Source organism: Platichthys flesus, chromosome 9, assembly GCF_949316205.1.
Source record: "Platichthys flesus chromosome 9, fPlaFle2.1, whole genome shotgun sequence".
In the NCBI taxonomy this organism is placed as follows: domain Eukaryota; kingdom Metazoa; phylum Chordata; class Actinopteri; order Pleuronectiformes; family Pleuronectidae; genus Platichthys; species Platichthys flesus.
This window is the reverse complement of record NC_084953.1, coordinates 1,748,705-1,870,836: the sequence shown is the minus strand read 5'-3', so window position 1 is coordinate 1,870,836 and position 122,132 is coordinate 1,748,705. Positions and strand designations below refer to the sequence as shown.

At 47.2% G+C, this 122,132-nt stretch overlaps 7 protein-coding genes across 12 annotated transcripts; 5 read left to right on the top strand and 2 right to left on the bottom strand.

The window, feature by feature from the left end:
• Positions 1 to 13,883: 13,883 nt before the first annotated feature.
• Positions 13,884 to 50,975, bottom strand: tns3.2 (tensin 3, tandem duplicate 2). Of its 3 annotated transcripts, none has more exons than XM_062395818.1 (27): positions 50,869 to 50,975; positions 47,283 to 47,449; positions 46,736 to 46,786; positions 46,516 to 46,638; positions 46,364 to 46,428; positions 44,799 to 44,882; positions 44,569 to 44,681; positions 44,033 to 44,093; positions 43,849 to 43,924; positions 43,522 to 43,651; positions 43,247 to 43,312; positions 41,720 to 41,824; positions 37,226 to 38,116; positions 32,342 to 32,472; positions 30,942 to 31,044; positions 30,786 to 30,854; positions 18,519 to 18,675; positions 17,855 to 18,330; positions 17,696 to 17,779; positions 17,444 to 17,566; positions 17,163 to 17,258; positions 16,793 to 16,870; positions 16,358 to 16,435; positions 15,991 to 16,159; positions 15,697 to 15,765; positions 15,020 to 15,049; positions 13,884 to 14,755 (listed from the first exon to the last, which is right to left on the bottom strand). In XM_062395818.1, the coding sequence occupies exons 2-27, from the start codon at positions 47,430 to 47,432 to the stop codon at positions 14,614 to 14,616; spliced, it is 3,720 nt and encodes a 1,239-aa protein (XP_062251802.1). In that variant the 5' UTR covers positions 47,433 to 47,449; positions 50,869 to 50,975; the 3' UTR covers positions 13,884 to 14,613. The 3 variants fall into 3 exon arrangements, with proteins under 3 accessions (XP_062251802.1, XP_062251801.1, XP_062251803.1); XM_062395817.1 differs by having other exon boundaries at positions 17,435 to 17,566; positions 50,869 to 50,974; XM_062395819.1 differs by lacking the exons at positions 46,516 to 46,638; positions 46,736 to 46,786; positions 47,283 to 47,449; positions 50,869 to 50,975 and having other exon boundaries at positions 17,435 to 17,566; positions 44,799 to 44,877.
• A 1,370-nt stretch (positions 50,976 to 52,345) lies between these two features.
• Positions 52,346 to 67,559, top strand: LOC133960513 (PH domain leucine-rich repeat-containing protein phosphatase 1-like). The gene is made up of 17 exons (XM_062395174.1): positions 52,346 to 54,222; positions 58,015 to 58,211; positions 58,534 to 58,659; positions 58,795 to 58,943; positions 60,503 to 60,649; positions 61,443 to 61,670; positions 61,988 to 62,190; positions 62,308 to 62,368; positions 62,450 to 62,545; positions 63,280 to 63,435; positions 63,534 to 63,734; positions 63,834 to 63,996; positions 64,387 to 64,517; positions 64,611 to 64,727; positions 64,999 to 65,193; positions 65,304 to 65,541; positions 65,724 to 67,559. Exons 1-17 carry the CDS (start codon positions 52,638 to 52,640, stop codon positions 66,888 to 66,890), a joined length of 5,160 nt encoding a protein of 1,719 aa, XP_062251158.1. The 5' UTR covers positions 52,346 to 52,637; the 3' UTR covers positions 66,891 to 67,559.
• A 433-nt stretch (positions 67,560 to 67,992) lies between these two features.
• On the bottom strand, positions 67,993 to 72,205 carry si:ch211-191a24.4 (uncharacterized protein LOC100150331 homolog). 4 transcript variants are annotated; one of them, XM_062395177.1, is made up of 5 exons: positions 72,093 to 72,162; positions 71,896 to 71,999; positions 70,901 to 71,089; positions 70,349 to 70,467; positions 67,993 to 69,494 (listed from the first exon to the last, which is right to left on the bottom strand). In XM_062395177.1, the coding sequence occupies exons 3-5, from the start codon at positions 71,035 to 71,037 to the stop codon at positions 68,857 to 68,859; spliced, it is 894 nt and encodes a 297-aa protein (XP_062251161.1). In that variant the 5' UTR covers positions 71,038 to 71,089; positions 71,896 to 71,999; positions 72,093 to 72,162; the 3' UTR covers positions 67,993 to 68,856. The 4 variants fall into 4 exon arrangements, with proteins under 4 accessions (XP_062251161.1, XP_062251162.1, XP_062251159.1 ...); XM_062395178.1 differs by having other exon boundaries at positions 70,901 to 71,042; positions 71,896 to 72,205; XM_062395175.1 differs by having other exon boundaries at positions 71,896 to 72,204.
• Positions 72,206 to 72,889: 684 nt separating this feature from the next.
• c9h8orf82 (chromosome 9 C8orf82 homolog) lies at positions 72,890 to 74,595 on the top strand. The gene is made up of 3 exons (XM_062396156.1): positions 72,890 to 73,185; positions 73,260 to 73,308; positions 73,694 to 74,595. The coding sequence occupies exons 1-3, from the start codon at positions 73,021 to 73,023 to the stop codon at positions 74,188 to 74,190; spliced, it is 711 nt and encodes a 236-aa protein (XP_062252140.1). The 5' UTR covers positions 72,890 to 73,020; the 3' UTR covers positions 74,191 to 74,595.
• Positions 74,596 to 75,181: 586 nt separating this feature from the next.
• naprt (nicotinate phosphoribosyltransferase) lies at positions 75,182 to 81,420 on the top strand. The gene is made up of 13 exons (XM_062396155.1): positions 75,182 to 75,601; positions 76,335 to 76,462; positions 76,572 to 76,654; positions 77,349 to 77,479; positions 77,745 to 77,860; positions 78,017 to 78,222; positions 78,326 to 78,466; positions 78,574 to 78,658; positions 78,745 to 78,825; positions 79,140 to 79,242; positions 79,611 to 79,768; positions 80,188 to 80,295; positions 80,376 to 81,420. Exons 1-13 carry the CDS (start codon positions 75,355 to 75,357, stop codon positions 80,460 to 80,462), a joined length of 1,674 nt encoding a protein of 557 aa, XP_062252139.1. The 5' UTR covers positions 75,182 to 75,354; the 3' UTR covers positions 80,463 to 81,420.
• An 884-nt stretch (positions 81,421 to 82,304) lies between these two features.
• LOC133961149 (1-phosphatidylinositol 4,5-bisphosphate phosphodiesterase gamma-1-like) lies at positions 82,305 to 102,618 on the top strand. The gene is made up of 32 exons (XM_062396154.1): positions 82,305 to 83,538; positions 88,489 to 88,638; positions 89,123 to 89,216; positions 89,869 to 89,916; positions 91,183 to 91,267; positions 91,358 to 91,438; positions 92,273 to 92,307; positions 92,773 to 92,845; positions 92,927 to 93,022; positions 93,096 to 93,214; positions 93,301 to 93,386; positions 93,468 to 93,588; positions 93,736 to 93,904; positions 94,401 to 94,520; positions 94,610 to 94,717; positions 94,909 to 95,129; positions 95,945 to 96,145; positions 96,233 to 96,352; positions 96,760 to 96,943; positions 97,033 to 97,110; positions 97,206 to 97,309; positions 97,408 to 97,504; positions 97,577 to 97,643; positions 98,105 to 98,271; positions 98,662 to 98,758; positions 98,832 to 99,056; positions 99,130 to 99,275; positions 99,363 to 99,477; positions 99,574 to 99,735; positions 99,879 to 99,967; positions 100,131 to 100,315; positions 100,896 to 102,618. Exons 1-32 carry the CDS (start codon positions 83,283 to 83,285, stop codon positions 100,954 to 100,956), a joined length of 3,960 nt encoding a protein of 1,319 aa, XP_062252138.1. The 5' UTR covers positions 82,305 to 83,282; the 3' UTR covers positions 100,957 to 102,618.
• Positions 102,619 to 103,599: 981 nt separating this feature from the next.
• Positions 103,600 to 113,710, top strand: LOC133961148 (alanine aminotransferase 1-like). The gene is made up of 12 exons (XM_062396153.1): positions 103,600 to 103,786; positions 104,003 to 104,265; positions 105,247 to 105,336; positions 105,776 to 105,884; positions 105,961 to 106,094; positions 110,648 to 110,891; positions 110,975 to 111,054; positions 111,843 to 111,973; positions 112,410 to 112,584; positions 112,665 to 112,820; positions 113,357 to 113,463; positions 113,545 to 113,710. Exons 2-12 carry the CDS (start codon positions 104,089 to 104,091, stop codon positions 113,693 to 113,695), a joined length of 1,554 nt encoding a protein of 517 aa, XP_062252137.1. The 5' UTR covers positions 103,600 to 103,786; positions 104,003 to 104,088; the 3' UTR covers positions 113,696 to 113,710.
• The last annotated feature ends 8,422 nt before the right edge of the window (positions 113,711 to 122,132 follow it).

The following is a 122,132-nucleotide window of genomic DNA, read 5'->3' as shown; positions in this document are numbered from 1 at the left end:
AAAACAAACGGAATGGTCAGAATTTAAGGTGTGTTGATGGAGTCACACCTCCGGCTGGTGCACCGAGCACCACACAAGAACACGTTCCACCTTAAGAGATGCCGGCAGCTGTCGGTAGCCTTTTGGGCGGCGCAGTGGATTGAATTTTCCTTCATCATGTTTGGGATTGGTGTTATGGTGAACAGAGCCTTTGAGATAACAGAGCGTATGAATCACAGACTTGTGACATACCGTCTCTGGCATTCATTAAGGACGGTTAGTTTTGTTTTCCACCCTCATCCTCCAAGATGTTAGTCACCCAACACAGAAGAAAAGCACCAGAGAGAGAGAGAGAGAGAGAGAAGGAGGGAAGGGGTGAGGGCTGAGTGATGGCTGGATAAGAAGTCCACTGCTCTGAGTAAGACGAGACTCGAGGTCGCCTGAAGATTTATCATCTCCTTCGCGGGAATAACCTTCACATTCTGCGAAGGGTTTTCGAGGCAGCGTTTCAGGAATAGGGGGGTGACAATTTGCCGGCAAGCCGAGGAGGGTGGGGGGGGGGGGGGACTGTGACGGTTCCACCGAGTGGAGAAATGTGAGAAAGGGGGGAGGTTAATATGGGAGGAATCTGGAACAGCCGAGAAATCTGAAAGGTCCACCGCAACCGATTCCCTGTGATACTTTGAAACAGCCTTTTCTAAATCCTGGAACAGTCCACACAGCCGGGCGTGCACGTACTGGTCACTGCCCATACACGTACTGGTCACTGCCCGTACACCAGTGCCATGAACCACGGCTGCAGACGGGAGCAGGGCGACACAGCGGGAGAGCGAGCGAGCGAGTGGCCGAGCTCAGGGGTTCAGACGGTGCCATTTATAAAGCATGGCCCTCTGCCTGCCTCATAAACTCTGCATTATTCTAGGAAAGACGGGAAACCGGCTGTGCTTAGAAAGAGAGAGAGAGAGAGAGAGAGAGAGAGAGAGAGAGAGAGAGAGAGAGAGAGAGAGAGAGAGAGAGAGAGAGAGAGAGAGACCTTCTCCTCTCAAGTGTTCTCCTCCTCGCCCATCTTCATGCCCCTAGAGGATTTTAGAGTCCTCCTTCCCCCGAGGCACCAGAGCAATCTGACCAGCTGCATCACTCTGTGGCCTTTGGAGCTCAGTGGACGGGAGGATCACTCCCCTCCCTCGGGGACACTTACAGAAACCACCAGGCCTGCAGAGCAACCGGCTGTAAGTGTCCCCTGCTCTTCAGATGCTGTCCTCTCTGCACTCCGCCTCCAACAAGTCTGGACTGTCCAGCCAACTGTCCAAAACACCGCTTTAAAACTACTGCTAGCTCCTCATCTGGTAGATGAAGTACAGTTCTGTTCACCCTGGCTTGTAGTGTAACAGAATGATAATGCTCTAGATGCACAGGGCTCAATATGTTGAGTCAATCAACGTTCTGCGCTCTGAACCAGTGGCTGAACAGATTCCCCATCAAGTGCTGGATTGTTATAGGGAAGAAAGTCTTTAAAGGGGTTTGAAAAGTCAGTAAATCTGGTGACACAGGCCCTAAGTTGTCAACACAACCTGTGAACACTAGTCTGGGTTAGATGTGATCATAGGGACAATGTGTGGAGCACTCAGGTGAGATGTGGAACCTGCAGAGTCTCAAGCCAGCCCTGCAGCTGGTTTCTGAATATCAGCCCTCATCGCCAAAAGTCCAAATCTCAAATCTCTTAAAGTTCACGTCCTCCACGTGTATGGCTCTTATATTCGTTTACTTCTAGTTTAATGTCCTTCACGTGGTGGACACAACATCAACAGTGTAAACATACGGCTGAATACCTCAGGATAGTGTCCAGAGTTCAGTCCATGTCTGAAAGCAGCTTGTGTCTGACCTCGCAAAAACATCTTAGATTCTAGATGACAGGCTTTGAAGATGTCACTTGAAGAAGTTGATTTGTATGAACTGAAATGGTGCAGCTGCACAGATAGACTAGATATAAGACAAGTGCTTGATAACAAAGTTCAGTGAATGTCTGAATGATGACATTAGGGCATAATTCTTCCTCTCCTCCTCCTCCTCCTCCTCCCGCTGCGGAGGAGGTTAATGTTTAGACAGGGCCGACATGAAGCTCCCTCTGGTCTCTGCTCGGTGGATGTGTCAGTGCAGAGAGTTATAAGCCCCCCCCCCACTCCTTGGCAAGTGGCAGTCAGTCAGCTGATTTGTGCTGCTGAGGGGATTTGGTGTTCCACGTAGGCTATTTAAACACCTCGCTCTCCCTCCCTCTCTTTTCCACTCACTCACTTTTTCGCTATCTCGTGCACTGGCGCTCTTACAACCACGCAAACCGACCCCTCACCCATTCCCCTTTATTGCTCTCTGCACTCACTTGCCCCATCCCCCCTTCTTTTCAATTTGCCCTTTTCTCGGCTCGCTCCTGCCTCGGCGTCCTTCGTTTGTTCACTCCACTGTATCCGTCAGACCCTCACTTCTGTGTCACAGCATCTTCACGACATGGTGGCGTTCAGCTGCTTGTGGGGTTTAGTTCCCTTCAGCAAGGCATTGACAGCTAGCATAACACATTAGAATAACACGCCGTCAGACGTTATGTGTTATAGTTTGACATGATATGCCCCATAATGACTAATTGGATTTGCTAGGGCCTTTTTAAACAACCTTAATAAAAACATTAATGATTATAACTTTATTTGTGTTGCACTTTTTAAAACATCAATGATGATTCATCGATTGGATGCTGCAGCTCCACTTCACGATCACTACAGAACAGACTCTGGCTCCATTTTCTACATCATTAACTTATTAAAACCAAACTTCATCAGACACATGAACACTGTCTTTGAAAAAAAGTTATGTTAAACATGCACTTTTATTTTTGTAGTTTGCTCCCTGTCCCATCTACTAACATGGAAGCAGCCCGGGTTTACGACCTATATCTTCCACCAGCCACTAGAGGGCACCCTACAAGATTTGGAGTCAGTTTCAAGGGGCTGTCTTGTCATCTGTCTTTATATTCAGTCTATGATCAGGATTTCCAGTAGTTAAACCAAACGCTGCTGCTTGAGGGCATGTGTGCCCGAGTCGTTCGTCTGTTAGGTCGCCTCCAAATTACATGTTTTCCTGCAGCGGTGAAAAGGCTGAAGTCAGAACAGCATCAGTTCTGCGTCAAAAGGCTCAACCTCTGACCTAAATCCACCAAGGTAACTGTGCGGGCACAGCAGGGGTCCTGAAGCAGACGGCTCAGAAACCAAACAGCACTTTTCGGGCAAAAACACAGACGTGAGCTCACATTCCAGGAAGTTGACCTTGACGTGTTGTTGGTGTGTTTTCTGCCGTCGCTTCAACCAGAGATAAAATAAGTGGCTGTAACTTTCCAGAGACGGAGATTCCTCTCTCGTGCTGTAAGAAAGTGTTCGGATGTTTGATCCGTCTCCAAACTCGAGGATCAGTAACTCACATCTTGATTTATATCTACGATCATCTATTGGTCACAGTGGCTCATCCTCGGGGCTATTTCCAGTCCGACCAGCCGCCCTCACTGCATTATTTCCATAGTTGATGGTGTCAGAGGAGAAATCAATCAAGAAGCTGGATGTCAGGAACATTTCAACAAACATGTGTCGTCCTCCTGATAAGGACGTTGTAATTGAAGCACCATTGCAACACGAGAGGAATATGTCTGGAGCGGGATCACAGCACTGCGACCCTGAGCTTATCTGTCGTTATACCTGGCAGTGTGAACACTGAGTTTTTAGTAATGTCTGATTGTGACCCTGTGTGTGAATAGAGCCGCTCATTGTCCCGGAGGATTCACAGCGAGCGAGTGGGCGTGTTTGTGACGTTTGAATCCGGCTTCCCTCGCACTCGGCCCAGGCGCCACTCCTCCACCTCAGCCAAATGGAATATTGACAGTAGGCGAGAACACGTCTCACGTGGACAAACTGCGGTTTGTTCTGCAGCATGTGTGAAGGAGCGACTCTGGATGGAATCCTCACCTGAGTCTCTGGACATTGTTCCTGGTTCATATGTGAAAACAAGGAAAACAAGTGTTAAAGATTGATGTTTACAGTGAAGACTGATCACAACATGTTATGTGCAGCTCGTTTTTACCATTTACAATCTGTTCAATCTTCAGGCTGGTGCAGTCACAGTGTAAATAGGATCTGTCTTCCTAACATGTAGTTATAATTTGGCTCATGTTGCCTCTAGATCCGGAGTTTCACTAGATCCCCAAGTGAAACCCGCTTGAATCTGCAGAGCTGCATTAAACTGAAATAAAAGGTATATTTCTCACATCGTTGCTACTTCATCAATGTGAATGTGTGTTAATCTCCTCAGCACAAACACTGCACTGTTTATGCTTGTGGACAAACACACACATGGGTGTATAGAGACGCACACAGTAACATGCACCCCCTCCAGCCAGTGAATGTAACCATGCAGAACTGCAGGCTTTACATTCTGGGAGTGTCTCCAGTGCCTGGACTCCTCTGTCAGCAGCCGCTGCATTTACCCTGTTACATTTACAACGGAAACAAAAACATGGCCTTGGGACTTCAAGGCAATATATATAACACACACAGGAGTGTGTCTCCCTGTGCGTGAGTGTGTGTGTGTGTGTGTTTATGGTTGTGTATGTCTGTGTGAAATTAAAGGGGAAAGACAGAGGGAGAGTTATCTGTTGTTTTTTAAAAGTTCGTGCAGAAACTAGGCCAGGGGATAAGAGGAGATACCAAAAATGGATTAAGAAAACAAGAGAGAAATGAGTGGCAGAGGAATCTTGCTTAAAAGAAAACAACCAGATATTAATAACAAGTCCCAGCAGGCAACAAGTACTTGATAGATATTGCTCTGTTGTTGGTCCCCTGAGGTTCACACATCAGGTGAAAAACACCAAATAAGCCCAGTCACCGTGAACTTGTTTTTTATTTCAACAAAGGAACCTTGTGAGATGCAGTGAAAACACAGGGTGAGCAGCTCCGTGTCCTTATAAGGGTCCAGGTAGTGGACTGTGTTGAACTCTGCAGGGGTGTGTCAGGGTTTCACAGCTCAGCCTCGAGCTGCTGGCTGGAACCAGAAGGTTTCTGCACAGGATTCAGGTCGCAGCTGGGACGTCTTCAGACCTGACAGGACTGACACGGTTTTCCGAGTCTCGTGACACGAAGGATGTGATTCTTCTTCATCTTTGTGGTTTTGGACCATTTGGCTTCCCTTTCAGACTAGTGGAATGTAAACAAAGATAAACACATACACAAGTTAAATATTCACTGTCTTTTTAGCTCGGTTTGAGCTAAAAAGACTGATCGAGAAATCTGACTCGTTAGCAGCTATATGATTATTGACTTTCCAGTTTTCAGTTATGCCGACTCACAGATTTCCTTTTTAAACAATCTCTTTCCAGATTAATGTTTAACTCCGTATCTGATATAGTCTCCTCACAGCTACACATCCATGCTAACACCTGAGGATAAATATCGGGTGACCATGTGAGAAACATCAGCGTTGAAAATCCAGTCCAGGAATCTCGCCAACGAGGTGGAGCTGTTGGAAAATATAGATTCTCAGTTGTTAAAGATGAGACATTCTGCAAAACACGATGGAAACAACCCTGTCTCTGGTTTGTCGGGTCAAAGAAGTGCAAACAGGCCTGATGCATTAGCTCCTGGAGGCAACAAGCTGGAAACCAAAATGTTCTTTTGCCTTTTTCAAGCAGTGTTGTGGTTTTTTCCCGACACCAAAGACGACCCAGAGCCTCAAGCACGACTATACAAGTGAGAGCTGTTGTGTTGACGGTACAGTTGGCTGCACCACAACCCGACGGTCAAGTGTTAAGTGTTAGCGACCGTTAGCCTTCACTGCTGGTTGTGGATCCATGACTGTATCAACCACTTGTTGGTGTCGAGGCCATTGGAGCAGATGTGTTTCCATCTTGTGTGTTTGTGTTGTTGAGGAAGTGGCTCTGAGAGGAATGCTGCTCTCGCTGGTCCAGGATTTCTCTCTGGAAACATAAATCTATTTATCTTAATCCGGCTGTGGTTTATATCTTCGTGATTAGAGCGACATAATGTGGCTAGACTGCTTCACACTGATAGATTAATGGTCCCGGCACTTAACTCACAAATATGTGGCTGAATGTGCACATGTACAGTGGGGTCAGTGCCGGCTAACGTTACAGCACGAAGAGCGAGGCTACGTCCAAACTGCACCGTCGTTCTTTTCAAAAGAAAACCATCTCATGACAGTTGTACTGTAAATATAGAAGAATGACGTGTGTCCACTTCCCCTCAGTTAAATAAGAAATACATAAAACAATCGTTTACTTCGACTTCTTCATTTTGCCTCATGGTTATGTGCAGGTGCTGGTTGTGCAGCCAGCCACTAGGTGGTGATAGAGACATTTTGGCTTCACTTTTGGAAACTGCGATTTCTTCAGATATTCCCTGGAGGTCATGTTTGAAGGAGCCTGGAGCTTTCAAAGTAAAGTTCTGTTTCCAAAAGTCCAGAAAACTCCAGAGTGGTGAGGACGCAGGACTGTGATGGATTTTAAAACTAAGTCATATTAATGGTGACGGAGCCACAGAGAGATTCTCCTTCAGCTCAGCTCTTCAAACTCCATTTGTCTTCATCTATTTTCTCCATCCTCTTCCCTCTTTACCTTCATCCTCCCTTCCCCTGTCTCCTCTCCTCCACTCTCCTCCTCACTTGTCTCCTCTCCTCCACTCTTCTACTATCTACATCTCTCTTTCCTCTGATTCTATTCTTCTGCTTCTTTGCTCTTCCCCTATTTTTGTCCCTTTAATTCCATCCATCTTCTCCTCCACACTCCTCTTCTTCCCATCTCACCTTTTCCTCTGTTCCCATTTCCAACTTCCCAATTTTTTAACAAATCTTTCTTTCTCCCATTTTCTCCCTCTCCTCTCTGGTGTCTATACAAAGCATCTAAACATTTAAGATAAAGATACACCCCCATCCCTCCCTCAGCGCATCTTTTATTTCTCCCTTTCAGTGTTTAAGCGTCTCTCTCCCTCCCTCTCTCTCTCCCTCTCCCTCTCCCTCTCCCTCTCTCCCTTTCTCTCTCTCTCTCTCTCTCTCTCTCTCTCTCTCTCTCCCTCTCTCTCTCCCCCCCCTCTCCCTCTCTCCGGGGCTGTGGGACGGCCACTGCCTCCGTCCTCTGTCATCCTGCTGGGCCGAGCAGCTGAATAAGCTCATTGTCGTCCCGTGGAGAGTGCAGGTGCACCTCTTCTTTTTCACCTCTGACCCTCGGCCCTCGACCCCACAAAGCCTTTTGTGAACTCTATTTACTGGCGACTCCAATGAAACTGCAGTCCATTACCAACATCTCCTCTCTCCCTTTCTCTCCCCATTTTCTCCTCCTCTCAAGAAACCAATTAGCGACAATACAAGTAGGTTAGACTCTCTATACAGAGTGGGCATTGTTGAACACAATACCAGGAAGCATTGTGAGCTAACAATTAGTGGCAGTGAGTGTCACTGACATTGTTGAGAGTTGCACAAGGCTGGGTTTGTTCCCAAAGAAGGAGTTGGACAGGGGTGGAGGAAGAGAGCGCGGGTTGGGGGGGGTGGGGGGGGGGGTTCCCAGGTGCTGAATTAGCCCGAACTCGGCCCATGCATCCCGGTCACACAGGACGCTTATCAGTGGCAGGGCTCAGGATACAGGAATGTGTCCCCGAGAGGGCGTGTTGCTTTCTTTGGGTGTAGATGTTTATGTTGGAAGTAACCCTACCTGGATGGGACTGTGTGCTCATGCATGGTTCCTGTATTTGTTGTTGAGTGAGTGTATGGGCTGAAGTGCGTGAACGGGCATCGGGTTACCTGTGTTTTTCTGTTTTCGCTCTCAGTTTTGTTTTTGCCACAGACGTGCAGTCCGATGGGTGAGGCGTGAACACACAGGAGCGTCTTCCTTCAAACCATCTGGTCTCGAGGTCCGGACCCCGAGTCATTAGCTCATGCTAATGCTAAGAGTGGGCTAGCTGCCACGTGAAGGGGCTGCTGCGAGGAGGCTTCCCCCCGGGCTGGTGACTCCGTGCTAGAAGGTCACGACCAGAAGGTCAAGGGTTCAGCCATCATTGTTATACTGCCCTCGCGCCTTCCACCCCCACAACACCCCACACACACCCCCAAACACACCCCTGCTGCAGCATGACATCATAGCAAACACACACACATAGACCCAAACACACAGTCAGGGAGTCTGGAGATCTGCAGATCTGTAATGAGGAAATTAAAGACTGCTGCACACTAAAGGAAAATCGGCTGATTCCAGACTTGATTTACCTCTTTACGACAATTCAGGGACCTTCTGCCCAATAATCCTGAATAGGGGGGGGGGGGGGGGTTAACAAAATAATCTTAATGCTACAGATTGGGTCTGAGCCTCTCGGATCGCGACCTGGCTCCGACATAAACCTGCAATAGAGAGAGAGCGAGCCAGAGAGTCACCAAGCGGAATTTGCGACAGCCCCCCCCCCCCCCCCCCCCCCCCCCCCCCCCCCCCCCCCCCCCAGCAGGATATGGCGTTAAAGCACCTAAAAGTTTACCAACTGCCATAAAACTAAAATGAAGAAGAAGGAGATATCGCAAGTTTCATAGATCTCAAGTCTCTGGAGTCGTCACCGTCAAATCGTTTTCCTCCAAACAGAAAGTGTGTGGCGTGACGTTCTGGCCAAATCATCCCCCACCCCCCCATCCCCCCCGAAGATGAGCGTGAGACTCCTTAGGTCCCGTCTGACACAATTAGCTGTTCCAGGTGAAAATGGACAGGTCAAGAGGAGACGAGCTGCCACCCGCTCGTCGTGTGTGAGACTCTGTGGGAGAAATTAGCCGTTTCAGGAACACATCTGGTGACCATCACGGAAGACCTCAGTACACTGCGGAGCAGCTGACGGCAGAATAAGGACACACTCACGCCTGTACTTTGTTTCCTCTCATGTGAATCATGCCCGGGGCTCGTCTCACAGGGCGAGGTTATTAAGTTAGCAGGAGAAATGAACTCGGAGAAACCCGGAGGAGCTATTTCTTTCTCCAGACATCCTAACTTAGAATCGGATGGAGGGGAGGGGGGAGGGGGGTAATTTACTCATCCTAAACTTAGTAAAGCTAAATTTGGGATAGAAGCCTGATTTAAATTGGCTCTTCCCCTCGTGGACCCGCCGGTAACCCAATCACGGGTCTATTTCGGGAGTGTTTTGGTGACCTCTGACCCTGGAGCACCAGATCACTTCCACGATTGAAAGGGGAAATCTAAATGAAATAACAAATCACGCTGCACTCAAGTGTTCTCGGACATTTGATGTTCTTTGATGGCGAGGTCCAGACCAACATAATGAAGGTACAGTGAGCATCAGCTGAGATGTGAAGGATCATGTGAGATTTAACCTTTTGGACATGTGCCCCCCCCTCCCATGGGGCGCTAGGTTTCAGACCAGATGCAGAACCATCGTGGTCACGTGGTAAAGACAGGAGAGGTCCTCGTCAATTATAACCTGCAGATTATTAACCTCATGTGTAAAGATTATATTGGTTAACAGACTGAACCAGAGTGTAACGTTGGGAGATGTGAACCCATGTTGTCTGTGTGAGTTCAGGTACCTTTGAATGTTGTAATGAAGGAAGGCAGAAAAACTTCCATGAGTGAACTGAACAGAGAATTTAATGTGTGGAGACAAACGTGTTAGTGTTACACCTGACCGCATTGGGCTTGTGATTCCTTTTCCACTTCCTTGTGATTTAGCTCGATGTTTTTAGTATTTAAATAATTATTACCAGAGCGTTATTCACCCAAATCGAGAAGCAAATGTTCATTTCCCTTCTTTACGAATCGAACCATCATCAGTTCAGGTCTGAGTCCAGAGGAGATGATTCCTCAACGTGCACCTACGTGATCCTGGTCCTCCTGCAGAGAACCCCTGGTTGGACTTGAGGGTGTCACCGGGTGGGGGGGAGGGGGACACTGGAGACTCTCCACACTGGTGCCCATTGTGCAGCCATCCCAAACGACCCTGGTCTATTTCTGTCTGACCTTCTCACTGTAGCTCCGGCTCTCGCCCGGCCCCTCTGCTCACTTTATTTGTTTCTTGCTCTCTTCTTTGTTTCTCCAATTAGCTCTTTGGTTTTATTTGGTGATTTTGGCCTGAGTGCTCTCGGTCCCCCTCCTGTTTGGAATCTCCACTTCTATTCCTTGAAGTTCGAACGGGAGGAATCTGGGTCACGGCAGCCGAAAAACTCACAGGGTAGAAACGCTGAATGGGAATACTGATGGAGAGAGAGAGAGAGAGAGAGAGAGAGAGAGAGAGAGAGAGAGAGAGAGAGAGAGACACAAACGCACACTCACTGCTTTGTTCCCCCATTCTGTTAAGTATTTAAAAGTGCACACAATAATCTAAATAAAAGACAGGAAATAAAAGAGAAGAGGAGGAAGAATGAGGCTGAAACGTGAACCAGGGAAATGACGGGTCCAACAAAACACTGCAGCACAAAGAGACACACAAACACCACTATACAGTCGTCTTTCATACAAAGCAACACAAAGACAGGCTGGTGTATATATACATTATATATATATTATATGTATATGCACCATTATGCTACTTTTTAACCTTTCAGACGTGCAATGAATCCCTGAGATTTTTTGGGAGTTGCTCTGGATATTCTCTGAAAGTTGACACACAACCTACACAACCTACACAATCTACTACAAAAGTGTAGAAGACAAAGATGAGTTCATATGTCCTCCCTCCTCCCTCCTCCCTACTCCCTCCGCCCGCTGCACCTTCACACCTGAAGCCTCCGTTCTGCAGATGACTCGGACATTTGTGTTCTCACACGCGGCCCCTCTGGAAACTCTCAGGAAACCCTCTGGACGGGAGCGCAGGTCTGAGATCAGCTGAACTGTGTGTGACAGTGGATCTAGAGAGTAAAGCTAACAGTTCTCTCCTCACGCCATCAGGTCACTTGGTCCGTTGTTGATATGTAATATTGATTAGCGCAGCTTTAATCACACAAACTGTGTGTTGCGATGTGCGTCGGCCCCGGAGCACGTCCGCGTTCACACGGCCAAACACACACACTGAATCAGCAGAAGTGAGTCATGGCATTTAATTAGTGATGCAATGGCATGAGAGCCAACACACGCACACACACACACACACACACGCACTCACACACACACATAATCCCTCTCTCATTAGGTGTATTGTGGGGATGCTGATGTAATGCAAGTTAATCTGTTGGCCTCTGGTTGGCTCGGTGGCCCAGCGGGAGCCCTTTGTGTGGGACATTACCCTGGCCCCGCCCCCTGGAGACAGGTTCATTAAGACTGATGCTGATACCCAAGTACCCTGGCCTTTTGTGTGTGTGTGTTTGTGTGTGTCTGTGTGTGTGTGTGAGAGAGAGAGAGAGAGCGTGTGTGAAACTGTGTGTTTCAGTCACTCATACCAGAAACAATGCAATGAAGAGGGCGGCCATAAAGGCACTGCTTTCTCAGCATGTGCCTGAGTGCACGTAGGCCACAATTGTGATTGCTGTGTAATGTGTGTGTGTGTGTGTAGTTCATAAAGTAGCAATGAGACATATCTGTGTGTGAACTTTGGGAAAATGTGCCGAGAGCAATATTTCTGTGGTGCGTTCATGTTTCACTGTTTTTGGACAAACAGTACAGAACATAAAGTTGTCTTTTTATGATGTTGTGTAACGCTGATATCCTGCCCATGTGTGTGTCTGTGTGTGTGTGTGTGTGTGTCTGTGTGTCACTGTATTGTCACCCAGCGCTCAGTTCGATAGAGCCAGAGGCAGTAAAGGAATGATTTACCCGGTTTGAGCAGTAAACACCATCGGACAGTTTTATAAACACGTTTTATACCGAACTCAAAACGCTGACTAACGCTCAGTCTCCGGTCGGTTTGGAAACTCTGAGAGGTTTTCACTCCGAGGTCAGATTGTGTTCACACACGGCCGCGGCACACAGGGAGTGTGAACGGCTCATTTGTAAGAGTTGTGACACTTTGAAGGAGAGTGTTCAACAGTTTGTTCCTCATGAAGAATAAAAGCTGAACACTGCTTCTCCAGGTTCGGACTCGAGGGACGAGAGGTTCCAGACAACCTGAAATAAAATTATATCATTTAAATGAATGAAAATGTAAATTATAATTATGTTTTTGATCATTTTTAATGTTGTTGAAATAACAGGTTAATAGAAAGTATGAATCAGCAGAAAAATGGGAAAACTGGATTTCACTATGAGTTACTGTTCAGCAAAATCTCCAACTGTTTGTATATTCATATGTGTGTGTGTGTGTGTCTGTGTGTGTGTTTGTGTATCAGCTAATTCCAAACTGGATTTGGTGCAATAACAAAGCGTCAAATGTCAAATTGAAGAGAGAATTAGTGAGTTTGTCGGCCGGTCGCCTTCAGCCCTGCAGGCTGCGACCCTGCTGCCCACCAAATTAAAAATAGTCCAGGGTTTATTTGTGGGTCGCTGTGGTTTTAGTGTGTGTGCGTGTGTGCGTGTGTGTCTGTGTGTGTGTTTGCAGCAGCAGCAGCAGCAGTGCACTTAGCAAAGGCTTTAAATAGCTAAGTCAAATAAAGTGAGCGGAGGCCGGGGATCCGAGGCTGAGAGGGAGTCTGTGAGCGAGGCATTCCCGAGCGGAAGCCGCCTTCGGGTTTCCAAACAGAGCGATGTCAGGAATGTGATGTCGTCCGGCGCCGGGCCACCAGGTGCCTGACAGGAAGTGCAGCGGGAAGCAGGGGTGCAGCTGGGGGACAAAATGGCGGCAGGTGACTCAGCAAAGAGGGTTTAGAGGCCCGCCCCCCCCCCCCCCCCAGCACTTTTTTACACACTTTGTTAAAGTTCTATTCTTTCTCATCCTTTCGACCTCCTGACGGCCTCTTTGTGTGCGAGCTGTGGGAAAGTTTGCCGTAATGGTGAGGTCATCCACCACCGACTAGCCCCCCCACCCCTCCACTCACACCATGACTACATCCCCCCCCCCCCCCCCCCCTGCTCCAGGCAGGACAGTGATGTGTCCCCTCGTCTCTGTCCCTCTTCCAGCTCCTCGGCGGCCTCCACAGAGACCAGGGACCTGAATAGAATCTCATTCACAGCTGATTCTGATGACCTGGAACCCGGATGCAGAGCCGGACTCTATGGAGGAGGCTCTCACTCTGTTTCTGTCACTCACACGAGCTCTGACACTCGGTGCGGTTCTTCTTGCACGTGAGGATCAGTTTCATCTAAATGTTGATTCTTGCAGTTATAAAAAGCAACGAGGGTGAAGAATTCCTTAAGTTGTGTAAGTTCTTGTTGGTGCAGAACTCATCCTTCCTCTGAGTCTGTGTGCAGTGGGACATCTGGTGGCTGATTACTGCCCCCTATTAGCAAAACTGGAAACTGCACTTTGGATTTTAAAGGATCAATTCAACAAGTTTCTTTACACCGTGAGAGAAGGAGTATTTCAAACACTTGTGCTTGTTTCTCCTGAAATGATGCAGCAGATCCTGTAATTATCTTCAAAATGTCCTCTCCCATGTTTTATGACATGAATCATTCATGTTATCAGACCACTTCCTTTTCATATTTCTTCTATAAGGACTAGACGATAGTGTGAAGGATAGTTGGGCCTCGGTGAAGCTTTGAGCTCTACTGCGTTAGATTCAGGTGCTGCTCTTTGTCTTCTGGATAAATATTGAACTGGTCATAACTAACAGAAGAGTATGTCATATTTCATTATTGTGACGTCAGCTGCTTCCACGGGAGTGAAAATCAATTAATGCTTAAAACCTGTACACATAAAATGTCATATTAACATAAAACAACAACACAAGATCATGTTATGTAGTTCACTTGCTGTGATATAAAACAATACACCAAATTGTACCCATAATAAAACATCCTCTATAAATTCTGAGGTACACTGCCTTTAATCCTATTGTACAGTTTATGTTAATATACAAAAATATATGACAAGTGTATATTCAGGGACAACATGTCAGTAAAATGAGATAAATTCTTTGAGCAAAATATAAACACACAATAAATCCATCTCAAGCACGAAGCAACCACAACATTTCATAACATGTCAAGTGGACGTGTGGGTTTTGACATTGAAATCTGATTTATACATTTTTTACAACGAAGATAAAAATCCAAAGTCAAAACCACACTTTTAAGAACATATATATATTAATGTGCAGAATATCTGATATTCTTCAGGTTTAATCAGAATGACATTAGTTTTTTCCGACAGTGAATTCCAGTAAAAAGCGAAATTGATGAATTTAAAGTACAAACAAATCAGACAAAGGTTTTAAAACGTGACTAAATCAGGTTTCATGTTAGAAAGTTTCTGATTTCAGGCACAGTTCACACTGGAGGCCTTTAACTTTATGAATAATGAATGTAGGTTTTGTCTCCCTCTAGTGGCAGAATGCTGCAGCTCAGTCAGCACCGAGCTGCTGGTTCCTCCTCAGGTTGGACATCAGCACCTGGAGCCGGAGTGTTTGGCTTCGTGGGGTTTTCGCAAGTCTTTTACTTTGAAAGTCACTTCCCTCGTATTGAAGTGGGCTTGAAGCTGAGCCTCAGTCTGTAGTTTGAGTCCCTCTCTCTCTCTCTTGTTACTTTTTGTGCGACCCGATCATGACCTTGGAGACGAAGTTCACGATGGCGCTGGCCGGCTGCTCCGGGTCGTGCTCGGCGAACAGGTGGCACATGTTCTCCGTCTCGCTCTGAGACTTCCGGGCGACGAATCCAAAGATCCTGGCAGAAAGAGGGAGAAGGAGAGAGAGAAGGACAGACGTGGACGTTTAGAGAGAAATGTCTCAGGACGTGAAATGCAGCTTGAGAAGTTGTTATAGTTTATGATGCTACTCATGTCTTTTATTGTTCTTATATTAATCCCTGAGACCTGGAAGCAGACTCCAGAACTCACAATCCATATTTAATGTGTGTGAATTAAAATGCAAATTCCAATTAAAACTGTTTTCTTGGAGAAACAAGAGGAGGGAAACAGACAGAACTCACTTGGCCGTGGAAGCGCTGCCTCTCGTCCATCTGTGGAATCAGAACGACAGGAGGAAGTTATTAAAAAACTTCTGCTCATTGAATATTCACATTTATATTTCAGATGTGAAACTACAGCAGCACCACGACAGATGGTTTCAAACAGAGGTTGAATTTTGGTCGACTGACTTTCTAGTTTTCATATATATTGTTATAAGATGCTCAACAGATTATTAAAACATAGAGAATAAGGCAGTTGTAATTATATTTAGAATCAAAGCCATTAGTTTGAACTGTTTTGTTCTTATCGTGTCAATCATTTGACTCTTAAGTTTAATCTTAAGTTATGACGAGTCTCCAGAGAACATGTGTGTTTTCTTACAGGTATATTTAAGGGGCTGATCTCTATGAGTGCAACTTGCTGCAGATAAACATTAAAATGCAGATCTAATAATATGAATATGGTTTCATAAGGCGATCGTTAGCTCTACAGAGTGACTTTGGATCTTCAACCGTTTGGTTTATTTCCTTTGTTTTAATAAACGTTTCCTTGTGCTTCAGCCAATCAGCAGGATCAGTGTTCTCTATGTTTCATCATGTTTCACATTAATAACAGAATCAAATGATTGTTCAGTCGTGGGTTTCATATTCTCTCTCCTCTGCTTCCTGTTACAGTTAATATCACACAGGTCACTCACTTCCTGTCCTGTGGGTCCAGAGAACAGAATATAACCGTGTTGACGGCGTAGTGTCTCCTGAAGAACAACCTGCAGGATCAAACACACACACACTTAGCTCATCTGTTTGTGTGTCTGTTTGTGTGTCTGTTTATGTGTGTGTGTGTTTCATAAAGTAGCCATGAGACATATGAGACGTGTGTGAACTTGGTTGAAGTGAATCTAGACAGATATTCCTGTGGCGTGTTCGTGTGTTTTCAGTGTCAGACGGTGTGTGTGTCTGTGTTGTGTGCCTGTAGGTGTGCGTTTGCTCACTTCCTCTGGTTGTCGGTGAGTGTGATGCCCTGTGCCGACACTTTGAAGTGCACCACGGTGGAGGCCGGCGGCGGGTCCATGGCGAGCGTCACTGTTGTCGCCTTCTGCACCGCCTGGTGTCCCGTCAGCGACTCCAGTGCCACAGAGCCCAGGTACCACACGTTGCACGCTACACAACAACACAATAACACACACAGATACGCTCATTCATTCAGATAACATACACAACTACGTATTTTGTACTGAATACAAACGTCACTGAGGTTTCAACTGATGTGTGTGTTGATAGCAAAGAACATCCTCCGCACACACACAAGTCAAACACACACACACTGGTTTGTGTACACAGGGGGCCTCTGTGTTGTACCTGCTCCCTGCTTCAGAAGTTCAGCTGCTGAGTTTGTCGCTGTTTGTGCAGGTGAGTCATTCTGCTCCTCCACTGGGTCTGCAACATACACACACACACACAGACACACACAGACACACACACGCACAGACACACACAGGTGAGGTCACTGGCCAAAACACAAACTGCTTCTGTACTCGCTCACTAAGTGCAAACACAAAGACACAAACACACACGTGCAGCAGAGAAATGCAAACAGTTACTTTTCAAAACAACAGAAAAAGTTTAAATTAGAATATGATTACAGGTCTGAATAATATTAGATTTTTACATAAACAACTTTAAGCAGAAGCGAGAGGTTGTCATTGGTTAGTGAAGGGCTGTTGAAACCTGAGTTGTGTAGAAACCTAACTGATACACGTGTTCATGATTAAACACTTGTTGTGCGACGTGTACCTTTGTCCGGCAGGATGAGTTTGCAGGGCAGAGCCAGAGGAGTGATGGAGTGTTGACAAACCAGAGCAGTGAGACTTCCTGTCAGAAATAACATCAGATCCAGAGTCAGTGTTAGTGACGGGGATGGCTGCACCGCACTGTACTGACCACTAGAGGGAGCCACTGTGTTAGTGTGGGGACCAGTTCACAGACTTCCAGGAAGAAGGAGATTTACCAGTACTGAGGGATCTCTGTTCTTTTGACACTTCATATGTGTTCATATAATAAAACATGCACCAGCCCCCCCCCCCATGTATTTATTTAACAAATTTGAACTTTTAAAAATAAAACGAACCAACAGGAAGTTAAACAGTGAACGATGCGTCCTCACCAAAGTAAGGCTCGTTGGGGCAGCCCTTCAGACGAACTCCTTTCTGTGTGCACTCGATCAGGAAGTGTCTCACCAGCTCGTTGGACAAGTCTCCTGCTGCAGGGACACAAGACATATCAGTGAATATAATATATATATATTTACTGTCTGGAGTAAACACACTGAACTTTGTATGTGAGCACAACTTAATAAGTCAGTGTGTTTATTAAAAGCTTTGATTTAGGAAGCAAACTGCTCAGCAAAGTTAAAAATATCCAATGTCAGGAAGGTACCTTTCTTACTCTGTTGTAACACAGACGGCGGGGGGGTCGCGACCTTCATGGCCAGGCCGTAGGCTCCACGGAACGAGTGACTGTCCCTGACCACAAAGGAGCCGGGCTCCCTGTCCTTCAGCAGCGTGATGGCTGCTCAGTGGGTCGACACAGAGCAGCTCAAGTTACAATCCTCACGCTCACACTCAATGTGGAGGTAACTCTGAAACACGGATCACAAGTGGTTGTTCGGCTCAACTGGTCCCGAAAGTCAATATTTACCTTGGTCTCTGGAGATGTCGGGCTTGTACCAGAACCTGGACGTGTCCTGAACAAACTTCACGGTGTCCTGCTTGCTGCCGAAGTCTGAAACACACAGATGTCAGCTCCACGTCAGGTTAAAGTCGGGATTCAGGAGGGAGGGAGGTGCCCTTTCTGTACCTGCTCCGGGGGACGAGGCCCCGCTGAGGCCCCTGAGGGGGTCCGGGGTCATGGAGGACGAGAACGGGATGCTGATGCTGCTCCCGCTGCGAGGGCTGGAATACCCGCTCAGAGAAGGGGAGCGCGAGCCAAGATCTCCCCTCTCACCCCACCTCCTCTTCTCAGGCAGCAGGGGAACGTGGCCCCCGTCTCCCCCGAGGCTCAGACCCCCAAGGCTCAGACCCCCGAGGCTCAGACCCCCGAGGCTCAGATCCCCGAGGCCCTCCACGGCCTCCAGGAGGCTGTGTTCCAGGTCCCCGTTCCCCAACAACATGGAGGACAGGTCGGGGCTGTCCGTCCCTCTGCGGACGCTCACCCCTCCAGCCGGGCTCCTCAGAGGCCCCCGGGGAGAACTGTGGGCGTTGGGAGTGCTGAGGGCGAGGGGGGTTGAGGGCTGGGGGGGGGTCCGGTCGTGCCACACTGGAGGGGGGGTGGCACTGAGGAGCAAAGAAGAAATTAGAACTTATACGATTGATTTTTTAAGATCCACCCAGAGAGTCGTTTCCTTTTTGAATTTGTCTGTCGGGTGAAAGTGTCTCAAACCTTCGATGCCAGTTTGTCAGATTTCTATGATGATCGGTGTGATGTGTGTCTGTGGCTGGTGTGTGTCTGTGTGTGTGTGTACCTGTCTGCGAGTGGGAGGGGGCTTCCTGACGACACCGAGCACATGGAGCCGAAGATCCTCTGACAGGAAGCAGGAGCGACCGACGCGTCTGATCGGAACACGTCTCCCTCCGCCGAGCCGCCGGTGATGTTCATGCTCTCCAGGAAACTCCTGGCGTCTGAACCAGAGAAGAAGAAACACAACAAAGTCGTTCACTTCACAAAGTCGTCATGTAGAAACAATCCAGGAATGAGACACGGCTCCAGAAAGCAGAACAAACACGAACTGACAGGGACACAGAATTATTCCCAGACTAAGAAAAACATATTTCTACCATCTCTTCTTTAACCTTCTGACTTTATTTAAAAACTTGGATTTGAACTTCTTTAAACCAAAGTTACGACTCTTCTCTCAGAACTTCACCACTTTCTCTACACGTGCTTAAACTTTATTCTCATCTCTAATTCGTCCCCGAGCCTCCACTGTGCGGTGGCTTGTAAAGAGATCCTCACTTTCCCATGTAGTCATCATTCAGTGTGAATCCTCTAACGTCTAATTAGCCTCTGTAGTAATGTGTCATGTCAAAGGCATCTGCAGTGAAAACAACAAGCCAGTCAGACTGAGTGTGAGCATCACATCCACGTTACTCTTCTTCCATTGGTTTTTCTATATCTGTGTTTTTAATTCTAGATTCTGAGTTGGAAATTGTGAGAAAACTTCATCTTTTTTGCCGAGAGTTAGATAAAAAGAAGATTGTTGTTTACCACAAACAAAGAGCTGCAGCTGGGAAACTTAATATCTTAAAGTGAAGGTTGTTTCCCTGCTGCTGAAGAACAGAGGATCGTTTCAATCTCTGTTTCTTTAAGCTTATCCAATTTCAGATCTTGTACAATCTGCTTTTTAGATTTAAATTCCTTTAAAGCAAACTGTAAATTTAGATTTCAGCAAAGCAGCGATTGACAGGGTACTTCAGTGTGTGTCTGTGTGTGTCTGTGTGTGTGTGTGTGTGTGTGTGTGTGTGTGTGTGTGTGTGAGAGATTTTTGAAGACATTTCCAACATGACACTCTGACATTCTGACAACACAGTGTGTCATTCAGTAAACACCAGGACCGGCCTCCTCAGGCCTGTGAAGCACGATGAGTCACCGTGAAACGAGTCAGTCGTTATAAAGAGCTCCTTGTTTTCGGATGCCCCCCCCCCCCCCCCCCCCCCCTCTTCCGCTCCTTCCCTCCATTCAAGCGCTCGGAGGTGGAGGAGTTTGTTCTCGACCGGCAGCTTTGTCTCGGGTCATATTGGACGAGCTAAAGCATCTGAAGTGGATCAGATAATCCCACGTGTGCTGCTTATGAATGAGAGAATGTATGATTGTGTGCTTGATGTAAACACAACACACACTTTGGAAGCTGCGTGACGTACTTGTACTTCACTTGTAGTATTGTATTTTGTTGTACGACACATTATACTTCTACTACAGGCTGTGGTATCAAGGTTTCACCGAGTCTCAGCTGTCAATCAAGACGTTTCACTAGAATATTTAATGTTGAAGAGCAAAAAGATTCATTTCAACACTTTGAGACTTTTTAAAATAACCTGTAACGTTCCCAGAAGCATAAAGTAACTTCCCCGTGAGAAGTTTTCTCACAGTGACGCCTGTGGGTTAGTTCTGGTGGATCAGAGGATCAGTGAAGTGAGAGACAGCTGCAGGACGGAGAGTTATGTTTCATATGATCTGTGTGTGTCTGACTTTTAATCTCCGCAGTGTGGAATGTGACAGTAGAGCAACTTTCAGGAGCTCCGACTTTTCAGTGTTTCATTTTTGTTTAAAAAGCTGAAGCTGCACTTATCAGTATTTTAATGTAAACAATCAAAAGTAAAATAATTAACACGACGTGAAAGTTAAATCTCTCTCTATATATATAAATTATTATTAATAACTGAACAAAATAGCACCTGTCAGTTGACACACACACTGACACAAACACACACACACACACACACACTTCCCAGAGTATTTCTTCTACTTTAGTAGAGGATCTGAAAACTTCTCTCCTGGAGGAGTATGCGGTAATAATATTACAATTGTGCGTCTGCTGTGTAAAATACTCGACAATATTTGAATACCACATTCTCACTTCACATCTGTTTGCTGCACAACATCACTCATCGTTCACAGAGGTCATTTCAGGTTCAGGGTCTTGCCCGAGGATTCTTCAGCATGTGGACTGGAGGAGCCGGGAATCGAACCACCAACCTTCTGGTTAGTGGACGATCTGCTATAGAGCATTAATATGACCTGATAACTCCAGACACACAAACAGACAAAATGCTGCCACATATTGTGTTGGTGTCACCTCCCACTGTGTCGACCCTCAGAGGTTAAAGGTCAAGGGCCCACAGCAGATTATGTTAGTTATACGTAAGCCTCCCTGACACGCACACACACACACACACACACAGACACACACACTAAGAGAGCAGAGATCATCCCAGGTTGTGTGTAGCTGTTGTTGTTGACAAACAGCAGCTGACTGATCTGAGGTCAGCAGGATTCCTCACATTCCCACAGTCGCTGTCACTTCCTGTCAGTTTCCCAGTAAGCGGTCGGTTCCCACGGCGTCTTGCTGGTTTGTCACATCTGCTGCTCATCTCAGCTCATCCACTTAATTACAGAACAGCCCGAACTGTGGCAACGCCGGCTGACCCCCCCCTGACCCCTGACCCCTGACCTCAGAGACCAGACTCCACTCTGTAAAGGCTGCTGTGCTCACACACCCCCCCCCCCCCCCCCCGCTGCCACACTACAGAGTCTCCATAGACACTGAACATCAGAACTAATTGGTTCCAACGAAAGTGTACATTTATCTAAACTGTCAAGTGCCTGAAACTTTTCTTACATGTTTTTAAAATACATAATTGCGAAATATGTCAAGGGATTCAAATCTGGTGACATTAGGATTTTGTATAGATAAGTTTAAAGACTCATTGTGTCTGTCTGTTCATGTTCTGAAGCTGGAGGATACGCACAGATCAGTCATAATGGAGCAGTACCTCCAGAAACCAGGAGGGGGCAGTGTCACCAATAGTTCAAGCAGGACGACTGTAGGGCACGAAGAAGAGACTCCAATAATTAACTTTTTCAGGAGACACTTTCCGAGTTTATTTGATGCTACTTCATCGAAGTCAACCTCAGCATGTTTGTGTTCTGTGCTGCCCTCTAGTGGATGTTTGTTTCGTAACATCGTGTAAATCGGACGTTTCTCTTTTTGTTCGTAAGAAGAAGTGACACAACCAAACCTGCAGCTGCTAAAAAGCTCTTAAATTAACTTATTGTTATTTAAGTTTGATGAAATGTATTCCTTAACCCCCCCCCCCCTCACTCACTCAGCTGTGAGTGAACACAAAGCCTCTTTAGTTTGGGTCGAACCGTTTATAACCAGCTCCCAATGGCACAGACCCATGTGGGCACGGCTGCCAGCCTCCACCAGCCAATAACCCCCCCACACACACACACACCTCCACACACACACACACACACACACACACACACACACACACACACACACACACACACACATGAAGACGCACTCTAACAGACACACACACTCTCCTGATCCCAGAGAGTGAGGGTTCTATGGCTCGGTGTGAAAACGGGTGCATACCTTCACGCGTGGGACGCAGATCAAAAACTCCCTCGGACGTGAGCAGGAGGAGGAGAGGAGCAGGAGGAGGTGCAGGGAGGAGGAGAGGAGCAGGAGGAGGAGAGGTACAGGGAGGAGGAGAGGAGCAGGGAGGAGAGGAATAGGGAGGAGAGGAGCAGGAGGAGGAGAGGAGCAGGAGGAGGAGAGGAACATGGAAGAGGTGCAGGGAGGAGGAGAGGAGCAGGAGGAGGAGAGGTACAGGGAGGAGGAGAGGAGCAGGGAGGAGAGGAGCAGGGAGGAGAGGAATAGGGAGGAGAGGAGCAGGAGGAGGAGAGGTACAGGGAGGAGGAGAGGAGCAGGAGGAGGAGAGGAGCAGGGAGGAGGTGCAGGGAGGAGAGGAGCAGGGAGGAGAGGAGCAGGAGGAGGAGAGGAGCAGGGAGGAGGTGCAGGGAGGAGGAGAGGAGCAGGAGGAGGAGAGGAGCAGGGAGGAGGTGCAGGAGCAGGGAGGAGGAGAGGAACAGGAGGAGGAGAGGAGCAGGGAGGAGGAGCAGGGAGGAGAGGAGCAGGAGGAGGAGAGGAGCAGGGAGGAGGAGAGGAGCAGGGAGGAGGAGAGGAGCAGGGAGGAGGTGCAGGGAGGAGAGGAGCAGGGAGGAGAGGAGCAAGAGGAGGAGAGGAGCAGGGAGGAGGAGTAGGGCGAATAGGAGAGGAGCAGGGAGGAGGTGCAGGAGCAGGGAGGAGGTGCAGGACGATGGAGAACATGCAGCCGTCACATGTTCAGAGCAGCGACAGAGCTCCAGTGTTTTGTTTGACAAAGAAACACTTCTCTGCTGTTCCTCCTCCACACACACGTCCAAACATCCACAACACAGTGGACACACATCAAACAACACACGCTCACACAATCATACATATGGACGACATGAGTGGGTTTACAGACTCCTGCTGATTACAGGAATGTGAGAACTTCACACCCACACAGACACACACACACTGACAGGTCTGTGGTGTGTTCCAGCTGTTCAGAGCGCTCACTCAGACAAAGAGAAGAGAAGACGAGGCCAAAGAGCAAGACCGTGATGAAGAGGGGAACACCTGCTGCTACACAACACCCACCAGGCTCCATGTCATCACACTCATTCGTTCAGGGTAAAACAAAATGCTTTCAAAATCCACAAAGCTCCATTAAGAGTTTGGTGAAACTGGAAGAACACAAGTATCTCAGGATGAAGAAGAGGAGGAGCCGTCCACGTAGAAGACGAAGACGAGGAGCTGCTTCACATGAGGAATGAAAACACTTCTCCTGACTCCGGGTCAGTTCCACCTCGTCCCTGCTCGTTTACTTCTCACCATCCTCCCTGCTCCTCGTTTGTCGTGTTTTGTTTTAGTACATTAAGAGAAGGAGGATCTACTTCCTGTTTACACCACATGACCAGTGTACGTGAAGGGTCCAGTCCTTTTCAGGTGTGTTAGTGTGGAGATGGTTTCGGTTTCAGCCACAGACTGATACGAGTGAATCCCTGAGCCCTGAGTCCTGATCCCAGGTCAGCGTGGTTTGGTCCCTTCTCATTCCAGCTGTTTATCAGAGCTTGAAGAATCACTGAGTGTTTCCCTCTCTCCTTGGTGTTGCTCGGCTCTGCAGCAGAATGTGATCACTGGTGGAGCTTCACCCGCCCAACTTCAATAACAATCAATCACCCCCCTCTGTTTACCCCCCCCCCCCCTTGAGCTTCTCTCTGTGCAGAGCATGAACTCTCCTCTAAATCAAACTCCTCTGTTCCCTGCTGGCGTTCGGACCGACAGCTTTATCGACTGAGTGAAGTGGCGGCGGCGAGACGGAGTCATGAGCCAGTTGAAGAGAGAGAGAGAGAGGGAGGGAGGGGGGGGGAAGAAAGAGAAGACTTGAGGAGATTATTGTCATCTGAAGTTTTGTGATAATGAGCTGATGGTTTTATGAACTGCAGTTAGAGCCACTGCTGCAGGTTTGACTCTCGATGCAGGAAAAGGGATGTTTGGGGGTTGATTATGCAGCTTCGCTTTATTTGGATCTGTAAATAAATAAATAAATATGGACCGCATTTTTTAAATCCCTCCAACTATCGAGTGAGTGAAGGAGCATTAATGAGGAGGATGTTAATAAAAAAACATTTGGTGAAAGTCCATTTACTCGTCATCTCAACAGATCTACATTTAAAGTTAATTCCTTCAGTTTTTTATCTATCGTCAGTTTTGTGCTTGTCTGGTAACTTTATGTTTGATTAAATAACACGTTAAACTTTGTAGAAAAGTAAAAAAAAACGTGTATCTGAACTAAGTCTTAATCTCCAATCACACAAACATCTTTAAAAGATCCACCCAGAGATTCAGGAGGATTAGTGTTTCTTGTATTTCTTAAAACACTGAAATCAAAGCTCCTCCTCCTCACGAACAGAAGCTGCTCTGTTCTGCTTCCTCGAGCTCAAGGTGAATATCTGGGATTTCATGCATCGAGGAAATGAACTGTAAAAACCTCTCGAAGTAAAATAAATCCTCAGAAGTCCCATCTGGAGAAGAGATCACTGGTTTCTCTCCTGCTGGTCAACCAGCACATGACAGCAGGTTTAGTTTCCCTCGCTGCTCTCTGACCCTGAGTCAGTGTCTGAGCAGGCGTCACTCAGAGGTTCGGCCTGTTTCCAGGTATCTGGGTCAGAACTGGAGAAATGTGGTTTATGAGAACATTTTTGGACGTCTAGGTTACAGGGAACTATTTTTGTCGACAGTAATTCAGTGATTATTTTTCAGGGTGTATTTTTGTTACGTAATTCAAAAAGAAACGTAGAACTTTAAATGTTGAAGCAGCTGTCTCCACCCTGCCTCCTCCATGTTAGCAGTTCAGGGTCAGGGATCAAACCAAAAAGTCAAAGTACACGTCACTTCCAGACTTTCTGTTCTTTCATGTGTTTTGTGATGTTGAGCCAGACTGTGTTACATCATCAACATGAGGACCAATCGCTGCTCTGGAACGCCTCACACGGACGCAGCTTGTGACATCACAGAACACTTATTGATTCATTGTCTGGGGAACAAAACGCTTGTTTTCTCTGTTCTGTCCGTGCGTCCTCGGCTGGAACCTCTGTCCACTGTTCTGTGGACACTCTCCAGCCTTGTGCTTTAAATGTTCTGCCTCTTTTATCTTCCTGCTAAAGTCAGATGTTCCTCACACGGCAAAATTAATCGATTACCGAGGTCCCGCATTTCACACTTTTCTCTTTTGATGTCATCTAAAAGATATAAAAACCATCTCAGGGTTAGGAGACCGCTATCCGTGCGTTTCTGTTCCTCTGTTTTTATTTACGTCTTTTAAAAACATACAGATGTGGACAAATCAGAGTAGTACCACCGGAAATTGTGGGGGGGGCATTGAGGCCAACTTTGTCAGAAGAGATTTGGTCCCTTGGTCTGGAACCTGGTCTGAACAAGGCAGGTGTGAAAGTGGCCTCAAAGACCCCCTAGTTTACATCAGCACTTAATAACTGATAATAAACTGACAACTGATTATTGTTGTATATAATTTGTGATCCTTCAAAATACTTCTTTTTAAAAAATTCATCCAACTCTTCCCGGTTTGCTCAGATCAAAAGCTAAATCATGTCAAAGAGGAAAAAAGCAGAAAAAATCCTCCTGAAAGAAAAGCTTGAAATTGAATCAGCTGCTGATCGTGTTTTTATTAACAGCTGACAAATCAGCTTAAAAATAGTTTCATATCACGTGTTCATCTTCTTCAGGTCATATTTAACTTCTCAGTGACTCTGAGCATAAACTCAGCTTCTCTACTTAATTATTCCAGTTACAGCAAACGTGGAAAACTACTGCCGGACGCCCCAAACATCGTTTTGTCCAAATCTGCTGCAGCAGTTTGAAACGAGTAAACCTTTGGCTCAGTCACACGTGGTTGTCTCGTTGTGTTTGACATCTCTGGCACATGTGTGTAACGCAGCAATAAGCACCCCAACGAAAACAAGAGCCTTCAAAGGGCTGCTCAGTTGAATCCAGGTCAGTAGTGCAGAGAGAAGCCGGGGAAACGGCCCCCCCGCGGTTAACCACCAATACATCAGCCTTCCCCGACTGCAGGGCCGAGGCCAGGGCCGTCTTCAACAGGATGAGATCATGAACAGAGCAGTGGAACAAACCACCTCACCAGACGCTGCTCTGCTCCTCATTAGATCCACCACACAGAAGTCCTTTCAGGCTCAGAACGTGGTGATGGAGCGTCTGGAGAACTGAGGGGTGTGAAGGGTTAGATTCCAGGAGCCGAATACCAGAGGCCTGGAGGAGAGAAGGGAAGTGTTCCTCCTTTAAATTCCCAGGAGGGACGAGGACAGAGAGAGATAACACCGGATAAACAAGAGAGAGAGAGAGAGAGAGAGAGAGAGATGCCAGTTCAGAGAAGGACAGAGGACAGAAGAAGAGAGGAGGCAAGGAAAGGTGGTAAAGTTCCTTCACTGCTTGGCAAGATGGAAATGGAACCTGGTGAAGTTCAGACACACATTGATTCATTCAGCAGGTACATACCCAGAGATGCAGTCATGACCCTGAGACCAGCTTCCTGAGATCAGCAGCTTCCTGTTTAGACCCAAATATTCTATTCTTCTTCTTCTTCTTCTTTTTGCTTCAAACTCTTTATCTCTTTCTGTGACGCTCTGACTCCAAATGTAACCGGAATCCTCTCTCTCTCTCTCTCCCTCTCTCTCTCTCTCTCTCTCTCTCTCTGAGGAATCTGAGCCCGACTCACTGAAGCTTTTCCTTTCTCTCTCTCAGGGGTCCGATATTTTCGCCACCACGTCCGATTCCTTCCGTCCCCCAGATGGAAAAATAAGTTCCCCCATTCGCTCCCGGCTTGTTGTGACACCGCTCGACTTCTGGCTTTGTATGGAGGGAGGGACAGAGAGAGAGAGAGAGGGAGGGAGGGAGGGAGGGAGGGAGCAGGGAGAGGTAGAGAATGTCTCCCCCCCTTCTACTCCCACCGTGGATGCCTCCATACCCTCCCCTCCTCTTCCTCTCCCTGACCACTGAGCATTGTTCCTGCTGGTTCACTGCGAGCACTTTCTCCCAATCAGAGTGGATTCCAGAGAGGTCAGAGGTCACATGTGGCCTTTTATGGACTGCAGAGAGGAGGAGGAGGAGGTGTTCGGTGGTGAGGTGGTGGCTGGTGCTTTGGGTTATCAGGGGAGGAGGGGGGGGGGGGGGGTTCTATGGCCTCTCTGTCAGGGCATGTGTCCACTCCCACCATCTGCTCGCCACAAGCCCGGCGACGCTGCCTGCGTCTAATCTCAGCTCCTCATGAAGTCACCGTAAAGCTCCTGATTGAATTGTGTCGTGTTTAGTTTCCTTGTCGGTGGAGGCGTGTGCCGCCTGTCACAGGAAGTGAGCCGGAAGGGACGCGGGCTCCATCCCTCTGGGCCGCTCGCTCATCGGTTCAGAGGCGTTTGGAAAATAACTTTGCAGAAGTAAATAAAAACTTTTAAGAGCCTTTGAAAAACTGTTAAAAACCTGACGGCTAACCTGACTTCATACTGTTAGTTTAAATTGGAGCTTTTTAAACGGTTGTTAAAACATCCTATCTACCTGGTTTATACGGATAAAACCTCAGTCCTAACACGGACCTGCTCCCGTCCCTCTGTTAACACGTGGAGCTCAGATTTAAGATCCAGTGGTGACCACAGTTTGGTGATTAAACTATAAAAGAAACCTTCTGCTCAACATCAACACTGACACTTGAAACCTTCTCTAACCATCATGTGTCCATGTGTTCACCACGGATGACCGATCTCTCCGGACCACTCCCCTGCTCGTCCCCCTTGACCCTTGACCCCTGACGGTGAGACACTCCAGCGTTTTGTCTGAGGAACCCTCTTCCTTCACTGAGCCTCATCTACATTCCTCTGGCTGGAAGCTGCTTCCGCCGACTGGGAGCTTCTGCACATAATCCCTGTTTATTATGATTCGGCCGCATGTAAACAGAAGAGATGTGGTTACACAACACGCCGCGGTCACGAGGAACTCTGGGAGTTCTCAAGACGCTGGGTTCATCCCCGGGTCGGACCAGGGGCCGAGTGCGAGGAAGACGTGAAGACTCACTGATCTGTTGATATCACGTGAAAACCTCTGATAAGACTTTGTTGTTTCTCTCTTAAGCTGAAGGATGTGATTTCATTTCACAGATTTCTTAACTTGTTAGGTTCATGGAACATTTGGTTCAGTTATGGGACTGGAGCAAATACAGTAGATCAGGTCTGGATCCAGTAAAAGAGGCAGACTCTTTTACTGAGACAGTGAAGGAGAGACAGGAAGCAGGGTCAGAGTGTCGGGGGGGGGGACCTGCCGCTCTCTGCAAACAAGAGGCTATCACTTCACCCCATGAAGGATCTTTAACGACTTCTTTTGAACATTGAAAGTGATAATTCATTGATCTTGATGGAATAAATCTGTTATATTTAAAGGACCAATATCAATGAGTGTGTTCAGACTTTGTGTGCCTTCATTGAATTTAAGGAAAGTGTTGTTTTTCAGCAGAATTACGCTTAAATCACTTAACTGTTTTGCATCCGTTAAACAAACTCATTACATTCAGGCCTGGACCTGGTTAAAGAGGCAGATCCGGAGAGTTATATCTTTCTCTTGATCTTTATTTGGTTTGACAGTGAAGGTGAGATATAAGAAGAAGAGTGAGAGAGTAGGAAAACAGACCTGCTGTTCAGTACAGGCTCTCTAACACTTCACTTTCCTGCTTTTGCACATTTTACAACATTTTCTAACTACTTTTAGTAACGCCACTATCCCAGCATTCCCAGTGTGATCCTCCCGGTGATAACACTGTGGGAAACCGAGTTCACCGCCCACAGTAGAGACTCCACACGTTGCCGTAGCCTCAGGACAGCTTGTGATTACATTAATGACTCCAAACGTAAAATGAAAAACAATCTAACTCTGACGGTTCTGTCTGGTCGTGGCGATTTGTTTCCCAGACGGTCGTGGATCTGAAACGTGGGAAACAGGAAACTCTCGTCTGCCCCCAGAAGGGCAGCGAGCAGGAGACATTCTGTGTCCTTTGTTAATTCTTCTGTCCATCCAGCAGAAAGAAAGGAGAACAACCAGTCCCTCTTTCATCAGCTCCTTCTCCATCCTGCCTCCAACGTGTTGACAATAACCACACGGACCTGCCCTTTAAAACACTGATCTGACTGCAGGTCAGCAGGAAACATGGAAATATCACTTTTGTTTTGTCTGCAGGGGAATTAGAGCTGGTTACGACTTTGTATTGATCATTGAATTAAATCAAATCATCGTTAAATTCAATCTTAATTTGATCAAAAACAACACTTTACGGAACAGCCATAAATAAAGAAGTTGGAGTTTAATATAGACGTGGACAATTAATTGGTGTAATTTCCAGGACCAAGATTTTGTTTTACCGTTTCCTCTTTTGAAAAACGTTTGAATTTATTAGTTTTAACACATTTTCATTATAATTTTTACATGATGAACTTTCTAAATTATGTATTTTATTCTCTTTAATGTTTTATCTGTTTTTGTGATGCTGCTTAAAATTTCTTTGTATAGGACATTGAACACTGAAATAAACAGACACTTGTTAATATTAATATTGAGCTTTTAAAAGCTCTTAATTAGGGTTAGAGGGTTAATTAACCTTAATTAAAATTGTCTGACACTGACAGTCAGTATGTCCCTTTCACAGTAAAGGCCTTCTGCTGCAGTGAAGTGCACTTATTGTGAAGGGCCCACAGGAAGTGGTGCAGTCTCCCACAGCAGCTTTAAGGATCAATGTTTCCTCATCGAACACACACAGCAGAACTGATGCTGCACAAACGTCAACAGCTACACAAACTGAAGAGACGTCAACAAACGTCTTCACATCAAACTGTCCCTCTGAGGTTTTATCAGTGCAGGGACACTTTCACCACCTCATTAATGGTTTAATTAAATTATGAAGATGTCCCCTCACACAGGGCAGGACCTTTGTGTCCTCTTTGTGAGCCCCCCCCCCCCCAACCCCCACCCATCCACACACACACACACACACACACACACACACACACACAAAGACATCAGATATGTAACTGGAGCGCTGAGAGACGCTTGTGTTTTTTTGACACTACAGTAAATTCCTTCTGCAGCTGTGTGGTGCATATCTCCTCCAGCAGGATGTCCCAGCAAAACAAAAGACCCCCCCCCCCTTCCCCCCACCCCTGCCCCCCTCTGTCCCCTCCCAGAACAGGACGTTAGTGGACATCCTGTCCACAGCACTCACTTCCTCTGTTACGGTCAGCTATTATTAGAGGACGTCCAGCATCAGCTGTCCTGCACCGGCCTGATATCCACAAGCATTTGTCCTATTTGAGTCATAGCAAAGAGTAAAGGACAGGTGTGTGTCAGTGTGTGTACTGTGTGTGTACTGTGTGTGTGTGTGTGTGTGTACAGTGTGTGCGTTTTGGTACAATTATGCAAGGAGGACATTCCAGACAGCTCTTGAAGACTGTCCAGCTACAATCAAGAGCTCAAGTGTTTGTGTTCAAACTTTATGAACACACATATTCATGGTCTCTCTCACACACACACACACACACACACACACACACTCCTGGGACTCTGTACCTTGTGTCCAGCTGTGGTGCTCCCACTGCTCACTGGTCCTGCGCCCGGAAACCTCCGAGAAATGTTTCACTGGGAAGAGAAGGAAGACGCTGATAAGATATAAATGCAGACACACCCACAGTCAGTGTGTGAGTCCGTTCTGAGGGGACCTGTTACCGTAGGGCGTCGGGGGGGACACGGGGAAGGCCGGAGTCTGGGGGACGGGGCCCGGGCTGCTGGCGTGGCCCGGGTAGTTTATACTGTCGGTTTTGTGGAGAATCTTGAAAGGTAAAGTAAGAGAGAGAAAAGTTAAGAGCATGTTTTTCTTTATACTTTAAGTCTTGTGGACACACACACACACACACACACACACCAGCAGACATCAGTCTTGAGATCTGTGTGTGGCTACAGTGTGTGTTTTGGTGTAAACACTTGAGCCATTCATGCCATCCAGCCGTAAGAATGTGTGCAAGAAGAGAAGGAGAGAGAAAAAAGAAAAGAGAGAGATAGGGGTGGGGGGGGGGGTGGAGAAACATGCACAGACGCATATAAAGTTACACACTCGAAAACTTCTCTGTGTCACATATTAAAGTTATAACTCACTATTTCTTGGACATTATTCAGTGACGCTTCCATATTTTGTTTGTGTTGTTCGTCCCTCAAGTTTTAGAAGAGTTAGTTTTATCATGTGTGTTTCTCGTGTCCTTGAGTTTGTCCTCTTGTCTTCACGTCTCGCCTCAAAGAGACTGAATACAATGTCCTATTTCCTCATGTGGATATTCTTGTGCTCGGCCACATCATCATTATCACACTCTGATAACCACTCATGGGAACCATCTGCAGTATCAGGTTCACAGCTCTCGTTCCCATCGAGGGAGTTACAGCTCCTTTGTTATGCCTGAGTAATATTTAGCTGGAAACTAAAATTGTCATTCTTTGTCTCCAAACTACATTTTTTTGATGAACTGGGAGGGAAGCGGCTGCGCTGGGTGGTCTGGGTCTGAGAGGTGAGCACTGCTCCCCACGCTCTGCAGAGAGGGGAGCACATGAAGGTTTGGGTTCCAGGCCGGGTTGGTCTTACACATCGTCTCTCCACCGAGCTGTGTGGTCTGAAGAGAAAAGGCTCTGGCTCGGGTTTAAACCATCACAATCGTGTTGGGCAGTGAGCCCAGGATGCGGCGGCGGTGGCCCTGCTAAACAGTGTCGGGGGGGAACTGGTTCTGGTGAAACCTTTGATTCACAAAACACTATGTGTTTAAAACATAGTAAAGTAAATATTAAAGTTTATATTCTCACAGTCGGATTTTTGATGATTTGTCAGAAAAGATTTGTGAATGTCAGAATCTGTGGCCTCTTAAATTGGTTTATTAAAATTATTTCTAATAACCAAACCAAGCTTTTCTAATAGATATTCTTCAGTCAATGTGTCTCTATTAATTCATCTTGTCTCTGAGCTCACTCATGTTAACGTCACGCTCTAGTCGCTCGTCCTGGATGGTTGGAAGAAGCTGGTTGATTTCACGGGACCTTCACCTGCTGGTGATAAAGCTTCACCAGCAGGTGTCTGTTAACTTTACCCGTGAAGGTGAGAACGGGGGGCTGCAGGCCGGGGAGCCCCTGAAGGTCTGAGGGCCGCCCTCTCTCCATCCTGGACTACGTGGAGCAGCGTAGTCCGTCACGTCGCTGAGCTGCTGCTGCTGCTTCCACCCTGATGAGGAGCAGAGAGACAGGCTGAGATTCAGACAGATTATAATCCAGCACGTCATCTGAGGCACAACATGAGAGAGTAACGACACTCTGCTGTCAGCTGAGAGGAGCTGCTGTCATCAGGCCAGCGTCTGTGTGACCAGATGTTGGAGCATCGGAAAAAAAAACATCTGTTGGAACAATCAGTCCGTCTGTTTTCAGATGTGAGTCCCCCCCGGGCTGGAACGCGCCCCCCCCCCCCCCCCCCTCACAAACCCACGCTCGCCTGACACACACTGTAAATCCTGCAGGTTGCCTCCAGTAGATGGATTTAACATCTGAATATAAAACCAACTGAGAAGCAAAGGTTGTGTTTGAATAGTTCAGTGTCTTTGTGTTGTTTGGGAAAAGTTTGAGTCGATTCAATCTTAAAATATTTGTTCCTCAAAGTTAAATATATATGAATTTTGTCTCTTAAAATAATCCCTTCTTCTTTAATACTGATAATTAACTGCACTGACTTCTTCTGAGGGATATGCTGATGAAACGAGAGGTATCACTGCTACTCTAACGTGATGGAAAGTGTTTTAACAAAGATTCAAACAGTTTTCCAGTGGAGTGGAACCTCATAGCTTTGAGGAGAGATCAAGGTTTAGGTTCAAATAAACCATTTTATGATAATAACCACCTGCTAAAGGAAACATCTTTAACGTCAGAGTTTAGTGAATCCTTGTTTGATAATGTTTGATTTTTAATATTGACGTTGAAAACCTTTATCTTTAGCAGCACAGGCAGCAGAGCAGTAAGAACCATTATCACCTGAGGACCAGGTTCAGGGTTAGAGGCGGTTTTCAGGTCCTCGTTCAGATCCTCACATCAATCACATGACAAGTCATAACCGTCCCTGAAGAATCTGCTGTGTTCAGTTGGTTTTGACCCACAACAATTGAAAAATGGACATAAATCTTCACCCTGACACTGACATTTGAAACGTAACTGAGATGGAGACAGTATTTTTCGGCATACGAACTTTTTACGAGTCTCAGTTCCATATATTTGAGTTATTTTCCTGAGCTACAATAAAACCAAACCTGGCTTTACTGCAGCCTGGAACCACAACAAGCAGAAAGCAGAAACCACCGGCTGACGGCTTTTTATCGTGATTCACCACATGTGGGCCGATACTCAATTGTGCATATCAACCGTAAACAGCGATGAGGAACATTGTGCGCTCATCTTTCTCGGCGAGCATCCATCACCTCGACAATCACATGAAAGGCCGAGCGAGTCCGACTGAAACTGATCCGTGTCCCCTGCCGCTCCGGAGGGCCTGAGGACGGAGCCGCCACCGAGGCGTTTTCCCCGGCTCCAGGATCACTCGATACCCGCTCCTCTCGTTTGAAGCGTGCAGCTCGGAGATGATGAGAGGGAGAGAGGGATGATGCAAACACACGGCCGAGCAAAGTGTTGTGTCAGACTTCAAAAGCATTCCTGATCGCTGACCAAACACCCCCCCCCGTGAAAAACACATGTTACAAACACAGTCAGAGGCTGAGACACACAGAGGAACACGCCCCTGAGGAGACATCGGCCCCTAAGCTACCTGAGGAGACATCGGGCCCTCGGCTACCTGAGGAGACATCGGGTCCTAGGCTCCTTGAAGAGACATCAGGCCCTAAGCTACCTGAGGACACATCGGGCCCTCGGCTACCTGAGGACACATCGGGCCCTCGGCTCCCTGAGGAGACATCAGCCCCTCGGCTCCCTGAGGAGACATCGGGCCCTCAGCTCCTTGAAGAGACATCAGGCCCTAAGCTACCTGAGGAGACATCGGGCCCTCGCCTCCCTGAGGAGACATCGGCCCCTCGGCTCCCTGAGGAGACATCGGGCCCTCGGCTCCTTGAGGAGACATTGGCCCCTCGGCTCCCTGAGGAGACATCGGGCCCTCGGCTCCTTGAAGAGACATCAGGCCCTAAGCTCCCTGAGGAGACATCGGGCCCTCGGCTCCCTGAGGAGACATCGGGCCCTCGGCTCCTTGAAGAGACATCAGGCCCTAAGCTCCCTGAGGAGACATCAGGCCCTCGGCTACCTGAGGAGACATCGGGCCCTCGGCTACCTGAGGAGACATCGGGCCCTCGGCTACCTGAGGAGACATCGGGGCCTCGGCTCCCTGAGGAGACATCGGCCCTCGGCTACCTGAGGAGACATCAGGCCCTCGGCTACCTGAGGAGACATCAGGCCCTCGGCTACCTGAGGAGACATCAGGCCCTAAGCTACCTGAGGGACATCGGGCCCTCGGCTCCCTGAGGAGACATCGGGGCCTCGGCTCCCTGAGGAGACATCGGCCCTCGGCTACCTGAGGAGACATCAGGCCCTCGGCTACCTGAGTAGACATCAGGCCCTAAGCTCCCTGAGGAGACATCGGCCCCTCGGCTCCCTGAGGAGACATCGGGCCCTCGGCTACCTGAGGAGACATCAGGCCCTAAGCTACCTGAGGAGACATCGGGCCCTCGGCTCCTTGAAGAGACATCAGGCCCTAAGCTACCTGAGGAGACATCGGGCCCTCGGCTACCTGAGGAGACATCGGGCCCTCGGCTCCCTGAGGAGACATCGGGCCCTCGGCTCCCTGACACACTCGCTGACCCGTGGACACACAGACTCTTGGTCCATTTCCTGTGCTTGGATTCAAGGGGAAGTCAGAAGACCTGTCGTTGTGCAGAACTCAAGGTCAGAGGTTAAACGTTAGCAGTAGCCCTGCGTGGCACGCGGCTGCGGGTCGCTGATAACCACGGGAGAGGGCAGCTGTCAGGGCCGCCCTCGCCTGGTGGGGGGGCTCCCACGTCCCACCACCGCTCCGAGGGCAGAGCTGTGAAGAACCAGCTGCTGCGTGAAGAGCTGGGAAGTGTTAACGTCCTGTGACCCGCCGTCCTCTAACAGAAAATCAATCATGGACAAAGGTCGGGGCAGAGATGGGCCTCTTCCCTCAGGCTCCGTCCCAGTGGATGTGAGAGGGAATAAATCAGCTGTGTGCCAGCGGAGTGAGAAGAACCAGTGAGCAACAAAACTAAATCACCTACTGTCTCATATTCAGAAAGAAGGAAATACTGCTGATGGACAGGACGTGGTCGGGGGGGGGGGGGGGGGGGCAATCAATCAATCAACACATAATTCAAAAATAACTCTCGGGATTGTGGCTAAAGGTCAAAGGTCAACACAGCCCATATTCTGCCTTGTGAATGTAGTATCTCCAAAAATGACTTGAGGGAATTCTTTGGCACAAACACTCACTTGATCTTGGATTTCAACTTGGTAGCCCAAGGTCAAAGGTCAAGGTCACAGTGGCCTCACAGAGTAATTTGATGTCTCTCATGATATCTTCAGATCACCTCGAGGGGATGTCTTACAATTTGGTCCAAACGTTCACTTGATCTCAAAGATGAACTGATTAGATGTTGGTGCCTGGAGGTCAAAGTTCAAGGTCACAGTGATCTAGTGTTGCTGTGTTTCCAAAGGTAAAGGTTACAGTGCAATAGTTCTAGTTGTTATGTTCGACCTCCCAGTTTGTTAAATTCACTGTATTCACCAGGAGGTCTGAGCCAACTAGCTTCACAACAAACCCACAGGACTCGGACTCTGGTCTCTGAGGATCTGATGATCTGAGGATCTGATGCAGACTCTGGTCTCTGAGGATCTGAGGATCTGAGGATCTGAGGATCTGATGCAGACTCTGGTCTCTGAGGATCTGAGGATCTGAGGATCTGATGCAGACTCTGGTCTCTGGTTTCTCTCTTTGTTTCCATTCTGTCATTTGCTCTCTCAGTATATTTCCATTCACAACACAACAGATTGGACAGTCAACACAACACTGAGATCCCGACACTGCTTACACAGCAGAAACATCCACTGGATCAAACGCTTCCACCCAATCAGCAAACACCAGTACACACAAGCACACACCAGCACACACAAGCACACACCAGCACACACAAGCCCACACCAGCTCACACCCGTTCACTGGTAAAACACCCAACCTCAGCCACATGTCCTGCTCTCTCTCAGGTGGAGAGTTCCACTTCCTTCATGGGTATGAAAGCTTCTCTGTGTGGAAACTAGCTTGTTGGAACAGGTGTATTTTCATTAGCCGGTCATAATGTGACAATGTTTAAACTGTTCAAGGACCAGTTCACCCACTATATCCACAGGTCTTCACTCAAACGCCTCATGGAATTCAGGAGCTGGAGGTTCTGGGGGAATTTAGTTTGTGCTGCTTGAGCCAGAATGTAATCAGGTACTCTACGAAAGTTACACCAGCAAAAGTAATCTGCTGCAGGATGTAACTTAAGTTCGTCAGCAGTGTAGTTTCGGATTGGACGAGATTACAGTTCCCACCGGTGGTTGGATGCAGTGAAGGTGATAAGCCCCTCCTCCTCCTCCATGTTAGCAGATGGGACATGGACCAAACAAATAAATCAACGTCCAGTTCTCAAAGATGTTTTCTGTCATTGTGGGTCATTCTCTGTTTGTTCAATTGGTTTGATTATGTATTTGATGATATACAAACAGGCGGAGGCGTGATGATTGACAGCTGAGACGGACTCTGAATGACACGAGATGGCATCGATCATATCCTTGATACATTTTGGCTGCATGTCTGGACAGTGGGAGGAGGTGGAGATGCGTCCTCCATCTTTATTTACAGTCTATCTTCAGCTGCTTTTAAATCTCTTTCAATGACCCTTTTACATTATAGAACGATTAGCTGAGCTTGGTCCTACCTGACAGATGTGTGTTCCCCTTGTGGCTCAGGCCGTTGGTGTACAGGGAGGCCGAGCGGGACAGCGGCGCACAGCTGTTTGGAACAGGAACAAAGGTCGGGTCCAAATCCAGAATCAGCAGGTTCAGCTGCTCTATGGACTCGTCCACGTCCGTGGTCAACGAAGCCAGATCGTCCTGGTGGTGAGCGGAGCTTTGTGTAGTGTGAGCAAACTGTGAGTTACGTGTGTCGCCTGTGTGTTGTGTGAGGTTGTGCGCCCCCCCCTCGTCCAGCGGGCCTCTGTGCACGGCCTGGCTGCTGCCGGTTCCTCGAGGTGGCGTGTCAGGAACGACCAGTGGCGGCGGCCTCTCCGCTCTCCCTCTGCTCAACCTCCTCTGCGCATCCATGTCAAGGTCATTATCTCCAACAACATCCGCCCTCTGCTGCTGCTGCACCCAGGAGCGGGTGGAGTACAAGGAGCAGAGACTCCTGGAGCCTGGCTCCTCCAGAGCAGGAGCAGCTGCTTCCTCTGCTTCGTCCTCATCGTCCAGTATGTCCGTCTCCCGCTCGCTGGACGAAGCCTCCCCGTTGAGAGTGTGTCCCAGTCCAGACTCATCTCGAGCCAGCTCCACCCCCCCACCGCACGCAGCCAGCTCAGCCATGACCTCCAGGAGAGGCTGAACGACCTCAAAGTCCAGCCCAGAGAGCAGCCGCCCTGCCTGGGCGCTCCTGTCCTTCACGGGTCCTCTCCGCTGCCGGGCCGTGGTCCTCCCCTGCGAGGCGACCGACAGGCCTGAGTCGCTGCTGGCGGACGGAGCTCGCTCGCTGCAGCCGGGACTGAACGAGAGTCCTTCCTCACCGCTCGTCTTCCTCACTGAGGCGTACACGCTGCCATCGAGGACATGAGGTGGAGCTGTAGGACACAAACAGGTTTACATGTTAACAGTGACAACACACGCAAACATGACCTGTGGACAATGTTCATGTTGAAGTTAGTTAAAGAAACAACGAGACACAAGATGATGGAGTTGTGTTTCAGTAAAATACTTTTCTGCCTCACGTCCAATTGATATTAAATTCCAGGAGAATCTTATGATTTCAAACATCCTTTAAATCAAAGTATAAGAGCTCCAACAAGTGGTATTTACACTTTATTGATACTTATTCTACAAAATAAAGTTACTTTTGGGAAAGAAGAGCACACGTCACATAACTCTGTGACAGGTTGTGTTGAATAAATATAAATATGTTCTATAAATGATTAATCGACAAAAACGTGAATTAAACAATTTATCTTGAAATGTAAATCCTCTTATTGAACATATTCACAGTATGTGTGACTCCCTGTACCGCTACTGTATATGTGATTCATCATGACACACACTCTCACACTCACACACACACACACACACACACACACACACACACACACACACACACACACACACACACACACACACACACACACTCTCTACCTGTTGGATCATAGCCAGCACTTCAGACTCATGTAGATAACACAGAGACCCCTTTGTGTGGGCTGGCGGATGCATACAGTATATGTGTGTGTGTCTGTGTGTGTGTGTGTCACGCAAAGAACGTGTCTGTCATGGACGTCTACCTGAGGTCAGATAGAGCGAAGTAGAAGCCCACACACACGCACACACAAAGTCTGTAATACTTTAACTGTAACGATACACAAACTGATTTCTTGCACCACATCAAACACACAATGAATCTGAAACATGAATCAATCATTAGTTAGACAACTGAAAATAAAATGTTGATCACATTGTGTTTCTTCTTTAAGGTTAAATCAAACATTATCTTGCTCTGGATTCACCACTTTGGGAATTTACTGCTTTTATTGTTGAATTATGTGAAAAACCTTTTGGTCTAGTTGGATAAAACAAAAAGATAAATTTGTGACGTACATATTTAAGAGTAATCTTACGCTGCAGCTCTAAAACATTCAGGAGAGTCACGTTAACTTGAAGAACGAGTTGTTTTCTGATCTAGAACTTGGATCAGATAAACCTGCCGTGTACAGTGACTGCAACAACACATCCAGAGCATTCCAGAGCCGTACCAGCTCAACCTCTTGAGTCCGGAGAGGCAATAAAAGTCAAATTCCAGACACGCGTGGTAAAAGCCCCCAGCTGCTCAGACGGTTCTCACACACAGGGAGATGCACGGATGAGAAAAACATCCACAAAGTGAGAAACCAGCAGGAGAAACACATTCAAACAGGAGCAGCTCACTTTACCTCAGCAGCCAACTTTCACTGATCCCTCTGCAGACTAGAAACAGGATGCAAACGCTCGGCAGTCAGGAGAGAGAGGAAAAGAGAAGCAGATGACAAGCAGAGGGAGGAAAGAGGGGGACGAGGACTGAATGGAGAGGATGAGGGGAGAGAGAGAGAGAGAGAGAGAGAGAGAGAGAGAGAGGAAGAGAGAGGGCTGGAAGGATTCAGGTCTGTGTTTCCCTCCCGAGCTGTGGACCTCTCTGTGTCTCAGGCTGCCACAGGAAGACAAGCAAAGAACATTCTTTCTCTTAAGGTGCTAACGCCCCCCCACCACCTCCTCCTCCTCCTCCTCCTCCTCCTCCCCCTGAGTCCCCCTCCCTCCCCTCTTCTAGCCACCCACTCTCTTTCCCCCTTTCTCATGTCACTCCTGCACTCTTTCCTCTCCTGCTCCGTCCCTGCACCATGAATCCCCGCCTTCACCACCACCAAGAAAAAAGCCATTGCTCTGCTTGGCCTCCCCCCCAACACATACACAAACACACACTCACACACACACACGCACACACTCCCCCCCCCCCCCCGGCCCTGCATCCTGTCCAGGGCTGACACAGGTAGAGGTGGACGCTGTGGAGAGAGAGAGTGCGCTCATGCATTTCCAAGTCAGAGGAGAAAGCAGCAGAAGGAAACTGAAGGGTGGATCATTCACCAGACCTGCAGGCACACACACACACACACACACACACACACACACACACAGGTGGAGGAGGTTGTGCAGCACACATAATGCACTTTAAAAAACACACAAAGCACAAGGACCTTGAGCCGGCCAAATATGGAGAGGGGAATGTAAACATGGGGGCGGGCTGCGGAGAGACGGGTGTGCAGGAGGGGGATGGGGGGGGGGGGGGTGGGGGGGGCATGTTGGACAAATTGCAAACTGCAACTTGAACCTGAAAGCAACACACACAGATAGAGCGAGAGAGAGAGAGAAGGAGGGAGACACTGTGAAGGAGATAAAGGAGGAGGAAGAGAAGATGTGGAGATGGAGTGATACACAGGAGGGATGGGGGGGGGGGGGGGGTTGAGTGGGTTAAAGTAGAACCACCTGTGGTTGAAAACAACATTCTTTTGACTGGCTGCGTCGCTAACTGCCTGGCACCCTCATTATGCTCATGTGCATGCGTGTGTGCTGGCGGTTAGATGTAATGGCCATGTGTGTGTGTCTTTGTGTGTCTGTGTGTGTGTACATTACATGCTACTTTTCTGCATTTCTGCCCCAACACTCACTTGATCTAAATTACACGGCTGGACGGAGCAGACTTAGCAATGGCATCAAACAGCTGGAACCTCAACCACTGGTTGGAAGTGATTGTTTCAGCCGTCTGGACGTGTCTTCTCATGTTGTTGTTCTCCTGTGTGTGTGTGTGTGTGTGTGTGTGCATGTGGGTGTTTGTAGTTTTTCTACACTAAATTGAAACTCCTTGGAAAAACAGCCGCCTCCACATCCACGGCTCTTGGCTCGAAGCTGCTGCTGTTGAGATGATTGTTGCTGCAGCCGATCCCAGGAACGTCAAAGAGGCCTTTGTGGCCTCAGCAGCTGTGAGCTGTCGCACTGATGGTCGCACAATTACCCACAAGACTGAACCACAACGACGGACACACAGTCCACATCTCATCTGCACCCGCACACAGCATCCAACCAGCAGCCAGAGATACGGTTATAGATCTAGACCTCCAACATTATCACCTTATAGAGTTGTTTTGGCTAAATGTTTGCTAGCAGCTGCTTTACAGCCGGAGATATGCAACATGTGGTCATTTGTTCTATTCTTGACTTTGCTTCAGACTCATCATCACTGATAGAATCTAAAAATCTCGGTGTTCCAGACACTTTCAGTTGCACATATGCACAGACGAGACAAATGAAACCTAAAATAAGCAGAAATGAGTTTAAAAATCATGAAAATAACTTTGAAACAAACATTTTCCACTAAGGGTCAAATGAATCATTGCTGGAATCTCACAGCTGATCACAGATCTGCAGCGATCCTCTGGAGTCAGGAAGGAAAAGTACATGAGCATAACTGAAACTGGGCAGCGACGTGAGGGACGTGAGGACTAAAGGTCAACGTGTGCTAGAGCAGAGCCGACCTGGTTTTTACTTTTTAATTCGGCCTCAAGTTTCATCACGTCCCGTAAATCAGGGAAACCAGAGGAGTAAGAACCAGCGGGAGGAGAAAGTGAAAGAAAGAAGTGATTCAGAAACCACCTGACCTGCTGGAGGAGGACACGTCTCTGTGAACGAGTCTCTTCTCACCAGAGGGTCCAAGGTGTCGTAGTCCACGGCCACAGAGTCGCCGTTCAGCCACAGCTCTCGACCTGGACCGGGAAACAGCACACAGAGGCTGGTCAGGAGTCAGTGGAGCAGCAGCAACACACCTACACACACTTACACACACTTACACACACACATCTACATCTACACACACCTGCACACACACACCCCTACAAACACACACCTGCACACACATACGCCTACATACACCTGCATACACATCTACACACACACCTGCACACACATCTACACTTCAAACACACACCTACACACACCTGCACACACCCACGCCTACACCTACAAACACACACCTGCACACGGATCTTCACACCTGCAGTGAATGCACAGGAACACTATCTGGTTTTATTCCAGACTTTATTCAAATCGTAAAATAGTTTAATGTCGTCTATCAGTGAGTGTGTGTGTGTCTTGGTTTTCCCCGCCTTTGTGTGTGTATGTGTGTGTGTGTGTCCTGTGTTCAGTATCTCCAATCTGAATTCCTGTCAGATGTGTGTGTGTGATAACTGCTCATATTACTTCCTGTTGAGAGGCAGGAGTGTGAGTGTACAGTATGTGCAGAGGTCGTGGTGTCCAACACTGCCCCCAGCTGGGTGAGGAGTCTGTGTGTGTGTGTGTGTGTGTGTGTGTGTGATGCTTCACTCTGAGTCACTTCTGTCTCTTCTGCTTCAGTGGAGACCCACAATGAGGTTTGGTGCAGCCTTTGTGCGTCAGCAGCTTTTTGTGGCACAAATATTGTGTCTGTGTGTTGGTCTGTGGTTCAAAGACGGGGAAGAGATGTCGGCAAACACAACAGGGGTCACACAGGGGTCACACAGGGGTCACACAGGGGTCACACAGGGGTCAACGAGGGGTCAGGACAATACTTACAGAACAGTTTCTGTCTTATGGCAGAAACTTTCATATCAGTTGATAATAATCATGATAATTGTCACATTATTATTATTTTAAGTTAAAAGACTGAATTATTATATCTACACAAACTAAGGTTTCTTTATATATTAATGCTGTAGTGTTGTGATGATCATTGTTTCATCATCCAGTTCTACTTATTTTGCTTTTTATGTGAATTACTTTGAAGTATTTTGACTTTATTTTGACTTCTTGATTGACAGCTGCAGAATGTCTCCTCGACTGTCGGATGGTTGTCAGTGAATGTTGTGTCTCTACCAACAGATTCAGATTTGGACACTAAACACACAATGATCATAGATCCTCTTATCTCCTTTCTGAATAATAAAAGAAATATGAAAACTTGAACCAGTCTTTCTGCAGATTCTGGATCAAAGCTTGAAGAACATCTGAAGCACAGATTTGATTCAGATTTTCTCAGTTGTGTTGTTCACCGTGTTGACGTCTGCTGGCTCCCGGCGGCTCTGCAGCTTCAATCAAACCACAGAAATAGACAAACTAGAGAAATAAATCATGTTTCGTGCGAGTGAGTTCACCTCTGATCTTCTCAGGACTCTCAGACAGAAACAGCTCCACTTTGCCATCGTCTGGGAACCGAGGATCTGGAACGTGAGGAGAGAGAGAGAGAGATTAGATAGGTGTGTTCTCCTCACACCTGCTCAGCAGACACACAGATCCCAGGTCAGCTCAGGTCAGTTTGCACAAGAAGTTTATCAGTTTCAGATTAAGAGCCGTGGTGGAGCAGCTGGAACAACAGGTGGCGCCGTGCAGACCACGTCAGCAGCAGCAGGTTGGGATGAACAGCTGATACCTTCACTGGCAGCGTCCAGGTCGGCCTTCAGGAACGTCAGGGAGTGCTGGTGCACCAGGCCGGTGTGGAACTGGAGCCGGAAGACGACCTGACGGCGGTCTGACCGGCTGTCTTTATCATAACACACCACCTACAGCCAGGACACACACACACACACACACACACTGTAAACACACTCCTCCACCACAGGCAGGCTGCTGAGAGCTTAACAATATGTCCAACGAAGCAACACTAACAATAATAGTAAAGTTATAATAATAATAAATGATCATTTTTTGAGTTAATCCACATCAGGTCCAGGTTTAACTGATACAGACACACACTCACCATGATGTCTCCTTTGAGCAGCTGAGCCGGCTGCAGTATGAAGTACAGTCTGTCCGTCTGTCCTGCAGAGACATGGCTGCAGAGGAGAGGAGCACACGTTACCACCTTCATCCTGTGTAACTGTGTGTGTCTGTGTAACTGTGTGTGTCTGTGTAACTGTGTGTGTGTGTGGTGTGTTTCTTACTAAACTGCTGATGTACACACAGGCTGGAGGCTCTGGTAAACCCTCAGAAAGAGACAACACCCTGAGAAGAGTTATTCAATATTAAAAACAGGATTTATAAAATGATTAAAGACACACACACAAAGTTGTTTTGGTCGTGAAGCAAAAGTCGTACTTTAGATGAGTTAAACAAAACTTAGAAGTTATTAAAAACCAGAGTTTATCTCCAATATTCAGCAGGAAACTTTTCAAGTATGAAGAATTCTACACTGAGTTTTGTTGATAAGTTACATCGGCAGCTCTTCTGGTTCCGGAAGCAGAGGATTATGGGTAATAACAGGCTTTCAGTTCAGTGAGTTGTTTGTTTTCTCCACATTCACAACTTTCTCTTGTTTCTTGTTTCTTTTGCCGTATAAATAAAATGAATCTTCACTTGACTTTGATGAGTTTCGATAAAACTTAACCAGCAGGTTTAAACTCAGTGGACCTCTGACCTACATGACAGATATAAAATATACTTTACTGTCCCCTCTGGAAACCAGACGTCTGCTGCTCACCTCCATCTGCTCGTGTCCTGGGAGGAGAGTGCAGAGCGACACAGAGGAGGAAAGACGGAGACGGACACATCGTGAGTCCTCCTTTCAAAACACTCGCCAGCATCCACACGTACCTGCACAGACAAACCCCCAGAAGAGGACGAGTCAGGTGACCAGTGACAGGTCACAGCCTGAGGTCGCTCTACATCACAGAGGGTGTTGACCTCTGACCTGCGGCGCTGCGTCCTCACCGTTTCTGTGACGGGCTCATCAGGCCGGACAGCTTGTCGTTGTAGAACCTCCTCATGGCGAAGTGGTCCAGAGAGAGGTCTGCACTGAGGGAGGGGCAGGTTATTCAGACGAGGAAGAGGAGGATGAAGATGATGCGTGAAGCACCAACCCCTCACTTCACCAGGTTCATATCAGGCCGAGCAGAAAGAGGTTTATAGGAAACATTTGATATTCTGCCGCAGTAAAGTGAAAATAACTGCAGTGAAATGTTTTAAGAGTTTTATCTCGTCTGACTCAAACTTCGCCTTGAACCAACAGATGAACAGATTCAGAACAAGGAGGAAAAAGGTCAAGGCCAAAAATAAGAATTCATACAGTAAATATGACTCATTTTTTAAGAGAAATGTCTCCACTTATAAAAAGCTGAAGTGATGAAGTTTCATTTCCAAAAGATCAGAACTTCCCTGAGATGACGAATTCTGCAAAAAACACTTTAGTTTGTAGAAGTGAAGAACACCAGGTTCTACTTTTACCCAAACAGTTAACATTATAGATTTTAAATAAAGATGATATATGATAAATAATAATAATTTTGACTGCCCCCTGGTGGCCCCGGCTCTTCAGTAGTGTCAGAGAAGCGACTGATTTATGATCGTTCACAAACGCCTGCATAGCTGCACGCACACAAATCAGATATTTCTCAACAGTCAGACCGACCATGACCAGGGAGTGCACACACACACACACACACACAGACACACACACACACACACACACACACACTGACAGTTTGGAACTCCACCTGATCTCAGTGTTTTCTGCATTTTGACTTTCTCCTGACCTGCAGCTGACCGACCTGATGCCGGACATGATTTAATGAGGAAGTGTAGAAAACAAAAAGTTGTGTAACGATGTTCAATAAACTGTTGTGTTTATAACTCGGCCTGAAAATCAAACTGCAGCTCAAAGTCTCTTCATCGTAACCTTTGTCAGCTGGAAACCGAGAATCATTCAGTCTCTGATCTGAAAACACGTCCGGTTTCATTCACTGCATTCATTTTTAAATGAAATGATTTTCTATATCATAGATATTTGGAATACAATATATTGAATTCATATTTATTTAGATGAATAATACATTTTTCAACACAGGACAGAGCTTAATAAACTGATATTGGCCTGATGATGGCGCTCTCCAGGATTTTCTGCATTCATCATTTTGGATCATTCTATTCGTCCTAAATGAAATGTAAACTTTTATTGGTACATTAGTTCCTTATTGATTTATTTTTGATTTAATAATTATGATATGTTTATTATGGTGTGCAGACAACCTAACCCTTTAAATATATGTTTTTGTGGATTTGTTATAAAGCATCTGTGCTTCAGTATTGGTCATAAACCCTCACCCCCATGTTAGTAGATGGGCCATTTTTCCATAGATGGAAACATTTTGATCTCCCTGATGTTTTTTCTCGTGTTTATGTTTGTGATAAGTTCTATAAAGTTCAAATGGACCTTTATAAGCATCTTCAGCATCAGTGACTCGATAACATCAGAACTGATTCCCCCCGACCTCAGTTACCTGGCTGACATGTTGCTGAAGTGTAAGTAGGAGGCGATCAGGACCCCGAGCCGTCCTCGTCCTCCCTGAGCAGAACAGACACGTCACATCAGATCAGAACAGACACACGTCACAAGCAGTTTGAATGTTGATGAAGAATGAGATGAGTTCACCCTGCAGTGAAGAACCAGCACATGCTTCACGTCGGCCTGCAGCCAGTTCTCCATCGCCGTGCACACACTGAGAATCTGATCCAAGCTGGGAGCCACGAGATCCGCCCAACCCGAGTCCAGGACCTGACACACACACACACACACACACACACACACACACACACTCTGTGGTTTATGATGCTCTCAAGTATTTACTGCCATCAGTAAAGTCTGTAATTACCTTATGGTTCATCTGTGAGAGGCTGCTGTTCCTCTGAGACACGTTGATGAGCTGAAAAGACAAAGCGTGGGAAACATTTGAGTTTAATTATAAAAGTGTCAACAATCAGAGAATATCATTTTTATTATCAGTTCTTAATTCACCGGCAACCTCGTCATTATCTAGAGGTCGTAAATGTAAATAGAACTGGAAGATAAATTTGATCCGAAGTAAAACATAGCATAGAATCTATAATATAATATAATGTAGAGAATTATTATAATCGCTCTGTTGATTTTTGGTAATGACCGATATTAATGCATTAAAGTAAAGCCAAAGTTATTTATATATCCTGTAACTATAAAATCAAAGAATATAAAAATATATATAAAGACAGAAATGTTTTTTTTTTTGTTTCTTATGACAGCTTCTTGGTTTTCTTTTACTTTTTTCTGAATATGTTTAGCGTCACATCACTGTGTGGCCCCTGGTCCAATTCTGTGGTACCACTCTGTGGCCCCACTCTGTGGCCCCTGGCCCCCTGTTTATCACCCAGTGGTGCTTCTACCATGTAGTTGCGCCCGTGCTTGGACTGCAGCATGCCGATCATCTCCTGCAGGCTCCTCAGGTACGTCTCCTCAGCGCAGTCAGGAGAGCAGCACAAGGTGATGATGCGCTCGGTGACGTACGTCAGGTCGATTGGCCGCGGCTCCTCCATCACTGATCTCCGTCCCACTGCAAAGACACAGGAAGTGAAAGGCTTGGTCAACGTCCTGGAACGTCTAGAGAAGTGAGAACTCTCACTCGGCCATCGGGTTCAAATGCAGTCAACTGCTTTATATCCAAAAATCCTTTTACTGGATGTGAGGCTGAAACAAAAAGTCAAAAAAAAGAAGAAGATAAGGAACTGAATGATAAGGAACTGAATCCAATGCTTAGTCACAGGAACCCCCCTACACACCCCCCTGCCATCAGCTCGTGACCAGAGGAGATGATGATGAGTCAGAGAAGAACGATTTACAGCAAAAACACACGATCACACCCAAGGACAAATCAACTTTGGCCTTAAGATAAAACAAACTGTCAAAACACGACTCAGGGACGTTTAGTTGAAAGAATGAACGACCTTGTCCTCCCTGTTATTTTGTGTTTTATTTGTTTGTATAAGTTATTGGTATTTAAATCCTTCATGTAACATTTTTCAAGGTTCATCCCGGTCGAAAAGGAGCCATTAAAATTGAAATGCTCCTCCAGCACTACTCCACTTCTCCTGTTCTCTCTCTAAACTTCTCCAGTGAAGCTTTGACCGATTGAAGCTGCAGATTTAAACCTGGAAGAATAAAAGAAGCTCTTTCTACGAGAGCACGAGAAGAGTCGTGTCTGATATTCTGACCTCGACATGGCGAGGCTTTGAAATGTAAAACGTTTTATTCTCTCGCTCTTTCTTTTCTCTTTTTCTCAGAATCTAATCTGAGCTCCTGACGAGTTTCCTCCCACATTCCTGTGAATCGTGGGGCGGCGGATCGGTGGTTCCTGGGCTCGGTGTCAGCGTGTGGACCGGAGCACACACATGTTGGTGCATGTCAGGGAGATCAACCTCGCCTGCACCCTGACCATGTGACCACGGGACAGGAAACAATGACACGTCTAGAGCGACGCAACCAGATCAACCTGCTGCTCAACCAATGAGAAACCACAGCACCTCAGGTCGTAGCCAATCACCACTTCCTGTTTCATTTCTTCACCTTTATTGGTCAGAATAATTTTACCTCTCTGATCATAAGTGACTCCAGAGAGTTATTGATCCAACGAAATCTAAAATAAAGCCGTAACATCTTGATCGCCCCCTGGTGGCTGGCTACAGTACAGGCCATAAACCCCTCCTCCTTCCTGTAAGCAGATGGGACATGGACCAAACTAACCAATCAGTGATAAGAATATTAAATAGACTGGTCTCAAGGATGATTTCCATCATTTTAGGAAGTTCTATCAAACAGATATATGTTCAAGTGTTTGTGTTTTTGAAAAGTTTGGTATTTGATGATGTAAATACTGCATGAAACACCGTGATTGACAGCTGAGACTGACTCGTGATTGGTCAATAGCTCTTGCAGAGACTCTGGCTCCAAATGACAAGCGTAAGATGGCAGCGTTCGTGGAGACCCGTCGGCCATCTTTATTTACAGTCTCTGGTTTCTACTGAATCCACAAGTTAATTATGACTTCAATTTAGTTGTATTTCTTTCATTTGTCCGTTCATGAAATCAACATATAAAAGGAAAAAAAGGCAGACTTGTTCTTACTGTTTACAGAAGCTTGTCGGTTCCACATTACAGTAAATGTTGTACCTTTAAAGTAAAAGCTTCAGTCTGTCCTGTTCCCTGTTCGTTACCGATGAACACGGGTGAACAACAGGGCCTGGCAGAGCAGCCTGTAGCCCGGGGCCCTGAGCCAAGGGGGGGCCCCGAGAACTGCTGATTATGGGAGTCCACAGTAATGAGAATTTTATGAGAACCATGAACGAATGCAACAACAACATGGTCAGAAACCCCCTGAGAAAAAAGTCCAATCAATAGAACTCGCTGGTTCTGTGAGAAAACGTCGGGCCCCTCACCAGCTTCCCACCAAAGTTCAGTTCTGCCAAAACCAGAGGTTCTGCCGCTGAGGAGGAACCGGGAACCTGCAGCTCGGCCTCCGCCACCCAGACATCTCCGTCAACATGGTTCAACAACACACACACGTGCTCCTGCTGGGACTCTGGTTGGAGTGTGTGTGTGTGTGTGTGTCTGTGTGTGTGTGTGTGTGTGTGTGTGTGTGTGGGTTCCCACTGAAACAGGCTTGAACAAACAAGTCTTAATGAGCGACTACTCTCCAATTATGTATCGCTGGTCTGGTTTTTAAAACTGCTGCGATCTAAATTGGCCAGTGCTCCGCCTGAGGAACCAAAACAAACCCAAGTGTGCGACCCAACCACCCATGTGCCCACAAGCACACACACACACACACACACACAGACACACACGCACACATCCATATACGCCCATGTTGCTGTAGGGAGAGTCCTTGAGTTAAAACTTTAGCCACATCTTATTTTAGTCTCTGTTTCTTATTGTAAAGGAAGGAGTTCCAAAATGGATGAATCCTCTTTGCTTCTTGTCTCAAACGCAGCAGGAACAAGTGAAGCCGTCGCTCTGTTCTTTATTCAACAGACAAATGAAATTGGAAGCGTTTTCCACAAAATACCAGAAGTGAAATCGAAGCTCATCCTGTTGTCTCCATTTAGATCCTCTGCTTTTTATTAGAGAAGCATGATAACGGCCCAGAGGGAACATCGGATACTCACTCAGGCTCCTCATTGAGTTACACTTCTATCAGACACCTTCCATTGAATCCACCAGCAGAGTGAGGTCATCTCATTTCATTCTTCTCTTTATTTCAGGGATGTCTCCATCACTTCATTCCAGGGAATCGTTGCAGGGAGTTCAATTTGCATTGTTATTAAGTGTAATTATCTCAATACCAGTTGTTCACTTATCCTTAGAAAAACGGTCTCTTGAGACTTGAATGATGCTTTATTAAATGGACTGAATCCCAGTGGAACCACGTCTCCTGAGGTTCAGTGATTCATGTGTCAGGAAGTTAAAACCTGTTTCCTCCCTGAACGAGTCTGAGAGAGAGAAACCTCATCCATCACATGCTCCTTTATTCACTCAAGGTGTAGTTTGACATTAGATCTATATAGAGGCCAGTGAAAGAATACAAGATTGATGAAAAATCAATGTCATGAGATAAAAAAAAAGCACAATTATGAGGTAGTTAATCATTAGTTTGCATTAGTAAGTTATTATTATGAGATTCTAAGTTATTTTTTAGATAACAAGTCATTTTTTGAGTCACTAACTGTCACAGTGAGCCAGTTGAGTTAGTAAGTCCTTAGTTTTAAATCCTAAGTCATTATCAGAGTTAGTGAGAAATTGTATTGAGTTCCAGGATTCATTTTAACAAAGTGAAAGCTTTTCAAAAGAAGCAGCAGCAGAAACAGCTTCACGTTCAGTTGTTTGATTCCACTGAGCTGAAAAGTCCTGGAGCCTCTGAGTGTAAATCCCACAGAGAGGAAACACTCACATCGGAACTTAGAAGAGAAAAGCTCTTACCTCGACTGGCTGATAAAGTCACAGCTCTGAGAAGGCCGATGAGGGAAAGTGTGTGAGAGCTATAACAACACGAGGTGGAGACTTGACAGAGGGGGAGGAGGAGGAAGAGAAAGAGAGAGAAAGAGAGAGAGAGCAGGACAAACTGCTACAGGCTGCACTTTGCCCTCTGTTGGACTGTAGAGTGACAGCAGTCCACCCTGTTTGAACACAGGAGAGAGCGATAAGGACAGAGACACACACACACAACATACCTCACACACACAGACACTGACAACTCACACATACACTCACACACACACTGTCACCTCACACACACACTCGTCATAATAATATCAGTGAATTAATTAATTTAGCTTCACTCATATAATGTATAAAAATGTAACTATGACAATGAGTACTTTTATCCATGCAGGACTTTTATTGTGTTTATTATATTTTACTACATTATATTTTGCTACATTATATTTTAGGCTACAAAGTGAAATAATAAGTTGTTAAATCGTATTTCACTGGTGGCTCCAGTGTTTGATTTAAACCAGTAGGTGTCACCAGAGGACGGTTTAAATCTCCTCTGTGTTCACTGATACAAACAAATACACAACTCACTGTTTGTTGTATAAACTCTGACAGGAGGACGAGTTCATCAGGTTTTTTAGTTTAAAATAATCATCTTTAAATGTGACTGTTGAGATTGATGATAAACTTACTGCAGTTTACACCTTTTTAACTCATAATTCATAACTTCTCAAAGTTGTGAACGAGTGAGATATTACATTAAATAACATTGTGATGATAAATATACCGTTTATTGATATTTAATACAACTGCTAAAGAGAAAAAACTTGTTGTTTTAAATGCTAAAGAGAAAAAACTTGTTGTTCTTTCTCTTTAGCATTTGAAATTGATTTGAGACTTAAATGTACCTCTTTGGTTAAAATACTTCTCGTTTGCCATGTTGTACAAAGCGGATATTTTTACAAGAATACTTTATTCCATTGTGCACATTTCCTCCTGCTCAGTAATACTTTCTTCAAACCCAGAATGTGGTGAATAGTGTGTAGATTCTCTCATCCAGGTCATATCCAGGTTCTAAAAACAGGTCCAGCTTCAAGAAACTGATCCGAATCCAGATTCCCTGTTTGTATCTCTTACATATTTGTAGTACATTGTTGTTATTTGTCTTTTATTAGATTTAAACTGAGATTTAACCAATTCAAACAGTCATTGAACTAATGAGACATGAGTTTGGTCTTCAGATGGGTACTTTTACCTTTATACTTTGAGTACACTGCAGTTTTCTACTTTTACTTGAGTAAAAAGGTTGCATCAATGCGTACTTTTAGGTATTTAAGTACTTTTGCCTCCTCTCAGAATAAAAACACCGTGGTGGACATATTTCCGAGCCTTGCGCTGACCCGTGAACGCGTCATAATTCATATCCAATGAGACCCCGCCCTGTCCACCGTGTGTAGCCGCGGACCGTCGCTCTCTCTCCGGGTAGTTCAGCAGCGGCGGCGCCTTCTCAGCGTCGACCCTCCGCAGAGAGCGAATAGATACGAAAACAGCCATTTTTCCACGGGTCGAGCCGCCGGTCAGCTCCCGTGTGAGAGCTACCGGGCTCGGGGTGACACGGGATGATGTAGCGGAGAAACTCTTCTGGAAGAACTGCGCAGCACATTAGCATGCTAGGCTAACGCGGAGGAGAAACTAGCCGGGGAGCTAACGACGGCTAACGTTCACCTGCGGGCTGCTGCCGCCCGAACGACGGGATGGAAAGTGCGAAGGAAAGCGGCTCAGGGGCGGCGTCCACCGCGCCCGAGCCGCAGGGGATGGTCGATTCGGCCAGTGACACTAGCTCCGGGAAGCCCGGTGGATTGACGCCGCTATCCGCCGGGAAGAGACCCTCCATCGGGGAGGATGACGGAGGCGGCGCAGAGGCGAAACTCTTCGGGAAGGGACTCGCGGCCACCTCCCTCCTCCAGATCGCGATCAGGAACGGGATCTACCAGAACCAGGTGGCCAACGCGATCGGTGGTGCGGCCAAATCGATGACGATGCCCGCGGTGAAAACAGCCAACATCTACAGCCTGACGTCCGCCGGCAGCAGCACTTCTGTCAACTCGCTGCTGAGCCGGAGGCGGCAGCGGCACAAGCGGAACCTGTCGCTGGGCGCGCCGCCGACCAGCAGCGGCTCGGCCGGGGCGTCCTCCGCGGAGGCGCCCGGTCCCGCTCCCTCCGCCTCGCCGCTGAGCACCCTCAGCCTGGACAGGAGGACGTTTCTCCGGCAGAAGCAGTCCAAGCAGCTCCAGGCCTCGGACAAGACCTGGGTGAGATCGGACCTCCGGCGGGGCTGCGTTCACATCCACGACTGGCTCACGCCCTCCTACCCGCGCCCGGTGCTGTGCACATCGGACACCACGGCCAAGGAGGTGGCCTGTAGGCTGGAGGGGAGCAAAGCCGGAGCGGTGCTGAGGATTAACTGCAAAACCTCCGCTTTAGTTGATTTGAATGACAACTGTAAAGAAAGTGCCGAGAACCTCCAGGAGCCGGTGGAGGTGCGGATCCTCCGGGATGAGACCGAGCACATGAGACGTTACTTCCCCGATTCCAAACCTCTGGAGGATAAACCCGCCAGTAACTCTTCCTCTGAGGTGTACCTGGAGGAGGTCGGGCTGGAGCTGAACCTCAGTGTGGCGGACTGCTATGGGCTCTACTCCGGCTCGGACATGGAGGGCAGCACCTGTGAGGACCTCAGCCCGGGGGGCCCCAGGAGCACCGAGCACCGGGACTCCCTGAGCGACGGCCTGGGTCTGGGCACCGACTCCTCCGTGCTGAGCCTGAACTGTGACAGCGCCCCGGAGGGTCCCGACCCCTTCGAGAGCTCCTCGGATGACCTGGATCTCGCCTCCTCTCCCACACACTCACCCGGGGACTCTGCCGCAGACCAGCAGGGGGACCCGGCCTCTGCTGCAGACCCCTCCGGTGCTCCAGTGACCAGACCGGACCACAGTGAAACTGCACCAGGGGATAATACAGACCCCCCACAGCTCATTCAACCCCCCTCCAAGTGCCCCAGCAGCTCCCAGTCCAGGCCCCTGACCAGCCAGGCCTCTGTGCAGCCGGACCCGGAGACCCCCGGGGGGAGCAGGGCATGGCCGGAGCCCACTAACACCAGTCCCACCCCGGCCCTCTTCGTGCAGCTGCACGGGGGAGCGGTGCGGCGGCTGCGGGACGAGGAGCGGCCTCTGCAGATCTTAAACCAGTACCTGTCGGATCTGGGCTATGAGGACTCGTGCAGGGTGCAGGAGGAGGGCATGAACCCAGAGATCGGCTGCCTCATTCGGTTCTACTTTGGTGAGTTTCTCCTCCAAGTTGTTCCACGTTAAAACAAAGTGAAATAATCTTTTATTTCCAGACCCAACAGAAGACCTGCAGGTGGGTTCAGGACTCAGAAGATCCTGGTTCATAAAGGAGTGTTTTAAATGTAACTGTCAAAGAGCCCCCTCATGGTCCCGGGTCCCTTCCATTGTGCTGGGGCTCGTCTCTGCTCATTGTCCCTCCATCCTCAGTGTACCGTGAGTGCTGTCTTTGTGTTTGTCCAGTGGGACTGTTCAGCCAGTGCATGCGATTGTCCTGGGGGGACAATGGCCAGTGTTTAGCCTGTACACCCCCAGCGGCTCTGTGTGTGCAGCCCTGTAGGGAGACACATCTGGAGGTAACAGGTGGGGTCTTTGAACACACCACACAGCAGGAGGCATAAAGGATTCACCTGCTCTTGTTGTTGTTGTTGTTGTTGTTGATAATGATCCTGTTTTTCTGACAGGCAGCATAAGAGGATGTGAAAACAGCCGTGATCTCTTATGGGATTAGACAACTGGATATTGTTTTGACCTTGTTTTTACACCCTCAGCAAAGACAGTGGGGGGGGGGCAGCTCCTGATTATTTGTATCCGTCTATTATCTACACCACTTATCCTTTGATGGTTACAGCGGGGGGTGTTCTTATTATTATTATTATTAAATCGTATTTGGGCATTGGGCAGGACGTGGGTCAAACCCTGGACAGGTTATTACAGTATCACAGGTAATTTGATTTATGATCCGCATGGAATTATTTTCATGATTGATCAATTCATACAATTCTCATTGTAATTATCAGGTGTTGTTTTTACTCCACAACCCAGAGATATTCATTTAAAGCTCTATTAAGTGACAATCTTTAATTTAAACTTCTTAAAAACAAAAAGACCTATGAATATATTTTGTTGAAATTTTCCAAAATGTTTCCACCATCGATCAAACACTGAGGAAGCCATAGTTTTATTCAAGGTCACATGTGGTTCATTAATCGCCTTTTAATTGCCCTTTTAATTTAACTGTAGTGTTCATCTTCTTTTCCCTATCGATGAATTGACTAACCGTTGTTCAGCTCGACCTAGGACATAGTACACACACGCTAAAGAAAGGATTTCACAGTGAGCTGCATGAATTCCTTCATCTCAGCCCCTTCCTCCACTCGGCTCCCACAGTAACGTGACGGAGGAACAAAGCATGTAGGGTTATGTCACTGGAAGCAGGAGCTCGCCATTGAGTGGCTGGTATGTGTGACAGGGAGGTGGAAGTGCTACTGGCATGATGGGAAGTGGTGCAATGATGGGAAGTGAAAACAACGCTCACCATGTTGCCAGAAGAAACTAGAAGAGTCAGATTCGCTCAACTCATCCACCAGAGAGTTGTAGTGGTTCGAAAGTGAAGCAAAGTTAAACTCACAGCCTCTGGTGGAAGGATTCATTTCTTTATTTTGACCTTTATTTTGAAAGAGAGGAAGTAAAAATGTCCATTATTTCACAGGACAGTGTTTTTGTCCCACACTCCTCTGTCCCCTCAGCTGCACAGCTTCATTAGTGTTGATGCTCGGAGTCGGAACAGGGGAGAACAACACACACACACTCACAGACACACTCACATGACACCGTGCTGACAGTGAGAGAAAGTGACCTTGTGGAACTCAGATTTCACCACCTCAGTGTTACTGATCTCTCTCACAGGCGCTCTTCATCCTGGAGCTGCAGCAGCCAGAGGTCACTGCTTCACTTCACAAGGTCCAAACCAGACCGAGTTAAACTTGTGTCCAAAGCTTCCTGAGGACGGCAAGAGCGTTGACTTAATAATGTTCCTTAGGGGGTTTCCACTACAAGGCAATTTAACTCATCAAGACAATTCAGAGGGCAAATCAATACAATAGAGTTTAAAAGAGTTAATGTAGATCAGCTCTCGTAGAATAAAAAAGGAGAATGAAAACAGTGCAGTGCAAGAAATTAAAAAATAATGTGGCATTTACAAAACTCTTCATCTCTGAGTTTGTTCCAGATATTTGTGATTTCCTAGAGTTTAAGAGTTTATCCATATTTACAAGTGTGTGAGCAAATCATAAAGTTTCTAAAAAGATAATCGAAACAGTTGTTGATTTAAACTCTAACTACTTGTCTCCTCCAAGGACGAGATGCTCCAAACAGTTTTGTGGACGCAGGAACAGGAAGTGTGTAGCGGCTGCTCTCTGAGAGACAGGATGTTCCACATTGAGAGAAATGGACGGAAGGAAAGGGCATGTGTAACGCCTCTGGCCTCGCCCAGGGAAGGGCGGACTCGCACACTACACAATCCACCTTGTTGTTTATTTTCAAGTTGTTTGAAAGAATGAGGCTGATCGGCTGCAGCGGTCATCAGGCGTTTACATCACATGTCTCCACTCAGAAACCACATGATGTCACCCCTGTCCTTTCTACAGTTAAATAGAAACGACACCATCTATGTGGAGGTTTTGTTAGTGTCACCACATTGAGTTCTTATCTTTCATTTCCGTCCGTCGTATCTCTACTTCTGTTTATTTGCAGTTACTTGACATCATCATTGGAGTCTTAACGTCCCGGCCTCACTGTCTCTGCTCGTCCTCCAGGTTTGTTCAGAGCTCAGAAAAGAATCTGTCCTTGTGGGCAGATCCTTCATCCGTGAATAAACGGCAGGAATCCATGAAATTATCCTCGGCCGTCACTCCAACTGGATTTAAACCCAAGCAACACAAACACAAGCTGAACTGCTCAGTTGATTATTTAAAAGAAGGGTTATTTGTGCATCGCTGCTGTTTCCAGCCTCTCAAATTCTGCCAATCCGAGCTGCAGCGTCATGAGTTATTTCTGGGTTTCACATCCTTCCACTAAGTTTTGTGGAATTCCGTTTTGTCGTGTTTGCGTTATCCTGCTGACAAACAAAAGGGGTGAAGTCGTGACCTCTGGGTCGAGGAGGGCCTGATGTTCTTCAGGGTGTAGACACTGCTCAGCTGGTTCTTCTTCCTCTACATACATTAACTTAAAAGAGAAAATGAACTGCATTTCTACAAAACCCTTTTTTTCTTGAACAAAAGAATGGAAAATGTTTCAATGTTTTTGGATCTTGAATTATATAATGAGAGATAACACACTACACAGTGGATCTGACCCTGGGGTTCAACACCAGCTCTCTGCAGATCTCAGTAGGTTGTAAAAACCTGTGATGTCCGGTGCTCCCTGCACTCAGAGAGAGTTTGTGTGTCCCTCTGAGACCTTGGGGACTTGTTGTGTGAGCAGGAGGAGCAGCAGGAGGATCCAGGTGCTGTTGTTAGAAGACATTGCATAACAAGCTAATCTGATTTCAGGCCTCACACCGGCTCAGACTCTGCATGGGTCACGTTCCTCTCTTGTTCTCTGGAGCACGCCTCAGCAGAGCCGAGTGGAACACACACATGTTTATAAGACAACAGTGTTCATGGGCTGGTGTGTTGTATTCGCCACGGACCCACTCAGCCCCCTGCATCTCCTTGTGTGTGTCAGTGAACTGTGGCGGCTCTTTGTGCGAGCGATGTAACAAATCACGCCTGAGTGACTGCTCCCCCCCCCAGCCCACAGGCTATTAACCACAGTTACATAACCACCATGCTGCTCTCCCTGTCTGACAGAGAGACCCGGTGTGAGCGGGTTCATTCACCAAAATCCACACGGCTTTAAATAAATCTGTGCTGTGCGGGGGGGAAAAACCAACAAGATAATTAAGGTTAAAATAATCACGACGCTCGAACTTCAATTACATGACATGGTGTGTATCTCTCTGCAGGTAAGCCTCGCAGCGTGGGCGGCTCTGAGCGCGTGCAGCTCTCGGGGGTGTTCAACGTTCGGAAAGGGAAGCTGGCGCTGCCGGTGAACCGCTGGTCGAAGCGCCAGGTCACGCTGAGCGGAACCTGCCTCATCGTCTCGTCTGTGAAACACGCCCACACGGGCAAGATGCACATCCTCCCGCTCATCGGAGGAAAGGTACTCCATGAAACTGTGTCTTTAACGAGAGGAGAAGCTGTCTGTCATTTATCCTCAATGGAGAAAGTCTGATCTTCACGATATGCTTGATGTTCCATTCTCCCTTTCTTCACCTGCTCTAGTTAAAATACTTCAACTTAAGTCCTATATGATGTTGATCAAAAGCCAATCAGCGTTGAGAATGATAGACAGATAGATAGATCAATACTTAATTGATCCCAAGTGAACTTTAGGAAGCTGACTCTCTGTCATTGGTTGACCAGACAAACAAAGACAGTTTAAAGAAAAGACGGAGGAGACTAAACCATGTCCTGTGCTGCAGGTGGAGGAGGTGAGGAGACACAGTCACTGTCTGGCGTTCAGCTCCTCTGGGCCTCAGAGTCAGACGTACTACATCAGCTACGACTCGTACACAGAGCATCTCCGCTGGCACAGAGCGGCCTCCAAGGTACGTCCGCTCTGTCACTAACTGTGTCCTCGTGTACTGCTCCACTCTTTGCATTTTTATTGACACAACCTCAAGTTTAATGTGTCATGATGATAATGTCAGTGATTTACCCCCCCCCCCCCCCTGCTGCGTCAGACTGCGTCGCAGAGGGTGAACTCAGTCGACCTGTCGTGCTGCAGCCTGGAGGAGCTGCCTGCTCAGCTGTTCTACAGCCAGGACCTCACCCACCTCAATCTCAAAAACAACTTCATGTCCCCCCACAAAGGAGTTCCAGCACTCACCAGGTGAGTGTGTGTCATCAACACTGAACTGCAGGCCTGTGTGCACAGCAGCACGAGGAGCCGGCAGATGAAAGCACCTGTTTCCTCCTTTGTCCTCCTCTGTTTTGGATGAGGGAACGTCCCTCGTGGTTCTCTCTGGGTTGGGGAACAAACATATGGTCAAAGAGGAAGCAGATTAGATCGAATTACAGATGACGTGAGTGTGGATGACTCTGTGGTTCGGAGGATTAAAAACCACCCACAGTCGTGTGAAGAGGTTTGACATCAGCCACCTGACATCTGGGCCGGAGGGCACTTCCTTGTTTTCCTCGTCAGACGTTAAATTAGTCATGACGACACAGTTTATAAAGAGAAGTCAGTTTCCATCGTAAGAACAGTTTCCACACAGTCAGCGAAATGGAAAATGTCTTTGTTTCTTTGTCTCAACACTGAAGTGACATTTTCTAGAGCGGTTGATTCATTCTCTAGAGATTTAGGCAAATATCATCATGGAATAATATCATAAGAAAAATATACATCATAAAAGCAATAACAATAAAATAATAAATCAGGCTAGATTATGATTATTATTATTAGATAGATTATAGAACAGATGGAGGTCTTTGTGCGACACAGTAATGGGGGTTTGTCTGTGAAGCACAGTTTGCAGACAGAGGAGGCGATTTTGTTTGTTTTACAGATGCATTTTAAATTCAGCTGTGTGTGCACATGTCTATGAATCGCTGGTCTGTTCATTTCTGTGCCCACTCAGAATATTACAGATCAGAGAATGGAACTCCGACTGCCTCAACGATCAGACGAGTGAACGTCCGCCCGCTTTTGTCAAATGCTGACTCCTGAAAAGTCTTTAGAGTATGAGAGCAACCTGTCTAACAGTTTCTTATTATGTTGTACAGATACACAACATGCACAACATGCACAACATGCACACCGGCTGAGATGCTCTAACGATGAGGAGCATTCATCTGATCAAAGTTCTCTTGATTTCAGCGTCTTTGCTGCAACTTAATGAATGATAACTTGCAGCCTGACAGTTTGTGAATTATTTATAAATATTCGTGTGTACCCTTCCATTGTCCTTTCATACACACACACGTTCCCTCTGCAGTGTCATGAGGAATGTGTTTGTGCTGCGCTGTTTCTGTGACTTTCCCTCGAAGGACGTGGGTCTGGTTGAGCCTTTCACCCTGACCCCTCCGTGAACTGGATTAGGTTCGGCGAGGAAAGCCAGGGAACACGCACACACAAACACACACTCACAGTCTCACACACACAAACACTCACACACACGCTCCCATCTGACTCACCTGCTGCATTGTTATGGTGAAAACCTTTTAGCTGTGTAAACATGCAGCTTTAAATAGTTTGTGTATTGAAGCTGTTGTGTTGCTGTATCCTCAGACCTCCCTCGTAAATCTCCCTGTTTATGAGACAGGTGTTATGTAACCACTTAGATTCACAAGGCGTCTTTATGTTAGAGGCTCAGTTCAGAAGAGGACCACGAGAGATTCATATTGTCCCTCTTTGCCTTCCTGTCCCTCTCCCTCTCTAACTCTCTTTAGGTTCTGTAAACTGAGAAGCCTCAGTCTGTCAAACAACTCTCTGTGCGAGTTTCCTCCGGCCTTGTGTGACATCACCTCGCTCACCGAGCTCAACTTGTCTGGAAACCGTCTGTCGTCACTGCCTGCCGAAGTGGGGACCATGCACAAGTAAGTGGGCTGGAGGGGCTTTGGTTATTAGAGATGATGGTGAGGATAACTCGGAAGGTATTTTCTCCGGAGGCGACGTGTCCTCGCTGACCTGGGCTCTGCTGACAGAGACGTCGGGCAGGCGCTCGCTGTGGCTCCATCAGAGCAGATTAATCCGTCTCTGTATTGGATGAACAACTGGCCGTGAACCAGACTTCTGTCCTGCCGCTGCAGAAGCTCTCTCCAGGTGATCTGAGTCATGTCCATGCTGTCCCCGGATGATCCGGTGTTCAGGGTCAGATTCTCAATGAACGTACCGATCAGCAGGTTGTATTTAGATTGTTCTTATCACACTGATGTTCAGGTGATAATGTTTCTAATAAGTTTGGTCCTAATATGTTATTTGATTTACAGGAGCCAGTAACACAGAAGGTCTCTGTCACAGTCTCTGGGTGCCAGCTGTACATGTCTACAAATCTTTTTGTAAAGGTTCTGTTGTTCAGCTGCGAGCAGTTTTATGCTTTCCCTGATTAATCGTCTCTATTTATTAAACTGATGCACGGTGACGAGAGTTAATGAAGATTGAGTGAGGTGTAAATTATGAGTTCTGTTTAAACTCAATGTTTTATCTCTCTTGGTCTAATAAACACAAATCTGGTTCGTTCATATTGTAAACAAATCCAATCTCAGACCTGTTGTATGAGGAGAGAAGCTTCTTCATCATAACTCCAGTGTCTAAGCATGAAGTTAAGATTATCTGTTCAACTTGGAGTTGCTCCTCAGAATCTCACTCCTCTGGTCTGTGTGTGTCCAGCCTGCAGACGCTCCTCCTGGACAGTAACCTCCTGAGCTCCCTGCCCCCGGAGCTGGGCTCTCTGGAGAGCCTGACCTACCTCGGCTTATCCTTCAACTGCTTCGTCTGTGTCCCGGCCGTCCTGGAGAACCTCAGAGGCATGGAGAGACTCTGCCTGGCAGGGAACCAGCTCTCTGTCCTGGACCTGGTGGGACTGCAGTGGCTGCCTGCTCACCACATAGATCTGAGGTAAGAGGATCCTCTCTCAGACGCTGACGTTTATAGAAGCAATACTGGAAAAAAGCTTGGCTGAAATGTAACACCTCCCTCGAGGCTGCAGGGAAATGTGCTTGAGATTTGAATGTCTCTTGGTCTCTTGGTCCTGTGGAATTCAAAAAGACTTGTTCTAATGACATTAACATGATTTAGTTGAGCTTAATTTATTTTAGCTTTTTCCACTTACATTTAAACACATTTTATTTGTGCAGCCGAAACAACGAGCTTGAATTAACCAGTCACTGTTTTTTCTGTCCTGCTTCATTTTGTTCATTAATTCTCTTGCTCAGATTAAACCAGCTTCAGAAGGTGACAGTGGGAGACCCGGAGCATCTGGTCCACATCGTCCAGCTGGACCTGAGGGACACTGGTCTACAGGAGCTGGATGTCAGCGCCCTCTGCAGGCTGGAGCTCCTCCGCTGTGACAGAAACGCTCTGTCCCTCCTCAGAGTCAGTGGCCACGCCCTCAAGAGCCTGCACGCCGCACATAACGGTAACACCAACACTTACTATGAGCTGAGGAGGCGTCCCACAGATCACGTCTGACACTGAACACACACACACACACTCACACAAACACTGAAAAGAGTTCTGCATGTTGTGTTTGCAGAGCTGAAGCAGCTGGAGGTTCAACCTGTTCCAGAGAATCTGACGGTCCTGGATTTGTCCTGGTATGAAGACGACTCACTGCAGACACTCCCCTGTCCGGTTGACAGCCGGGGACAGAACCCACTGACTGTGTTATCTTACAGGAACAAGCTGGAGTGTGTTCCTGACTGGGTGTGTGAGAGCAGCCGACTGGAGGTGCTGGACATCAGTCACAACTCTGTAACCGAGCTGCCCATACGGTGAGCGTCTCACACACACACACACAAACACACACATAGGAAACATAGGATGTCTTACACTGAGTGAGCTTCAAACACACCAGACTAACGCAGCCACCTTTCGAGTGTGGATATTCACTGGATTTCCAAGCAGCTTCATATCTTTAGGAACCAATGAGAAACTGGTAATTGATTTAAAACAAAGAAAGATTCCTCTTCCCTTTTAAAGCTATTGTTGTTTTGTTCTTTTCTGAACTGAGGATCTAAGGAATAGCACCATCGTGCACATTTTTAAAGGCTGTAGAGGAAGCTTAATGAAATGCAGGTTGAGCTAAACGTTACCACAGAGACACTAAACCACTGTTATAATAAATGGGACCTCTTGGTTTGAATTCCAAGAGAATAGATCAATTCAATGTGAACTCTGCACTGAACTGGCCTCCCACATCACTTTCTTATTCAACACACAGAAATGTGATCATGTGTTTGGTTGGGCCCACTTCTTAATGACGTCAGAGTCAGTCCACACAAAGCACGGGAGTTATTACAGCTGAAGGTCAAACAACGTGCTCATGATTCTTATGTGTTCATTATTTCAACATGGGGTGGAAAATGAGGTCACTGGAGCGAAGGATGTTTTGTGTAACTTGTTCTCATTGGGGTAAAACAGAGCTGCTCCCACTGTACACACACAGGCAAACATGCAAACACACACACACACACACTCTGAGCTGGCTGTATTGTGTGTGTTGTAGGCTGCTGTCCAGTGTGAGCTTGAGGAAGCTGCTGTCGGGCTGGAACCAAGTGTGTCGACTGGCTGAGAGGCTGGAGAGGTCGCAGCTCGAGGTCCTCGACCTCCAGCACAACTTTCTGACCGAGCTGCCACACAACCTGTTCATGAAAGCACAGAGGTGAACACAACAACACACCCTCCACTGTCCTCCCTGTTGGTTCTCTCATTCATTTAACAAGTTCTAACTTGCTCTTCTCTGTTGTGATTTCTTTGCAGCTTGCGAAATCTAAACGTGTCGGCCAACAAGCTGGAGAACCTGCCTGCAGCCAGCCTATCAGAGGACAGCTACAGCAGCCTTGAGGAGCTCTACGTGACCAATAACAGCCTGACAGACAAGTGTGTCCCTCTCCTGCCGGGACACGGCGCCCTCAGGGTGCTTCACCTCGCCTACAACCAGCTGCAGACCTTCACTGCCAGGTATGAAGCACTGAGCACGTCAGAGAAGTAAAACATTTGTCGAATGTGCTTCCAAAATGTAAAGCGCTGCAGACATAACCACACCTCCACCTCCTGCAGTAAACTGGCCCGACTGGAGCAGCTGGAGGAGCTCGACCTGAGCGGCAACAGACTGAGGGCCGTGCCCACCACCATCCTGAGCTGTCAGCGCCTGCACACGCTGTCCGCCCACTCCAACTGCATCAACGCCTTCCCCGAGGTCCTGCAGCTGCCGGAGATCAAGGTTAGTTTTACACCTCCACAAACTCCTGTATCAGCAGCAAAGGGGAAGAACCTCCACGTCATCGCTCCTTCTTTCCCTCTGTATCTCTCCGTCTTTCTCTCCACCTCGGTGGTTCTTTGTGGGGTTGGGCCAGATCAGGAAATCCTTGGTAATCTCTCGGTAACTCCCTAATCTCTGTGTGAGTGTGGAAACAAGGGGCGGAGAGAAGACTGGTTCCAGTATCGATGCACAAATCTTTTGAAACTCCTCTTTCTCGCCTGCATGTTTTCAACATTTGTCTAAAGAAATCAAGAGTGAATTATACGCAACAATAATTACTACAAGCAAGTGTTTTTGAATATAACGGTGTGCAGCCTCTCTCCTGACGCTCGGCCTGTGTTTCCTCCTCAGTGTGTGGACCTGAGCTGCAACGAGCTGACCGAGGTGACTCTGCCCGAGACGCTTCCTCCGAAGCTTCAGGAGCTGGACCTCACGGGAAACCCCCGCCTCAACCTGGACCACAAAAGCCTGGAGCTGCTGAAGTAAGAACTTCAGACGTCAACACATCGCAGCGTTTAAAATACAAAACCAGCAGAGCCGTCGTTTTCATTCCTCCTCTTCCCTCCTCTCCGCAGCAATATCCGATGTTTCCGAGTCGACCCGTCTCCTTCGGCCACGTGTGTGAGCGAGAGCCACCGGGCCCCGGCCGTCTGGAGCCACGGCTACACTGAGGCCTCAGGGGCCAAAAACAAGTCAGTGTCTCCCTCCTTCTGTTTCTGTCTCTATCCAACCGCCCTCCGTCCTCAGTCAGTGCCCGGCCTCATCTCTCAGATTCAGAGTGACCTCCAAACTCCTCACTGAGGTCACTGAACGTGCCAAACACAAACTGACGCATGATCACAAAGATGCTTCACCGCACGTCCTTCAAAGATTTGGAACAAACCTCCCACTGCACATTAGAAATGCTCAAATCTCATTTTGATGTTCTTGCTCCTGATTGGCTCCTCATGTCTCTGTTCTCAGGTTGTGTGTCGCTGCTCTGGCTCTCGACGGCTTCTGTGGGATCCGCGAGGCTCTGTACGGAGTGTTTGACGGCGACAGGAACGTGGAGGTGCCCTACCTGCTGCAGTGCACCATGGGAGACGTGCTGGCCGAGGAGCTTCACAGGAGCCAGAGGCAGGACGACTACATGACCAACACTTTCCTCACCATGCAAAGGTGAGTATGAGTAAAATGTGAATGATTCAAACACACAAACACACCTGGGCGGTTCCACAGCGGTGACGTGTGTGTGTGTGTGTGTGTGTGTGTGTGTCGCTCTGCTGCAGGAAGCTGGGCACGGCCGGGCAGAGGATGGGCGGCTCGGCGGCGCTGTGCCACATCAGACACGACCCGGTGGCTCCCGGCGAGCACGGCGGCTGCTTCACCCTGAAGGCCGCCAACGTGGGCCGGTGTCAGGCCGTGTTGTGTCGAGACGGCAAAGCTCTGCGTCTGTCCACCGCACACAGCGTCACAGAGGAGGCGGAGCTTCAGAGGGTTCGAACGCACAACGCCGTCATCACAGAGGTAAACACTGACTCACACGTCTCTGAGGATCCAGAAGTAAAGTTCATCTCAAGAAGCAAATATTATGTTATGTGAATATCCTCTCTTCTCCTCCTTCTCCTCCTCTTCCTCCTTCTTCTCCTCCTCTTCCTCCTTCTTCTCCTCCTCTTCCTCCTTCTTCTCCTCCTCTTCCTCCTCTGCAGGATAACAAGGTCAGTGGTGTAACGGACTCCACCAGGATCATGGGTTACTCCTTCCTGTGCCCGTCTGTGACCCCCCGACCGCACGTCTCCACCGTGACGCTCACCCCACAGGACGAGTTCTTTGTCCTGGGCAGCCGGGGGTTGTGGGACATGTTGTCTCCCAGCGAGGCGGTGGAGGCGGTCAGGAATGTGCCGGACGCTCTGGCAGCTGCTAAGAAGCTGGTGACTCTGGCTCAGAGCTCCGGCTGCTCCGACAGCCTCAGCGCCGTCGTGGTCCAGCTCAGCATCACCGAGGACTGCTGCTGCTTCTGTGAGCCGCCGCCCCCGCCCCCCAGCCCCGGCCTGGGCGCACACGCCGGCACACACCAGTACTCAGCGAGCGGGGACGGGGCCATACCGCCGGCCTCCTCGGGGACAGTGAGCGAGCTGAGCAGTGAGTTCAGCACGTCCGAGATGAGCAGCGAGGTGGGATCCACGGCGTCGTCAGAGGAGCCGCCGCCGCAGGCCGAGCCCCCGACCTCCCACCTCAACCTGCCGGGGCGGGCCGGCGGTCGGAGACCCGCCTGCGGGGGAGGGAGCTTCCAGAGGCAGTTCTCTGGAGCGCTGTCTGACAACGGCCTGGACAGCGAGGACGAGGAGCCAATCGCAGGCGTCTTCTCTAACGGCAGCCGGGTGGAGGTGGAGGCCGACGTCCACTGTCTGCACCCCCCCGACAGCCCAGCAACGCAAACACACGCTCACGCTCAGCCAAGCACAAACCTCCATCCTGCTGTGGCCTCGCTTCACGAGCCTTCCCCGTCTCCCCTCTCCTCCCAGTCTCCCTCCCCCGTCCCTCCCTCCTCCCCCGGCCTCAGCAGAGAGGCTCGCTCCGGGACTCTGGGCCGAAGGACTCGAGCTAACGGCTCAGTCGCCTGCCAAGGGAGGAACCAGGACCTCATCGAGGAGGCCGGCGACGCCCCCGTCAGGAAACAGGGGGGCTACTTCAACGCACCCGCCCAGCCGGACCCCGACGACCAGCTCATCATCCCCCCCGAGCTGGAGGAGGAGGTGCGGCAGATCATCCAGCAGCAGCAGCAGCAGCAGCAGCAACAGCAACAGATGCAGACGCACAACCAGCAAACGCACAACTTCCAGAAGCCTGCAGACTACTTCGTCACACCACTCTAACGCCTCTTCTCCTCCTCAGCCGCCCCCCCCCCCCCCCCCCCCCCCCCCCATCACAGAGCGACAGGGACGGAGAACGAGGAGTCGGGCGGTCGGGGACGACGCTCCCTCCTGAAGCCTCACTTTCCTGATCCTGGACCAGAGACTGTGTTTCCTTACAGTTTCTGTTATTGACTTTATTTCCGACTGTTAACTCTACGGCCCTTGAAATGCAATGCAATTTTTTATAACACTTTAAGTTGATTAAATCATCATGTAATGACTTTTACCATATCTTTAATTTGAAGAAGCACTTCTTATTAGAGATGACTTCTATGTTAAATGGTACTTTGAGATTTGGACCATGATGTTTTTGTGTCGGCCGCGACGGCCTCAGATGTCGGAGTTAGTAAAACTGTTTAATTAACTCTCAGGAGTTTAAACTTTAAAGTGACCTCGTCACTGTACTAATGTTCTCTGAGAGAAAAGACCATAAGGTTTTCCAGGTTTGTGTTTTTAGGGGTTGGGGGTGTTCGGAGTTCAGAGTGGTGCTGCAGTGGTGAGTGGATGCTGATCAGTTTCATACCAGCTCGATACCTGTTCCCAGAACAGTTTCAGTCTCTTTGCGATGGCAAATCGTACAAGAGAGCTACTTTTGCTATGTAATAAATTAAAGTTTTCAGATAACCACAACATGTTGACTGTGTGTTTGTGAGCGAAGGAGATTTCACATCATCACAATCTGTCTCTCATTCCCGTGAACATCACATAAACCCCAGAGAATTGGGTGGTCAAAGGTCAAGGTCACCGTGCCCTCACTCAACCCTTCTTTGCCTTGTTATCTGAATTAAACCTTATTCCAATCACCTGATCTTGTTTCAGCTGCAGAGAGAAACAGGTTCCGGTGACGTCTCCTTGTTCTTCACGAGCCTGAAGAGAAACGGTGAATTTAGGACTCGGGTCGTGACCTCACTCATTTCTTTCGTCAGTGAGTGAACAGCGGTTACATCACTGCTGTGTACGTGAGGTTCCTCGTGCAGCAGCGTTGGCAGGGAGCAGGTGGGGGGGCACAGAGGGCAGAGTCTGACGCCCCCTACTGGCCGACATCACAAACAGTCGAGTTGAATCGAGTCACATTAGTTGAGGTTTAATTGGAGTGGATTAAAACTTTATAAAAACAAACAGCGATAAGACAAACTTCTGACAAAGATAAAAAACATTAAGAACATGATAGGCAGCTAATAATCCTCGTTCATTAGTGTGTCCGTCCCTTTTGATCCCAGAGGACACGTCTTCATCTAGGACATAACTAGAATGTTATACTGGACCCTGAAGTTCACACTGGCATTTGATTCTTCTCAGCTCCTTGTTCGTTTCCTGACCTCAGAGAAACGCGAGAGTTGAGAGCTGCTGCCGTTTCTCCAAAGGTGAATATTCTCCAGCCACATTAGCCGGGAGCAACAAGAAGCCACGCGCTCAGGATTTCAACCTTTGCACAGATGAAAACTTACTCCTGAAGAGTTGTAATAAACTTCCGGAAAGAAGAGGGTCCTGTGGAGCTGGAGGAACCTCACCAAATTTTCTTTGTAGTTGTAATATAAAGTGCAGAAACAACAGCTTGACTTCCGTTAAATAATATTTGAAACCCATGAAATGTCATGATTGACAGCTGGGACTGACAAACGCATCTGTGCCGATTGTCCCCCGATCGGCACAAGATGGCGGCGTTTGTATCTGTGATGCTTTGGCTCCATTTCTGGGCAGCGGGAGGAAGTGGAGACGCGTCATCCATCTTTGTTTACAGTCTGTGGCAGAAACGAGCGAGGAAACAGAAACAACAACCCACTGTGACCTGGGAGTAAAACTTACACAAATATTATTATAAACACTTTTGTCCCTGATGAGAATCTGTAGAAATGAGAATTAATCTTTCCAGTGAGCTGATTGGTCGGGAGTTTGTTCTTCTTTACAGGCTGCAGACCCCCCCCCCTCACACGGAGGTGGTGTCGGCCCTCAGCGGGCCCCTGGCTCTGTCCGCCTCTCGCCTCTTCCGCTCCTGCAGGTAGCGCCTCACCCCCCGGACGGTCTGGACGGTGAGCACCGTGCCGGCCGTGTACAGGATGGCGGTGATGAGGCCGAACAGCGCCACGGCCGCGTCCCCCCCGCTCACGTCGCAGCTCATCCAGGTGTAGCCGTTACGTGCGTACAGCCGCTCCCGCTGCTGGCACACGTCCGTGGAGTTCACCCCGATGATGAAGTGCAGGTAGAGGCCGACGGCCACCACGTACCCCACCGCGCCCACCGCCTGAAACACCAGGGCCCCGACCAGCAGCTGCCTGGACATCAGGTGGGGGGGTTTGCTGCCGGCGACGGCAAACAGCAGGGAGACCACGCCGAAGGTCAGGCAGAAGGGGATGCCCCCGTAGAGCCCCGGCGCCCTCATCTGGCTGTACTGCATGTCCAGCTGTCGGACCTTCTCCAGCTCGGTGCCCTGCAGGTTGAAGTTTGAGTTGATGTCGAAGCCGCCCATCGCGGTGGCCGAGGACATTCCTGAGGACACCATGTGAGCCGCGATCACACAGATCAGCACCAGGGCGTTGGTCAGCACGGAGCAGATCAGCATGATACCTGGGGGGGGGGGGGAGCAGGGGAGGAGTGGGAGGAGCAGGTGAGGAGGGGGGGGGGGCAGGGGAGGAGGAGCAGGAGAGGAAGGGGATTAGCAGGTGAGGAGGGGGAGGAGAGGGAGGAGGGGGGGAGCAGATGAGGAGGGGGAGGAGCAGGAGAGGAAGGGGATTAGCAGGTGAGGAGGGGGAGGAGAGGGAGGAGCAGGGGAGGAGGGGGAGTAACAGTGAGGAGAGGGAGGAACAGGTGAGGAAGGGGATTAGCAGGTGAGGAGGGGGAGGAGAGGGAGGAGCAGGGGAGGAGGGGGAGAAGAGGGGGAGGCGAGGGAGGAGGAGGGGGAGGAGAGGGGGGAGGAGGGGGAGGAACAGAGGAGGAGGGGAAGGAGGCAGAGGAGCAGGTGAGGAGGAGGGAACAGGGGAGGAGGAGGAGGAACAGGGGAGGAGGGGGAGGAACAGGCGCGGAGGGGGGGAGCAGGTGAGGAGTGGGAGGAACAGGTGGGGGGGGCAGGTGAGGGGGGGGGGGGGCAGGTGAGGGGGGGGAGGAGCAGGTGAGGAGGGGGAAACAACTGTCAATAAGCCTCTCGTTTCTACACCTTCCTTCCAAAATATGAATAAAATTGACTTGATAAATCCGTGCCACCTCGAGAGCGCCCCCTACATTAGAAACTCTAACTGCTTGTTCCTCCAGGATCCACTGTTCACGTGAAACGGATCAGGATTCATTAAACTCTCTGTAAGCAGCAGAAAACCAGTTACACCAGTTTCCAGTGGGAGGAGGAAACGAGCTGCAGTGAAACCGGAGTCTGACGCAGCAGGTTTGGGTTTTATTCTACCCAGAATGCATTGCTGCTCCCGACTCACCCCTCCTGGAGCAGATGTTCGTGCACTTGGAGTCGTGACGCTCGACTCGAGGAGGCTCCCGCACACGCTTGGGGGGGGCGTCGTCTTCCCTGGGGAGGTACGGGGGTCGAGAGGACGACCTGAGGCACAAACAAACATTATCACATGTTATATTATTTCTATAAGTTAGAAGTGGGAACTTTTTCCTTGTTTTGACTGATTTAAAAAAACTACTGTTGTGTGGAAAAGATTGTAGATAATAAATAAAGTTAAAATGTCTAGATTGCAAACAAACAAAAATAAAGAATAACTCAAATAAATACAATCATCTCCAATATGGTTTCTGTCATTTTCAGTTGATTGGCTCAGGTTTGGCTTCATGTGTGGAAAGTGGGAGGAGCTGGAGATGCCACAGTGTCTGGGCTCGATCCACTTGTAGTCCAGTGTACCCAGAACTACAATTCCCTTGCTGCCACTGTGTTCTTCTCCAGCATCAGAGTCAGATCCTCTCGTTGGTGGAGTCAACATCACATTTCATATAGATACAAACCAGCCACTGGTCCCTGAGCTCACCTGTCGTCCGGGGAGTCGCGGTGATGTCGGTGGTCCCCGTTCCGGTCCCGGTCCCCATTCCGGTCCCGGTCCCCGTTCCGGTCCCGGTCCCCGTTCCGGTCCCGGTTGGGCCGGTTGGACCGCGGCTGATGACTCATTCCTGCTGACCGGACACCACACGTTCAGTTCAGACACGAGCTTCACAGGGCACTGAACGAGAATCCACAAATACAAACATAACATCGATATTTACTAAATTTTAACGTTGATTTTGATTGAAACAAAAAACACTGTTAAGAACAGAGACTCAGCGTTAGTCCTGTGTGTGTAAACTAAACACACATGAAAGTTAGATCCTCGACTATTTTTGTTTGATTCAGGAATGATTTTTTGATAAAAATTATCTTATAACATTCCGTTAAATAAATAAAAATAAAATCTGCTGTTTCCCTTGATAATTTCAGTATTTAATTCAAACCGAAATTTAGTTTTTTGAATGAAAATGATCACAATTCTGAAATACAGCTCTGTTGTTCTGAATTAACGATTATAATTAAGTTTAGAATTCAGATGAACAGATTTGTTTTTCTCATGTGAACACAAAACACTTCTGTATCATTGTGTAGCTGTAATGTGAAATAATCTGTTTTCACATTCAGGTTTTAAACAAAGTCTCGTTGGTATCGATTATCTCTCCCCTGGTTTCACACACAATGACGTCAGGACGCACACACGTACAGGCCTCTGACAGTTTATCAGTTCATCAGTTTATCAGTTTATCAGTTTATTATTTTATCAGTTCATCGACAGGAGAAGATTCACGATTGAAACAAACAACTCGACAGATTATTCTGTTTGTAAATGAATAAGTTTCACTTCCTGTAAATCCAGTGAGGAGCAGCTGAGAATCTACACAACAACACAACAGCTGAACAACGAAAGAAGAACACACATGTTTCCGGTTCTTTAACCGAATACAAACTTCGAACAAACAGTGGAGACGTGAACCAACTCACTGTGAAGTCACTGGACGAAGCGGGAAGTCAGATTATTCCGCCATTAATCGATCAGAGATTCCTCAGCGACCAGAGTCCAGGTGGAGTAGACCCCGCCCATATACCTGCAGGCGGAAGTGGAGCGGCCACGTGACGGACAGGTAACAGACAGCCGAGCTACACACACTTCACATACAGTCGGTGGGTATTTATATCACCTGTTGTTCTTCCACAATATTAATGAGTCTATATCTAAACGTAGAAAGTTATAAACTCTGCAGCTTCAGTGGGAAAACACTGATCACGTGATGAGGCAGTGATGCACCTTCACTTCCTGGTTGGTTTGTCTAACCTCTCCAGAATAAAGTCTAAATAATAAATGATTCAGGTCGTAATTTTATTAGAAAATATAGTCGTAATATAACAGGAAAAGTAACATATATTTACGAGAATAGCGTCACACTAAGAAAAGTAAAATTTCGTTCATTAAGGTGAATAATGTTAAATTATTACAGATATAAAATTTTGTATTTACCACTTTATAAACAGTCTTTGGTAGTTACAAGAATCAGGTCCCAGTATTACAATTAAAAAAAGTATATTAAGAAGAATAAAGTCGTAATACTAAGGTGGCAAAAATCATATATTCACAAGAATAAAGTCCCAATATTACAAGTTCAAAAAATAGGATATTTACAAGCACTAAGTTGCAATGTTAAAAGAAGAGAATCTCATTTTTACGAGAATAAAGTCACAATATGACCAGAATAACGTCATAATTTGAGTTTAGTTTAGCTTTAGATACTATGGTTTAAATATTATGTACTCTAGTTTGGTAATTTTACAACTTTACTCTCAAAATCTCATAATATTATTGTAATCATATAGCTTTTAGATCATTAAAGGTTAATTTAATTGATATTGTATTAGGCTCTGATACAGTTAAAGATGTTAATAACAATAATTATAGTCAAATTATAATAGTGCCACTTAACCAGCAGCCTGTTCCGGAGTGTCCAGCAGGGGGCGACCGTCAAGAAGTGGTGATGTGCCGGTGAACCACTTCCGGGTGGAATCAGCTGTTAAACAACAACATGAAGGAAACTTCTGTTTTTTTCTGTCGCTTCTCGAAGTTAAATTAAAATCATGTTTCTCCTCCGGACCGCGGCGCTCGGCGGCAGAGCTGTGACCGCCCTGCGGAGCCTGTCCGCCCGCTACACGACCTCCAGAGGCCCCGCTGAGTTCATCCAGGGCCAGAGCCCGGAGCCACGGATCAGAGAGTACTTCTACTACATCGACCACCACGGACAGGTGGGCGGGTACACGCAGTACTACATAATAGTAATATTAATAATAATAATATTAATGAAGCCGTTTGTTTACAGCTTTTCCTCGATGACACTAAAGTGAAGAACTTTGTCACCTGCTTCAAAGGTAAAACAACACTCAACAATATAAGTCTTTTTTTTTAATTTAAAGTCACGAATTTCTTTATCACAGGGGTTGTTTACATTTTTCTAAATACATCAGAATATTTGTACTCTCTTATATCAGAATCAGACATTTTTACATCCTTAATGTTGGTAGATAACATTTGATTAAATCTCTAATATCAGCAAGTGGAGACACGTCAATCATCTTTATTTACAGTTTAATCTCTGTCCTTGGAACAACTAATGCAAAATACATGAATTTAAAAGGTTAATTCCTGGAGTTTAAATATTTTTCCCGATTTTCAGTGGTGTTTCATGGACCTGAGTCCTAATTCCGCAGTGAGATGTTTTATCTCTCCGTCTTTTAAACTCTGTTCTTTCACCAGATAAACACTTCCTGGTCTTCTTCTTCAATCGTCTGCGTTCCAATCAGAGCGGGCGGTACGAGGAGGACTTCCCCTTCCTGTCGCTGTGCGGGAGGGAGAGGAACTTCCTGCGCTGCGATGACCGACCTGTGGTCTTCACCCACCTGATGCAGCCCCCCGCTGGGCCGGGGGGGCTGATGGGAGAGCAGGAGCTGCTGTCGTACGGCGGCGGCGAGGAGAAGCTGACCGTCCCCTTCCGCCCTGAGGCTCTGTACATGCACCCCCTCAGCGGACGGGTGTACCACCCCTGCTCTGAGCGCTGGGGCGGCGTCGGCCTGGTGCGGTCGGCTCTGGCCATCGAGCTCAGCCCGTTCTTTGTGTATCCCTCAGAGCAGGACCAATCAGAACAGCCCACACACTTTGTCCATGGAGGACAGAAACTCACGCTGACCAATGAGCTCGCAGGATGCTTCCCCTCGGCAGAGGAGGGCGGCGGGCAGCAGGGAGAACCGGGATAAAAGGATAACACGCACTGAGAGAAACATTCTCCTGTTCATCCACATGCAGCATCAGGACCACACAGCCTCAGTGAGGTTGCTACTGAGAAGCTTCGACTGACGTGTCCTCCCGACCTTCACTGACCATTCACAGGATGTGAAGCAGATTTCATTGGTAAAATCGAAGGTTAGAAACATTTTCAGTTGATTTTTCATCAAGATCCATCAATCATCTCCGGGGAAAATGGTGAAAATGGTGAAAAGCCTCCTCCTCGTCTCACAATGCTACAGAAAGTGAAAATAATCCTTGAACCTCAAACCTCCATCGAGAGTTGTTCACTTGTTTTCATGTTATCTTAGAGAGGATGAAGGTAAATACATACGACTGAAGATAAATCCTACGTTCAATAAATAAGAAACTGAGAATCTTGTTTCCTTCTTTTATGTCACAACAGGTGGAATTTTACTGCAGCTCTTCACACTCTTTCCTGTCATATATGCAAATACAGTACTTGTAGGTACTTGTCTTTTCATTTCCTCACTTTCATGCAGCTTTAAGCTCTGAGTCCACGACAGTCTTGTAGTTTCAAAGTCACTTTTCATGTGGAAATGACTCCACATGAAATGAAGTTGTGTTGTTTGTGAAGTGACAGTGAGACCAAACAACATATTTAAATACTCAACCTTATGTCAACGAGTTCAGAGCCTGCAGTGTGTGTACGTAGGATTATTCATTCTCATTTGTAGCCAGTCTTATTGTTTTATTAAATGAAATATAGACTAGAGGCAGCGATGGGAAACAAGTACTTTAACTTTGTTCATCTATCTGTACTGACTGTACTTAGTGCCATTGGTTTTTATTAGAAAAGTTTAGTGAGTGAGGATCAAATATAATATCCAGTTAGTTAAAGTCAAGTTAACTTTTTTATCAACTTTCAAGAAACTGCAGCAGAGTTTGGAAACACACCTGTAAGCCCTGGGGTGTGTGGCAATGTGTGTTTGTGTGCGTGCTTCAGTGTGTGGTTAGAGTGTGTCCTCGTGTGTTTCGGTGTGGGTAAGAGTGTCAGCGTGAGTTCTTAAGTTTTAGTGTGTGTGTGTGAGCGGGTGTAGGAGCCCCGGCTGTAAAGGACTCAAACTCCCAGACGTCCCCGCCTCACTGCACCGGGAGCCGGGTCCTGGGTGAACATGGCAGCGATGTCCACAGACACATGCGGGCCCGCGGAGCTCTCCGTGCGGGAGCGCGTCCCCCCGCTGCTCACCGACCTGTACCAGTTCACCATGGCCTACGCGTACTGGCGGACCGGGCGGCACCGGGAGCCCGCGGTGTTCGAGCTCTTCTTCAGGGACAACCCGTTCGGCGGCGGCTTCTCCGTGTTCGCGGGGCTGCACGACTGTCAGCTGTTCCTGCGCAGCTTCCGCTTCACGGACCGAGGTGAGACACACGGGGACCGGAGCGGGACATGAGAGGGACTGGAGCGGGACATGAGAGGGACTGGAGCGGGACAGAAGGGGGACTTCAGGGGGGCTTCCACCGGGTGTTCTTACTGAGGCTGCTCGGCGCGTCACGGGTTCTCTGGTCCTCTGAAGTACTTTAACTTTAAGTACTTTCTCTACAGAAGTTAGTCAGGAGGGGGGGGGGGGGGGGGGGCTTCACACACACACAGACACACACGAGCACACAGACACACAACACACGTAATAACAGGTTGTTACCCTTTAATGGGGGTGGGGGGTGCATGTGAGAGAGAGAGAGGACACTGGAAGGTCACATGTTCTTGAGTAAGAGCACGTGTGTGTGGGGGGGGGGGGGGGGGGGGCTGGGGGGGGGTGAAGGATGAAGGTAGTCCTCTGTTCAGGTCTGACTGTGATTAAAGATGGACGACGTGTCTCCGCTGTCCCAGAAGTGAAGCCATGAAGCCCCCCCCCCAGCGAGGGCAGCCATCTTTAGAGTCAGAGACTGTGTAGCTGCAGAAACACACATTACACCAGTCACCATCAACACAACTACGTACAAACACAGAAACCATCTTTGAGATTTTATGTACTTGTACATGTCCCAGTCTCGGACATGGGGGCGATTGGTCATCCATCTTTATTCACGCTCTCTGGTCGGATGTGTGGTGGATCCAGCTGCTGTGTTCACTCTGTTAATCTGATGCATCCAGATGTGGAGTTCCTGCGCTCGGTCCTGCCCCCGGCCACCGACCCGGCCTTCTTCCAGTTCCTGCGAGGCCTGGACTGCTCGGGCGTCACGCTGCGCTCCGTCCCAGAGGGCACCGTGGTGTTTGCCAGGGTGAGCTGCGGGGGGGGGGGGGGGGGGGGGGGGCAACAGGGTGGAAGTGACGGATCGGGGGGGGGGGGCAGAGTTTCTAACTTGTGCTGCTCGTCTGAAACATCTGCAGGTTCCACTGATGGAGGTGGCAGGTCCACTGGCTGTGGTTCAACTGCTGGAGACCAGTTTACTGTGTCTGGTTAACTTCGCCAGGTAAACACACACACACACACACACTACCACACACACACACACACACACACACTACCACACACACACACACACCATTGATTATTGGAAAAGTAGATGCACATTTCTGTTTGTGTTATATTGTCATTCTGCAATGAACATTTCTCAGACTGAAGAGGCACACACCATATATACTATTTTCATATTCAAAAGATGCTTTAACCAAATGTTAGAGAAACACAATCGGGACCCTGTGGTTTAATACCTCGTCCAATCAGAGCAGCTTCAGTCCCTCCAGGTCGTCCTGACACATTATATTACACTAACATGAAGTCCCGGTGACCTTTGATTCCCTGAAGGCAGAGATGAGATATCATGTTCAAAGGCCAGAGTGTACTTGACCTTCGATCTTAGACCCACAACATCTAATCCGTTCATGTTTGAGTCTCACCGAACGTTTGAGCTAAGTTTAGAGAAATTCCCTCGAGGCTTTCTTCAGATATCGTGTTCACAAGGCTGGGATGGACGAGGAACACGTTAGGCCTCCTGCCACTAGGTGTCTCCAGTGAGTAAACCTAGCAAGAGGACACCCTTTATTAACCTAACCTTTATTTGTATTCTCTGCTGGTTACAGGTCTGTGTCCATCACCAGCCACTCGGACTCGTCTGTTGTTTAACTCTGTGTAAGAACTCATTACTTGTTCTCCTCTGTCGTCAGCCTGGTTTGTAGTAACGCCGCCCGGTTCCGCCTGGCCGCCGGCCCCCGGAGGAAGCTGCTGGAGATGGGCCTCCGACGAGCTCAGGGGCCCGACGGAGGCCTCACCGCCTCGCGCTACTCCTACATCGGAGGTGAGGCTTGCACAACCGGTCCAATGTGTTCAGTCAGTCATTAAATGAAGATTGTTGTTGTAACTAATCACACATGAAGACACGAGGACCTGGATCCACTCAGAGAACCTTTAGAGCTTTCAAAGAAAACTATGAGACCGAATGAGGGAGAAGATAACCAGACAATATGTAACAATAAACACAGAAGAGTGATGTGCACAAGGTTTTTATTAGAAATTCTCGTGCTGTCTTCACTCCTGATGATTATTATTATTATTGTTTCCAGGGTTTGATCTCACCAGTAACGTTCAGGCTGGTTTCCTGTACGGGATCCCCGTCGCAGGGACCATGGCTCACTCCTACGTCACCTCCTTCACCTCCCTGGAGGAGGTGTGGCCACAGGTGAGTGTGTTTGATCCTCACACTGAAAATGAAAATGGACGAAGACTCTGGATATGGAACGTAAAGCCAACGCCTGGCACCTGTATTCTCTGTAATCACCAGCAGAGGGCGACTCCACTTGTAAATAAGCAATACTTATTCTTCTTCCTGATTCAGACCCTGGTGGCGGCGGCGGCGGCGGGGGGGGATCCTGACCCGGTGGACATCATCTCTCTGACTAAGGGCTGGTTGACCCGCGTGTGTGACCTTCTCGCCGCAGCGCCCGGGAAGATCCGAGAGGGCGAGTTGGCCGCGTTCCTGTCCTACGCCATCGCCTACCCTGAGAACTTCCTGCCTGTGATTGACAGCTACAGCGTGGCCTGGTAATTCATCTTTTTATTTCTCATATAATCAACAGTAAATATTTATGATCTAAGAGCTACCTGCCGGCCCCTCACAGTGGTTGTGTGTGTGTTGTGGTTTCAGCAGCGGCCTGTTGAACTTCTGTGCCGTGGCCTTGGTTCTGTGTGAACTGGGCTACCAGCCTGTGGGAGTTCGACTGGACAGCGGCGACCTCTGCAGGCAGTCGGTGGACGTGCGTCGTGTCTTCAGACTCTGCAGCGAGCAGTGAGTGCGGTGCCGTGACGCACTTGTGTATCAGCATGTGATTGTGTATATGTTCACTCCTCCAGACGTACTTGTGTAAATTGTTTAAGTTTGCTTCGTCTCCACAGTTTCTCCGTCGCTGCTTTTCATTCGCTGGTCATCGTCGGGACCAATAACATCTCAGAGCAAAGCATGATGGAGCTCAACAAGAAGGTGATGGACAGACGCAGTTCTCTGTTGTCTCGGATGTGTTCTGGACTCCGTCTTTGTCCCTGACTGTCGGGATGTGCTTGTTTCAGGAGAACGAGATCGACACGGTCGGAGTCGGGACGCATCTCGTCACCTGCACCAAGCAGCCCTCGCTCGGCTGCGTCTATAAGGTCACTTCACTTATTCAGCTCTACTAATGTACCAGTGTTTTCCTGCTGGCTAATTGACTTCAGCAAGGAGGGGGTGTTTTCATTTGCCTGTTCTGATTACACAAAACTACTTCAGAGATCCTGAATGTTTAATACTTTCCTATTCGTAAACAAAGTTAAACATCCTTGTTTTTAAAACTCTACTGATCCAGGTGTGAAATGGAAATGTGCAGTGACCTTAAAGATGTTCTGCTTCATTGAACCTCAGTGAACTCAGTTGTTTTGTGGTGTTTTGTGTGTGTATGTGTGTGGTCTTGTTTCTCTGTGTGTTACAGCTGGTGGAGGTCAGGGGACGACCCAGGATGAAGATCAGTGAAGACCCAGAGAAGAGCACCGTCCCTGGGACCAAATCTGTTTACCGCCTGGTGGACGCTGAGGGTGAGAGTCTGTCCCACCGGCCTCACGTCCCTGTTTGATGAATGTCCTGAAAGACGTGTCTCCACTTCCTCTCTTCAACGAGAAATATCAGACACCAGCTTTGAGAACATTCTACTTTAACTGTTTGTTTTGTCCATGTTCCATCTGCTAACATGGAGGAGGTGGGCTTTATGACCTGTATTGCAGCCAGCCACCTTTTGGAAGCCACCATGTCCTCCATCTTTATTTTCAGTCTGCAGCTCCAGTTCTGTCTGGTTCATTTATTTATGATTATTGTTATAATTTCATACTTGTCCCTGTTGTATGGGGGAGGTGTTGCAGCCACACGGGGCAGCACTGAGTGACACAGGTTCTCTTCCTCTCTGCAGGTCATCCCTTCCTCGACCTGGTGTGTCTGGAGGTGGAGTCCCCCCCCGAGGCAGGAGTCCCTCTGAGCTGTTTCCCTCTGGGGAGCGATGACTCCTCCGTCTCCTTCACTCCCGCTCAGGTCACCTGTCTGCGTCAGGAGGCGTTCACCAGAGGACAGGTGAGACATTGGGGGGGGGGTTGTGTCTGTGTGTTTCTTGTGATCTGAGCTTCTCAGTTCTTTATTTTTGCAGCCGTGTTAGTGCACGCTCATGTTAGTGCCCGTGAGTCCCTCCCCCTACGGTTATGACACGAGATGAGTTAACATGAACCTCAGTTGGACATTAGAACAAAACCGATACAGATTTTTTAGGCGTTATCAAACCCTGGTGAGAAAATAGATCTAAGTGAGGCCTGATATTTTAAACTTTAACCGTAAAGCAGAAAATTACACAAAAATGTTCTAGTTTTGAATCTGCACAACAGAAAAAAAACTGAAATCTGCCAGCTGCCAACAATAAAAGACAGTATTCTAATATGACTTGTAAGACTTCACCACGGAGGAGTTGTGTCTTTAATGTGTCTCCAACATTCCCCCAGGTCACACACCCTCCGTGCAGCGCTGCAGAAACTAGAGCAAAGGTCCACAGCTCCCTCCAGACTCTGCACCCCCGGCACAAGAGGCTGCAGGAGCCGGACTCGTACACAGTGAGCCTCACTCACATCTGCACCGGACACACACAAAAAAACAACAACACACGCCTCACATACTGTTCTCTCCCCACCAGGTGGCGCTGTCTGAGAAACTTCACAACCTGGTGACAGAGATCCGAAGAGGCAGCTCCAACGACAGCAACTTCCTCTTAGCCAACTGAAGATTTGACCCCCCCCTTCAGCTTTTATTGTCGTTTACTATGATTTAAAAATCCTCAGAGTGCAAACTTTTGTCAAAGCATAACAGATCTCTGAAAATATATTAAATCACAAACGTTAAACTGGTTAGAATGAAGAAGTAGAACTGTGCAAGCTGCTGTTTAAAGTTAACAAAAGTCCCAGTAGTCAAATTCTCAGCTAGATCTTCAATGGCATTAAATGAACTTGGACATAATTCAGACCTAAAAGTGTAAAACCTCCCGTACGTGATATTTAAGACCCGGTAGGAACTCTGCTAACGAGACCAGGGAAACTCTTCTCTCCGGTGACGCACCTGATGTCAGATGGTAGTGATAATGATGATGTTGCTTCCGGCTGGTTTATCCAATCAGTTTGTTTTGGTGCCGTCAGCAGCAGATTGAGTTCAGTGCACGCTCTCTGTCTCAGTCTCCTCAGAAGATGAAAATCCTCAGGACTCTGACTGTAACTGAACACGGCAACAAAACCGGGATCTTATTTCAAATCTGCCTTAATAATCTGCCGTGTGTGTGTGTGTGTGTGTGTGTGTGTGTGTGTGTGTGTGTGTGTGTGTGTGTGTGTGTGTGTGTGTGTGTGTGTGTGTGTGTGTGTGTGTGTGTGTGTGTGTGTGTGTGTGTGTGTGTGTGTGTGTGTGTGTGTGTGTGTGTGTGTGTGTGTGTGTGTGTGTGTGTGTGTTTGCTCTCGTCCTGTTTGTGTTTAACTTAGTTTGGACTTGCAGGTTCAGGAGAGTTCAATGATTAACCCTCCCTCTCTTTCTCTCTCCCTCTCTTTCTCCCTTTAAAGTTTTTTCATTTACAAAGATATTTTTCATATTTACTTTCTTTCCTCCAGACGACGGTAACATTCAAACTTTCAGCACGTGTCAGCTGATTGACTCAACAATATAAATGTCTTCAAGTTTCTAATAAATGATAAACAATTGTCGACCTTATTGTTTTGTTTTCCACCACCGCCCGCCCCCCCCCAAACCCCCTCCTGCCTTCCGGCTGCAGGATATGTGAGAAGTGTTTCCTTGAATTCTGATTGGCTGCGTCCTGACCAGTGGCAGCAGGAAGGCTGACGCGCCCAGTGAGACATGTGGAGCTGGTTAGACATGGAGGGGCCGAGGTATCGTCCACCGCTGTCTCGTCTCAGGGCGCCGGACAGCGCTGTCCACACGTGTTCCCTCTCAGCAGAATAACTCAACATCATTTGTTTTTTAATAACAAAAGGAATTATAATTAAAATAAACTTCCACATTAGTGACTGAACAATACTTTTTTTTTACCTCTTCCATGGTTCCACCCATGTGTTTGTTTGTCAGAAAGGATTTCACAGGAACTACTGAGCAGATGAGACTTGATGGAAGGATGGGATATGAGCCAAGAAACAATTTAATGAGTTATTACTTGAAAAGGTTTAATGCTCTAATGTTCAGAAAACACTGTCCTCAGACTCTCCATTGCTGCAGCTCCTCCTTTCAGCCTCTGTCTCAAACACTTGGTTTCATCTCCTTTGTCTTAACCCCCCCCCCCCCCCCATAAAGTTAATAAAACAGATTCTTCTCAAACTCTGGAGATGAAGTTTAACTTTAAAACCAGAGTAAAGAACTTTGCTTCTCAGACTTTGTGTCATTGAAGAGTTGCTGCAACAGCTGATGAACCTCTGACAGGTCAGTGACCTTTACAGCCTTCACCTCCCTTCACCTCCTGCCCTGGGTCTGCAGGAGTCACACCTCCTCCAGCCGGCTGCAGGCCTCCTGGAGGCCCGTGGAGGTCGCTCTGCGCCGCCTCTCCCTCTCCTTCTCCGCCTCTCCCCCTTCCCTCTCCTTCTCCACCTCTCCCTCTCCCCTTCTCTCTCCTTCTCCGCCTCTCTCTCTCCTTCTCCGCCTCTCCCTCTCCCCTTCCCTCTCCTTCTCCAACTCTCCCCTCATCTTCCTCCCACAAAGCTGCAGCTCCGGGAGGAAAAGGAAAACAGTCTGGTCGAGCCTTTCCGGTCTGAGCGACTCAACCCGCTGCGGAGAGCCGGAGCCGAGGGGACACGGAGGCGGAGAGATCCCGACCGAGGAGCAGCGAGGAGACAGCGGGACAGGGAGCGCGTAACGCCCGGTAACCCCGCACGGAAGCCCCCGCAGCCCCACAAGCAGTTTCTACGTGTACTTCACGTGTATGAGTGAGTCCTGTGTGCGGGGTGAGGAGGAGGAGGAGAGAGGGCACACAGCAGAATGGATCCTTGGATGAGAGCGCACACGGTTCTGGCTCCGCGCTCCCTCAGGCGCGCGTCCTCCTCTCCGCCGCCCCGCTGCTCCCACCTGCGAGTGTTTCCCCAAGAGCTGGTGACATAACTCGGCGTCTTTGTCGCTGACTCCACCGCCGCAGAGCCAGAACCGAGGGGAACCGAGGGGAACCGAGGCTGCTCCTCCGCCCCGGCGCCACCAGCAGCCTGCAGGGACGAGGAGGAGACTGGAAACCTGAGTCCAGCGGGGATGAGAACTCACAACGAGTGGATTTCACTGGACTGCTGCCAGACGCATCTGGAAAGGATCACACAGGGATCCACTCCCCCTCCAGAGGAGCAGGGATAATTCACATCTCAGACATCTCAGGGTTTCACTGCTGCCTCCCACCCTGAGCGTTCATGAGAAGTTACAACCCTCACGACCAGATTTCCTCCTGGCCCCGGTGGGTTTGGACATGTTGGACAACCCTCGCCCACAATAATTGACCACAAGGCCGAGCATCATCTCCCAGGAGCCTCGTCTGATTAGTGATCCTGGGGGGTTCCCTCTCAGCCATGCAGTGAAGATGTGTGCAGCCAGGTTCAGCGGCTGCATCAATGGCCTCAGTGCAGAGGAGGCCGCCGCCAGTCCGGTCATGGCCTCCAGGATGATGGACTGGACCGAGGCAGGTCCCCGCATCCTCCACAGCCTGGAGAGGGGCACGGTGATGACCGTCTTCTACCAGAAGAAGTCCCAGCGGCCCGAGAGGAGGACGTTCCAGATAAAGCAGGACACGAGACAGATAGTGTGGAGCAGGAACCCGGACAAAGTAGAAGGAGAGAGTGAGTATTTGCTTTAAAAGAATCGATGGATTACAGAGCGGGACAACCTGGACCTGACCCCCTGATCCCCTGACCCCCTGACTCCCTGACCCCCTGACCCGTGGGACTCCAGGTTCCGTTCCAGAGCCTCAGTGTGAAGGGCCTCAGATTTAATGTAGAGAAGTTATAAGAAGGAATATTCCTTTGACACTTTGACCGGCGCTGTAGTATTTGATAAAGTGTCTGTGCAGTTTATGGTCGGTGGAGACTGTAAATCACGATGGACAACCCGTCTCCACTTTGTCCAACTGTCCAGACACTAAGCTAAAAGACATTGTCCTGAGCCGGAGTCTGTGGCTTCACCTCTTAGGGACTGATTTACTGATGGCTGAAAGTTTATGTTTAGGTTTTTTACTCAATCTAATATCGACCCCGGGCTCAATGGGCTCTGTGATGTGATGACCCCTAGGTCAGGTTTCATATCAGCAGTAGATCACAACCTAAACGTCTCTACTACTCGACCTAGAGGGAAAAAGTAGTGTTTTACCCCCCCGCCCCCTCCCCCTCGTGAAGCGATGTTGCAGCTGCGGCGCTGTCATGGCGTCCTCAGACGGATCACGACCCCGTGACCTCTGCTTCCGTCCATGTCCACCTCTCAGAAACCCTCCAGACAGACGAGCCTGTACCCCACTGCCACATGGGCTCTGAGTAATCCCCCCCCCACCTCAGGGCTTCATGTCCGACACGCCACCCGCCTGACTGAGTGATGGTGGGCGGAGGTGGCGGGGGCGGGAGTCAAGTAGCAGTGGCCTGTCGGAGACGTCTGGGGTGTGGAGGCTATTGTCTGCCTCCTGGATCTCGTGGCCCGGGGGGGAGGATTTGTTTCAGTGTCTGTTGGCAGAGAGGAAAGTTCCTGCATTCGCTGGCATGATAGAGTTTCCTTCTGTCGGCCATGTGTGATTCTCTCAGACTCTGTGGTAGAAGAAGAATGACAGAGATAGAAATGGTCAGGTTGGCTTCTCCCTCCTTCACTCTGTCGGTTTTCTAGAGCTCAACATGTCGTAACTCAAGAAAAGACAAAAACTCAAAACAGTATTTTAACAACACGATATGAAACCAGTAATTCAGAGAACTCCTCTGACGCTTTTCTCTCTAACGACCGTCATCTTGCACCAAATCAGGTTGAACTCCTGCGTCTCTTTTCATCTGCATTTTGATCCGAGACGTCAGCTGTGTTAAAACAAGCGCTCCTACAGAACCTGCACTGCCCCATGCTGCTGTGTTTTCTTTGGTTTCTTACTCAACCAATGACAAAGAGCCGCTATAAGTTTGTTAAATGAGTCGTGAACTTAATTCTAAGCAAGAAAATTTCGATTATTCTTTTTTTCCCCATTCTAAAAGTGAAGCTGAATCATGCTGGTGGCCCCTGGTGGCTGGCTGCGGTCATACACCCTGCCTCCTCCATGTTAGCAGATGGGACGTGGACCAAAACTAAAACAAAGCACTCGGTTCACATCTCTTTTTTTAAATGATTGTCGGAAGTTATGTGGAGTGCGACACAAGTCTCCTGAAAGATCCACATGAGTGATCCTTCAGGGCCACTGTAGCTTTCTCTTCTCCTCCGTCCCTCTCTCTCCGTCCCTCTCTCTCCGTCCCTCTCTCCTTTCTGCTGAAGCTCAGAGACAAACGTCCTCTGTCCTCATGTTGTTCCTGCTCACGGAGACTCCTCAATTATTTATCCACAATCATAGAGCGTATGAACGGTAATCCAACAGGAAAACCACAGCAAACACCTACAGTCACACACACACACACACACACACACACACACACACGCACACACACACACACACACACACACACACACACACACACACACACACACACACACACACTTTACAAACAACCTCCCTTCTGGACGAACCCACCAGAACATTCCAGGAACTCAGCGGATCTCTCCTTCCCTGTATCTCCCACAGTTCTATCTCTCTCTACCTCCTCCTTTCTCACCTCTCATTTTTCCTCCTCCAGTTATTTCACAATTTCCTCCACCCCCCCACCCACACACACACACACCTTTCTCATTATCAACATTTCCGCTGACCTACCATTTCAAATCCTCTCTGTTTATATTTATTTATATTTATCTGTTGACCTTCCTCACTCCCCCTCTCACCTCCTCCTCCCCTCACCTCCTCCTCCTCCTCCTCCTCTCTCCACTTCCTCCTATCCCACTTCTCCTTCCATTTGCTTTTGCATCCCACAGCTTGTTATATAACAAAGTTCTGGCTCAGTTTTCACACACGCTTCTGATCAGTGTTTATTTTCTGGATGAGTGGAGGCATCAGATCCCGAGGCAGAGGAAGTGTGGGGTTATCAGGGAGTGTCTGTCTTCCTGTCTCCGTTTGAAGGACAAAAGGTCCAGCGTCTTCTGCAGGAAGCAGAGACACGGACCACCAATGAGGAGCGAGACGCCTCAGACACTGATTTAAAGAGGGCTGCAGCCAACTCTCACTTTCATTACTAATCACTGTGCCGATTACTTTTCTCGATTCATTTGTTAGTTTTTTGGTTTTTGTAAGAAATTTGAGTTTGTCTAAATAAAAAACACAGATTGTCTGGGTCAGATTCTTAGATCAGCTCACTTATGAATTCGGATTTGGAAATCATGTATCTTTGTTTAGAGCCAGTGTTTCCCACAGAACTAATTCAGTCAGAGCCTGAGTGAGAAGTGGAAGAGACTAGAGACAGAAAGAGAACGAGAGCTTGTCTGATGTAAGAAAACAGCTGAAACTCCTACATCTGTCTGCGAGGACAGTAAAAACTTTATGGACGATAGTGGGAGCATCCGAGCGGGAGAGACCCGAGCAGACATGGCTCCTCGGTTTCATCCGGAGATATCTGTATTATTTTTGTCGTTGTCTGTTTCACGTCCGTCATGTGTTAGAAACCTTGTTAACTTGCCCACTCGCCCGCTCGCCCGCTCGCCCGCTCGCCCGCTGTGACCTGTCAGAACCTTTCCCTGCTCTTTTCTCACTTGGACTCTTTTTCCAGACATTTTATTCGGGGACTGGTTGGAATGTAAACTTCCTTCTGCTCAAGTATGCGACTCCAACCACCAACCATTAAATTCATCAGTAACAAAAGTTTAAAATGTGGTTTAGAGGAGCAACAGAGTCGACACTGATCCGGGTTCAGAACAAATCCGAGCTGGTAAAACCCACTACATCAGCTTTGGAAATCCGTCTCATCCATTCATCCCGTTTCTACACCTCGGCTTGTTTTTCATTCCCATTTCTCTCGTCCTTTGCATTTCTGTGATAACTGTAAAACCCCTCGTGCCATCTGGACGGGGGTGATGTCACCGGCTGTACCAGGAACAGTTTGTTTCACTGGAAATGCACTGCAATTATCACCGGTTGGTGGTTTCAGGTCAGCCGTGCATGCAGCTGCTCGCACTGGACATTCATTCAGTTTCTCTCCTGCGCTGAAAAGCAACATAAACCTCCTTCAAGCAGAACGCCTCCGATTTGAGTTACGATCGAGGAAGTTGTGCGCACAGTGCGTTGGTTGTGTGTCGATGTTGAAGCTGTGAGAACACGGCTGCACCGACAACAAGGACGCTGCTGCACATGCCAACAATTTATCAGAAAATGCAAAGCACACAATAACAGAGGGATGAAGTAAGGATGTGGAGAACAGCTGTAAATAAAGATGGTCGACGTGGTTTGTTTAGAAGACGAAGCTTCACCGGACTTGAACTCTTCAGATGTTGAACACACTGTGTGGCACTGAGGTCATCGGGTCGTCTCCATGTGACCATCTGATCCAGAGGCGTGTTCTTCTGCTGATTCCAGCTTTGAACCTCTTTCCAGGGAAGTTCAAACCACATTCACTCCAAAGTTTTCTCTTGAATCTTCTGCCAAACACGTCGTCTCCAGGAGCCGAGAGAGGAACCAGGCTTCTGCTCTCAGCCGACTTTCATTCAGAATCATATAAAAGCTGCTGAGGACAGTTTGACTCGAGGGAAAAGCTGCTCTCTTCATTGAATCTCATTTGTTCATGTGGGAAACTTTGGTATCAAAATCTACACACATTTTTTTATTAGAGTGTGTTTGCTGTGTGTTTGTTGTGTGAATGCCAGAGCATCTGTGTGTGTGTGTTTGTGTGTTTGCACAAGACATCTGCTGTGTCAATAAGGCAGCGTTTTCCTTGTGGGTGTGTCGACGGCTGCGAGTGTCAAAGTCAAGTCCAGAGATGACATCATCCTCTGTGGTTGATCATGTGACTTCATCGCTCGGTTTAACTCTTTGATTTACATGAAGTTTGAATTCTTACTTTTCATCTGTCATTCGTGTGTTTTTGCACGGAGTAGAAATTAGACTTTTGTGTCAAATCAGGTTTGGAAATTCAATCTTGTCACAAAAACACATATTTCCGTTTTCAGAATATGTTTTACTTAACTAAACAAAAGAAAAGTTCCAAATGTTAAATATGGAAGTGAAAAAGTTGTACCCAAGTCTCATCCTTCAACCAAGTTTCATGGAAATACATTCAGTAATTTTGTGTAATTCTGCTGACAAACAAACAAACAAACAAACAAACAAACAACAGTGGCAAAAAAACAAAACTGTTCAAATTTCCCTACAAACTTTTTAAAAATCCCTTAAAGGAAAGTTTGTTTGTCTGCTGCTGAAAAACCTCTGCAGCGGTTCAGCAGCATCCTGCCGTCGACAGCTGAGAAGTGTGTGTCTGTGTGTTTGTGGCTTTTCTGGACTCACACACACACACACACACACACACACACACCACACACAACAACATTAGTTCAGCTCTCCAGCAGCAATCTTCTGTTTGTTTTTGGCAGGGGAATTATACAAGGAGCCAAACTGTGATTTATGGTTTGTGCATATTTGTGCTCATGCAACACTATCCTTCCTTCCTGCCCCCCCCCCCCCCCCCCCCCTGCAGTCGACATGCGGGAGATCCGGGAGCTGCGGCTGGGGAAAGGCTCCCGGGACTTCGAGCGCTACCCAGAGGAGGCTCGTAAACTGGACTCTGCTCACTGCTTCATCGTTCTGTACGGCCTGGAGTTCCGCCTCAGGACGCTCAGTGTGGCCGGTCAGTGTGTGTGGTCAGTGTGTGTGTTCACAAGTACCACACATTTAAAAGAACACAAAAACTAAATAGTTAAAAGAATAAATAACACTAATCATTCTTTTATATGGACGATATTTTCATGTTCCTTTTATTTCCCTTAAAATTTATGTCATTTTTTATTTGTCTAATTGTCAAATTGCCCAAGAAAAGATAAAAAAAATCCTCAAACACCTGCAAGAATATGTATTTTTATATAATTCCATTGATTGATTTTTGAAAAAGGCTTATAACATGAGAGAAATGGTGCACATGCAATCCTATGATGTTTTTCTATCTTCATTCTCATAATCAGCTACAATATTAAGTTCATTCTGTTGACGTTCATTTGTTTGCAGAAACAAAAGGAATCTCTGTAACTCAGACATTTATTCTTTATTGTTTGTTTCAGTCTGATATTGTCTTGGACAGTAAGTGTTTAGTTTCCTGTGTTTTCTTCTGGCTGCAGCGTTCAGTGAGGAGGAGGTGAACATGTGGGTCACCGGTCTGAACTGGCTGATGATTGACACTCAGAGAGCGCCGGCGCCGCAGCAGGTCGACAGGTGAGCTGCAGCTTTCATCAAAATATAATTCATATAGAATAAATCTACAACCTGCCCTCACACATATCTAACACTGTCCTGTATTTACACACTCTAGACAGTGCAGGAGAAAAACGTCTGTTTGTATTTGGAGTTGGTCAACGGAAATGCACGAGCTAATTCAGTCTGTTTGTACTCGTTGTGTAAACTGTTTGACGAGAGGATTTGAAAAATACAGACAGATCCTCAGTTTCTACCTTTTGCTTAAACTTTGATTTAATCACTAAAACTGCAGCTTATGAGAAGAAAACTGGCTTTCAGACATACTTGGAACATATTTGTGGAACTCTGTCACGTTCTTGCGAAGACGAAATCTCAAGACCACTGAGGGAATTCCATCAAATTTGGTGCAAAAGCTCAGTTAGATAAAAAAATTCAAGAATCCCGTTGGCCTCACAGGTCATGTTTTTATCCTCTTGAACATGATATTTCATATCTGCCTCTAGGTGACTTCATATGAATGTGAAAATGTTTTATGTAGACGGAGACTGCACTGATTGGTGGAGGAGCTCGATCCAATCCACAGACTTCAGCTGTCAACTGGAAACGTGTGATTTGTGTTTTGAACCTGTCTCTGACCTCTGACCTCTGACCTCCATCCCTCCGTGTGCAGGTGGCTGAGGAAGCAGTTCGAGGTCATGGACCGGAGCCACGAGGGCAGGTGGGTGAGTCGCAACACGTGAACACTTTACAGCCGCCTGTGATGGATGCTGATTGGCCGCCGCGTCACAGCAGGTTGAAAGTGAAGGTGAAACCAGATCCAGATGTGATCAGAGAGCTCGCTGGGCTCCTATCGGGGATCTGACCCTAACGTGCACACTCCGAGCGCCCCCCCGCATCACAGGGTCCTCGGGCTTCTGTTTGGGTGGAAGCCGCTCCAGGACAAACAGCCTGCCAGCGCCTGATAAGGAGCAGGAAGTGATGCGATGGGCTGGGCCCGGGTAGAGGGCCACTTCCTGTCTCTTGTGAAAATAGTAACAGTATCTGGACAGAGGGAAGAGGGAGGAGACACTGACCTGAGGACAGGAGGACGGATCGTCTCCGCCTCCGAGCACCGACGGCTGCATGTGGTTTATGAATCACCTGAAGTGATTATCCGTCTGTGAAGGAAAGAGAGCAGCAGCTCTGCAGAGGCAGATTTTCAGTTGTCCCCGTTAGGGACCCCTCCCCTCATGAAACCTTGTTGACGTCTGCTAGACTTTTATTTGGATTTACACCAAATTGCAAAAAACTCCTAAATATCAGTCCACAAGACGAGCCTGAAATCTTCCATCGAGATCCTCGAGTTGATCTCTGAGAAATCTACAAAGAAACGTCCTCGCTCACAATGTTGAAGAGGAAAAATCATTTCTGGATCCGCCCAGGATTCAGATCTACACATTTAAACAAATACGGAGTAAAACCTTTAAAAATCTCTCCCAGTTATTTCTCACAATTCTCAGATGTTGTTTGTTTGTTTTTACATTTATATTTCTGATCTGTATTCCAGGTCTCCCAGTTCGACAGTCGGACTTGTTGGTTTCTGCCCCTGCTTGTTTTTGATTTGCTGAACTTCTCCACAAACTGAGCGCTCAGATCATTTTGTTGCTCTGACAGATTTCCTGTTCTCCATCCTCTTCTCCTCTCCTCTGTGGTTAGAGATGAATTCTTGTCTCCAGCTGCAGCTCAGATCTAAACCCTGCAGCTGGGTTGGGTTTAGAGTGAAAGTTTCAGAGCAGCGTTTGTTGACATTGAACTCTTGAGTTCACCGACGGTAACACGGTTCTGCCATTGTTGTTAAAGCCTCAACAATGAAAACAGTGAAAATCTCTCGGTTCCTTATAAACCTCCTCACACACAGCGCCCCCCTCTGGTGAACACAGAGAACTGCTGTCGGTCTGCTTCAGTTCAGACTGTTGGTAAGTTTGTGTCGTGCTTTTCTTTGCAGCATCACCGTGAAGGACGTGAAGACTCTGCTGCCTCAGGTCAACTACCGAGTCCCCAGCATGCGTTTCCTCAAGGACAAGCTGCAGGTCAGAGGCTCCTTCAGGGTAAATTCAGATGTTCGCCTCCTGTTGGTTTTCTGACGAGACAACGGCGCTGATCTTCTGTCGCACTAACAGGAAGTGGAGGCCAGGAGCGATTTGTCCTATCCTAACTTCGCTCAGCTCTACAGGACGCTCATGTTTGACGCACAGAGGAGTGTGAGTCTCAGTGTTGCACAAAAACACACACATGTTCACTGAATGGCAGAAAAACGACTTAAATCCTGTACTTACAAAATATTGAACTCAATTGAAAAGTCCCCGTTTAAATAAAAGATTTAAAATAATAAATAAATAAGGAGGACCCAACTTCCTGTTTTACCAAAAATGAAGCCGTTATTTATCAGATACAGGAGCGGCCATCTTGCACTGATGATGTCAGTGGAGCCGGGAGAGCAAGGTTGTATAGACACCCCCCCGACCCTTCGTGAGTCAGTCTCAGCTGTCAATCATAATGTTTTTATATCATCAAATTAAAACCAAACTCATCAGAAACATGAAAACTTGAAGATACATCAGTGTGATCTATCACCCCCTGCTGGCGGTACACAACAAATAAAGTACACAACTACAGGTCGTTCTTACCACACTGATGTTTGTGTACATGTGTCCGATAAGTTTGATTCTAATTTGTTATTTGTTTATATATAAATAAACATCTTGACTGACTCGTGATTGCTCGATCTTGTGACCTCAACATCCTCCATCTCCCTCTGGCTCCACATGACCTCATCGGTGGAAGATGGCAGAGCTGAAATCCGGGATGGTTTGGCTTCCTCATGTTTCCATGACAGATGCAGATTTATATTTAGAAGTTGATCGTCTGCAGAGTCAGAGAAGAGAGTAAAGTTCTTCCTCCAGTTCAGGATCTGAGTCGATTCACCAGCAGCTCGTACGTTTCACGTCTGCATCACATGACACGTTGAGTCTCACCTGTCGATGCTTCACCTGGCTCCTCCCACCTGTCCGTCACCTCCCCCCCTCTGTTCCCAGATTATTGAGCAGCTGGAGCTTTCCTTCCCTCTGAGGTGAGTCCCTCCTCCTGCACCTCCTCCTCTTCTTCAGCATCCACTCCCTCATATGCCCCCCCACCACCACCACCACCACCACCACCACCACCACTGTCATCCTCTCCCGCTGTTTCTCTTTAACACTCAGAGTCCAAACGGAAGAAAGCAATATATATATATATATAAGATATCAACACTTTTTTTGGGGGGTTATGTTAACATTTGTGTTTTCTTTATTTCTTTTTCTTTATTTAAAGTTTATGGTTAAACTGTTAAATATCAAACTTCTACAATATTTCTTTGTCATAAGACTTAAGACGATTATAAACAATTAGAAATCTTTCTTTTGAACGACTGAAACTAAGTTTTGAAACCTGGCCTAATGATTCTAAGTAGAATGAATTCCCCATCAGACGTGTGACGTCTTCTCTCTCACTCTTTTGTCGTTGTCGCTCTGTTGTTGAACTCTGTTGTGTTGTGTAGGAACGTGGACCGACCGGAGCTCTGTCAGATTTCTCTCTACGACTTCCAGAAGTTTCTCCAGATGGACCAGAAGGTACCGAGCAGATTGAGCCTGTTGAGAACTAATAACTCTCTGAAGTTCTGCTGTTGTCCTCACGTCTTCGTCTCGTCTCAGGAGTCGTGGGCGTCGGAGCTGAGCCGCGTCAGAGACTTCCTGATGGGCTACATGAGGGGGGGGGCGCAGCCTGAGCCGATGCTGCAGCTGGACGAGGTGAAGCAGACGCACAAACCTGCACAGACCTGAAATAAACTCTTTCTTACTCTTTCTTGTTTCACTTTTCCAGTTCCTGACCTTCCTGTTCTCCAAAGAGAACTCTCTGTGTGACCCTCGGCTGTCCCCGGTGGTCCTGGAGGACATGAAGAGACCTCTGTCTCAGTACTGGATCTCCTCCTCACACAACACGTACGTCTCTCACTCTCCAGATGAATCATGGAGACACAAATGAAAGACTTTATTTACTTGAGTCCATCATGTTGTTGTTGTTGCAGCTACCTGACCGGGGACCAGTTCTCCAGTGAGTCTTCTCTGGAGGCCTACGCCCGCTGCCTGAGGATGGGCTGCCGCTGCATCGAGCGTGAGAACCCAGATCCACTCGTGAGTGAGCACAGCAGGTAAAAGCCTGATGAGAATTTTAAACTGTGTGTTCTGATCCCAGTGGACTGCTGGGACGGACCTGACGACCTGCCCATCATCTACCACGGCCACACGCTGACCTCCAAGATCAAGTTCCTGGACGTGCTGCACACCATCAAAGAACACGCCTTCGTCACGTCTGAGTGAGTTTGTGATTAATGACCACGAGAGGACCAGAGGAAACATCTGACAGCCTCTGGTTGACAGTTGACCTCCACAGACACACTGACGCTGATGGACTTCACTGGTTCCTCAGTGTGTCTGTTCCTGATGAAGCTTCTTCTGAGCAGGTTCCCAGTGATTCTCTCCATCGAGGATCACTGCAGCGTGGTGCAGCAGAGGAACATGGCCACGCACTTCAAGAAGGTGTTCGGAGACCTGCTGCTCATCAAGCCCGTGGACAACAACGCGGAGGAGCTTCCTTCACCGCACCAGCTCCGCAGGAAGATCCTCATCAAGGTGCACACCACACACACACACACACACACACACACACACACACACACACACACACACACACACACACCGCTCATCCAAAGAACTTTACAGTCGACACTTCCCTCCTTCAAGTCGATGAAGTGGATTAAAGGAGCATTTGTTGAGGGTTTAGGCTGTGGATCGGGAGGTAGAGAGGGTCGTCCACTAACCAGAAGGTCAGAGTTCGATCCCAAAGTGTCAATGAGCAAGACACAAAACCCCAAATAATTGTGAGAAAAATTGCTGCAAGTATATCGATATAAATACTTTTCAGTGCAGATCTGGTTTAATTTGTAGGTTTAAAAGAATCAAAACACGGTGGACAGGAAGTCGATGTTTTCCCGTGCAGAAGGAACATCTTGAGACCGTTCCTGGAACGTGTTAAATGCTTTTACTCTTCCTCTCGACGTCCACGCAGACAAACTGTGAAGAAGCTGTCGATCCGTTTGTCTCATGTTGTGAAGTTTCCGTGTCGCAGCACAAGAAGCTGGTGGAGGGAACTCTGTACGAGGAGGTGACGTCAGCCAGCTGCTCCGAGAACGACATCAGCAACTCTCTGAAGAACGGCATCCTGTACCTGGAGGACCCCATCGACCACGTGAGTGTGTGTGTGTGTGTGTGTGTGTGTGTGTGTGTGTGTGTGTTAAGAACACTGTATCACTGCAGTTGTGTTTCTCTGATTCGCAGACGTGGACTCGACATTATTTCGTCCTGACCAGTCATAAGATCTACTACTCAGAGGAGACGTCTCACTACCAGACGGCCGATGAAGAGGAGGATGACGAGGGAAAAGAGGTGGGGGTCTGATGAAGGTGGTCGTCATGTTATCTAAATGCTGATGTGGAGGTTTAGAGTTTTGTTTTGCCTCTGGACGATGTTATAGATTATTGTTTGTCCTCTTGAACATGATTTCTCGATTCTGCCTTTCAGGAATGTCTTCAAGTTCTATTAATCCTGACTTCTCTGCGTCTCCTTCCTCTCGTCAGGAGCACAACAACAACAACAACAACAACAACAACAACAACAACAACAACAGCGAGCAGCACTGCACCGAGCGCTGGTTCCACGGGAAGCTCGGCGGAGGGCGGGACGGCCGGCAGGTGGCGGAGAAGCTGCTGCAGGAGTACTGTGAGGGCGGAGCTAAGGACGGAACCTTCCTGGTGCGAGAGAGCGAGACGTTCGTGGGAGACTTCACACTCTCCTTCTGGTGAGTGGGGGGGGGGGGGGGGGGGACTCCAGGAAGTCACTTCCCCTGCTTCTCTAGAGAAAAGAGAGAGGGAGAGAGAGGGAGAGAGCAGGGAGGGAGGGAGATGGAGGGATGAATGGATGGAGAGGGAGGGGGGAGGTAGGGAGAAAGGGGAGAGAGAGAGAGAGGGGAGATGGATGGATGGATGGAGAGGGAGGGAGGGAGGGAGAAAGGGGAGGGAGGGGGAGAGAGAGAGAGAGAGAGGGAGGGAGAAAGGGGAGGGAGGGAGAGGGAGGGAGAAAGAAAGAAGAGAGAGAGAAGATAGATGGAGGGATGGATGGAAAGAGAGAGAGAGGGAGGATGGGACGGAGGGAGGGAGAGAGAGAGAGAGGGAGAGAAAGAGATATGGAGGCAGGGAGAGGGAGGGAGGGAGAAAGAAGAGAGAGAGAGAGAAGAGAGAGAGAGAGAGAGATAGAGAGAGAGGAGATGGAGGGATGGATGGAGATAGAGGGAGGGAGGGAGAAAGAGGAGAGAGGGAGGGATTGATGGAGAGAGAGGAAGAGAGGGAGGATGGGACGGAGGGAGAGAGAGAGATATGGAGGCAGGGAGAGGGAGGGAGGGAGAGAGAGAGGCTCTAATCATTTCATACTATTTTTCTGATTTAAAGAATCTTCTGGCAAACAAGATCATTTCAGTTTTATTGTCATTAAGCTTGAGAAGGTTGTTTGAGTTTAAGACCATGAATTCAGAACTGTAATATTAATAATGATACGAGTATAGTGGCACATCTCCAGAACATTTCACGTAGTTCTTACAACCTTCCCTCCGGGCTGCAGGCGCTCGGGTCGGGTCCAGCACTGCAGGATCCACTCCCGCCAGGAGTCCGGCTCCACGCGCTTCTACCTGACCGACAACCTGGTGTTCGACAGCCTCTACCGCCTCATCGGCCACTACCGGGACACGCCGCTGCGCTGCAACGAGTTCGAGATGAGGCTGGGGAGCCCCGTGCCGCAGCCCAACGCCCACGAGAGCCGAGAGTGAGTCCGGACGGGGCCGGGGGGGGCGGGGGGGTCAGAGGTCGGAGCTGAGCTGGAGCAGGAGATTAAAGGTTGTGTGTTCCTCAGGTGGTACCACTCCAGTCTGTCCCGTGTTCAGGCCGAGCACATGCTGATGCGTGTTCCCAGAGACGGAGCGTTCCTGGTGCGGAAACGCAGCGAACACAACTCCTTCGCCATCTCCTTCAGGTAGAGCACTGGTTCAATCCCATCATGAGACTGGTTGGTAACCCAGTGGAGCTCAGACCTCCACAAGGGTCCACCAGTCCCTTCATTCATCCTGGTCCTATCACACATTCTAAACAAATCCTGGATCTGATCCTGGATCTGTTCCCTGATCTGGATTCACACCTACATTTAATGAGCTCTTCCCTGAGCCATCTCACATCCGTCCACCAGGGGTCGTGGTGATCTGTCTGGTGGTTTTTGTGTTATCCTTTTGTGTTATAACAAACAAACACAGGAAATAATCTGGTTTCTGCTCAGACAAAGACCAAATAACTAAATCATTTGTATTTCTTTCATGATGTGTGTGTTTGTGCGTGTGTGTGTGTGTGTGTGTGTGTGTGTGTGTGTGTGTGTGTGTCTGTGTGCAGGGCGGAGGGGAAGATCAAGCACTGTCGGATCCAGCAGGAAGGACGTCTCTTCATGCTCGGCAGCTCGGCGGAGTTCGAGAGTCTGGTGGATCTGGTGAGCTACTACGAGAAACATCCTCTCTACCGCAAGATGCGGCTCCGCTACCCGATCAACGAGGACACGCTGGACCGGATGGGAACCGCGGTGAGTCCCCCCCGTCCCACCGGGGACACTCAGATGATACAGAGAGCATCCACGTGGTTGTTGTTCATGGTTTGTTGTGTGTCGGTCAGGAGCTCGACTACGGAGCGTTGTACGAAGTCCGCACGCCTCATTTCTACGTGGAGGCCAATAAGATGCCCACCGCTCGGGTAGGTCCCGTTCTTCAGCTCCTTGATCTTCATCCTTTGATCCTCCTGTTTCCTTCAACACGCTCTGTGATCACGTGTGTCTTCGTCTGTTTCAGTGTTCGGTCAAAGCTCTGTACGACTATCGGGCTCAGAGAGAAGACGAGCTCTGTTTCCCCAAACAGGCGCTCCTCCTCAACGTGGACAAGCAGGAGGGCGGCTGGTGAGCGACCCCCCCCCCCCCCCCCCCCGGCGTGCACGTGACTCCCCGTGGGTCGTGTAGCTGCTCGTCACTGACCTCTGACCTCTGACCTCTCTCAGGTGGAGAGGAGACTACGGTGGGAAGAAGCAGCTGTGGTTTCCTGCGAACTACGTGGAGGAGGTTCCCAGTTCCCCCAGCAGGGAGCCGGAGGACGTGGTGGGTTCTGGTTCTGATGTGGAACAGATATTTTATGAATTGATTCTAACGTCAGTGATTGTTTTGTGTCAGTCGACGGAGAACAGTCCTCTGGGAGCGTTCCTCAAGGGATTCATCGACGTTCCCTCCGGACACGTGGGTGAGTTCAGTACACAAAGGGGGGGGGGGGGGAACGCTGGTCATGGACTGATCCCACGTTTAATAGAGTCAGAAACATGAGATTGGTTATGAGGATCAGGTCAAAGGTCACTCTGACCTCATGGACACGGTTTTGGGCCTAACTTAACAATTCATTCATTTCAACAAACCCAAACACAAACGACTCTGCAGATCACAGTGCTGCAGCTACACAGACCCCTGAACCACGCCCCCTGCAGGCTGCATCACTGAACTGAACACGTAGCGTTTGAAAAGATTTTATTAAAACTCCTTAAATTTGCAGTATTTCTTTAATCAAAAAATGTATTTTCCAATTATTTATTCTTGAAATCCTCTTCTTGGTATTCCAAATAGACACATTTTCCAGATATTTGAAAACAATCAGTTCTGTTGCATTTTGTACGTTTGCTCTTACTGTCTTTACCCCCCCCCCCCCCCCAGTGGTTCATAAGGACGGTAAGAACTCGCGGCCGTTCGTCTTCACCGTCCACTCGCAGCATCTGTCCTCTCACCCGGTGCAGACGCTGGACGTGGCGGCCGACACTCTGGAGGATCTGACCTGCTGGGTCGCCAAGATCAGAGAGGCCGCGCAGAACGCAGACGCACGGGTCAGTGTGATGCTGCACACACACACACACACACACACACACACACAGACACACACAGGGAGTCTGAATGCAACTAAACACAACTTTATTCTAATTTGCACCTACAACCTTTAACTTGTGTCACTACGTCAAACAATAAATTACAATTTTTACTTAGAGTTTTGCACAAATTACAGCAAATTGTAAATATTTGAGTAAATATATTTTTTCCTTTGACCAGAAATAAAGCTCCCATGAATGGAAATGCACCAAATTGACCCAAAAACGTTTTCTTGATGGTGACAATTTGCATTTGATCATTTTATTTAGTCATGATCTCTCTTGTTGCTGAAATCTGTTTTCTCATGTAAGGCCTCCCTCTGACTGGTCTTCTTATCTCCATGTTACCAGATGCAGGAGGAGAAACAGATGGAGAGGAGGAAGAAGATCGCGGTGGAGCTGTCGGAGCTCGTGGTTTACTGCCGACCTGTCCCCTTCAACGAAGACAGTAAGCTCCGCCTCCTGTCTCTCTCCTTTCCTTCTGTCTCTACTCGTCTCATTTCCTGTGTCCTCTGCTGCAGAGATCGGCACAGAGCGGACGTGCTACCGGGACATGTCCTCGTTCCCGGAGACCAAGGCGGAGAAGTTTGCGACTCGCAGCCGAGGGAAGCGCTTCCTGCAGTACAACCGGCGCCAGCTGTCCAGGGTCTACCCCCGAGGACAGAGGCTGGACTCGTCCAACTACGACCCGCTGCCCATGTGGCTCTGCGGCTCCCAGCTGGTCGCCCTCAACTTCCAGACCCCAGGTCAGTGTGTGTCTGTGTGTGTGTCCTCTTGTTCCCTGAAGGACACTCTTTCACCTCTGACCCGTCCCTGTAGATAAACCCATGCAGCTGAACCAGGCGCTGTTCATGCTGGGAGGCGGCAGCGGCTTCGTGCCCCAGCCGGACATCATGAGGGACGAGGCCTTCGACCCGTTCGACAAGGACTCGCTGCACGTGGAGCCGATCACCATCCAGCTCCAGGTCAGAATCCTAGTGAACATCCAGATCTGGGCCGAACCAGCAGGGAGGTTCATCTCATTGATCCGGATCCTCCTCTTGTCCCTCCAGGTGCTCGGGGCGAGACACCTCCCGAAGAACGGCCGCAGCATCGTCTGTCCCTTCGTGGAGGTGGAGATCTGCGGAGCCGATTACGACGGCTGCAAGTTCAAGACAGACGTCGTGGGTAAGACGGCGGCCGAGCGGGGGGAGACGCCACACGTCCTCATTCTGTCCTCACCGTCTCTCTCTCTCTCTCTCTCTCTCTCTCTCGTCCTCTCAGCGGATAACGGCCTGAATCCCGTGTGGCTGCAGAAGCAGTTTGTGTTCGACATCCACAACCCGACCTTCTCCTTCCTGCGCTTCACCGTCTTCGAGGAGGACATGTTCAGTGACCCCAACTTCCTGGCCCAGGCCACGTTTCCTGTGCGTCTCCTCCGCACTGGTGAGCGTCCGTCCATCTTCCACTCACCAGACAGGACCTCCCATGCTGCTCAGGGATGAATGTGGTTTTTTTTAAACTCCAGGTATTTTCCGATTGAGTTGATTTGTTGTGTTAAGTTACATTGTGTTGTGTTGTGTTGTCAGGTTACAGGAATGTATCTCTGAAGAACAGCTACAGCGAGGAGCTGGAGTTGGCTTCACTTCTCGTGCACATTGAAATCGTCAATGCAAAGGTTTGAAACTGTTTCTCTGTTTCTCACTGAGGGGTCGGGTGATGAGTTGAAAATCAATATCACGTTATTCAGTCATCAAAACATCAGTTTCGTTAAAACCTATTTTAAAAGCCAGTAATCCACTCTGACGTCCTCTGTGCTGCGTCTCTTCATCGTCCTGCAGGAGGAAGACGATGAGAACCTGTACACGTCCATCCAGCTGCTGCGGGATCGAACCAGCGAGCTGTCGAACCAGGTGTCGCTCCTGGAGCGGTCGGGCTCGGCCGACCTCAGCTACCAGCAGAGTGTGGAGGAGCTGCGAGCGGCTCAGGATCAGCTGAGCGAGCTGGTGGAGGCTCGGAACCACAGGTGACTGATCCAAGGACAGCACAGGAAAAGGAAACGGACATAGATTGATCTGAACAAAAGTTATTTTCAAATTAATGTTTTTATTATTTATCAGATCTTCACAAGTTCCCAAAGTCTGAAAGTGTCGTTTTGAGTTAAAAACAAAGATGTTTAATTGACTCTTATCACAGAAAAACAAGAACATCAGATAATATCTGTATTTAAAAAATAGCAACCAGGAATTTAAATTTTTGCCTAATAATTTATTTCTTATCAGAATAGCTAATAAATTAATTTGATGCCAAACTGATTAAATTCATTAAATGTCAAGTATGAATTCATACTTTTATGATGCACTGAATATGTCAGAATATATTGTTTTTAATCATTTATTTATTACGGGTTTATTTTCACCTTTAAAGACAGTCCTCAATTTTAACATAAATGTCGTTTTCTTTTTTTGCTATTTAGGTACATCTATTGTTATTGGTGAAACTTACAACCTTTTTATTTAACAAGAAAAATTGAATCATAAAACCGAACTGAAATTTAGTTTCTGTCCACACAAAATAATGAACACTATTAATTTCCTCTCTCTCAGGCTGACGGAGAAGAAGAGGAGGGAGAAGCTGAGGCAGCAGGTGGCAGCCAAGCGCAGTTGAATCCTCTCGTCCTGCAGGGGGCGCTGAACTCAAACTGTGCCTCACTGAGCTGCAGCAGCGACTTGCAACCGACCGATAACACGAGAGGAGGAAACAAGTTCCCTCAGAACAATCTGGAGGTTTTACTGTCGCTAGCGTCGGAGGACACGAACACAAACGTCTCAGAGAACTTGAAATATAGAAAGAATCCGACTCAGGTTGAAACACACGATGAGTAAATCAATAAATCAGTTCTGAACTTTGCATAAACACAGGCAACAGTAAGTGGGTAAATCTAAACTATTCAAATAATCTTTATTTTAGTCAATAATCAAAAATACTTGATTGTCGATTGTCTGAAACGTGAGGATTTGAAGATTTTCTTCTTAAGAAGTGTAAATCAGCTTTTTTACTATTTCTGGACATTTGTTGAATCAAACTTTTTTATGTTTTATTAGAAGCTAAAGCAGAAGATTCATCGCAAATGAAAATAATCATAATTGTAGATCTAGAACGTCTGATAGTGTCTTTCTTTAGTGAACGTCACCTGATCGTCATTAATGAGCTGACGACCTAATTCAGTTTTACATGTATAGAACCAAATCACACAAACATTAACTAAAGACACTTCACACAGTGAGGTCGAGAACTTATGATGTAAAAGAGAAACATGAGCACTTTGTGTAAAAAAATACACATTAGTTGAAAAATAAGGGAAACATTTTTTTTTTAAGTTCTGAGAAGGAGGAACTGTTTTTAATATTCACACAATACAATAGAATTAAGATAAAAAGTGAAGAAAACACAAAATGAAGAGAGTCAAAAAATATAATAATGATAAAATCCAAAGAGGGTGAGATTGGCTCTTTGTGTGTTTCAGGCTCTAGTCGACACAAACAGGAAACTCAGGTTTCACTAGAGGAAGAATAAAAACCTCCTGATGCGTGGATGAGATATCGCAGCGGTGGTCAAACGTAGCAAACAGGAAATATCACGTTTGTGCCTTTAACGTTGAGCTTTGTGTCGAGTTCGATTCCCTGTCGTGATTCAGGAAGTTTCTCCGCAACTGGAACGAACTGGAGGAGGAATCCACTCGTTGGGTTCGGACCACTACTCTGCTGGGTTTGAAGGGATTTAAAGACTGTTGATCACTTGGACAATGCCCCCATGTGGCGGGGGGGGGGTGAGGCCTTCTGCCACATAACTTCAGATCCTCACCAAACCACACAAGGTCTTTTAAAGACTTCTCCAAAGGGCTCTGAACTTTATCGTACGCTTCCTTCGAGGAGGCGAGATAACACCGGGCTGGGGGAGGTGGCGCCCCCTGGATGTCACCTGAGGGACCGCGGTGTGTTGACTTTGTTCGGCCTCATATCTAATTTCTCATTGTATAGAACGTCTCTTATTTATCAGACAGGTGTAGATCCAGTTCAAATAGATGAAAGATCACGACAGTGGACTTCAGATGTAACTTCATGTAGAAATGAAAATCTCCCTTTAAACGTCCACAGAGACACAAACGTCTCTCGTCCAAGTGAACGTCCTCTCGGCCTGTAGCCGTTGTGTACGAGACGTTTTGTCTCCAGCTTCGTTTTCTCTTTGCATCTTCGCCCTCTGTCCAGTATTTTTACTCTGCTTTACAAATACTGTGCAAGCTTCAATTTAATAAAGCTCTTTCATGTACGTCTGCTCTGTCACTGTAGAGCAGGTTATGTATCTTCTGTTTGTATATAATCAATATCAGCAGTGATTTTTTTTTGTGGTTCGATTTGGACGTTCGATTTGTCACGTCAATGCTTCATATCATGCTTTTATTTTGAAAAGTTGTTAACAGACCTCTAAATAGCCGAGGTGCGATGTATGAAAAAACAACATATTTATCAAATCTTTCAAACTTAGATATAAACCACACAAGTTAAGAGAAATAAAGAAACTAACTTTTCTTACTCCACACAAACAGTAAAAAGTGAGAGAATAATAGAAGAAATTTGGTTCAAGTCAGGTGAACAAACCAAATAAAGCACCATGAACAGCTCCTGAAGTCCAGCAGAGGGCGCCCTTGCACATGATACCAGCCGACAAACTAATAAAAGTGAATAAAATAATAATTGAACAATAATAATGAGACAGAACTCACAAAACAGAATCCCCCCCCCCCCCCCCCCATATTCAATAACATATGAGAACAAGTGAAGAAAGAGTGAGAAACTTTCTGTTTCAAAATCAAGAACGAGAAAGATCCTGATGTTCAGGATGTTCTTCTTTAACCCGGAAGGTTCTTTAATGAACTAGAACTTTATCTAAAAGGTAAAACACACACACACACACACACACACACACACACACTCCATAGAAAGGTACACAAAGGTATGGGATATTATTTTATATAAAAACAAGGTGATGCAACATGCAAAATGTAAAATTTCAAAATAGGTCCTAAGTAAAAGAATAATCTCTCTCTCCTTCCAACAAGTTCAGTTTCAATCTGTCTGGTCCTTTTGTGTCATCCTGCTGACAAACAAACAAACAAACAAACAAACAAACTAACAAACAAACACTTAAAAACCTTATTTTAGAATCTCTGAAATCAGGCTCTGGAAAGAATAATGGTACAAAATGTGCACCAGTACTAAATGCTAGTTCACCAAGGAAGTTAATGAGTGTTTCGGAGCGTCATACTGAGTTCACGCTTCAGGAGAAACGTTGCAGAGCGTTGAAGAAGTTCTGACCTCAGACCAGCAGAGAGAGAAGTAGGGTCACAGAACATCATGGTCCTCACGACTCGTTTACTGAGGGGAGAAACAACGAATTAAAACAGGAGGAGAAACTTGACACTGATCTGAGTTCACTGGTAAAATAACATTTTCTTCATCGTCAGAGCAGCAATGAATCTGTGTGGATGATTTAATATCTTTTTTACAAACTCTCTCTTTCTTAATCTTTGGTTTGATCTTTGGACGCAGCTCAACTCTTCTCACATGAGGATTACTGATCTAACAGGAGACGCTGGACGACTCGGACATTATCAGTGCTTCTCTGGTTATTCATTCACTCTCCTCCCGTTCAGGTCCAGACTCTCTTTCTGCAGGAGCTCCATTTGCAGCCTGGTGCAGCGCTTGACTCCTCGTCAGGGACGTTCTCAGGGAGACGAGCATGAGTTCCCTGACGCAGGTGAATCCCAGGGTGAGAGGGATGAGGACGTCCCCACAGGACGCTCTGCTGAGCCTGGCTGCTCGCATCACACAGGAGATCACACAGGAGGTCACACAGGAGATCACACAGGAGGTCACACAGGAGGTCACACAGGAGGTCACACAGGAGAGCACACAGGTAACTTCCATCTTCATCTATTCATCTGCTTCCCTCTCTGTGTCTGTGAGCTGGAGAAACACACGTGGTCTGAAATGAAAACTCAAAAGATGCAAAGACGCTAAACGAGATCCGGAGGCTGCAGCTTCTCACAAACCCATGAAACACAATGTGTTCATCACATGTGCTGCAAAGTAACTCAGTGAATTTAAAACATGTACCGAACTCAAGTATAAATCTCTTTTTGACGCAGTTTAAGTTTATCTGAGCGCTTCTTTTCAAAATAACTTAGAGAACAAATGAAAGAAATCTCTAACTCAGTTGTGCAGCACTCTTTGCCCCCCCGTCACCACCGATCAGCTACGAAAGTTAATAATCTGGGGTCTGTACATGTACACGTACACGTACACGTACACGTACACGTACACGTACACACACACACACACACACACAGGGGTGAGAACAATACCCTGCACCCTGCTCTACGTCAGGGAGGGTAATCAGAGGGCCATCCCTGTAGTGACATCTGTCAGCTGTTCCACCAAAGAGACTCCTCTCTAACTTCCTCCATGTTTCATTCAAAATCATTCAATGGTTCTGAAAAACACAAAAAACTGAAAACAGATTTGTGCGTCAGAACTGAGTTATTTCCTCGTCCTTCATGTCACGACCCGTCTGATTGGTCCGGTGACGTCCTGGAGGGGCCAGAGCCACAGGTTGAGAAACACAGGACTAAAGTAAACAGGTTTAAAGTGTAAGGTAGGTGGTGTTGACGTAGGAAACTAGAACATGGGTAACTGAAGAAGCTCAGATTCCATGTGAACAATCATTGACCTTCACCTCCACCGACCCAGAGACCAAACAGCATCTTCACTACAGAAACGTTTCCATTAACGTTGTGCTCTCTATATTATATATATATATATATATATATATATATATATATATATATATACATATATATATACTGTGTTTTTACGAATAACAAGTGTTGTCCTGCAGGGGGCGCAGCGATCCTTCAAAGAGGTGATTGACTTGACCTCAAGTGACCCCCAGCGAGCAGGAATGAAATCCATCTCCTTTGTTCGACAGGTGAGTTGAGTTTTACTTGTTGACACACTTTTTAAATTATTTTACATTTTTACAAAATCAATATCTTAATTTGTATTTATTTTTCACAAAACAGAGCATCATATAATATCATATAATTAAAGAGAGAGTACAGGGACAAGTTTGTGTTGTGCTTTTTCATTTTGTAACATCTCTACATCTGTGAAGAGTAAAAATCCTTCTCAGCCTCGTCGTGTCTGCTGTGACCTCTGTGACCTCTGTGACCTCTGTGACCTCTCTGTCCTCTGTGACCTCTGTGACCTCTGTGACCTCTGTGTCCTCTGTGTCCTCTGTGACCTCTGTGTCCTCTGTGACCTCTCTGTCCTCTGTGTCCTCTGTGACCTCTGTGACCTCTGTGACCTCTGTGTCCTCTGTGTCCTCTGTGTCCTCTGTGACCTCTGTGACCTCTGTGTCCTCTCAGGTGTTGGCAGCGTGTCTCTGTCCTCACCTGCTGAAAGACACCAGTCTTCCTCTGGACGTCAGGCTGAGGGCTCGGAGTCTCCTGGACTCCTGCGATGGAGGAAGTGTGGGTGAGGATTGAAAACATTAGAAACACGACTCAGTAGAATCTGAAGGTGAAGGAAACATCACGTCCTCTGGTCGCAGGCGCCTACACTCCCTCCGCCGGGCTGGCTCGGGTCCGACAGAGCATCGCGGAGTTCCTCACCCGACGAGACGCCGGAGCTCCGGCCTACAGCAGAGACGTCTACATCTCTGCTGGCTCCCAGATGGCACTGAAGGTAAAACCACGATGGTTAACATCTATTGATCAGATAACACACTGAGGTTTTACTGATATCTGGACGTGAGGGGAACATTCATTTAAAAGCTCTTCTGTGGGTACAAGGGGAAACTTATCCAACAGCAGTTCAGGCAGATTATAAAACATAGGTTCTCAAACTTTTCAGCCTCGGACCCCAAAAAAATAAAGAAAGTAAAATTAAAAACTAGTTTTTAAACAAATCACCAACGTGCACATTTAAATTGTCCTGATAATTTTAACAACTAAACCAGGAACCTTTTAAAATATGAAGAATTCTTAACAGACTTTGGTTTGTTACGGACGCAGCTCTGCTGGTTCAGGAAGCAGAGGATCATGGGTAATATAAGAGTGTGGCTGCAGGGGGCGCTGCTGCTCAGTTAAACGTACACGGTGTTGCTTTAAGATTCCTGCATTCAACAAACTTTGACGTGGTTAAGGAATTTATCAAACTGTCACAGTTCGAGCTGTGGACTGGAACTTTTCTGCTTCACTCATCGAACAACAGGGGGCGCTATGGCTGAGTTGAAAGTTACATATTGTTGTTTTAATGAGTAAAAACCTGCAACAGGTGGTTTAAGTAATAAATGATCTGTTATTATTTAATCAATCAATCAATCAAATTTTATTTGTATAGCCCATATTCACAAATTACAATTCATCTCATAGGGCTTTAACAGGGTGTGACATCCTCTGTCCTTAACCCTCAGCAAGAGTAAGGAAAAACTACAAAAAACCCTTTTAACAGGGTAAAAATATGTAGAAACCTCAGAGAGAGCCACATGTGAGGGATCCCTCTCCCAGGACGGACAGAAGTGCAATAGATGCCACGTGCAGGAGAACATCATCAATAATCAAAGTCTCTAGCAGCATTGATGAAGCACAGTCCATGCTCAGCAACCATCTAGACCACGATCCACCATCCAGACCAGACGCCACTTCAGTCCTCAGTCACCGTCCACCGCCGCCCACCAGGAGGACCCATCACAAGCCACCACTGCGGTCCTGGTCCACCGCCCGTGCCCAATGCCAACGCGACACAGGGTCCGCCACCAGCACCACGATCAGCCCACATGACTCAGAATCCGCCACACTGGATCCAACACCGCGACCCCCGGTGCGCGATCCACAAACCGTAATCCATGGTGCGGCCACAGAGGCCCTGGATCTGCGGGTGATAAAGCAAAGGGATTCCGGGGAAGGGGGATAGGGATGGAGAAGAGGAAGGAGAAGCTGGAAAGAGAAGCTCCGTGTGTCATGTGTTAGAGCGCACTAATTAGCTCTAACTATAAGCTTTATCAAAAAGAAAGGTTTTGAGCCTACTTTTAAACGAACAGATGGTGACTGCCTCCCGAACTGAAAGTGGTAGATTATTCCACAGCCGAGGGGCTTGATGGCTAAAAGCTCTGGCTCCTACTCTACTTTTGGAGAATTTAGGGACGACAAGTAGGCTTGAATTCTGGGAGCGGAGTGCTCTAGTGGGTTTATAAGGTATTAACAGCTCTTTAAGGTATAAAGGCGCTATATTATTAAGGGCCTTGAAGGTGAGGAGGAGAATTTTAAATTCTATTCTAGATTTAACTGGAAGCCAGTGTAGCGATGCTAATATTGGAGAAATGTGCTCTCTTCTCTTTGTTCTCGTCAGGACACGTGCTGCAGCATTTAGGACAAGCTGTAGAGTCTTTAACGACTTCCTGCTGGAGCCTGATAATAATGAATTACAATAGTCCAGTCTCGATGTAACAAAGGCGTGGACTAGTTTTTCTGCATCTTTTTGTGAAAGGACATGTCTAATTTTTGAAATATTACGCAAGTGGAAAAAAGCGGTCCTAGAAATTTGTTTTAAGTGACTATTAAAGGATAAATCAGGATCGAAGATCACTCCCAAGTTCCTGACTGTTTCATTGGAAGCAAGGGCAATGTCGTCTAGCGCAGCTATATCATTAGATAATGCATCTCTAAGGTGTTTGGGGCCAAGTATTATAACCTCTGTTTTGTCTGAGTTTAATAAGAGAAAATTGCGGGTCATCCAGGTTTTTATGTCCTTGAGACATGTTCGAAGTTTAGTTAATTGATTACTTTGTTCAGGTTTTATTGACAAATATAACTGGGTGTCATCCGCATAGCAGTGGAAATTTATCGAGTGTGTCCTGATAATGTTTCCTAGTGGAAGCATATATAATGAGAATAAAATTGGGCCGAGCACAGAGCCCTGTGGAACACCATGATTAACTTTGGTGCGCACAGATGACTCATCATTAATTTGCACAAATTGGGAGCGATCAGAAAAATACGATTTAAACCAGTTAAGGGCGGTTCCATTAATGTTAATTAACTGTTTTAGTCTTTGTAATAAAATTTGATGGTCAATTGTGTCGAATGCTGCACTGAGATCTAACAGAACGAGGACAGACACAAGTCCCTGATCTGAGGCTATTAAAAGGTCATTAGTGACTTTTGCCAAGGCTGTCTCTGTACTGTGATTGGCTCTAAACCCCGATTGAAAGTCTTCATATATATTATTTTCCTGGAGAAACTCACACAGCTGATTGGCTACCACTTTTTCTAAGATTTTAGAAATGAAGGAGAGGTTAGATATTGGTCTGTAATTGGCTAAAACCTCTGGGTCTAGGGTGGGTTTTTTGAGTAGGGGTTTGATGACAGCTATTTTAAAAGACTGTGGTACATAACCTGATGATAATGACAGATTGATAATGTTAAGTAACGAACTATCAATTAGGGGCAGAATGTCTTTAAGTAAGTTGGTAGGAATGGGATCTAAGATACAGGTTGTTGGTTTAGAACCTGAGATTAATTTGGTAAACTGATCACGGGTGATCAGAGAGAAGCTGTCTAAGTAATGGGTAGGATTCTCAGCCGTTTCTGAGATCTCTGTTGTTGGGAGGGTATTAGTGCCAATTGAGGGCAGGAGATGGTTGATTTTATTTCTAATAGTTTGAATTTTATCATTAAAAAAGGTCATAAAGATATTGCTATTTAGGGATGGAGGAATACTGGGTTCGGTGGAGGTGTGACTCTCTGTCAGCCTGGCTACAGTGCAGAAGAGAAACCTGGGGTTATTTTTATTCTCTTCTATTAGTTTTGAATAGTAGGCGGCTCTTACTTTGTGGAGAGCCTTTTTATATTCTTTAACACTATTCTTCCAGTCTATGAGGTTTTCAACATTGTTGCTGGAGCGCCACTTCCTTTCTAGTTTTCTTGATAATTGTTTTAACTCATTTGTCTGGGAATTATACCACGGAGCTAATTTACTATGTTTGACATTGTTCTTTTTTAGAGGCGCTATTGAGTCTAATGTTAATCGTAATGAGTCTGCAGAGCTATCGACGAGGTGGTCGATCTCAATGGAGCTCAGGGTTTTAAAGAATTTGTTGTTTATATCTACTGCTAATACGGGTTTAAATGTAATTGGGATTATTTCCTTAAATTTAGCTACAGCACTATCAGGTAGACATCTAGAAAATGAATTTTTTATTAGTGGCATATATTCAGTTATTGAAAAATCAAAGGTTATTAAATTATGGTCTGATAGAACTGGATTGCGCGGAAGTACTGTTAAATTTTCAATTGCGACACCGTACGATAATACAAGGTCAAGTGTGTGGTTACCACAATGAGTAGGTTTGTGCACACACTGACTGAAACCAATAGAGTCTAGTATTGAAATAAATGCTACGCTAAGGCAATCTTTATTATTATCAACATGAATATTAAAGTCACCAACAATAATAATTTTATCGGTCTTTAGGACTAAGTTTGATAAAAACTCAGGGAATTCCTTTAAAAATTCAGTATAAGCCCTGGGAGCACGGTAAACTACGGCAAATATGATTGGCTGTTGGTGGTTCCTTGATTGGCGTGGAAGACTAAGAACCAGACATTCAAATGACTTGTAGCTGAGTTTAGGTTTAGGATTAATTGATAGACTGGAGTTAAAAATAGCAGCAACTCCACCTCCTCGCCCAATTTCTCTAGGAACCTGTGAATTGATATGACTGGGGGGAGTAGATTCATTTAGACTGACATAATCATCAGGATGCAGCCACGTCTCAGTGAGGGACAATAAATCTATGTTGTAATCAGAGACTATTTCATTAACTAAAAGAGCCTTTTTTTCCAGTGATCTAATGTTTAAAAGACCACATTTAAAAGTCTGGGTTTCCTGTATTGTTTCAGAGGTTGTTTTAATTTGTATTAAATTTTTGTGTGGAGTTCTCGTTCTATTATTTAAAACAAGTTTGATTCAGTTTTTCTAAATTAAAACATTTTAGTGGATATAAAAGTATACTCTGAAGTGGTTTTAAGTATTTTAAAACTGTGAGATATTAAATTGTTTTATTTCAAGCCTGATCATAATCATCCATGTTCCTGCAGCTCAGTGGGATCATAATAGAAACAATGATGAAAATTAACAGATTAAAACCAAAGATGAACTGGAATAATCCTTTGAACACAGAATATGAAATTATGAACCATTATGAAGAAGCTGGTCTTGTTCCTTGTGGTGTGCAGCTGCTGGTGAAGCTGCTGGCCGGCGGGGAGGGGGAGACTCCGACGGGCGTGTTGACCCCGGTGCCCTCCCCCCCCACCCTGCCCGGGCTGCTGGACGGGGAGGGGGTGGCCCTGGTTCCGTACCGGCTGTCGGAGGAGCGGGGCTGGGCCCTGGAGCTGAGCGAGCTGCACCGGGCGCTGGAGGCCTCTAGAGGGCACTGCAACCCCAGGGCCATCTACGTCAGTAACCCGGGAGTCCCGACAGGTGAGGCAGCCGCTGGGTGAACGCCCCCGGTTTGAATCTCCCGCCTGTAGTCACCCCCCACGTGCTGATGTCTGTTCCCACAGGTCACGTCCAGGACAGGAAGTCCATCGAGGAGGTGATTCGGTTTGCTGCGGCCGAGGGACTCGTGCTGCTGGTGGACGAGGTGACGTCCACGTAAACCTTTACAAAGGATTTATAAAACTTTACATTTAATGAAGAATCGTTTAAAGGAAAAGTTTCGAGAAAACCTCAAATGGATCAGTATCACGTTAGAACATGAAAGTTTACTAAAACAAGATGTTTTTCATGCTTCTTCATTTCATCACAACATAAAACTCATCATGTTATAAAGCAAAAAGGTTCACATTATAAAGTGATTCATTTCTATTTTGTTATGTCAAAATAATATTTGAACAAGATGTTTTTCTTACTATAATGTGACACTTTTGTTTTTCATGTTTTTTATTTCATGTTATAGTAAATTTTTCTGGTAATCATGACGTAATAATTATCACATTGAAATTTCAACTGTTTTATGTTAATTTGTTTAAAATAAATAAGTTTATTCTATTAACAAGATCTTTTCAGGTCATTACGATTTATTCTTACGTGATAAGACATTTTCCAGTAAAATGAAAACAAACTTATCACATTGTAACGTACAGTGTCTGACGTTATGTAATATTTTTGTAATTTAAAAAGTCGGTTGTAATAACAAGATGTTTGCACGTTTTCATCTTTCATGTTTAAGTTTCAAGTTTAAATCCTAATCAGATTGCAATGTGATAAATCCTGAGACATTGTTTTGTGAAAAAATTCTTTATTTACACAATCATAAAAATATAGACATTTATCACATTAACATGAGAAGCATGATCTCAACAGAACTGTTAACTCTTTACTAACCAGTGGTCCTCTCTTGAACTGACCCGTCTCTCTCTCCCTCTGCAGGTTTACCAGGACACTGTGTTCGGCTCAGAGTTCATCTCCTATAAGAGAGTCCTGTTCCAGATGGACCCAGTTCACTCTGAGTCCGTGGAGCTGGTTTCATTTCACTCTTTGTCCAGCGGCAGAATGGGAGAGTGAGTTTTATATTCAGCTGAAGACTGAGGCTCGTTCTTCTGTTGTCGTGTTTCACTCTCACCTGAAGTTCTGACGTTTTGAAAACTAGACTATAAAACTTTTGAAAGGCTCATTAAAGCTTAAATGTGAAATATGACATGTTTTTTTAAGTCAAATTGTTGATAATCGTTAAATAAATATATTATTTCAACGACGGTGAAGCCCTGAAGTCTGAGGAGGTCGAGTTCTGAAAGGGTTTGTTTTTATTGGAGTAAATCTATATTTGAATGATAAGGCAGTAAACACAATCCCCCCCCCCGATCACTGCTTCACAGACTTTAAAACCACATTTTCAAGATGGCGGCGTTCGATATGGTTTGGCTTCAGTTCTGGATTTGGGGGGGGGGGGGGGGGGGGGGCAGCTGTGAGGAGTTAAATCTCCCTCCTGCGTTCCAGAGGCGGCCTGAGGGCAGGCTTCATGGAGGCCGTCAACATGGACCCGGAGGTGATGCACTACGCCCACGTCATGCTGTGCTTCGACATCAGCGCTCCGGTCACAGGGCAGCTGGCCCTGGACCTGATGGTCGACCCCCCCAAACCTGGAGACGCCTCCTATGACACGTACACACAGGTGACGCCCCCCCCCCTGGCCCACAGCCCCCCCCCCTGTGGTTCCACCTCTCACTGTGTCTGTTGTTCCGTCTGTTGCAGGAGATTCTCAGCGCTCGGGCCACTTTGTCCCAGAATGCACAGCGGGCCTGGAAGATCCTGAACGGCCTATCGGGGATCAGCTGTCAGCCGGCGATGGGCGGAGCCTACCTTTATCCCAGCGTGCGTTTACCAGCCGGGATTCTAGAGCAGGCGGAGGTACGGGTGTGACACCAGGACAGGAAGTGCTTTAGGATTCAGTTCCCAGGGAATCTACACTAAACTGCTGTTGGTTCAGTGGGAGGAAACACGACTGTGGGAAGATGGGAGGACAACTATCAAACTACTGGGACATAAATGATATGATATACTATTTAAAATGATTATTTATAAACTTAAAACTACACGACAGATTAGGAAAAACTTGGGAGGGTGCATTATGGATCACGGAGGAACCCACTGAGTCTTTAATATCACAAGATTTTTCATTGATTCTTAGAGAATTATTCATGAATCTTGATCATAAAATTCATAATTCTTATCAGATTGATTATAATTATAATTATTTGTTGATATGAAACAAACGTTTAAGATGTCAGGTTCAGAATGATTTGGCTTCTACTCTTCGGTGGTTCATCCGTATTTATACTGGATATACTGGTGTTACATTCAGAACGTTAAGTAAAGTATTTTGAAGTTGTGGAATAAGTATGTTTATTAAGTTTATTAGCAGTAAAGGTTCTACTTCCTGTTAGATGCTGGGGGTGGAGCCAGATGTTCTGTACTGTCAGAGGCTCCTGCAGGAGGAGGGCGTGTTGGTCGGAGCAGGTCTTCATCCTGGAGGAGACGCACATCATCTGAGGTGAGAGACCTTCATCCTCGTCAGGTCACTTCTGTCTGTGGACTCACCGTCTCTAACAGGCCTCCTGTCCCCCCCCCTCAGGTTGTGTGTCCTCGTCCCCCCCGACTCTCTGGAGGAGGCCCTGACCCGCCTCAGCTCCTTCCACCTCCGCCTCGTGGGCAGGTTCTCTCCCTGTAACCGTGTGAAGGAGAAAGACGAGCACGTTAATCTCAGAGAGAAGATCTGTCAATAAAGTTTGTTTTAGAGATTCTTGCATAGTTCAATTATTTACGGAACAAAATCACTAACACTTAATGAAATATTTATGTATGTAAAACGTTAATACTTTCATGACTTTTCACAAGTTGTGTTTTGTGTTTTTTCCAGAAATGTAAAATAAAACATTATTTGTAATCATGTCAAGTTAAATCATGTTTAACCATCTGATCATTTATGTACATACACAAATAACAAACTGCAGAATATCAGATATATCATCATAAATGTCTGACATTGGATTTAAACAAATTCAATGTGGTTCATCATTAATGAAATATAATGCCCAGATCAAACCAGGTGTACAGGGTGTAGTGTCAGGGGGTTGACCACAGGGAGGCAGTGTTCCCTGAGTGCAGTGTGCTGGTTTTGCTGATGATGAGGAAACAAACATCTGAAGAGTCAAACAGTCACCGACTCTTGACCGTGCAGGTTCCACCTCTGACATGACCGTGGAGCGTGATGAGATCTCCTGCAGGTGAGCGAACCGAACGCACCAGGAACCACCTGGAGCTGAGCCCAGTGAGCGGGCTGCAGATCTCAGGCTGTAAATACTGAGAGAGCTGCTGTGCACGGATCAGGACCTGACCGCCATTTTTCTTCTTCTCCCCCCCATCGTTCTCTTCTGTTCATTACTCCCTCCATACTTCAGTGGAGCTCAGTTCTGCTCATGCCACGTAATTATTCCACCCTAGTTGCTTGAAAGAGAGAGACAGAGAGAGAGAGAGAGAGAGAGAGAGAGAGAGAGAGAGAGCTCATTCCTCAAAAGCAAAAGGCCTAGAATGCCCCCCCAGGCTCACCTAGCCCTATGCTCGGCTGCAGGAGGCTGTGGGGGTATATACAATTTTCATATTATACTGAGTGTGATCTCTATATATTTACATGTCATTTATATATATTCATATTTAATTTAACACTATATCTACCTGTCTACTAACATATAAGTATAGTTTGTCCAATGACCTGCAGAGCAGCATCCTCCCTTTTGCTTCATGGGATTTTATTTTGTTGAGGAAAAGGATTTTCTCCAGTATATTTCACAAAGAACCATATTTGTATATGAGCAGTTTTTCTATCAGAGCAGCTGAAATGCTCCAATCAGCTGTTTCACGTTCTGAATCATCGTGTGAATCCTGATTGGTCCAGTGACCTTCAGGCTGAACTGGTTGTTGAGTTGTGTTTGTGCCGTGAAGCCGAGTCATGCAGACGCCACTTTTCATTTCTCCTCTCTCTGGTTTCTGAAATGTGATTAGTTCCTGGTGTTAATCCAATCCTGGCTGTTTGTTTGGCCATCTGCCCGCTGACCTGCATTTCCACCGCAGACACTCGTGCAGGCGGCTGCAGCCGATCTCACTCAGCTCCAACAGGAAGTGACACCGGAACAGAAGACGAGGAAGACGAGGAAGACGAGGACGAGGAGAGCGGGAGTCAAAGAGGAGGCGTTTGAAACATGAAATGATATAAATAAATGTTTTTATTCCAACTGATTGGACGTTAAAAGAAGAAAAGCAACTTCTACGTTTAATTTCCTTTCCTGTAAAAGCACATTTCATTAGATGCAGATGTAGAAAAGCCTTCGTTCATTTCATCTCCTGAAATGATCCGAACTCTTTGAGACGACTTTGCGAGTCATGTTGTCGTGGCCCTGAACTGCCACGGGCCTCGAGGAGCCCCCCCCCCCCCCCCACGTCCAGGAAGTGACGCCTGTGGCCGTGTGTGTCCTCATGGAAACCGTCGGGGAGGACATCGCTCCATCTCGACGTGTTGTTGTAATCAGAGACGCACAAGAATCACCTGTGTGTATTCTGAGGCCTTTTCCAATGTGGGCATTGAAATGTACAAGTGTCAGGACAAACCACACACTCACAAAGACACACACAGACACACACCCACACACCCACACAGCTCTGTGCCCTTATTACCTTGGCAGTGGCTGTTGAATGTGGCAGCAGGGGGTGGAAGGTGTTGCTGGGGGTGAGAGGTGCCGGCTGCCGTACAGCGCGGGGGGGGGGGGGCTGTGGCAGGTACAGCTGGGCCTCATGGGGACGAGTGACAGTGGGGGGCGAGCACCTCGAGGCGGGGGGGCAGGGGTCAGACAGTTAGCATGCTGCTCACAGAGCCTGAAGGAAAAACACAATGTTATTCATGTCAGAGGGAGACACGCCCCCAGGGGCCGGCTCGGGGTTCTGTCACAGGTCCAGGATCAGATTCAGTTCCACAGGTTTCATTGAGACAGAGAAGGTCATCTGGAAAAAAAACAGAAAAACTAACGTGGATGGATTATTATCTGGAAGGTTCCAGAGGAGCATCACAGAAAGAGAGAAAGTAACAAAGGCCTGAAGGTGAAGTTTACATGAGAGACTTTGATTCAGATGAGAGTCAGTGAGACGCCTCCTCTCTACTCCTCCTCTCCTCTCTCTTCCTCCTCTTCTCTCTGTTCCTCCTCTCCTCTCTGTTCCTCCTCCTCTCCTCTCTGTTCCTCCTCCTCTCCTCTCTGTTTCTCCTCAACTCTCTCTTCCTCCTCTCCTCTCTGTTCCTCCTCTTCTCTCTGTTCCTCCTCTCCTCTCTCTTCCTCCTCCTCTCTCTTCCTCCTCCTCTCCTCTCTGTTCCTCCTCTCCTCTCTCTTCCTCCTCCTCTCCTCTCTGTTCCTCCTCCTCTCCTCTCTGTTCCTCCTCCTCTCCTCTCTGTTCCTCCTCAACTCTCTCTTCCTCCTCTCCTCTCTGTTCCTCTTCTCTCTTCCTCCTCCTCTCCTCTCTGTTCCTCCTCTTTCTCCTCCTCCTCTCCTCTCTGTTCCTATTCTCTCTACTCCTCCTCTCCTCTCTGTTCCTCCTCCTCTCCTCTCTGTTCCTCCTCTCTCTCCTCCTCTCCTCTCTGTTCCTCCTCTCCTCTCTGTTCCTCCTCTCCTCTCTGTTCCTCCTCCTCTCCTCTCTGTTCCTCCTCTCTCTCCTCCTCCTCTCCTCTCTGTTCCTCCTCTCTGTTCCTCCTCCTCTCCTCTCTGTTGCTCCTCCCGGCCTCTATCTGCTCCTCCTCAGTGAAATGGTGTCTCTTTCACATAATGTTTCCCTGAGGATGTTTTAGGCTTCATACATTTCCACCTCATTTACTCCTCCTGCCTGTGGGACTGTGTGTGTGTGTGTGTGTGTGTGTGTGTGGATGTGTGTCTGCGGTTGTTGTGGTTGAAAAATGATTGTCCTCAGGGCGTAAGATGTGTGTAACTGTGTGTTGGTAAATGACATCGACACATCTATAAAAAAAGAAAAGTGCCTGATGCAGACGAGTGATTCAGACCAAACAACCTGAGGATGATGAGGGTGATTCACAAGTCTTCATCTCTAACAAGTCTTCATCTCTAGTTAACAAGTCTTCACCTCTAGTTAACAAGTCTTCATCTCTAGATAACAAGTCTTCATCCCTAGTTAACAAGTCCTTGTCTCTAGTTATCAGGTCCTTGTCTCTAGTTATCAAGTCCTTGTCTCTAGTTATCATGTCCTTGTCTCTAGTTATCAGGTCCTCCTCTCTAGTTATCATGTCCTTGTCTCTAGTTATCAGGTACTTGTCTCCAGTTATCAGGTCCTCCTCTCTAGTTATCAGGTCCTTGTCTCTAGTTATCAGGTCCTAGTCTCTAGTTATCAGGTCCTCCTCTCTAGTTATCATGTCCTTGTCTCTAGTTATCAAGTCCTCGTCTCTAGATATCAACTCCTCCTCTCTAGTTATCAAGTCCTTGTCTCCAGTTATCAGGTCCTTGTCTCTAGTTATCAGGTCCTTGTCTCTAGTTATCAAGTCCTCGTCTCTAGATATCAACTCCTCCTCTCTAGTTATCAAGTCCTTGTCTCCAGTTATCAGGTCCTTGTCTCCAGTTATCAGGTCCTTGTCTCTAGTTATCAGGTCCTTGTCTCTAGTTATGAGGTCCTCATCTCTAGTTATCAGGTCCTTGTCTCTAGTTATCAGGTCCTTGTCTCTAGTTATCAGGTCCTCATCTCTAGTTATCAGGTCCTTGTCTCTAGTTATCAGGTCCTTGTCTCTAGTTATCAGGTCCTCCTCTCTAGTTATCATGTCCTTGTCTCTAGTTATCAGGTCCTCCTCTCTAGTTATCAGGTCCTTGTCTCTAGATATCAACTCCTCCTCTCTAGTTATCAGGTCCTTGTCTCTAGTTATCAGGTCCTTGTTTCTAGTTATCAGGTCCTCATCTCTAGTTATCAGGTCCTTGTCTCTAGTTATCAGGTCCTTGTCTCTAGTTATCAGGTCCTCCTCTCTAGTTATCATGTCCTTGTCTCTAGTTATCAGGTACTTGTCTCCAGTTATCAGGTCCTTGTCTCTCTAGTTATCAGGTCCTTGTCTCTAGTTATCAGGTCCATGTCTCTAGTTATCAGGTCCATGTCTCTAGTTATCATGTCCTTGTCTCTCTAGTTATCAGGTCCTTGTTTCCAGTTATCAGGTCCTCCTCTCTAGTTATCAGGTCCTTGTCTCTAGATATCAACTCCTCCTCTCTAGTTACCAGGTCCTTGTCTCTAGTTATCAGGTCCTTGTCTCTAGTTATCAGGTCCTCATCTCTAGTTATCAGGTCCTTGTCTCTAGTTATCAGGTCCTTGTCTCTAGTTATCAGGTCCTTGTCTCTAGTTATCAGGTCCTTGTCTCTAGTTATCAGGTCCTCATCTCTAGTTATCAGGTCCTTGTCTCTAGTTATCAGGTCCTTGTCTCTAGTTATCAGGTCCTCTTCTCTAGTTATCAGGTCCTTGTCTCTAGTTATCAGGTCCTCCTCTCTAGTTATCAGGTCCTTGTCTCTAGTTATCAGGTCCTCATCTCTAGTTATCAGGTCCTTGTCTCTAGTTATCAGGTCCTTGTCTCTAGTTATCAGGTCCTCTTCTCTAGTTATCAGGTCCTTGTCTCTAGTTATCAGGTCCTCATCTCTAGTTATCAGGTACTTGTCTCCAGTTATCAGGTCCTCCTCTCTAGTTATCAGGTCCTTGTCTCTAGTTATCAGGTCCTCATCTCTAGTTATCAGGTCCTTGTCTCTAGTTATCAGGTCCTTGTCTCTAGTTATCAGGTACTTGTCTCCAGTTATCAGGTCCTCCTCTCTAGTTATCAGGTCCTTGTCTCTAGATATCAACTCCTCCTCACTAGTTATCAGGTCCTTGTCTCTAGTTATCAAGTCCTCGTCTCTAGATATCAACTCCTCCTCTCTAGTTATCAGGTCCTTGTCTCTAGTTATCAGGTCCTTGTCTCTAGTTATCAGGTCCTCATCTCTAGTTATCAGGTCCTTGTCTCTAGTTATCAGGTCCTTGTCTCTAGTTATCAGGTCCTCCTCTCTAGTTATCATGTCCTTGTCTCTAGTTATCAAGTCCTTGTCTCCAGTTATCAGGTCCTTGTCTCCAGTTATCAGGTCCTTGTCTCTAGTTATCAGGTCCTTGTCTCTAGTTATGAGGTCCTCATCTCTAGTTATCAGGTCCTTGTCTCTAGTTATCAGGTCCTTGTCTCTAGTTATCAGGTCCTCTTCTCTAGTTATCAGGTCCTTGTCTCTAGTTATCAGGTACTTGTCTCCAGTTTTCAGGTCCTCCTCTCTAGTTATCAGGTCCTTGTCTCTTGTTATCAGGTCCTCATCTCTAGTTATCAGGTCCTTGTCTCTAGTTATCAGGTCCTTGTCTCTAGTTATCAACTCCTCCTCTCTAGTTATCAGGTCCTTGTCTCTAGTTATCAGGTCCTTGTCTCCAGTTATCAGGTCCTTGTCTCTCTAGTTATCAGGTCCTTGTCTCTAGTTATCAGGTCCATGTCTCTAGTTATCAGGTCCATGTCTCTAGTTATCAGGTCCTTGTCTCTAGTTATCAGGTCCTTGTTTCTAGTTATCAGGTCCTTGTCTCCAGTTATCAGGTCCTTGTCTCTCTAGTTATCAGGTCCTTGTCTCTAGTTATCAGGTCCATGTCTCTAGTTATCAGGTCCTCATCTCTCTCAGAGGACACATGGTCTTTCTCATCCCACAGTGTGATTGAGTGTTTCCTCTGGGGGCGTTGAACCCAGACTGGAAACACGGGGACATGAAGCTGCAGCTCAGTGAGCGTGAGGGTCAGACCTTTAACAACCGGACGTAAAACAACATCCATTAATTCATTTAACGCTCTTAAGAAGATGAACGGGCCTGAGTGTGTGGTTCAGAACTCTGATCCCGTCCTGGTTTGGATCCGACTCTGTGCTGAGCAACAGTGAAATGTGTATTTATACACAGAACTTTGTATTTATACACAGCATCAGAAGCAGCCTCACACGTCATTAGGCTTTGTTTGTCACTCCTCCCGCTGGTCACCATCGATTACCACCATGAACAGCTCCAGGTCGACTGGAACCTGGACTCGAACACACGGTGCTGCTCCTCCTCTATGTTCTCCTCAGAGCACACAAGTGAGTCACACACTCACACTCACACACTCTCACACTCACACACTCTCACACTCACACACTCACACACACTCACACACTCTCACAGTGCGATGCTGTGAAGTGATCGTTATTCTCAAGGAGGTGATGCTCGTGGGTTACCATGGTGATAAGTGAACTGTAGGTGCTGCAGGACAAAGTGTGTTTTTAAGTGTGTGTGTCTTTGTGTGTTTGTGTGTGTGTTTGTGTGTTTGTGTGTGTGTTTGTGTTTGTATGGGAGCAAATAAACATGTTTCAATGTGTTTATCATTAATGTGGATATTTTAAAGGGAGGTCCGTGACATTAACTTTCTTCTGATCCATATAAACTCTACACTGTCTTTTCTTTACAGAGTCTTGAATGAGATTCACACTGTGTCTGGAGGATTAATCTGAATCAGCAGCTTCTCGCACTTTAATGAACAGTTCACAGTGAGTTTTGAGCTCAGTGTTTATCTGTGGAGACGATGACACTGGTTCCCTCTCACTGCTCTTAACCCTCTGCTCTCAGGGAGAATCTGTAAACAGCCACAGTTCAGAGCCGCTCAGCAGAGAGCAGCTGGAGCCGGTCAGAGAGCAGCTGGTGGACAGGGTCCAGCATCAAGAGGCTAAAGAGACGGACATGTCCCTCAGGAGGTGGTGGAGACCAAACACTGAGTGAGAAGAGACTGAGTTCAACACAAATAAAAGCACACATGAATGATCATGTTGCTCTGGAGCCGTCATAACCAGGAAGTGCTGCGAACAATGTTGATGCTTGGTCAGCTATAAAGGAATTTAAACATTCTAACTGAGTGAACCTGTTTGAATTGTTTTGATTAGAACATGAAGAAGAGGACAAGTTGTATTATCGTCTTGGAGAACTTGTCATCCTGGAGTTTGTTGATATGAATTTGCTGTTTCGATGTTTGGGAATTCTTTTTGTTGGGACGATTGGGAAAGAACATCTGGTTTTCTCTCTAACCTGATAGGACAGACTGATCGTTGGTAACCCAGATGTTCAATATCTAGAGTTTAAATGTTATCATTACAATCTTTGCTGAATGGTCTTAATCATAAGTTGAGCAGCTGAAGGTAAAACTTCTCCTGTGTCAGATAAATCACGATCGAGTCATTTCCACCAGTGCACAACCGAAATGGAGAGAGATCCATGCTTCTGTTTCCCTGTCAGTTGTTTTCCAAGGTTCTGGAGATGGTGGCCGTTGGAACAACAGTGTGGTGGTCAGAGAAGGTGAAGACGGAGCGTGAACCACTGGACGGAGAAAACTCTTTTGCTGAATCATCGCTGCACCTCCCTCTGTCTTCGGCTCTGTTTATAGCCACCTGACCTTCTGGGCCCCTGCTTCTCATGCGCCTGCTGAGCCATCAAATATTGCATGAGAGTAAACAAATAACCAGATCTGAACCTTGTTGTTCCTCCGCACAAAGGAGCTTCAGCCCCCCCCACACGCACATGGGCAGATCAATGGAGGGCATTGAGCGAGGCGACGAGTGGAGCCTCCTGTTTGTTAACGGCCTCTGACCCAGAAGGAGCGAGAACACCAACACCACAACAAGAGCAGGGAGGAGTGGCCGAGGGGGGGGGTGTTAGGCCAGGTCCGTACAGGTCCACTGCCCCCACTCTGCCCATTGCTCCCACTCTGCCCACTGCACCCATTCTGCCCTCTTCTACCCATCATGCATTGCCTTTTCTCCCCAGTTAAAGCTCGGGCTTTGCTGCATCTGGAGAATCAACAACAAATTAAGAAAATTGTGGCTCTTCTTCCCTTTTAAATTCAAATCGTGCAATTACACTAATTACCTGTTAGTCATATATAATTAAAGGATCAATGTGTGTGATTTGGACCACTGCGTTCTTCTCTGGTATTTGATGGATCCCGTATGTAGACTTTATCGCCACCTACTGGCCCAGAGTGCTCAGTTTGAGTAACTGCATCCAAGATACAAGATACAAGATACAAGATACAAGATACATGTATTTATCCCAAACACATGCACAGACACACTCA

What these genes read in the sequence shown, in the direction of transcription:
- tns3.2 (XM_062395817.1), bottom strand. Translation starts at nt 47,432, where the DNA reads ATGGAGGAGCCGCGGCCAATCGACCTGACGTACGTCACCGAGCGCATC. An exon ending in AGCACGGGCGCAACTACATG is followed by an intron (nt 46,787 to 47,282) that starts GTAGAAGCACCA and finishes TTGTCTTTTCAG; the next exon opens with CTCATCAACGTGTCTCAGAG. An exon ending in CCCCAACGAGCCTTACTTTG is followed by an intron (nt 16,871 to 17,162) that starts GTGAGGACGCAT and finishes TATTTCTGACAG; the next exon opens with GAAGTCTCACTGCTCTGGTT.
- LOC133960513 (XM_062395174.1), top strand. Translation starts at nt 52,638, where the DNA reads ATGGAAAGTGCGAAGGAAAGCGGCTCAGGGGCGGCGTCCACCGCGCCC. An exon ending in GGCACAGAGCGGCCTCCAAG is followed by an intron (nt 58,660 to 58,794) that starts GTACGTCCGCTC and finishes CTGCTGCGTCAG; the next exon opens with ACTGCGTCGCAGAGGGTGAA. An exon ending in ACTTTCCTCACCATGCAAAG is followed by an intron (nt 65,194 to 65,303) that starts GTGAGTATGAGT and finishes GCTCTGCTGCAG; the next exon opens with GAAGCTGGGCACGGCCGGGC.
- si:ch211-191a24.4 (XM_062395178.1), bottom strand. Translation starts at nt 71,037, where the DNA reads ATGAGTCATCAGCCGCGGTCCAACCGGCCCAACCGGGACCGGAACGGG. An exon ending in CGCGACTCCCCGGACGACAG is followed by an intron (nt 70,468 to 70,900) that starts GTGAGCTCAGGG and finishes TTTGTGCCTCAG; the next exon opens with GTCGTCCTCTCGACCCCCGT. An exon ending in GAACATCTGCTCCAGGAGGG is followed by an intron (nt 69,495 to 70,348) that starts GTGAGTCGGGAG and finishes CCCCCCCCCCAG; the next exon opens with GTATCATGCTGATCTGCTCC.
- c9h8orf82 (XM_062396156.1), top strand. Translation starts at nt 73,021, where the DNA reads ATGTTTCTCCTCCGGACCGCGGCGCTCGGCGGCAGAGCTGTGACCGCC. An exon ending in ACATCGACCACCACGGACAG is followed by an intron (nt 73,186 to 73,259) that starts GTGGGCGGGTAC and finishes GTTTGTTTACAG; the next exon opens with CTTTTCCTCGATGACACTAA. An exon ending in CTTTGTCACCTGCTTCAAAG is followed by an intron (nt 73,309 to 73,693) that starts GTAAAACAACAC and finishes TTCTTTCACCAG; the next exon opens with ATAAACACTTCCTGGTCTTC.
- naprt (XM_062396155.1), top strand. Translation starts at nt 75,355, where the DNA reads ATGGCAGCGATGTCCACAGACACATGCGGGCCCGCGGAGCTCTCCGTG. An exon ending in CTTCCGCTTCACGGACCGAG is followed by an intron (nt 75,602 to 76,334) that starts GTGAGACACACG and finishes TGATGCATCCAG; the next exon opens with ATGTGGAGTTCCTGCGCTCG. An exon ending in TGATGGAGCTCAACAAGAAG is followed by an intron (nt 78,659 to 78,744) that starts GTGATGGACAGA and finishes TGCTTGTTTCAG; the next exon opens with GAGAACGAGATCGACACGGT.
- LOC133961149 (XM_062396154.1), top strand. Translation starts at nt 83,283, where the DNA reads ATGTGTGCAGCCAGGTTCAGCGGCTGCATCAATGGCCTCAGTGCAGAG. An exon ending in ATCTCCTCCTCACACAACAC is followed by an intron (nt 93,215 to 93,300) that starts GTACGTCTCTCA and finishes TTGTTGTTGCAG; the next exon opens with CTACCTGACCGGGGACCAGT. An exon ending in GACTTCACACTCTCCTTCTG is followed by an intron (nt 95,130 to 95,944) that starts GTGAGTGGGGGG and finishes TCCGGGCTGCAG; the next exon opens with GCGCTCGGGTCGGGTCCAGC.
- LOC133961148 (XM_062396153.1), top strand. Translation starts at nt 104,089, where the DNA reads ATGAGTTCCCTGACGCAGGTGAATCCCAGGGTGAGAGGGATGAGGACG. An exon ending in TCACACAGGAGAGCACACAG is followed by an intron (nt 104,266 to 105,246) that starts GTAACTTCCATC and finishes GTTGTCCTGCAG; the next exon opens with GGGGCGCAGCGATCCTTCAA. An exon ending in TCGTGCTGCTGGTGGACGAG is followed by an intron (nt 111,055 to 111,842) that starts GTGACGTCCACG and finishes CTCCCTCTGCAG; the next exon opens with GTTTACCAGGACACTGTGTT.